General features: G+C 43.2%; 1 protein-coding gene across 1 annotated transcript; it reads right to left on the bottom strand.

The window, feature by feature from the left end:
- Nucleotides 1-37,101: 37,101 nt before the first annotated feature.
- LOC126092309 (uncharacterized) lies at nt 37,102-132,720 on the bottom strand. The gene is made up of 4 exons (XM_049907834.1): nt 132,585-132,720; nt 73,785-73,901; nt 52,004-52,110; nt 37,102-37,323 (listed from the first exon to the last, which is right to left on the bottom strand). Exons 1-3 carry the CDS (start codon nt 132,718-132,720, stop codon nt 52,013-52,015), a joined length of 351 nt encoding a protein of 116 aa, XP_049763791.1. The 3' UTR covers nt 37,102-37,323; nt 52,004-52,012.
- Nucleotides 132,721-144,179: the final 11,459 nt, after the last annotated feature.

Genomic DNA, 144,179 nt, shown 5'->3' with positions numbered 1-144,179 from the left:
TTAACATTTGATGCAAGTTGCCATTCTATATATAACTTTGAAACATTAGCAAGATCTGATTGGATATTTACCCAGTTTTTCAGGTAGTACTTAATTGCAGACAACTGTGTTATCTGCAACAACTCTAAGGTTATTATAGTCTACCTGGTTATTAATATACAGTGTGGAGAGCAAAGGTCCAAACACACTTCCCTGGGGCACATATGAAGTTACTTTTACTTCCATTGATGACTCTCCAGAACTGACGAAACTTCTGAAGATTAATCTACACAAAAGTTTGAAGAAAACATACAATTAGAGTTAGAATATAATAATACATTGAAGACAATGTAAGTTTGTTTTGTAATTTACTGCACTTTCATTTGCTCCATCTGTGAGTTGAGAGCTCACTGTGTTATGCACCAGCTAAACAGTTCCGTGGAGGCCTCTAGAAATAGCCTCCTGTTTCCACGTGGGTGTTGGCACAGCGACAGGCAGTCACTTGTTTCATAGCAGTGTGGCAGTGAGGCTTGCTTCAGCTGTGAGTTATATGTTATTACATGTGCTAGTCAGTTCTCATTTAACAGAACTTGTTTTATTAGTGTATTTTGTGAGTGCAAGTCATTAACTGATTATATTATGGCTGTGCAGAGGAAAAACTTGTCTTTATTTCTCAAATTACATGACAAGACATTTCCAAGCTGGACTTGGGAAATATTGCTACACGCGTATTTTATTTGATGGGTCTGGGATTGCAAAAGAATGGAAGTCAACTCCTTTTGAAGAACATGTGACAAAAAATTTTGACAGGGAAGCTGAGAAACACCAGAATTTGAGAAGGCACCTTCAGAATCAAGTGTGTTTTTTTAGTTGTTGTTTCATGGGCAACTGAACATGTAATTTCTGAAGGAGCCAAACATCTAGCCATAAAACATAATGTGACAGTGAAACAAAATAAATTTGTAGTGGATTGACTTATTGATGTTTGATGTTTGTTCCTTGGACAAGCAAAAGCTTGCATTCAGAGGGTGCTTCTAATATGAAAGTTCCAACAACAAAGGTAATTACCCTGAATTGAAGAACTTTTATCTAGACAGGAACAGTTTAGTCATGATCACTTGCAGAGCACTTCCGGTTTCAAAGAAACATCAAGCACAATTTAAAACAAATTGACTGAATTGGTTATCAATGTCATTAATGATCATGTTGAAGAAGAGTTAGTCATGTGAATTTATTGGAGTGCAAGCAGATGAGATGCTGGATGTTCCTTGTTAGTCACAAATGACTATTATTATCAAGTTTTATGCACAAGATATTCCCATTGAAAGATTTATTGGTTCTCACAATCTTTCTGTTGACAAAACTGCTCAGGTTGTAACAGATATTGTACTCAGTGCACTTCAGGTTTGGGGAGCAACTGACAAGACAGTGAGCCGAACGTGGAGGAGCCTCAGTAGTGGCAGATAAATGCAGATGTCTCCAAAGTTTTGTTACACAAAAAGTCTGCAAGCTATATTTTTGCATGTCGTGCTCAAACTTAGTCTAGTACTGTTACATTGTTCTAAAAACATCAAAGCAATTATGCTTAATCAAACATTGAGAGCTCCAGGTTGGAATATCAACAACATAAGGGAAAGGATAGATTGCTACTCACCATAAAGGTAACACATTGAGTTGCACGCAGGAACAACAGAAAAAATGTTACACATCTAGCTTACGGCCAAAGCCTTCCTCAGAAAAGAGAACATTCACACAAACAAGCACAACTCACGCACACATGATGGTCATGTGCATGTGAGATGTGCTTGCTTTTATGTTTGTGTTTGTTTTCTTTTCTGAAGAAGACTTTGACCAAAAGCTAGATGTGTGACAGTATTTCCATTGTGCATGTCATCAACTCAATATGTTGTCTTTATTGTGAGTAGCAATCCATTCTTTCCTAATATTTTTGTTAAACCAAATAGGCTTTTTGTGGTGTCACCGCCAGACACCACACTTGCTAGGTGGTAGCCTTTAAATCGGCCGCGGTCCGTTGTTATATGTCGGACCCGCGTGTCGCCACTATCACTGATTGCAGACCGATCGCTGCCACGCGGCTGGTCTAGTCTAGAGAGACTCCCTAGCACTCGCCCCAGTTGGACAGCCAACTTTGCTAGTGATGGTTCACTGTCAACATACGCTCTCATTTGCCGAGACGACAGTTTAGCATAGCCTTCAGTTACGTCATTTGCTACGACGTAGCAAGGCGCCATATTCAGTTACTATTCTGAACAGATAGTATTGTGAATCATGTACTGTCAAGAGCGACGTTCATCATTAATGGATTAAAGTTAAGTATCAAACTAATTACGTCTGCTTTCTGAATTCTAATTCCTTGTCATGTTCCAGACCTCACGTCAGTATAGTTCTTCCCTCCTCATGCCAGACTGCGTGAGCTAAAACACATGCATTTCGGCCTCCAATAGTAACACGGTGTTGGCTCTTCTGCCAACAAAACACTTTTCACTCAGTCTTCTACCATTCCATTAATCTTTCAGCAAGACCTTGAGGTGGATGCTCGGGTCAGTTACACCAAACAACACCTTATTATCAGGCGTTCATTTATTCACCTCTTTACACAAGCAAGGCTTACAAAGAACTGGATGGCGGAACTGCACAAAGATAATGTTTAGTTTAGTTCAAAGACGATACTCAGATCGATACTGATGTCGACCTCATCGGCGCCACATAGCCCCCCCCCCCTTCCCCCTCACACAGTACGGAGTACTCTTGATAGGCCGGGGGGTGGTGGGGGGTGACTATGGTGTTGGCAGGGGTGGTCTGCGGGAGCCGGACCACGGTCAGCTCGACAGCGTCGTCGGGTAGCTGTGTGGGTAGATGTCAGGAGGGAAGGTCCGGCCACCACACCTGGAAGTAGTTGAAGCGCGCTGGGCATCGTGCGGTGACAAGTAGGCCAGCGGTTTGCGGGAGGAATGGAGCGACAATGACGATGTCGCCGATGGGCGTGGCGAACACACGAAGCATGTCCAGGTCGATGTCGGGCGAGAGGGGAACACATTTCACCAGGTGGCAGGGAATGGCGGAGGCTGTGTCATGAGCACCGAATGAAGGGAAACACACGACGAACAGTGTATCATCGTGTAATGTTATAGAGATGTCATGAATTATGTCTGGGGGGAACAGGCACAAACACCTAGAGCGAGGGCACGTTCAAGATGGGAAGGCGTGAGAAACCTCGACAGGGCATGGCAGGTGAAGGGGGAGAGGTCGAAGGGCCCAGCAGCGAGGGCGTGATCATAGGTAAGCTCGACGTGGGGAGCATGGGGTCACTCGATGGAGTGTGTGAGACCGGAGTAGGGAGCGAGGTTGGAGGAGAGCTCAATGAATGGAGCTGGAGGTCACTCGATTGAGTGTGTAAGTCCGACCTGGAGGGAGTGGTCGGAGCGTCGTGAGCCACGACAGTGAGTGGCGTGGTCGTGGCCTGAAGGAGGGTAGAAGTAGGCTCGACATGAGCAGGCTTAAGTCTGTTGGTAGAGACTGTGACAGCTGAATCTTTTATCTGGATGTCATAAGGTGTTGCCTGAGTGCCGGAGAACTCAGTACGGGCCGGTATATGGAGGTGTATACGAACTCGGCTACTGTGCACTTGAGGTCTTCCATATAGATCGCACGAATGCCGAGTAGCACAAGGGGAAGGGCCTCTGTTGATAGAGAGTCATGGCATCGAAGAGCCACCTTGAAAGTGCGGTGCTAGCGCTCAACTAGCCCGTTACTTTGCAGGTGATATGCTGTGGTATGGATGAGCCGGATGTCGCAGATGTTACAAATCTTGTTGAACAGGGCTGACTCAAATTGTCTGCCCTGGTCAGTCGTGATGATAGCTGGACATCCGAAACGTGATACCCATGACTCGATGAAAGTTAGAGCAACAGTTTCTGCCGTAATATTGGTGAGGGGGACAGCCTCAACCCAGCGAGTTGTTCGGTCGATAGACGAGAGGACATAATGAAAGCTGTTAGAGGGGGGGAAAGGGCCGACAATGTCGATATGGATATGCTGGAAACACCCAGGAGGGATCGAAAAGGCTCAGAGGGGTGGGTGAAGTGTGCTTGTGTACTTTGCAGCATTGGCACGCGATGCAGGAACGTGCCCATTGCTGGCAGTCCTTGTTGACATTTCTCCACACAAAGCGCTCCGCAATGAGGTGGGCAGACGCACGAAATCGGGGTGGGCTAAATTATGCAGTGCGTTGAAGACAGCTTGACGGAGCATGATTGGGATGAGAGGGCATAACATGCCCGTACTGTTGTCTCACCAGATCTCACCAGAAATGCCGGGCAAGGTCGTGCAAAAAAAGTGTAGTGAATAGATAGAGTCTGAAATCAGGTCTTGTATGTCCTCATCAGTGAGTTGGAGGTTAGGCAGTTCTGAGAGGTCTAACAGTGAATGAACGGCGTCGACTCGTGAAAGGAAATCAGCAACTATATTGTCAGCACCCTTTATGTGTCTGACATTGGTGGTGAACTGAGATATGAAGTCCATGTATCTGAAGCGGCGGGGAGGCGGGTCTGCTGGCGGGTTTGTAATGGCAGCAGCCAGGGGTTTGTGGTCCGTTAAAACATATAAAGGGCGTCCCTCAACGTCAGTCTTAAAATGCTTGATTGCTTCGTAGACCGCGAGCAACTCCCTGTCAAACACGGAATATTTCCGTTGTGTGTTGGTGAGCTTGCGCGAGAAGAACTGCAGAGGTGAAGTCTGGCCGTCGACAGTCTGGCAAAGGACAGCGCCAGTGGCAGTATCACTTGTGCCTGTGGTGATGAAAAGCTGAGCATTGGGATGAGGATGCGCGATGGTGCAGGCCTTGGCAAGAAGACTTTTGAGGGTGGTGAAGGAGTCAGTCCATGGAACGGTCCGAGATCCAGAAGTGTGGGTGCCTGCCAAGGCGCCCGTCAGTGGAGCCTGAATGTCCGCAGCCCGAGGTAGATGTCGGCGATAATAATTAACTGTCCCCAGAAAGTGCCGGAGCTCTTTGAATGATGCAGGTCTGGGTAGGTTTAGTATTGTTTGTACCTTCTCAGGGGGCGGTGAAATGCCATCGCCAGAGACCCGAAAACCAAGAAAAGTGACAGCGGGTTGATGTAGCTGCAATTTGTCCTGGTTAGTCTTGATGCTTGCTGCCGCGAGAGTGTTAATAACGGTGTGCACATGTCGAATGTTGTCCTCGACAGAGGAGCTGAACACAAGAATGTCATCAAGCTATGCAAAGCAGAATTTTAGGTCGAATAGAACTTCGTTGATGAAGCATTGCCAGGTCTGGGTTGCGTTTTTCAGACCGAAGGGCATGACCAAAACTGAAATAAGCCGATTGGGGTGGTGATTGCTGTCTTCTCGATGCCTTCAGGTGCCATGGGGATCTGGTGGTAGGCCCGTTTGCAATCAATGACCGAGAACATGGTCGCACCTGCAAGGGAACTGATAAAGTTGGCAATGTTGGGTATGGGGTAGGTGTCCATAATTGTTCGTGCATTTAGTCGACGGTAGTCTCCGCACATGCGCCAGGACCCGTCTTGCTAGGGTGTCATATGAATGGGCGTAGACCAGCTACTGGCAGAGGGTTCAGTGACGCTGGAGCTTAGAAGTTCAGAAATCTGCTTTTTAAGGTCGGAGAGGCACTCGGGACAAAGTCGACATGGTTTACAGGAGATTGGGGGGCCTGGCATGAGGCGAAGCTTGTGAACCGTGCCGTTGGTGATGACGAAAATGTTGCCGGCGGCACGGGAGGCCGTTTGTTTACAATGTGTGATGGGTGGGGCAGGCAAGGTGTGGTCGTGGTGTTCAGAGCCACTCGGCGGATCCGACGGGAGCTGAGGCAGCGAAGTGTCCCAGGAGTCAACGTGACAAGATGTCCGCCGGCCTGAAGCAGTGGCACTGAGGTCGGGTGAGCTCGGTAGAGCTCATGAAGCGTTAGTCAGTCCATTGTCCGAGGGTGTGGCCTGTGGCAGCACAGTCGCAGACGAAGCGCTAGGCGCGAGTGCACTGTTTATGTTGTCAGTGGCGGTCGCATGGCAGCACGCAGGAGCTGAAGTTGCATAGTTTGAGTTGCTGTCCATGAGGGGAGGCGCAGGAGCTGTCAGTCCGGGAACACGTGACGCTCATCACGCATGTGCACTCATGTCCGGCTGAGTGTCAAATGCTCCGTGTTAGGGGGGTGTGGTCCTGTGGAACTGTCAGTACACATTATGGTAGACTTATAGCACAGTTGCGAGGGGTAGCAGGAGGTAAGCACATGGAGGCTCGATTGCTGGGACTACAAGCAGATTCGGTGCACTTACTGACCTCTCTTTGTCCTTGCTGCAGTGTCTGTAATTCCTTTGCTGCGTCGGAGAGCTGGAGCTGAGTTTCGTTGAGCTGGAGGGAGAGATTGAATTTTTCCTTGCATAGGCAAGCGACGTTTTCAAGCTCGACAAGGCACTTGTGCGTTGTTCCTTGTAACGTCGTCAACAGAGACGAGCATGTACGGATGAGATGAGCCCGGACCGACTTGTCACAGGGGGGTTTGCTCGACAGAGCACCAGGGAAATGAGTTTTGGACGGGTGATGAAACACGGTGTTTCGCACTAGGTCCAGTGAAAGTTTGTGGTGTCGCAAGAGGTCAATGCCTAATTTTTTAGTGTGCAATATTGCACACTAAAAAAGTCCACTCGAGTTTGCAGTTTGCTGAGAGAGAGACGATGTGGGAGGTTGAACCCGAGCATTGTAGTTTTGTTGAATTCACGGCTTGCAGTGAACTATGATGAGGGCGGATGTTCCACAACACTAAGGACGTAGGCAGCAGCGAAACATTGGCGCCTATGTCCAGTAGAAAAAAGTATCCCGATGAAATGTCTTTAATATAAAGTCGTCCGTAATTATCTGATTGTTCCCGGACAGAATGGAGTACTGGGAGGTGCCTGTCATGTTGTGTGCAGGAGGCGGCACCAGGACCTACCTGCGATTGGCGTTTGGGAAGCAGCAGGGTGGTCTGCAGTTCTGTGCCGCCTCACCAAACCGTGTGTGGAAGTAACAGTATGGGTAGTGTTGTTGCATTTCCTGCGGAAAGTTCATTGCCAGAGGCAGTGGCCAAGGTTCGGTGGCCACAGCAGGTTCAGTTGCAGGAGGGGGCGTGATTGTGGGCAGAGCCGGTGACACCCCAGCTGCTTGTGTATTGCTTCCCAGAGCGAGCGGAACAGTCGGTACAGTATGGCCCCAGCCACGGGTCGGAGAGCCTGAACCTGAGACTTGCCAGGTAGGCAGTGGCTGGCAAAATAGAGTAGTGATGCATCATGTAGTTTTTCAGCAGTTGTCATTTGTTGCTTGACAGGTTCGGGAGACCTCTGAGCCAGAGCAAAGCGAATGTGAGGAGGTAGTTTATCTGCCCAGATGGCGAAGAGAGCTGTATCAGAGAGTAGATCGTCACTGACCAGGGCCCATAGCCATCTCCAGAGTTGGGGAGGTTTGTCTTTGCCTAGTTGCTCAACGTGGAGCACTTGCCGTATTGCTGTCTCAGTTGAGGGCGCAAGCCGACATAGAACTGTCTTTTTGGCCAGAGTGTACCGGGTAGCTGAGTCCAGGGCATCAACCAGGTCAGCAATCAAGTCCTAATGGTCACGCAGGTGGGTAACAAGGCACAGAAATCTGGTTGATTCATCGAGTTTGAAATGGTCGAACACTTCATCCACAATTTTGAACCAGGTTGTTGCCTTGTTGGGATTGAATGGCAGCAGCATCGGTAAGCGTTGTAGAATGTTCAGAAGAACAGGTTGAGCGAATTTGTCGGGGCACTGCCTGAAACGAGCTGTTGATGCTGCAGTATTCCAGGAGAGTGTGTCTCCAGGGTATGAGGCGACGACGGCTGGTTGGTGGCAGCGTGAGGGTGACGCGTTGTGGTTGAGCGCAATCCATCATGACACGGAATGCCAATGCGGGTGAGACACCGTAATGTGCCGATTGCGATTGCGGAAGTTCAACATGTTGCGAATGTGTTCGGATTGACATGTCATGGAAGACTGACACGGATGAGGCACCAGGATTTGCTGAGAATGGTAGCCGAAGCTCAACTGGAGCCAGCACAGGGGCGACAGGTGAGAAAAAGTTCAAAGTTTGAAAACGCGTGCTAGTTCGCAGAAAGCTCGACGTACAATCAGAGCCAGAGCCACCTGTATTGCAGAGAGGCTGCAGAGGCGCGGGCTGTCCAGAAACACAGTGTGGAAAATGATGTCGAACGTCGGACAGAAAGTGTGAATGTTCACTGCTCATAGTCACTCCACTCAAAACAGTGTGCGGATAAGGTGAATGTCGTGGCACAAAACACTGAGGCATAGCAGTAGGATGGAGATGGAGGTTAAGCACAAATAACGAGCTATTGTTCCTGTTGCAGGCCGAGGTATCGAAGCAGGAAGGCATGTGCTGATGCCAAACCGAGGCAGGCGCGGGCGTGGTCGGATGCTGAGGTGGTTGACCTGTGAACAAAGCAGTTCCGGCCATGCGGCAGGAATCTATGTGGTACTGCACAGATTGCGGCGTGGCAAATCGTTGTCCCGGTGGTGATAGGTTGTCCAACGAAGCATTTGCAGAAATCGGCATTGGTCCCGCACTGCACGGAGGGCACATGTGGTGGGAACAAAGGCGTCTGATAGCCGGATTCATGCACACTCCTAACCTCACTTGTTGTTGCAGGCTCGAAAACATCCGGCGAAATCAGCGTAATCATCAAGTGAGAGGCATTGTGTTGCAGTCCTGGCAACACGATGCATGTCGATCACAAAATCCGGCATTAGGCGTTGGGCCAAAGCTATTGTTTGAATGTTGTGATGATGTAATATGCGTGAAAATAACTGACGCAGAGGTCGCAGACACAGTAAAATGGCGAAAACGGAAGACGGGGTCACGAGTGAGGTGGATGCTCGGGTAAGTTACACCAAACACCACCTTATCAGGAGTTCATTCTTCACCTCTTTACACAAGCAAGGCTTACAAAGAACTGGATGGTGGAACTGCACAAAGATAATGTTTAGCTTAGTTCAAAGATGATACACAGATCGATATTGGTGTCGACCTCATCGGCGCCACAACCTCAAAGAAAACACAAATCTTGGAAAATTAAGGATGCAGACTGCCTAAGACATGTACTACCCGCTAGAATTTCAGTTCATGAGCTGCTCGAGCAATATATCTTAAATACCATGAGTTGAAGGACATTTTCCAAAATATCACCACAGATGATTAAGATTGAGGATGCAGGATCATTCAGCAGTGCTTCTGGCTTGCCCAACATTCTTAATAAAACTCCATTTGTATTCCTGCTTTGCCTTTACAAAGAAATATTTGTATATTTTGACCATCTCTATGCAGTTCTGCAACACAAAATTGCATGTGCTGAAATCAAGAAGACCATCAGTTTGTTAAAGGCTATGAGTTCAGAAAAAACTGACTTCATGTATTGAAAGCCATAACAGGACATTTTAGAGTGGAATAAGTGGTAGTATGTTTTCCAGTCCCTTAAGGTGTTATCTTATGAGATCAAGTAACATGATAGTGCAAATCAAAATGCATTTTGAGATTTTCAGAATATTCAGTTTATAGTGTTGTTTGATACGAATCAAACAATGAAACTGGATGACCTTATCATAGTTTACCAATACTTCAATAAAAAATTACTGGAAAATGAGTTAGGAAGCATTTACATTGACAATAATAAATATTTACCACCTGCAGACCTTCTTAAATTCATAAAGGTCAATGACATTCAAAATATTTGTAATGAAATGACAGAGTTCATCAAATTAATTTTTACATTCTGTCACTACAACTTGTTCTTAAGCACCATTAAAAGAATTACAAATTGCTTTCACAATTCAGTGATGAATGATAGGTTTAGTTCTCTCTGCACATTGCCATAGAAAAGAAACCTGGAATGAAATCTTCACTCTACAGTGGAGTTTGTGCTGATATGAAACTTCCTGGCAGATTAAAACTGTGTGCTGGACCGAGACTCAAACTTGGGATCTTTGCCTTTCGCGAGCAAGTGCTCTACCAACTGAGCTACCCGGGCAAAGATCCCGAGTTCGAGTCTCGGTCTGGCACACAGTTTTAATCTGCCAGGAAGTTTCAAAAGCAACCTGGTTAAACAACTTACAAATTATGAGAAATTTCAAGGTAACAGGACTTTGCTACCAGGAAGAATCAACACATGGATCTCCTGCATAAAAAAGTAAGCCTACATAATTAATCCATTAGCTTCAGCACTTCTCTCTAGCTGAGATCTCAAATGCTTTGTCCTCCCTACCAAGAAATTCTCAGGCCAGCCATAAATTTTGTTTATACTCCATATTATCATACTGTTTTTAATAAACATTAGTATCATACTAAATCAAATGCTTTTTCGTAAGTCGTGATAAAAGTGTTAGTTGTGTTTTACATGAACAAAGTCTGTTAGACACACCTCATCATATTTGTGTTCAGAATATGTTCTCAGATACTACAAGTGGGTGACAATGTTGTTGGACAGTAGTTTTGTGCATTGCTTCTGCTATCCATCTTATAGAGAGGTATTACTTGTGCTTTGTTCCAATTGCTGGGCATAGTTTCATTGCTCAAGTGACCTATGGTATATTTTGGTCAAGAGAGGGCAACTCAACTAAATCTGTTTAACACATAACTGTCTCCACACTGATAGATACTGTGCTAACACAAAATCATGAAATAGTAATGTAAAACAATTGTATGGATAGCTGCTACTATGAAAAAAAGTGCTGCATCTTCTGTTGAGTAAGTAATGTGTTTATCATTTTATTTATTTATTTATCCCAGCATTTATAATTGTCAAAAATAACATTACTTGTATTCTGCAAGAATAAATGCCTCATTGCATTAAATATAATTTGTCATGCTTTGAGCAGATTTCATCTTGACTCTAGATAGCAAGATAATTTTTTGAGTGGTCGATAATATGTTTGTAATTTTCCTTTGAGTTTCTTTGCACACTGGTACCTTGTTAGATTTTGCCATGAAAGCACAAAACCCCACTCTGACCTAAATATAGTGAGATTTTTGTTGTTGTTGTAGTTGGTTGGGTGGTAGTTGTTGTTGTTGTTGTTGTTGTGGTGGTGGTGGTGGTGGTTTTAGTTCTCAGTCTGAAGACAGGTCTTATACAGTTCTCCACAGAAGTATCTCCAATGTGTAACTGCTGCAACCTATATCCATTTAAACCTGCTTATTGCAGCCAAGCCTCAGTGTACCTCTCCACTGTATACCCCCAAGCTTCTCACCACCCCACCACGAAATTAGCTATTCCTTGATGCCCTTACTTTAGTCAAGTCACGGCATAAATTTTTTCTCCATAACTCTATTCAGCACCTTTTCACTAACTATCAGAACTGCTCATCTGATCTTCAGCATTCTTCTGGTGCACCACATTTTAAAAGCTTCTATCCTTTTTATGTCTGTAAAGTTCACTGACCATGTTTCACATCCATACAGACATTGGGGATATGCGGCAACCCTGCAACATTCCTTCCTCAACCACTGCTTTCCTGGTATGTCCTGCAAGACATACAGCTGCAATCTGGTTTCTCTTAAAGCTTTACATAACTATTCACTCCCTGTGTTTTATACTTGCTGCCCTCAGGATTTGAAAGCATATATTCTAATCAACATTGTCAAAATTTTTCTCTAAATCCACAAAAGCTGTTAACATAGGTTTGACATTCCTTAATACATCCCTTAAATAAGCCATAAAGTCTGTATGGCCTCATCTGTTCTTCCATTTCTCTGGAAACTGAACTTATTTTCCCTGATTTCAGTTTATACGAGTCTTTGCATTATTATTATATAATGGGAAACAAGAAAAATATGGAGAAGGAATTAAAATTCAGGGAGAAGAAATAAAAGCTTTGAGGCTTGCCAATGCTTCGTAATTCTGTCAGAGACAGCAAAGGGGTTGGAAGAATAGTTGAATTGAATGGACAGTGTTTTGAAAGGTGGATGTAAGATGAACATTAACAAAATCAAAACAAGGGGAATTAAATCAGGTGATGCAGAGGGAATTGTTGTGTCTAGACAAGACAGTCTAGACACAGGGTGAGGTTACTGAAAGGGCACGCATCAACTCACGCCGACTGGCGTGATTTCTGGAACAGGGAACATATAAATGCACTACAGAAAAGTACGTATCTAAATTAATACTCATCTTTTAATTCCATCATTGTGGTACATCGCTCTTGACTATACAAATGAGAGTCTGTAAATACAAGCACTGTAAGGCTAATGGCGCCTTGCTAGGTCGTAGCCATGGACTTAGCTGAAGGCTATTCTAACTGTCTCTCGGCAAATGAGAGAAAGGCTTCGTCAGTGTAGTCGCTAGCAAAGTCGTCGTACAACTGGGGCGAGTGCTAGTACGTCTTTCTAGACCTGCCATGTGGTGGCGCTAGGTCTGCAAGTACTGACAGTGGCGACACGCAGGTCCGACATGTACTAATGGACTGCGGCCGATTTAAAGCTACCACCTAGCAAGTGTGGTGTCTGGCGGTGACACCACAGGAATTATATTAGGAAATGAGCCACTAAAAATTGTTGATGAGTTTTCCTAATGGAGCAGAAAAATAACAGCTGCTTATTGGGTGCTCTACCAACTGAGCTACCCAAGCTTGACTGACGACCCATACTCACAATAGGAGACGAGGTACTGGCGGAAGTAAAATTGTGAGGACAGGTCGTCAGTCATGCTTGGGTAGCTCAGTTGGTAGAGCACTTGCCTCTGAAAGGCAAAGGTCCCAAGTTTGAGTCTCGATCTGGCACACAGTTTTAATCTGCCAGGAAGTTTCAAAACCAGTGCACACTCTGATGCAGAGTGAAAATTTCAATCTGGAAACATCCCCAAGGCTGTGGCTAAGCCATGTCTCCGCAATATCCTATCTTCCAGTAGTGCTAGTGCTGTAAGTTTCGCAGGAGAACTTCTGTCAAGTTTGGAAGGCAGGAGATGAGGTAATGACAGAAGTAAAATTGTGAGGATGGGTCATCAGTCGTGCTTGGGTATCTCAGTTGCCCGCGAAAGGCAAAGGTGTCGAGTTCGAGTCTCAGTCCAACACACAGTTTTAATCTGCCAGGAAGTTTCAGTTTGGTCTCTTTCCCCCCTTCTAAACCAACCAACCAACCACCAAACAACCTTATTTAGACTTAGGTTTCTCAGTGCTCTTTCGAATTTTTCCCTTTGTCATGTCATCTTGATCTAGTTCCTCTCCCCTTTCCATAATATTCTTTTCAAGTTTGTTTCTTTTGTATATCCCTTGAGTATATTATTTACCCTTCTCACCCTTCCCTTCTCTGCTGAATACTGACATACCACTTGAGCTCTTGATATTCACACAGCTGCTTCTCTTTCTCCTAAGATCTGTTTAAATTTCCTACAGATGACCTCTATATTTCTCATAGTCATTCATTCTTCTGCAGTTCTGCATTTGATTTGATCCTTTGCTACATTCAGTGTTTCATGTCTCATAACTACCCATGTAGGCATGGCATTTCTGCGCTATCCCATAAAGAGGTGGGAAGTACGCCTTCCAGTTGTTGTTGTTGTGGTCTTCAGTCCTGAGACTGGTTTGATGCAGATTCTGTAAGTAAGGAAAGGTTTTATCCTGTGAGTTCATCATTCAGAAATCACATTTTAATTTTAGTTATTTGTGGGAAGATCATGTCCTGCCTCCTTTAAGAAAGAGAAACATCCACCAGCATGTGTGACAGTGTTAAAATTGTGACCTATAGAGGCTGCAGTTCCCAATATAGTTGGTTACATTGGTTACAATATTGTAACTGTCGTGTGAATATGGAATCAATGGCTTAAATGGCTGCAAGTTTTGTCTTATTTACAAGCCATAGTCAAAATACAAAACAGCTAATTTATTACCCTTAATCTTACAAAAGCCTTGCAAAATTCCATTTCAAATGAACCAAATGACTGCCGGTGTCATCAAAGGCTAGCATTAAATTATATCATAGAAATAAATGTATGTATGTTCCATATCTCCTCCTAAACCACTGGACCAATTTCAACCAAATTTGGTACACATGTCATATACTGACTGGAATGAACTCTGTGGGGCTAATACAAAGGCATGAGGGGTGGAGCTGTGGTTGGGGGTGGGGGCGAAAAAGCAATGTAGTCCATATTTACTCATCCAGTATTTGAGAATGAGAGCACTTAGTGACTTGCAACAAAATTTGTACACTTATTTCTCAGTATATTTATTTCTTAATGGCATTTTTAGCAATAATAAAAAACAATAGAAGACACACACATTCCTTGCATACAAACTGAGAAACCTGATGTATTGTGACCATACTTTCTTGGCTATGAACTACAGATTAAAACTGAAGAAACTGCAAAAAAAAAAAAAAAAAAAATAGGAGATTAAAGAAGTAAACCAGAACAGTTTGAAACAAACAGAGGTGTTTGAGGTTTTCAAATGGAGCATCAGGCAGCAACTGACTGAAACGGGGTAATAAAATACAACACACTGACATCTATACATTCTTGCAGAAGCCCTCTTTTGGAAACTGACATCACACTGTAAAACATTTGCTAATTCAAGGATAGTATTTCTTGCGTTTTTCATCATAGAGAAGGTGACATAACAGTGAGCTTTGGCACGATATCTCTGTTCACCGTAGTGCCATTTGATGAGACCATGAAACACACCTATAATAGCGTGTCTGGAGCCATATTCATATATGACAGAGTGTTTGCTCACCTCAGCCTATTTTTTGTTCAATGGTAGCTGCTATGTAATAGACATGTAAGCTGTAATTAATGTCAACTTTAAGTTCAGCTGCTGTAACACCTAGCTGCATATACTACTTTTTCAAGAACAAGGCCTGTCTGGAAAACAACTCTCATTTTCATATAGCTTAAGGAATACTGAGAGGAACGGATTAAATGCCATGTTGTCAGTGGATCACAATGATACTGAAAAAATACGATGTTAAACCAATGTTTCAACTACCACAGAAGATTAAAAGTCATGATAGTTCAGTTCAAGATCCAATGGGAGTGCTCATTCTGGCATTTACAGCATTCATTGTGATTGTGATTGTAATTTCTTAGTCCTATCAATTATTTTTTGTATAGCTATGTGCATGAAACATAGGACAAATCATTATGCTTAACATTCCACACAATACATGTTGACTCCATGATGATTACAAACTTACTGGGATGATGGAAAATGGTACATATTTCAATCTGAGATCAGGGACCTGGTCTGGAAATGTCGAAAGTTATAAGTGAAAATTGTTCTGATACCTCCGAGAGTGAAATACATGTAGCAGTAATTATGTTGCCAAGATTTTAGGGGAGGCAACTTTCAGAGGTGGTAACATGGATGAAAGCAAGAAAAAATCTAGTAAACATGGGCTCTAAAATGCATATCTTAAAACATGTGATCACAGGGGCACTGACTTATAAAATATATTGGGAGAGGGGGGGGGGAGGCATACTGGGTGTCTTGCCCCAGGAAATTTTCTAAATTTTAGATGAAAAATAGTGAGTTTTAAAGTTTATTTAAGCATTTTAGTGTCATATGATTAATATTAGAACCCCGAAAACTGGACTCTCGATAACTCGACACTCCGGAAAACTCGACAACCTGACACATTTTTTGGCTTTGAAAAATGAAATAAAACATAAACACGCATGATATTTTCATAAAACCTTAATTTAATTTACAGTAATAATCATGCTTATAGACTATTACAGAGCAGTGAATATACAGCTCTCAAAAGACTGAAATTATATTTAAATAACTCTTAACTATCATTAAAAGAATAATAATAAAATATTGCTGTCACACAGTAATATCACTTTGAATAATAAGTGAAATAGCTGATTTAAGCTTACTTTGAATAAGAATCATGGTTCATTAAATAAAAACAATAACTCAAAGTTAATGCTTTAATACAGTTAATAAAGTTTGTCTAATATTTTCAGTCAAATAGTATTTAAATAGAAGGTTTTAATTGCATCTTACACCTTAAAAATATTTCAGTACTTGAAAATAACTAATACAGTACTATAGTAATACAGTACTAAAACTAGTACTATTATCTCGAAACTGAAAGTTTAACATTATATATGTATTTAATTTTCTATCTTATAAAGATTTTTAATATTGCTCTAAATGCCATTATCTTCTTTAGAAAAGTGCAATTGTTGACTGTCTGACTGGATTACTGAATATGAAGTCATTGATGAGTGGTCGGATATCCAATTCATCCAAAACATCTTGTTGGGCATGAAGAACAGACAAGTTGTTCAATTGCTTCTGTCCCATTGTTGATCAGAGATACGACTTCAGACATCTAAGGGCACTAAATGACCGTTCTACTGTTGCTGTGATGATTGGAACTACTTGGTGAAGATTAATGCACTTCACTACTTCACATAACATTTCCCCAACTGCAGGCTCTTGCGTAATGTACTTTCTTACATCACACAAGTTTGTCAAGACCAGTTGTTTTTTTATTAGCGATACTGGCTAACATATTCATGTGTAAGTGCAGTCTCTCAATGTCTAGGTCATTTTTGAAAAACTCAGTTGCTTTTCCTAAATTTGTTTCACCTCTGTTTACTAAAAGGAAGCACTCTTGTTCAACTGCAATGACGTGTGAGTCCAGTTGAAGCAAACTGCTCAGTAATGCAAGATTGCACCATTTCACAAACTTCAATGTAAATAGCTTTGTAGTATTCCTTTGGGGTTTTGAAAGCATGTGGTGAGCTGGCTTCATTGCTTTCATACTTCTTTGGCATACTTTGATTCCGAGGAAGCAAAGGATCATCAACTTGTGAAGGTTTTTCTTTTAAACACAATACCCGAAAGTGTTATCACGCCTTCCATTCAGTATACAAATCAGGCCCTCATATATTTTTTCCAGATCAGCAACACTTAGATGACGACATTGAATTTTTTCATTGGCATCCTCTAATGGGTTCATTGCATGGCAATAAAGATGTAAAAAGAAATAAGTCTTCAATTGTAACATTGACTCAAGGTAGCCTGCACATTTGTAACCTGCCTCTGTTTTGTCCTCTGCAGAAAATGTTTCAAGAAACTCTAGAAGTTCTTCAAAGTTTTTCAATATTCTCAAGATACTAGAAGCTTGCATAGTCCATTGAGTCAGGCAAAGGGGTCATAGACCAGCTTGGTCATTGGCACTCTCACAGCGTATGCTTCTGAGAAGTCCCATCCTTTTGTTGGATTCCCTTACGATGATTATTAAGTCCTTGGCTAAAGCCATAATATCCCTCATAGACATAAGATGGCGGAGACTGTCCACAACTGCTAAGTCTAAACTGTGAGCAGTACAGTGCTTTTGGCTGTATATCCAAAACTAACTTTTTTTGTCCTTTGAACTTACCTCTCATATTCGAGGCACCATCACAGAACTGTCCTCTTAAGTTATCCATTGACAAATCAAGATGAGCAAAAACATCTTTTAAAATACTAAGCAGAATTTGTGATTCAGTGTTGGGGGTCTCATATAAGCCAATAAAGTGATTAAGGAATCATCAGCAGTAGTAATACAAAATTACACTTTTTTGTGAATTGAAGAATCACTTCTTTCATGAACCATAATAGAAAATGTTCAATCTTCTTGATTGAAGCCAGTACCTTTCTCAACACAGACTTTTATAGTAGATCAATGATCTCATTTTGAATATCATGGGACCTCCACTTATATCCCAAATGCCCTAACAAATCATTAAACTCAGATATGTCATTCTTTCGGAGTTCCAGCAATTGAAAAAAATTTGAATTTACATGTTCGTGCCCTCTAATTGCTAGTCCTTCTCAGCATAGAAATTGCACAGTAGTAAAAATTGTCTCAAGAGTTAAAAGGCCTTTCTTCATATCACTATCTAACTGTTCATTCAATTGGGAGGCCACACTTCGGTTAGTAATAGAATTTAGTTTCAGAACACCTTCTTTATGTGTAAACATATTTTCATGAAGACAGAATTTTTCCAAAGCCCTTTTCCAGTTATAAAACTGTATTGTAATAGATTTTTAGCATCTGCCTCTTTGCAAGTTTCACAAAAAACTTTTTCGGTAGATACTTCATATTCTAGCCATGTATATTTCATCAACCAAGACTTCTGAAATGACCTTCCCTTACCAAATTGTCCAGGTTTCGGCTGTGTATGGTTCTCGCCTGAAGATGATGAAGCAATTGATGACACAATAATTGTTGGAGGTTGACTTGCAGTATCAACAACTTCCAGGCGCACCTTTTTGGTAACAAATTTAGCCATTGCAACCTTAATTCACAATACACTAAAAGACTAAAGTAAACAAATAAAATATAGTCATATAAAATAGTCCACTAGACACTAAAGTCAAAACACTAAACACCTCTGCAGCATGCACTGAACGAAACTATCCACACTGAATGACTGCAACAGCAGGGTGGGCTTTATATAGCCGCAGCATTGTAATGTCTTAAAGCGTCAAGGCGGCGTGAGGTGGAGGGTTCCAGGTGCTTCTGCTCCGGTCCTTTTGATCTCACCATGGCCGCAGTGCTGGTCTGCCGGCACCAGACTTTACCTGAAGGTTCGCACACCAGGACAAATTCTAAGTGTGCCTGCAGCACCGTAACACTATCATGATTCACACCACTCATTTTCAGTTAACCTGCTTACTACTGTAATAATTATTTGTTTTAACTCATTACTGAATGTATTTTGAAAGGTAATATTGTCAAACAAGGAAAATAAAAAATCCAACGTAATTTTGTGATTTTACAAAGCATAATATAACTAATAATTTTCTTAAATAATTGGGGGTGAGGAGCTCCCCCCCCCCCCCCCCCCCCAAATGAATTATTGAGGGAGTTCGGGCCCCCTCAGGCCCCATGGAGTCGGCGCATGTGTGAACACTTGTTTGTATTCACTACTGTGAAACACATCTCTTTATGTGTGTTTTTTGGACAACGTGGTTGTGGAGAGAAGCAGCGATTAGTATGATTAATCAGTAATTCAAGAACAGTCTTAATCCCATTTATTATTGTTATAATACTGCCAACCAGTTTCAAACCGATGTAGGGGTCATCACCTGGGCATTTACACCATTGGTCGACTGCTGGTGGTGTCACACCTGTCTACATAATGGCAGGAAACTATATGTAGACAGCAGTAACATCACCAGCAGTCGACCAATGGTGTAAACGCCTAGAAGATGACCCCTACGTTGGGTTGAAACCAGTTGGCAGTATTATAACAATAATAAATGCGATTAAGACTGTTCTTGAATTATTGATATTCTTTATGTGTGGTAGCTTTCCCTATTAGGTGGGGATCATATCATTGGTGTGATGATACTGTTTTATTCACATAGTACCACAAACAACATATCCGCACAGTACCTGGTTCTAAAGCAAATTAACTTCCTTGGAGTCCTCCCAGATATTCCACTCAGCTGCATGAGTTCTCTGATTAGACATGTTACTTGAGCTGGTGCCCCCACATAGTGCCCAACCCAATATGTAATTCAGAGCACTGGGGAGAGCAATGGTCAGTGGGCCTCGTTGAGAGCAAATGGATCATGTACAGATGAGCTTCATAACTGGTTGTTGCCGGCAGCCAACCAGGCACCATGGCGGTGGACTGTTTCTCAGTGTTGATTTGAAGTGATTCAAATGAGCAACCATGCTGTGGCAAGAGCAAATCAGGGCACAGTTGGACCATTTCTCAAAATGGACTGGCCAACAGCACTTGTGCTGAATAGATGACATGGTGCCAAATACTGAGGAGGTCAGCAGTCATTGTGGTTCCCTCAGTGCTGTATTAGTGAGTATGCTGTCTTCTGACAAATGCAAAGATGTAGCAGCATAGTTCATGTTGTTGGGTAACTGACAAGTGTGTGTGAGGTGTTGAGCTATGGGTCCATTATCAGTCAAACAACTGTGGTGGCAGGCATCCTCTATCAGGTCACTGACTACAAGTTTTACATGGATCTTCTCTGGAATAAAGTCTCTCCCTCACTGACTACAAGTTTTATGTGGATCTTCTCTGGATTAATGTCTCTCACATCAAATCTAAAGATGATTGGCTTCTCAGAATCCACATTAGCCAACTGCATGTCCAGGGGTAAATGACCACTTGGTCGTTGTCCATTTCTTCCAGGTCCATGTCACATTCAGCTGTTCATTCACACAGAATCCACACTAATTTTAGGCAGTTTAATGAGACCATCTTTGCTTTTATGTTGAGCAAAATCTCAAATGTGTGGGTGTAACATTTTAAAACTTTATACAGGCCAGAGTAGTGTGGCTGTAAAACTGGCCAGGTCATATCATCTCATAGCATTACAAATTCACAGTTACTAAGCGCCTTGTGCATGAAAACTTTTGGGCTAGAATGCAAGGTAAGTGGTAGTATTTGTGTATGGTTGACGTGGCTTTCACCCACTGGATCCACAGTGGTACCTCTGATGGTTGAAGGGGTTGAGTCAATAGTATGAATTCTGTTGGGAGCATAAATGATTCTCCACACAAGATTTCAGCTAGTGATTGGCATAAGTCTTCCTTGAATGCTACATGAATACCTAGTAGTACCCATGGCAGACTTCCATCCATAGTCCTCCAGAGCTCATGATTGGAGCTTGTAGGATTCTCTTCCATCACTCCCCAAGTCCATTACTCTGAGGATGGTACACAGTTGTATGATTATGCATAATGCTACAGAGGTTGTAGAGAGCCTCAAACAGAGCAGACTTAAACTGTCTTTCCTGGTCTGTTGTTATCATTTCAGGGCAGCCAAATTGAGCTGTCCTAGTGTCAATAAACATGTGAACTGTTTCCAGAATGAGATTTTCAATCTGCAGCAGAGTGTGCACTGATATGAAACTTCCTGGTAGATTAAAACTGTGTGCCAGACCGAGACTCGAACTCGGGACCTTTGCCTTTCACTGTCAAGTGCTCTACCATGTGAGCTACCCAAGCATGACTCACAGCTTCACTTCTGCCAGTACCTCATCTCCTACCTTCCAAACTTTACAGAAGCTGTGAACTGTTGACTCTTCTGCAATGTTTTTAATTGGGACTGCTTCCACCCAATTAGAAACTATGTCAATAACTGATAGTAAGTATCTGTAACCTTGCAATATTGGAAGAAGGCCATTGAGGTCAGCACCATGAAGATGACGAATATATGTCTTATAGTGCACAATAAGGTTGAGATGAGATGATGGAAGCAACAAGGACTAATATCTTTTGAGTTGTGCTATATGGCATCTGCAGGTCCCTTGTGATCCATGTGGATAATGACATGCCTTCCTTCAATGTCTTATCTAAAATATTTGAGTGCTTTGCAGATGATTGGTAGTTCACACTTGAATGTGGACCATTTCAAATAGAGTGTCAGGGGTTCTGTATTGCTGCCATTTGTGGCAGTAGACACTGGTAAAAATTTAGAGTGCTTACAAAGCAACATAGGTCATGGTAATTTTGAAGAGGTTGGGGGTTAACCATTTAATGAGTTCTGTACACATCCATCAGAGAATGAAGTATGTGTATGTGCCAACATGTCTATCAAAAACCACCATTGTGGAATGACATGCGAAGTTCCATGCTGTTTGTGATACGACACAAGATGTTCTTTGAGTGCATAGTTGCAGATTATGGAAGCTGGTGGGAGATTCTTGAGCACCTACTCACTAGTCATGTGATTATCATACCTTCAGTCCTATGAAACATAATTCATGTCGAATGAAAATGTGTAGTAGCCAGTTACAGACTTCCTCATGCAGCAGGACACGGAGTCAAATGAGGACGTGTAGCAGGCAGTTACAAACTTCTTCACACAGCAAGACGTGGAGTTCACCAAACACATATCTTCAGTCTGGTGCATAGATGAGATGATTGCCTCAATGCTCACACTGATTCTGCCTGATTTTCACACCAATTCTGGACCGTACAGCCTTCAAACGGGAGCTTTTTTATTGCTGTTTATAGTTCGCTTTCTGATACTATTCTCTGTTAATGTGGTGCATAAAGTTTATTATCCGCAGCGTGAACTTTAGCTGTCTGCTCATATACTCAGCCACAGTACACAATTCTTCCTCTGTTAGAATTTTGTAGGGTTGCAGGGAACCTTCTCACTTTTGAGGCTTTGTAATTCTCTTATAAGAGTACTGAGCCCCTGTTTCAAACATCTGTAGTCTATGTGAAAAGTACAAGCAGTTGTGGCAGTCCCTCCTGCTTTTATTTCTTTGTTTATTTGATGTTTGTTGATTGTCCTCAGTGTCTTCGAAGTGCGTTGCTACACTGGCTGAAAAATGGGGTTTGTGGATTCTGACACTGACTACTTTAAATGATAGAACCAACAGATGCACAGTTACATTTTACAGTACTTTAATTTCACTGTTCACAACCGCCTAATAATACACAGTGAACTATTGTTTAATGTTTGATAAGCCTCATTAATAGTTAGCAGGCAAAACTCCACATACTGCTACAATAGTTTCTCGTTGAACATCTACATGCAGTAAAGCCGAACCACAAAGTTCACAGTCCTTGAAGAACAATCAGATATGTATGGAGCAGATACTGTCACTGTTTTAGTACATGACCTAATTGTTTAACACTTATTACACTGTTAAATTTAAGCATTGTTGTTGTTCTAACCAGCACAGGTTACTCATCTGAAACTTGGCTATGGACTGACTGCCTCGTGATCAAAAATCGGGCCCTTATGTATCATCACAATATTAAGTGCTAAAACTACACATTGATGAAAGTTAAATTTACAGAAATTACAATTAAAACTTAACTCATTAAATTAACTGAATACATCGAAACATTGGTTCCTTTTAGCAGTGTCTTCTACCACAAGAGATAGGCTAGATTATTTGCTTAAATCATGACATTAACAAATATAATTATGCAAACAATACTTTTGGTGCAATTGTTAATTACTTTGGAATTAATTCAGGACTGGTTTTACTAACATGTTTTCGAATATAGCCAAATAGATACTTTAATATTTCTAGCATTTCATATTCCAAATGTTTATAATCAGTGCAGCATTTATATTTGTTTATATGTCAACAATAAAATTTAAGTTATGAAACAATTACTACAGATTTCTTATGTAATATTTGTTGTATGTAGATTTTCAATGCAATTTCTGGCATCACTTGTGGTCATTGAATTACCCAGTTAGCTGTTTGTAATATCTATCTCATCAATCCAATGAGACAGTGATGTGATGAAGCAAGCTGAGATGTTTTTCCTTCCCCTCTCATTTCGCCATCTGTCTCCTTAAAATTCTTTTTGTATTTTAACTGATTACAATTAACATACGTGAGTATAATCTGTATTTTCATTATAGAGAAAGGTTGGCCCTCAGTTTAAAAAAATATAACACCAGATCTAATTTTGTGTTTAGTTTTATGTATGTAATTGATTTTCTAATTTAGTTTGACTATTAATAGTTAGTATCTTTTGTTATAGGGTGACATCAGTAACTGTTTTGTAACTTAAATTCTATTGTTGACTTATAAACAAATATAAATTCTCTAATAATTGTAAACATTTGGAAAACAAAATGCTAGTAGTCTTAAAGTATCTATTTGGCTTTATTCTAAAACACATTAGCAAAGGCAGCCCTTAATTAATTTCAAAGTAATTAACAGTTTTGTCAAAATTATTGTTTGTGTAAATACATTTGAAAACAAGTAATTAGACCTAACTCTTGTAGTAGAAGAAACTTTTAAAAAGAACCAATTTTTTGATGTATTCAGTTAATTTAATGAATTAAATTTTAATTGTAATTTCTGTAAATTTAACTTTGAACAATGTGTAGTTTCAGTACCTGTTATTGTGAGGATATATAAGGGCCTGATTTTTGGTCACGAGACAGTCAGTCCACGGCCGAGTTTCAGATGAGGAACCTGTGTTGGTTAGAATAACAACAATGCATCAACTTAACAGTGAAATAAGTGTTACACCAAGAGGCCATGTGTTAAAACAATGACAGTGTCTGCTCCATTCGTACCTTTCTATTCTTCAAGAACTGTGAAATCTGTGGTTAAGTTTTTTACTGTTTGTAGAAGTTCAACAGGAAACTATTGTAGCAGTATGTGGATGTTTGCCTGCAAGCTTTTAATGAGGCTAATGGAAAGTTTAAACAATAGTGCACTGGCCATACATAAACCTGTGTATTATTGGAGGGGGGGGGGGGGGGGGGGGGGGGGGGGAGGGGAGGTGTCAAAAGTGAAAGTAAACATCTGTGAAATACAAATGTGAACCTGTCGGCTACATTATTTACATTAGTCAGTGTTGTGCTTCTACACTCCAGTTTTCAGCCAGTATCACAACTCAGTACATCAACACTGAGGACTACAAATGAAGAAATGAAATAAAGAAAGCAGGCCAACATTGTCACAATTCCATATTGTATATGTGGCTTAAGAATTCCATAATAGAGAATGCACAGGAGGTCTTGACTTGCATACTGAGCCAGTTGTTTCATTACATACAGCAGTGAGCTTAGCTTATTAGAAACAGTGTTTATCTGTTGTTTCCAATTTACCTTAGTGTCTATTGTTATCCTTAAAAACTTAATTTGAGTTACTTCTGCTGGTCCTTTTTTCATTTGAATAACAATCATGTGACCCTCTTTTTGGTTATTGTTGAAAACCAAGGACTTAGATTTTTCCAGATTAATAATTAGCTCATTTTTCATGAGCCACTGTGCTGTATTATTGGCTGATATGAAAGTGTTTTTCTCAAGTGCCTCAGAATTGTTTGCAACATTTAGCACAGTCATACCATCTGCATACAGTATCTTATTTTCACATGTTTGTACATTATTTACAAATAAATTAAACAGAATAGATTCCATTAAAGATCTTTAAAGCTTATGACTTCTGACATGTATGCATTTTCAATGGTTTCATACTGCCTCGTGCGAGAGAGATATCATATTATCCAGTCTGCTGCATGTTCATAATGATTTTCCCAAATGTCTCCAAATGGTTTAACTGTGTGTTCAAAGAGTTTATTTGTCCGAATCTCCAAAGTAATGAATGACCTGATATATGAATCAGGACGGTTCCTTTGAAAGGGCATGACTGATTTACTTCCCCACTCTTCCCCTAAGATGAACTTGTGCTCCATCCCTAATGAGCTCATTGTCAACAGGGCTTTAAACACTAATCTGCCTTTCTTCGTTCCCTCAATGCCCATGAATACCAGTATTCTTTTGTTTCTTTACCAGGACTGCATGATTGTGTTAGATGCCACAGATCATCATTTTCTTGTGCCTTTGTCTTTCCTTAGTGCAGTGTCAGCATGGTTATTAATAAATTTGGCATGGTTAGTTTTCTGTTATCTCCCCCCCTCCCCTTTCCCCTGTGGACAGCAATACATTACCCCAACTGTCTGTAGTGTTATTCATGTGAAAGTGACCAAATGTTTTCATGTTTTCAGATCTTGTAAATGAGGCAGGATGTAGCTACTAGCACAGCGTTCACCCAGTGGGATGTGAGAAATCACCTGAAAACTGCATCCACACCAAGCCTCATAGGCAGATTCAATCCAAGGCTGGTACATCTCTCCACCCCAGAAGTGGTGCTTTAACATGCACAGCATTCTGGGCAGTTTGTTGAATTCCTTAGATAAATTGAGGAAAAACTTCACGCTATCATCCTTTTGCCCTAGGCCTTACACAGAAGCATCTGCAAGACGGGGACAAAAGGCAGCACATACCCCCTCCTGGACTCTGTGGTAGACTTATTACTAATTTGAAATTTCTCATGTATTTATAGAAAAGATTGTCTCTGATTCTACTAAACTGCATTCAACAGTTAAGACAATGGCCTTAGTAAATGCTGCATTGTTTGGTTGTTGGGTTGTTCACAGGAAATTTTAACTTTCTCCAGTAAAGAGAAGGGTTCATACAATGGCATCAGTAAATGCTGCATTGTTTGGTTGTTGGGTTGTTCACAGTAAATTTTACCTTTTTCTTGTAAAGTCAGCAGTTTTGGCATTGTTTTTCAGTCTAGGGGATGTGAAATTTTTAAGAGCGTCACCAAAATAAAGTATGAGATCTTTTCTCCATTGCTTTCTTGTACAGTCCACAATGAACTACAGAAAGGGACAGCTCCAAAATCCAGTGCAGTATGAACATGGCCTCATTATATCTGAACAGCAGCCACCTCCTTTTCTCACAAGAACAGCTCCTTCAGTTGAGCACATCTTAATCTCAATAGTAAGATTGCATTTGACCCATAAAGGTTTGCTGTGACTTCATTCAGTTTTAGTTGGTTGAATGATTGTAATAGTGCGTGAAGAACATAGTCTTGTTATACTGTAGAAGTATTCACTTGTACTTCATCTGTGGGCTGAAATATGAAAAAAAAATAAAAAAAATAAAATTGCTGTACTCAATGAGAGGAAAAAATTGTAAAATATCAAGGTCAAAAGGATGTATGGGCCTTCTTAAGCTACTTATATTGTTCTTAAACTACATGGGGTGCAATCCTGAATGACATCCAGCAACAAGCTTATGAGTCCTGTAATTGAGTTGCCATGTCTACACAATAACATGCCAAACCAAGAAGACAAAGGCCATTTTACTTGAGTCCTGGCTGTTAAGAGCTGGTTCTACTGACCAATTTGATGGTTGCTTTGAAGCTTTCCTACATCCATGTTAATATTAATAATATAAAAAGATATGCTTTGATATACTAATGAAATATGATTACCTTTAAGGCAAAACAGTAATTTTTCTGTGAAAAGTTTCAAAGTTTCAGATACAATGAGCTTTATTGTGTACTTCCTATCAAATTTGTTTCTAGGGGTATGAGACATTCTCAAACTCAACCAATCAGTTGTATAAAAATGGAACTTTTGGAATTTTTCCCCCTGCTGGATGAATTTCTGTGGACACCCATGCCTGTACAATGAATTCTGTTAAAGATTCAATTGCTGTTTCCATTGATTTCCATTCCTGGTATACATGCTGTGCTGGAGTTACTTCATTGTGCTTTCCAAGGAAAGCAGTTAGTCTATTGAGCGTGAGCACTGCTAATATTTTTGAAAAACTTGATGGCTAAAGACACTGGTCTGTAGTTGTTAGGATCATCATCCTCTTCCTTTTTGTACACAGGTATTGCTTTAGATACTTTAAGGTGACCAGGAAATACTCTTTCTTGGAATGAGCATTTGATAATACCAACAGTGGTGTAATTATTTGTGCTTCCACTTGCTTGAGTAGATAGATTGACACTTCACATGGAGCAGACTTCTTTATCTTTAGTTTTTATATAACTATTGTCACTTCTTTTTCAGACAGTGGTTTCAAGAACATAGAGTGGCTTGTTATCTGTGCCTGTGGTCTGTTGATTTCCTTGGAAAATAAGAAGAAAAAGTATGACTCTGAATAAATATGTTTTTCTCTTGTTGAGGCTAGAATGTTGATCAAATTGATGTTATTGTTGGAACTTAAGATGGTAATCTGATTGAAAAGTGAAGGAAGAAAAAAAGTAAATGCTTGTATTCATTTACAACCAAGAATAAGTTCCTATGGCATAAATAGTTTTGGTTTAACTGTGTGTTCAAAGAGTTTATTTGTCTGAATCTCCAAAGTAATGAATGACTTGATATATGAATATTCAACATTTACTCCCCTGTATCAATACTTTACACTTTCATACTTTCAATTTCTTTTGTTTCCTGTGTGTATTTTCCCCCCTCTCAGTGCTGATTATATTCCAGGCTGTTTTAATTATATTTGTTGAATTTCAGATAATGCTATTTACAGATTTGGCTTTTGCTCATATAGGAAGTGTAGCAAAGGTAGTGCGCATATGGAATAATATACACAGGCACTGAATAGACAGTTCCATACTTTATTAGCAGAGTAGACAATACAATGCTACACTCAAGTCAGAGGTACAGAGCGAACTGAAATCAGAGTCAAAGACGTTGCTGTTGCCTGCTGCTCAGGGCAGTGATATTGATATTTATAGTGAGAGATGTTAAATAGTCATTAAATAGTCACCACAGAGAGGCCCTCCGCCACCCCTGTGGCACAGAGAATGGCAGGAGTCAAAGCAGCATGAGGTGGTGAAGTAGTGGCATTAGGCAGTAGCAGTGCTGTGACTGCAGTTATGTCAGAGACATCATAGTTTTGGAGATTCACAAGGACCCACAGAGCATGCCCAAAACGTGGTGTGACAACATTGGTGATGGTGCATAGCATTGACATCAATTGCCAAAACAGCTGTGATGAGAGAGCCCTCAGTAGTTATGCAGGACATCAACTCTGCTGTGTCAATGTTGGAGTGTATAGGAGAGGTGTGGAAGTAGTGATGTGAAATTGTGCTAGCTCCAGATTTCCTGCCATCATAATGTGCAGAGATGATGAGATTGTTATCAACAAGTATCAATGATATATACTCAGGGAGGATGTCTGAAAGGTTTATTTGGATGCAAATGGAGTAGTAGAGGGCAGAGCAAGTGCAGGGTCAGACAGTAGCTGATGAGATGGGTCTATGATGGTCCATGCGGGCTTCGGTCTATTGACAAACTCTGTTGATCTTTTGCCCCTGATCATAACATCAAATGTGATTGTGCTGCAGTCTATATTTTTATGAAGGCAGTGTACAGTGAATGCAGAGTGGGTTTCACTGTGTCAATGCATAGTATTACATGCGAGCAAGTGGAAAGGTCTTTATGTATGAAGATCCATGGCACTGAATGGTGGGATGGAAGGGATGCATCCAAGTTTTGTGTGTGTTATCTAATGTGGGCGATGAGATCTGGCCAGTCACGATCAGTGAGACATGTGGCCTGCATGATGAAATCGACAGGAAGTGACGGTGTCTCGCTTCAGAGGATTTCTGCTAAGGAAGCATCAAGATCTTCATTATGGGTGGTATGTACACCAAGTATGACCCAGGGAAGGGCCTCTTCCATGATTTTGAATGGCTCATTAGTGCCAATTTTAATGTCTGGTGCCATCTTTCCACTAGTCCATTCGACTGCACATGATACTCAGTGGTATGGAAGCAGTGGCAGGTGCAAAGATGGTGCAGCTCATTGAATAATGAGGATTCAAAGTGTCTTTCCTGGTCTGAGATGGACAAAAAAGGATAGCTGAATCATAAAACCCAGATATTAAGAAAGACTTTGGTGAAAGTCTTGGTGAAGATGTCAGCAGTAGGAGTTGCATCAACCCAGCATGTGACGTGATCAAACATTGAGATGATGTAATGACATCCTCCTGAATCATGAAATCAGGAAAAGGTCCAGTTATGCCAATTGCCCATGTTGGAACCTCCCCTTGGGAACTGGGAATTTGCCGAGTGGGGCTGTGCATGTTGGCCTGTTTTATTCTGCTGGCAGAGGAGACACACTCTGGTCCATGTGGTGCAGTATTTTTGCACGTGGAGCCACATGAAGCACTCCACGACTAAATGGGGAGATGGTTATACACAAGAATGTGTAAGATTGTGGATTGAATCAAAAATCAGTTTGAGGAAAGATTCTGGTATGGCAGGTCAGACCTAATATGCAGAACACATCACATCCCTGATGAAGCCAGGGAAGATACACTATTCTAGTATAAGCCCTGCATCTGGGTCATGAAGTAGGTTCTGTAAGTCCTTGTCCAAATCTTTGCCTCAGTCATTTGCTCATAACTGAACAAGGCAGCAATAGAGGCGATGCATGACAGGTAGTCTATGACCTCATTATCTGCATCCTTGTTGAAACCACCTGGAGCCAGAGTCCATGGATGGGTTATGCATCACACCTGCCAAAGGGCAGTCATCCGTGTAAATTGTAAGAGGTCTGACTTCTATATCATCTTGGAAGTAACATACAGATTCATAGACAGTGAGTTCTTGGCTGAAGGTTGACGGCTTATGCTGCATGTTTGAGAGTTAATGTGAGAAAAACCACAGAGGCTGAGTGATGTCGGCTATCTCTTGCTGTAAAATGGTGCCAATAGTGTGATCATTGGTGTCCAATGTCATGTTAAGGTGTGCATTGGGAGACAGTTGAGCCAGTGCTGTCACATTCAGTAAATCATACTCAATTTTGTCAAAGGCAGTTTCCATGGATTGTATCCTCCTGAGGTGATATTTACCTGATGTATTTTTCCTGCACAGAACTTGAGTCAAAGGAAGGAGAGATGTGTCTTCTGTAGAAGTTAATGACACCTAAAAACCTGCATAATTCTTGATATTTAGTGGGTGGAGGCAAAACTCATTCATGTTTGGTCTTTTCAGGGGTCATGCAGATGCCTGAAGCATCTACATACTGGCCGAAAAATGCCGCGCAAGTTTTTAATTTACATTTGTCCTCATTAATAAGAACTTGTTGATGTCAATTATGCTATTCCTGTGAAGGAGAGAATATAATTATCTCATCTCAGTTGGCATAACAGAATGATAAACTAAACAAGGCACTGTTGATAAAATGTTGCCACATTGGTGTGGCATTTTTTAATCTGTAAAGTGTGTACAAAAACTGAAAGATGTATTGCTTACTGTCTTTGGTATGTCCTCTACTCCCATGTGAATTTGGAGATATATGTTTTTCCAGTCTACTACCCTGAAAATTGTGGCATCCACTAGTATGTGTGAGAAGTACTGTTGGTTCGGAATGGGATAACTACCTATGATAGTTCAAGCATTGAGCACTCAGTAGTTGTTGCAGAAGCACCATGATCTGTCTTTTCCTTAAAACTAGTCTTATAGGTGATGCCCAAGCACAGTTTGACAGGTGAATGATTCCCACTTATAATAGTTTGTGAACGAAAGCCTTCGTCACGCTCAACTTGTTGGAGGGGTAGGTGTCGAGTTCTACATTGGATGTGTAGTAGTGATGTGATGGACAGTACCATCACGAATGGCACAAAGAGTGTGTAGTCTATCAGTGGGGAGCATATCAGGTGATGAGAGCGTAGTGTATTGTAGAGAGGAATCACTGTGTGGGGCAACTGGTTCACCGTCAAAATTGCACACTACAGTCATATACAACATTTCACTAACCTGTTCAGAGCCCCTGAAGACTGGATCTGGAAATGTGTTGGTATCCATGAGGTAGTGGACGAATGGTGCAGCTATTGTGGATGTTGTAAGGCAGTGAGATGTTGCTTGGTTACGTGTAGTGTGGTGGAAACATCTGCTATGCACTGCTGGAGGTCTATGTTTTCACATCGTGTGATATCATTTGCAGTGAATAGCAAGGAGTAGTCCAAAATGAGAGAGCAAAGCTCATTGAAGAGTACACAAAACTTAAGTAGAAGATCTAGTGGTGTATCTCCCAGTGATAATGAGGCATGTGGTGGTAGATGCTCAGGGAGAGCATCGTCAACAATTCCACCATGGATGAGGTCAGGAAGTAGCTGATAATGATGTAGATAGTCTGCTCCCAGGACTGGCTCAACAGTCTCACCAATGAGGAAGGTCCAAGGCATGTGATTTTGTGCCCCCTAGTCTAAGATAATCAATGTGGTGCCAGCAACAGTGACAGCTATGATGATGTCATTTGTGGCATGTAACCGAAGGGATGATGGTGAGAGAATGGGTAAAAGAACGAGCGTAAGCTATTGGACAGCTGACATGAGGTGGCAGAACTGTGCCAGTGTAGTTGGTTATGGTGTCTTGTGGTTGCAGAGTGACCTGATGCACCCTTAGCAGTTGCTGTATGTGTTTGGGTAAGCACAAGGTGTCCTGCATTACGTGCTTCCTGTCCAATTCTGCTATGGAACCAACAGCATTGGTCAGTTGCTGAGAGTGGAGGGGGGCAGGGGGGCACTGTTTTCTCTCATGGTATTGATCTGTAAATAGTACTGAAGGGAGGGCAGACTGGGAGGGAGTGTATTTTCAATGCATTTGACATTTGTTGGCTGTCTACACTGTGAAGGTTACATGGGGAAGTGTCGAGTGGGAGCTGGGGCCAGTTTGGAAGAGTCAGCTGCCATCGGTCATTTTGCCTCTGTGCAGAGTGAAGGCAGTGATGATGTCCAGAAGCATGGGTGGGAGCTCAGGCCAGCTTGGCAGAAGTCAGCTGTCTTTGGTCACACTGCAGCTGAGCAAGGCGATGGCCTTGATGACATCAGACTGGCTGTTAATGAGATGACGATGCTGAGCCAGAGTGCAGATCCAGTCTGCAAGGCAGAGTTTGGTGTTAAGGGACTGTTCCTCATGTGACAGCATTGGAGTCTGGATGTGTGCGCAAAGTTTAAGAAGCCACAGTGTTCAGAGCGTACGGTCAAGTTTCAGCATAGGATCAATCTGTGTCCGGAGGTGTTATCAGAGCAAAGAAGGCAATCTGTCTCTGAGAGCTTCTTCATTTATAACTAGGTGTAGCTGTTACTCTTTGAAGTGTGAAAGGCACTGGAGCAACAGGACTCTGGCCACCTTGTACTTACTGTGAATGGGTGCTGCCAAAAAGAGGTCACTGGTTATGTCCGAGTCATCACTGAGATGGCTGAGTAAAATCACAAATTTCACCTCCTTGTTTATATTCTGTGGGCTGACACCTTGCACTTACATAAAGTGAACCATACTGCCAGTAATCAGTATGGGATGGGGGTAGTTTAAAATATCTGGGTAGTATTATGACTGTTGATGGGCTGTGCACACGTTGTTGGCCAGAGTGTGGCATTAACTGGTGCAGCTGACATGGTAGCAGTGGAGCATGTAGTATGCAGTTACTGTGTCTCATGGAAGTGCATGTCTGGTGAGAAAATAAAGATGCACAATACGGGTAGGATAGATGTTGCATCATATTGAGTACAGATCTTGGGCAACAGATTGTATTGTAGTATCAGTCACAGAAGCGCAGTGGGATGTGGTTCAAGAAGTGACACAGCAGGAGTGGAAGGGACAGTGTACAGTTGATCCAACAGATGCACCCCAGTTCTGTGGGTGGGGTAAAAGAGCCCAAAAGTGCATGGTGTGGCTGGCATGTTGACGGGGTCACCAGTGTAGGAAATGCACTACTGGTAGGTGCATATACAGAATAATATATGCTAGTAATGAGTAGATAATTTGATACTTTATTAGCAGAGTAGACAATACACCATGACAGTCAGGTCACAGGTACCAGAGCAAACTGATATTCAGAGCCAAGGATGTTACTGTTGCCTGCTGCTCTGGGCAGTGATAATGATATTTACAACAAGAGACAATAAATAGTCACTATGTCAATGTATATGTATTATCAACTGTCACTATTTTTTGTGGTATTTGTAGGTTTCAATGCTTCATTTCATTATTCTTAATGTAGCCTTCAGTTATATCATTTCTTTAGTGATCTGCTGCTTGTTTTGGAGGATTTTTCTTTTCCTATTGGTTTTTGGAAATGCTATATTGAAATAATGTGTTGAGGTTTCTTGAAAATCATTACATTTTTCATATATTCCCTGGGCTTGAGGAGTGTCTGCCCACTGTTCTTTTCTGAACATTACTTTAAAAGCATTGGTGTCTTGTTGACTGAACAGTCAATATCGGTTTCTTCATTTTTATCTTCTTTTTGTGAGTTCAAACTTCCGTTTTTTTGCTATTTTGCTATTTTATTCTTTTATTTTAATTTTTAATTTTTTCTTTTTTAATTTTGGGCAAATTTTTGTATGTATCATTCATGCCCCTACCACAATTCTCAGTTCCTTTAACAAATATTGATACTACTCCACCCTTAAATTCTGATGAGCTTAAATGGTTGGCAATAACATAATCATTTATGGTAAAATATTAGCATAGACTGCAGTACATCATCAGGCAGATACAACCATGAACTGAGCAGCTCTGCTCAGAGCCCATCAGGTACATTCACCTGAGACAGAAAGACAAACTGATAGTTGCTAAGCACAGTTTGGGAGGCAGTCATATGCTTGATTTTCAATGGACAAAAGTCCAGCATAGAGCCAGTGGATTTTGGGGTGGTGTAATAAAGGAAGCCATCAAAATTAGGACTATTAAGGCCTCATGAACAGAGTCAAACTCTACTTGGGTTCATTACTAGTCATAACAATATGCTGCAAGTGCTCCTAGCTGAGAGACGTCCAGATGGCATACAAGTGGAGGGGAGGGGGGGCTGACAGACCACACAGTGACTCATCCCCTCACTGGAACTATGAGGGTCAGAAAGCCACATTACTCATTGTTTGACTACAAAAGCTGAACAGAAAGAGTATTGCTATTAAAAATTCTGCCAAATGTGAAATCCATTCAACAATACAGGATTTTACTGGGAAAAAAATATCAGAGTTGTGGATATTTACTATGAAATTTGTGCTGTATATTGACAAAATGTGATGAGTGAAAGTGTTGTGAGTTAATAGTATCATTTGTTTAAGAGTGGAAAGTCATCTGTTCATTACAGTGACAAAATTAGCCACCCATATGTTCAGTGCTGTAGACAATTGATGAAAAATTTGTGAAAACCAGTATTTCACAATGGCCAATGGCCTTGCCACAGTGGTAACACTGGTTCCCACCAGGTCACTGAAGTTACGTGCTGTCGGGCTGGGCTAGCACTTGGATGGGTGACCATTCAGTCTGCCGAGCACTGTTGCCAAGTGGGATACACTCAGCAATTGTGAGGCACACGGATGAGCTACTTTACTGAGAAGTAATGACTCTGGTCTCGTAAACTGACATATGATCGGGAGAGCGGTGTGCTGACTTCATGCCCCTCCATATCCACATTCAGTAATGCCTGTAGGCTGAGGATGACATGGCAGCTGGTCAGTACCATTGGGCCTTCATAACCTGTTTGGACAGAGTTTAGTTTTGGTCTTAGTATTTAACAGTATCTCATCTTTCTGAGACCTGCGTCTTTTTGCATTTAGAAAAGTGGTCTGGTTAACAGTGCTTAATCTCTGACAAAGAGGTTCTAGACATTGTCACTGGCTAAGTATAGTCTCAGATAGTACACTTTTATGTAGAGAAAAATTGTCAAATCAGTAAAAGTCATTGTAAATTGAGGTTTGTAGATTGTGCATCATCACTCCTAAGGGCATCGTAGCCATACAGTAGGGCCATCATGATGGTTTTATAAAAATAATAATTTGGTTTATTTGCTTACTGAGTAAAGGAATACCACATGCACTAGTAGTGATATCTAACATGATGTCAACTAAGTGTTAAACTATCGCAGCATGATGGGTGGTAGTCAAATCATCCTATGAGATTCATTTGTTTTTATTCTGTAACAGTCAGTTTGAAGCTTACATTTTTTCAATGCAGATCATTTTTAAACATTGTTTGTCTTCTGTGATCTGTGGTTCTCTGTCAGTGTGGGCAAAAATGCTTTAAATATAAGTATAAAATGTGATATTTCAAATGTATTGTGTAGTTCAAAAATAAAAGAAATATGTTGACACTTGCTTGAATTTCAATTTTATGTTTACTACTGTTGGAAAAGAAGAATGACCAATCACTTGTTTGAAAGCAGGCTTGCTAATAAAGTAAAACAACATTTGGAGTTGAATCATAGTAGTTTAATAAACAAACCATGAGACTGATTTTCCCAAAAGTTCAAAAACCAAAAGAAACTAACTATGATCCCTTCAAAGGCTCTTATTTCATCTTACAATGTTGCCTAGTGTGAAGCAACAGGCAAGAAACCTCACACCATAATGGAAGACCTTATTTTATCAGCCATTCTGGACATGGTATCTACTACGATAGATGAATCAGCTGCCAAGCAACTGGCAAGTTTGCTTGTGTCAGACAATGCAGTGAATGCTAAATTTGGCCGACAACCATAATTATCAGTTAGTAGGAAAACTGAAAGGTAACAATGATTTTACTATTCCATTGGATTATGCTGCAGCCAATTGTAATGAGGCACATCTAATTTGTTATGTGTGGTTTTTACATTAAAAGAAATTTCATTAAGCTCTTGTTTTCTGCAGAAAAATATCTCTTTTAGCAGAAGCAACATACCTCTTTGAAATACTACACTTTATTGTAGAAGAAAACAACATTAGTTGGAAAAACTGTGTAGGTTCATGTATGGATGGAGCTAGTAATATGGCTAGCTCTCACACTGGATTGGAAGCCCTTATTCATAAAGAGGGTCATTGTGCTCTTGGGCACACTGATTTATTAACCAAGAAGCACTTTCATAAAACAGCCTGAGCCTTGTGCTTCATGAAGTTCTTGAGTCAGTGACAGATGTGGTAGACTTCATTAAAACTTAGCCACTTAAATCCAGATTTTTCAACAAATGTGCACTGATATGAGGACTGAGAACATATCCCTGACTTATTACATTAACTCTCATTGATTTTCATGAGAAAATGTCTTGAAGAAAGTGTATGAACTCAGCATTGAAATTAACTCTTATCTTGTTCAAGAGAAACATTTGAATTTTGAGAAGTTCCTAGGTAGTGAATTTGATTTGAAGCTGGCTACATTTATTTATCCCACACTTTGAATTGGATGTGATGTACCAAAGGAGCTACAGGTGTTTATGTTCAGGTCAAGAGATCCATGGTTCCAAAGTGCTTGAAAAACATTGTGACCAATGCTTAAATCTAAATAAAGTATTAATAATTTCATGTGGCTCAGTGGCCTGGTGCAGTTCTTTCTATTGAACACCACTTTGATGGCTTGCATGCCCCTAACCTTCCCCAGTTATCTAACTGGGAAAAGTGGACCTACAGTTCAATGTGAAATCCAAATCATGTACCACCCCTGGTGACTCCTCACATTGTTGAGAGATGAAGGATATGAAGACTGAAAAATCCATTGTCCAACTGAGAATCGATCCCATGACATCTTAGTTTCCAGGCCGACACTTTATGGCTAGATCACCAGGACCAACATAATACTGACTGCATAAAAAAATTACTAGAAAGGTATGGTTCTATGATTTTTCTTACAAATTTGCTTTAACCTTTCCAGTATTTTATTTACAGTCTCCCATAGGTTATAGATTTGAATGTGTACATCTCTCTTATAAAATGATCCATTTCATATCATTATATACTGTGTGCTTTATTAATAGAATAAGACAATAATTCATCTTTTATTCAATAAAGAGGGTAAAAATATCAGAAAAAAGAATAAAATTATGTTTGTAATGTTTTATAAATAGTTTTATATTTATAATGAGAGTACGATTAATGATTTCCTCAAAAATATGAAGAGATTTACAATTTGTACATTTCTCCAAAATATGATAGCTGTTTACAGTTCATTACCGAAAGAATCATTCATCAGCTGTACCATTTACATCGGTGGACTCTTGGTATTAAAAAGTGATGTCAGCTCTTCTGTAGACAACCTGAAATTTTAAATCAGGATAAAAATCTGGATTATTATCAAGTACAGGTTGCATTAGAAAAACATTTATATACCTTGCAAACCTCTTACCCTCCAAAAACTAGAACAGCATGCACAACACTACCTCAAAAAATTCTTCGCACTGTTTACCTTGTGGCGACTATCGACCAAGTCGCGGGTAATATCTTTGTTTTTGGCAAGCTCTTTGAACCAGTCTGTGGTCGCGCGTGAAAGTGTACGGACGTGTACCGAGAATTCAGAATGTAAACAACTGTATATGTGTGCTTACGAGAAATAAAAATAGTGTTTATTACACATGGTGTAGCGTGCATCATTGGATTCGGCAACCCTACAACGCTATATCCATACTCGTGACCCCGAATTTCGTTCGCGAGTGCTACAATGAAATCTTATACCGTCGAGCAGTACACAATGGATCGCTTGCCGCCTGCTACACCGAACACGTGCCAACTAAGTGTTCCAACGGACGCTTCGGCATGGTTTTACAATTATCCACCGGGTGTCCGCAATAGTTCTACGCAGTTTCCGAACACATCGACTAGCTGTACTCAACAGGACAGTGTTTATACAATTCCACAGCCACGTGTTCCGAGTGCTCAACAGCCGACACAATGTGCTCAAACCCCAGTGACTATGTTTACAGGTTTCCCAAGTGCAAGTGTGAATTTTCCACCCGAATCAGTGACTGTACAAATCGAGCCGGACCCTCAAGAGAGGAGAGTTCATATTTCTGCCGGAACTCCGGATTTTGCACCAACCCCCCCTACACCACCAGCGTCCGCTTTACGAGTGTTTCCGACGGCACACGCCGTTCCTGCCGCGTGTGTTCCACAAACATTAGGTGATTTTAACTATTTTAATGCACCTGTAGGGGAGGGGCCCGGAAACTGTATTCCGTCGTTCGCCGCACATCGGTCGACTACGGTCGATTCTACCGCGCCGGTCCACTCTACGCCCGTTGGCGTTACTCCGTCGACCGCTCGATTCGTTGATTTCTCGACCGAGGTCGAGCCAGCCGCGCCTACCGTGCCGCGTGCCACTGACAGTGGCGGAAGCTGGTGCACCGCTACTGCACCCGAGACAATTACGTTGCAGAACTATGGACAGGGAGAGACAGTTTCTGATAAACATTTATGTCAAGACTTTCCCACCCGTTGGCCGAAGCTACCACCCCTTCGCAAGGATCACCCACGCACATGGTTTGCCTTGGTCGACCACGTCCTGCAGCTACACGGCGTCGCCGACGACAATTCGAAGTTCCTATGCTTACTGTGTCACCTCCATGACGAACTGGATCTGATCTGCGACATTGTGGCTTCGCCCCCCGCTACGGACAAATATGCGTTCGCCCGACGCACCATCCTCGAGCGACTATCCACATCGACAGAGGAAGCTATCCGCCTCATCAGTCAGGAATCGCTGGGATCCAGGTCCCCGTCGCAACTCTGGCGTCATCTCCGCGCTATGATTGACACGCATCACATGCCGGACATTACACTTTGGACCATCTGGTTGCTGAAACTTCCCCCGCAAATTCAACTTCACCTTCTACATGTCACTTCGGCCCCACTAGATGCCAAACTGAAGATCGCAGACCAGGTTTACAACATTCTGCCCCCCCCCGCATACCCCCCCAGGGTGCCCTCAGGCCTCAGGGGTTGGCACACCTGCGCGGCAGTTCCCATCCTGCAGTACAGAGTGCGCACGACTCGCTCCACGCATGCGCGCGGAGCCAACGCCGCCTGGCAACCGCCGCAGTAACTCCTCCCCTACCAGCACTACTGCAGCGTCGCCATCGGAGGGAACCACAAACAAGTCCCCCTCCACTGCCGCTTCGACCTCAACCAGCGCGACGGGGGACGCCACGCGCCGCCCCGCTTGGTGTTATTTCCACTCCCACTTTGGCGACGCGGCTAAGAAATGTCGTTCTCCAAGCGTGTTCCCAAACTAATAACGCGACCCAATTCAGGCGCTACGGGCCGCGTTGCACCGCACAGACGCCTATCACTAAATACTTCTTCTCCTCACGCGCCAGGACGCTTGTACGTGAAAGATGCAGTGTCTTGCCTTTCATTTCTAGGCGCTTAACGCCAGAACAATTTTAGATAATTATCCCGTCCCAAATATTCAAGACTTTGCTTCCCAGCTGCATGGGGCACAAATTTTCAGTGTAGTCAATTGTCATAAGGCGTACCACCAACTGCCAATGGCACCTGAGGACGTTGAAAAGACCGCTATCATCACCCCGTTCGGGTTGTTCGAGTATTTGTTTATGCCATTCGGCCTTAAAAATGCTGCACAGACGTGGCAACGGTTCATCGACTCGCTGGTTGGAAAACTGGACTTTGCATATGCGTACCTGGACGACTTGTTAATTTTTTCTTCCTCCCTCGAGGAACATGAACAACATTTAAATACAGTGTTCCAACTATTAAAAGCAAACGGTATCGCAGTGAACAATACTAAGTCACAACTCCGCCGCACCAGTGTCACTTTTCTGGGCCACAGAGTTTCTGGCGACGGCATCCGCCCCCTAACTGAACGGGTGGAGGCAATTAGTACGGTGCCTTTGCCCAAAGATTTTCAGGGCCTCCGCCGCTTCCTTGGAACGGTAAATTACTACCGTAAACATATTCCCCGCGCCGCCGACATACAAGCCCCACTGACGGATGCCCTCGCAGGAAAAAACACATCAGGGTCTCGGGCGGTCACGTAGACTCCAGATATGTGTCGCACATTTGATAATCTAAAGTCAGCCTTACAGACAGCTGTTACGCTTGCTCACCCCATTCCTGATGCTCCCATCTCGCTTACTACAGACGCAAGTGATACAGCAGTGGGGGCAGTACTTCAGCAATCCATGGGTTCTGTTGTACAGCCGCTCAGATTTTTCTCCCACAAACTGACCGCTTCCCAATGTAAATGGTCGACCTTCGACCGGGAACTGTTTGCTATTTACGCTGCTATAAAATATTTCCAAGACGATATCGAAGGTCGCCATCTCGTGGTATTTACCGACCACGAGCCATTGGTTTACGCTTTCCGTAACCCAGGTAAGGACTCATCCCCGAGACGTTTTAGGCATATGGACCTTATATGTCAGTTTATGAATGACATACGTTACGTCAGAGGCGCAGACAATGTCGTCGCTGATTTTCTATCTCGGGTGTCGGTTTTATCTTCACAACTGGACCTCAGTGAGCTCCCTAAATTGCAGACAGAGGATACTGAACTCGCAGCATTGCATTCTGATATCAAAACAGGACTCAAACTAGAGTTACGGACACTTCCTGGGTTTTCATCACCCATCTGGTGCGACATTTCAACAGGACGCATACGCCCGGTGATCCCTGCACCTCTCCGCCGGGACATATTTAATAGTATCCACGACTTGGCACACCCTGGCATTCGCGCCTCCGCACGTCTGGTATCTGAACGTTTTGTTTGGCCCGGGGTGATAAAACAGTGTCGCAGTTGGGCACAAGCATGTGTGGCTTGTCAGCGCGCAAAAGTAAGACGTCATGCACAGCCCCCCATGAGTACGTTCGATGTGGCAAAAAGAAGATTCCAGCACATACACATCGATATCGTCGGGCCCTTACCCCCCTCAGGCCCCTTCCGTTACATACTGTCCGCAATTGACAGGTTTACCCGCTGGGTAGAGGTAATTCCTCTCACTACTATCACAGCCGATGCAGTGGCCCGAGCCCTGCTGTTAATGTGGATCTCGCGCTTCGGCTGCCCAGTCTCTGTCACCACCGACCAGGGCCGCCAGTTCGAGTCTGCCCTCTTCCGACAGCTTTGTGAACTGTGTGGGGTGAAACGATTTAGGACTACAGCATACCACCCCCAGAGCAATGGGCTTGTGGAACGCTGGCACCGAACGCTTAAAGCTTCCCTGATGTGCCACGGAGGTGAGTGGGCCGATGCCTTACCATGGGTAATGTTAGGCGTTCGGGCCGCGTACAAAGAGGACCTTGGCGCATCCCTGGCAGAGGTGCTGTATGGAGAACCCCTCACACTCCCAGCAGAGTTAGTCGAGCCTTCACTTCCTCCAGATCAAATCTGCGACTCGACATTCGTCGGGCAGGTCAAGGAGCTAATTGCTAACATCCGCGTGCCGCCTCCTCGACCACACACCCCCCCCCTCCTGTATTTCTGCATAAGGACTTGGCGTCGTGCACTCATGTCATGGTGCGTGATGACTACATCCGACGGGCACTCAGACCTCCATATACGGGCCCGCACAGAGTCATATCACGGCGTACCAACACGTTCGAAGTGCTCATTAACAGCACGCCTCAAACGGTATCCGTCTGCCGCCTCAAACCTGCATGGACTCTGGGAGAACTGCCCGATACCCCACCCAGTCAGACCCCATCCCCTGCTGCACCCACCTCGCATGAGGCATCTACCGACGGTCCATGGATGAGCGACGCCCATTCCCACACGTGTGACGTTCCCCACTCCCAGTCGTGTGACAGTGCTACAGGTGCGTGTGACATCCCTATGCAGAGTGATGCGTGTGATGACTTACCCTCCTACAGGCAGCCCCTCGCCTCTCCCCTGTTAGGATTCAGTGATGTATCAGGGACCAGCCTCAGAGCGTGTGATGTCACCGATGACGACTTGTGTGGAGATTCTGTCAACCCGTATAAGGAAGTGGTAGTGAATGTCAACACAGATCTTATTTGCAGTTCTAATGTGTTTTTTGTTATGCAGCCGGGTAATGTGTACATCTTCTACGAACAAGCCAGCTTCCCCAGTGACAACTTAACTCACATTCATCTCCTCCAGTCTGTCCCCTTGCCTGTTGGTACTGACCCATCAACGGTCAAAGTCCTACGTACCGCCACAGGCATTCAGATCCGCTATCCTGGCCCCTCACAACCCACCATCCCCTCCCCAGATCCCTCAACTGCTGTACGAGGATTCACCCGGTCAGGCAGGACCATCCGCCCCCCTCGCTGGCTCGAAGACTTCAATTACTAATGTAATGTAATATAAGGTATGGTTTCTGATTAAACACCCTCTCCCTCCCCCCTGGGTGTTCCCTTTACATGTATGCCCCAATATTTATGTTTGTGCTCCACACTCTAGGGGGGGGGCTAATGTGGCGACTATCGACCAAGTCGCGGGTAATATCTTTGTTTTTGGCAAGCTCTTTGAACCAGTCTGTGGTCGCGCGTGAAAGTGTACGGACGTGTACCGAGAATTCAGAATGTAAACAACTGTATATGTGTGCTTACGAGAAATAAAAATAGTGTTTATTACACATGGTGTAGCGTGCATCATTGGATTCGGCAACCCTAAAATGCTATATCCATAACCTCCTACTCTCTCCTTGGACTACCACTATTCACCGCCTCTATGGGAGCCTCCAAACTAACACCATATTCCCTCATAGCCAACAAACCCTACCTTGCAGACCTACTACTCAAAAATTTCCTCTCACCACCATACAGAATCCAGAACCTAAACAGACCCAAAACACAGTCATGAACCTTTCCCCCAGAAGCTTTAATCTTGCAGAAGTATCAGTCCTTACCAAAGGTCTCAGCTTTCCTCTCACCCTAAAATTCAATCATGATGGACTTGTTGAAGACCTCGTTTCCTTCTTCCAGTCTCTACAGTGGAACATTTTTTGTGAGCAACCCTATCAACCAGACCAAACCTAAAACCATTACTGAATCCTGCCTGACATACCTCACTCCTCCATCCAATCATGATATTATCCACACTGCCCCCAAATAGACCACATTAATATTCCAGAATTTCTTATCCTCTAACCATGCCTTATCATTATTCCTCAAATCCCTCAACGTTGAAACTAAACTTACATCTGCATAAAGAAGTGCCATCTGTCACCTACAAACTGATCCTGACCTTATAATCCTACTTGCTGACAAAGGCTCCACCAATCTGTTTTTGAACTGCAGGAATTACCTGGCAGAGGGACTCTGCTAGCTGTCATATTTGTCCATCTACAAACCATGCCATAGTGATCCCATTCCAGAAACCCAACAGGATATCCAGTCACTCCTCAAATCCTTAGGCACTTCCCAGAATCTTTCCCCTTTCTCTCTCTCTCTCTCTCTCTCTCTCTCTCTCTCTTCCTCTCTCCCTCTCTCCCTGTCTCCTTATCCCTACCACTCCTCACACTCCTAACTTCTACATGCTTTCTAAGTCCATGAACCCAACTGATCATGATCCCCCATTGTGGCTGGTCGTTGTGCCACCATAGAGACAATCTGTGCTCTTATGGACAAACAGTTTGCGCCTATTATCCATAATCTACCCTCCTGTGTAAAAAAAACTCCAACCATTTCCTTTGCCAACTCTCCAGATGTTCTGTTCCTTTAAAACATGGCACCCTGCTCACCACTGTCAATGCCACCTCTCTCTACACTAACATCCCCAATGCCCACGGCCTTGCTGCTATTGAACACTACCTTTCCAGACATGTGACTCACTCTAAACCTATAACCTTCCTTCCAAGTCATCATGACCAACTATATCCTCACCCAAATTACTTCTCCTTTGAAGGCATCACATAGAAACAAATCCATGGCACAGAAACAGGCACCTACATGGCACCACCCTACACTTTCCTATTCATGGGCCGGGAAGATGAATCATTCCTAACCAATCTCTCACCTGGTTCAGATTCACTGATGAAATTTTTGTATCTTGATCAAGGGTGAGGACACCCTATCCATATTCCCCAATAACCTCAACACCTCCCCCATTAATTTCACCCAGTCCTTCTGAACCCAGCAAATCACTTTCATTCATGTTGACCTCCACCTCAAGGATGGCTATATCAGTACCTCCTTTCACTTCAAAGCTACCAACCACCATTAATACCTCCATTTCAAAAGCTGCCACATTCCATACCAAGAAATCCCTTTCATACAGCCCCGCCACCTGTGATTGTCACATCTGTAGTGACAAATGTTGCAACAAACTTCTAAGGAAAGCAAGACACATCAAAAGGATTGAGTATTGCATAGTAACCGATGGCCGCAAATTTCTGGGGTAACTGGCAGCAGAGGTTGAAGATCAGCAAGGAAACAAGTGAGTGATTCGTACTAAACATTTATTGGACATAATGGGTGCATGTGGTGCATAGCATAGATGCAGGTCTAATGTTACAATAGATGCTTGAAGTTTGCACCATCAGACACCATGCAGGGCTGACACCGATAGGGCATTGACTGCCAACATGCTCGAACACACCAGGTGTTTCTTTTATTGTAGCAGTGGCACAAATGACTCTCATGACAAGATCCATTTCAGACTCCAAAGGATTGTGATATGTGAGAAATTTTGTAGCTCCCCACAGAAAGGAATCGAGGCTTGATAAGTCTGGTGAGCATGGGTGCCAGAGAATCAGTCCACCATGCCCAATCCACTGATGCAAGAATTACCTGTTCACATGCCTACAAACAGCCAGTCCAAAATGAGCGAGCCCCCCATCATGTTGTAATATTAGAGTATTATTCATGTCGTACACCATGTGTACTCATTACGTCCAATAAATCTTTCAAATGAATCACTCTTGTGTTAATTTCCAATCCTTGACCTCTGCTATCATTTACCCCTAATGTTTGAGGCCATGGGTTGCTATATAATTCTCAATCCTTGTTATGTGTCTCACCTCCCCTAGAAGTTTGTCACAACATTTCTGAGACACCCTGTATACTGAAGTTCTTACTGAGGCTTTCACAGACAGCAATTACCCTCCCAACCTTTTAAAGGAACTGATTTCCCTTGCCTTGTCTCTCCAGTCACCTACCATCTCCTACACACACACCACCTGGCCACAATGGAGCACTCCTCTCATGCCTCAGTACCACACAGGACTGAAGCAACTGAATCACATTCTCTGCCATGGTTTTGACTATCTCCCATCATGACCTGAAATAAGGAATATCCTAATCATTATCCTCCTCACTTCTCCCACAGTGGTATTCCATGACCCACTGGACCTATGCAATATCCTTGCCCACCTGTACTCCACCCCTGCTCCTAACTCCTTGCCTAATGACTCATATCCTTGCAATAGGCCTAGATGCAAGACCAGTCCCATACATCCTCCCTCCACCACCTACTCCAGTCCAGTGCAGTATTTCACTTTTAATCAAACAAAATCACATACTCTTGTATGTTTTTTAAATAGTACTCATAAACAAACTCTTTAAAGAACTGAATTTTACATTCAGAAAAATAGTATCTCTGTTGCAAGTAAGCTATCACACAAAATTAAATTCTAGGGCTTCAACTTGCATATAAGAACTGCAGTCTATAGGTCCAAAAAGGAAGTCAGCAAAAGTGACAATCAATGCTGGTGCTGGGATTTACATTTCTCTTTACCACTACTCAGAACACATTTGATTTTAGCTAACACTAGTATTTTTTTTTGGAGACACAGAAAGGTGCCCTTCACCATTGTCCTCAAGTTTTTCTGATGATTGGCCCTCTTATTTACTAGTAGAATTGTGATCACTGGCTGTTGCAGAGTCATCACATTTTTCATCTGTTTCTTGATCTATATTAATGATATCACCAAGTAACAACTTTTTTTTAAGTTGACACAATCCTGTGAACATAACTGGTACTATACCATAAAATGGGATGAACAGGAACAATGGGGTGAATAGTTCTATGATATTGTGTCAGAAGAGAAATGGGTATATCATTCAAAGATTTGTTTTCCCATGTTTGTAGTGAACCAGTCTAGCAGGGAAATTCTGAATTTCAATGTTAGTGAGACATATGATGTTTTGTTCACTCTGCAACAAACATGGGGTGTGGTTCTGAATTTGCTTACTTTGAATGTTATTTGTAAGTCCTAATCTGAATTGAGTTGTTTTAATTTAAGTGCATGGTAAGCAAATTTGCAGTCCACTTTCATTAAGAAAAAGTTTAGTTTTGTAATATACTTTAGTCTGACTTTTGTTTTGGTTAACTGAAAATGTTGGATTGTGTTTTCATAATTTGCAGGTTGAATAAAAATAATAATTATGAGCGTTTATTCAGAAGAATAACAAGAATTCAGTGGAAATGAAGAGTCAGTTGGCACCATTCTTAACCTAGGAGTTAATGCAGTTATTAAAATAAATATAAAAAGTAAGGAGTCATTTAGATTGAATGCTTCAAAAATTTTTTATTTAGAAGGCAAAGGTTGTGTTGAGGTTTTTTGGGGAAAAAAAGGCAAGGACATTTGAACACACTGATTTTAACAGATGAGGAGTCACTTTTTAGTCAAGGAGGTGATCAAATTTAATGTTACAATAAAGTAATTAGTGGTATTACAATTTTTTACTTGGAAAAGAGAACAAAACCACAATCCATCCAATATTTATAGTTTTTGTATCGAATAAAACTGTTTTTGACCAGATACATTTTGTTTCTTATTATGCTAGGTCCATAGCAAATTTTGAAATGTCCACATTCACTCCAAAAACTAATAAAAAGAAATAATAATAATAAAATCAATATTTCTGTTTGAATTCATCCCCCTCTGAAAAGTGAATAGGAACAACAAGATCCTTTTATGTTATAAAAGCATGAGCTAGGTCCCAAATCTAAAAATTAGGCACAAGACTATAATCATATACAATTTTGATTTTCATATTCCTTTTAAATTATCAGTCTTTTCCTGTAAAGCTGTAAACTGTTCCTATTCACTCCATTTTATTGTACAGAAAGAAACAAGTACATAGTTCAGGAGGTGTGGTCTAGGAAACCCCAAAATCTGTGAACAGCACCTCTCAACAAAGATCAAATAAGGTGACAGTGTAATCAATAATAAAATATTGTAAGGCTGGCTGTTTGAGGAGGCAATGAGAGGAGGTGGGGGAGGGGGGGAGGGGTGAGAATAGAAGTATGCTACCAGAACTGATCTTAGGAAGTGAGTTCAAAAATTTTTCATGTGGTCTGAGAGATCACATCTCATGGGTTAAGGATTAAAGATTGCTTCGTTTATATGACCCCTCTAAGTATTTCTTCCATCTTTCAGCATTCCTTTGTTTGTGAATGGTGGCTTGCCATCTGAGCTCTTGATATTCATACAGCTACTTCTCTTTTGTCTGAAGGTTTCCTTAATTCTCCTAAAAGCAGCAAATATCTTTCCCACAGTCATGTATGCTTCTATGGCTTTGCATGTGTCCTCTAGCCATTCTTGCTTTGCAAATCTGCACTTTCTGCCAGTCTTGTTCTTTAGGCAGCTATAATCCCTTTTGCGTGCTTTATCTGAAACATTTTTCTATTTTCAGCTTTCATCAGTGAGATGCAATATTTCATCTTACATAAGTATTGGGCTTTGTCTTTTTTCCTGTATGATCCTCTGCTGCCTTCACTACCTCATCTCTCACAGCTATGCATCTGTCTTCTATTGTATCACTTTCCCCACATTTCAGTCAATGCAGATCAGTTGCACCCATACTCTATTGGGGCATCACCATTGTGCCTTCCAGACATCTGAGCAGCAGGATTGGTCCTGATGCTGTTCCAGGGGCAGGCTCTAACTTACAGCAGATCACCTCCCATTGCAACCCCCTCTGTGGCCTCTGCCTTCCTCCCTTAACTGGCAGTCTCAGACTCCAGTGAGGCTTGCACCTGCACCTGCTAATATGGAGCATATGGGTTTCGACCTGCCCTCATCCCATCCAAATCCTCCTCTCCTTCACCAATGGAAGTGATCTCATCCCTGGTGCTGCCAGTGGACCTGCCATTGCCTCAGCCTCTATGTTCTTCTATCCTTTCGATGGAACCAGTGGCATTGTTGTTGCCTCATTTGATAGTCAGTCCATTGCCAAGTATTCGGTGCCACCTTTGGTTCTACACTGGAGGTTACAGCCCGAGCCTGGCCAGTTTCAGCACAATGTGTGTGACTTTTTAAGGGGGAGGGATGTAGTATCCCCACCAGCGAACATCACAATGGCTGTAGATGAGCTGGCGTGGATAGTGCAGCAGCATAGTGTGGAAAAAGGACATGGAGGATGCTTCCAGTGTTTAGTATGGGCAGACCCACTGACGGAAGTGTTTACCTGCAGGTGGCAGTAAGCCAAGGGGATCACTACATATGCTTAGTTCAAGCCAATGCTTAGTTCGTGCCAAGTGTTGTTGCCCAGTGCTCAGTCATTAATTGTTGAGCACAGTCACATGCTGAGTTTATTTCTGTGTATATCTCTATCTGGCTTTAGACTCTCTGCTTCCCATATATTGACTGGCATGGTGAGTTTCATTTCCTCTCACAGGGTTCTTTTTCTGGTTATTACAGAGCCACTTGTGAAGTTGGGTTGGGTTGTTTGGGGAAGGAAACCAGACAGCGAGGTCATCGGTCTCTTCAGATTAGGGAAGGACAGGGAAGGAAGTCGGCCGTGCCCTTTCAAAGGAACCATCCCGGCATTTGCCTGGAGCAATTTAGGGAAATCACGGAAAACCTAAATCAGGATGGCCGGATGCGGGATTGAACCGTTGTCCTCTCGAATGCGAGTCCAGTGTCTAACCACTGCGCCACCTCGCTCGGTCATGCCCGTCAAGTATCCACACCAATAGTGTAGTGCAGTGGCATTGCCACACCTGTTCAGATACTAAAATAGGTACTGAGTCAAATATCTGTGTGAAACAAAGCAAACTGCAACTTGTGCCACTTACTAATATGCTACTCCTGCCAAGTAATTAATTTTTTCCATTTATATTTCAACTGTGTATCACTAAACATAGTGTGAGTACACTACATACATTTGAAATTACCAAGATTTGTAAAAATAGTGTTCCTACTTAATTCACTATTCAGAAGACAGTTTTCTATCTGTTGATGGTAATAATGTATTTAGTTTTGTCAGGAATCAGTTTAGTGAAGAATAAATGAAACTGAAATTGTTAGTGCAATATGTACTGGAGATATTTGAAGGAGTTAAGCTGTGGATTTCATAATATTGAAACCACTTATTAAAAAGCTAGCAAGTTTGAATCCACCCAAAATTCCTTTTTGCATTTGAGGCATTTGACCTGTTAGATTCTAGGACTTGATTTTCTAATATTTTTGCTCTAATTTTTCTGAACTTGTTAACACCTTTCCTTATCCAATTAAGCCCTTAATGAAACAACTGAATAAATTAACATAATTTCAAATACGGCAACCTTACTGGTAAACAGGTACTCCACCATGGATGCATATAGTGTGCTAATCAAATAATACTTGAGAACTTTTATAATTTTCAAGCTAACTCTCTTTTAGTTAAACCAAATCATTACAAGAACCAATAGTTCATTTTCATTACTAAATTTTCACCCTGCAATTGCAAGTTTATAAACACCTCTTCCAACCGAAAAATATTGAATTTGAGTCCAGCAATCATTCAGGTAAGGCTACGGATGACAAGTCCCAGTAGAGCTAATACCCAACTAACATCTCCACATCACTCTTTGTTAAAATAATTTAGTAACTCTTGTTATTTCTGATTAACTTTGAGTCATGATTAAAATTTTTCTGGTTGTTGTACCCTACCACAGTATAAGATACTTTGATTATAAACTTAAAAGCAGTGTTTCACCTGTATTACAACAGCCTTGCTCAAGCAAGACTGTCTCACACTACAGAAGACCATTGTAATATGATCAAAATGTTGGTTTTAAGTTTATATCAAAGTATTTTATACTACAACAAGGTAAAACACCCAGAAGAATTTTAATCATAGCACCAGCCAAGGAAGCCAAGTAGTTATGTTCTTGGAATCAGCCTGTGGGTTACATTCATTCAAGTCCCATCTTTGTGTCAACGTCATGGACATCTGGATATCTGTATATTATATCAGGAAATCAGGTGTGTTGAGTGACAGTGTGAATTAAAACCAATGTTGTGATGTTATTCTGTCAGAACTTGATTGTGAAAGTGCACTATGGATAATTTGCTGCTATCATACTGATTAGTAGAATGTTGACAGTGCCTGCCTGTGACAACCCTACATGTGAAATCTTAAACTGCTCATCATATTGTCATTAATGACAATAAATGTAAAAGTAAGTCAAATTAATTGACTGCTGTGTCATGTAAATTATCGGAGAATTTACCATAAAATCAGTTTACAGTAATTTGATGAACTTCTACTGATGAGACACCAAACACAAACAAGAAATCACAGATAGTATGGTTTCAACTGGTAAATTGAGGGTTCCTGATAAATAGAAAATATTCATGTATGTCTAATCAGTTTTTATTTTTTTATGCACCTGTATTGCCCAGTGACTGTTATATTGGTGAGAAGTGATCTACCCCTTATGCATATTCTGTACTGCCAAATAACACTACTAAGCAAAGTGGTGCAGAGGTTAGGATACTGGATTGCATTTAGGAGGTGCAAAGTCCAATCCCCATTCAGCCACCCTGATTTAAAAATCCTGTGGTCTTTCTAAACCATTTAAGAGAAACTATCTGTCTGAAGCAATTTGAGGTGGAATGATCATATAAATCTAGTGATGTGGAAGGCAGATAGCTAAAGTAACATTATTGGAACAATTGCTAAGAATAACATAAGAAGAATATGCAAGGTTTCATGGCTGGCATCTTCATTAATTAAAACTGCCATGCTAAGAGGCCATGGTGAAACAATAGACATTCTTTCTCCTGATGTTTCATTGCCAACTGCAGGCAACATCTTCAGAGGTGAGCCAATGACTAGGTGCTAGGCCATGGAGGTCCAGTTTATACAAAATGCATAGAGGGCACCAGCAATCGTCATATGCTGTTTACAGTGAAACTATCTCTGACTAATGTCACTACTCTTGATCAAAGGCAATCAATTACCTTTGATTGAGAGTAATGATATTAATCAGAGATAGTTTCACTGTTGGCAGTACGTGATGAGTGGTGGTGCTCTCTAAGCGCTCTATACCTCCTCAGACGATGTTGTCTCCAGTTGGCAATGAAACATCAGGAGGAAGAATTTCTACTGTTTGATCATGGCCTCTCAGCCTGGAATTTTTGATTAATGAACCCCTAAGGTATTGTAATTTATGCACAAAACAGATTGCTTGTGGAAACCCAATTTAGAAAAATTTTTGAGTACTGCTCATTGGTCTGATGGACCCTTACCTAGGTGGATTAAAGGAAGAAACAAAAGAAGTTGAAAGAAAGGTTGCATAATTCATCACGCATTTGTTGAGTCAGCATAACAGTGGCACAGAGATGTTCAACAAAGTGAGAGACACTTTAAAAATGATATGTCTTATGAACAGCCACACTCACAAATTGCTGACAGTCCATATTCCAGAATCAGGCAAGAGACATTATTTTCTCCTATATACATCCAATATGATATCCATGATGCCAAAGTAAAAGAAATCCAGTTCCATAGAGATAGGTACAACAGCCTTTTTTCCATGTGTCATCCATTAGTAAAATAGAAATTTTGGGAGGGGGAAGAGGGATGATGTAGGTATACTGTGTATTCTCCTCCACGCACCATCAGTGACACAGGGGTTGAAGATGGAGATCAATTGCATGGCAATTTCTTTGAAAAGAATATAGTTGATTGCTTTCTCCATCCTTGTCCAGTATGGGCTTGTGAAAGCTCTCTGATGACTTTATCCTCCACAAGCTGTTCAATCTTCCCTCCTTCCTTGAACAAAACTGATGATAAGTTACTTACCTGTATATATCAGCAGCAACAGTCCATCATGAAGTCGTAGTCTCGGCACAGTTGTGTTTTGTCAAGTGGACAAGTCAGGCTGCCAGGACATGAGAATGGAACTCGATCTGAAAGAAATTATGTTATTTACATACCCAGTGAAATTCATTATAAAATTTTGTTCTATATTTGTATCCGGTCAATATGTAACCAGAACAGTGTACAGACTTTACTCAAAGAAGAAAATATTTGCCAGTAGTGAGAGACTCACAGTGTCCACAGTTTATAAAGAACACATTTGTGGATAGAGGAAAAATCTGCTCAGCTAGTGGCAGCAAGAAAAAAACACTTAAAATACATGGATAAACACAAGCTTTTACAGCCAGTGGCTCCTTCACATAGCAGAAGGATAGAAGGGAATGGAAGAGATAGGAAGGAAAATGGCTGACAAGTTTAGGAAATCTGTAGAGTTATAGAAGAGTTACATAGAATTCCAGGTCAGGGGAGACTTACTGGATGGGTGCAAATGTAGGATTGATTCTTGGTACCTGCACTGCACTGAATTGGAAAACCTGAGAACTTAAATATGGAAGATAGCATAATAAGCAAGAAGTAAATTACTGAACAAAACATTGTGAAAGTATCAGCAAGAGTGGAAAGCTAAGTGTGTTATGCATGGTAGAGTCCACCTGCAGAGTTCTGAGAAATTGGTGCCAAGAGGGAAAATCCAGATGGTACGTGTGGTGAAACAGCAGCTGAGGTCACAACTGTCATATTGTAGAGCATTATCAGGGGTATGGCCATGGGAACCAAGATGCCTCCTTCCTTTGCCAATGTTTTTGTGTGTTACATGGATAGGGATTCCTGGGAAATATAAGCCTTCAGCCCATAGATACACTTTGCCATATGGACTCATAGTAAGGCTAACCTGCTGAAATTTTTGGAGCCTCTAAATACATTCTTTCAATTAAATTTCACATATTCCTATTCCAATCTCATGTCACTTTTCTTGATGTTGACCTCATCCTCACTGTGGGCCATCTATACACTTCTGTTCATATTAAAACTGCCTAAAAACAATCGTACTTACATTTCGACAGTTGCCATCCTTTCATGTCAAACATTCCCTACCATTCAGCCCTGGCATTCAAGGCAAATATACCCTGGTGTCCAAAATTAAGACGACAAATTGCTGTTTCCCCAACCTCTGTTTAATTCATAATATACTCATACAAACTGCCAATGGACGTCTGTATGATTATGTTCTGCACAGAAGATCACATTTTGATCAATGGAAAACCATGCCAACGGTGACGTCAGGGCATCTACCAAATGGAGTAGTGCTTGTCGGGTAGTCCCACATCCATAATATCTGTGTACACAGTCACAGATGGTGCAGCATGGCACAGGGGAGAGACCTACCACACTCTCTGCAATGGAAGGTCATAGGAAGAATGGATGCAGTTCAGTTGCAAACTCATAGGGCCTGATGGCTTAATGTGAATTGTTCTGTTGTTTCTCAGAAGTGGCAACAGTTTATAGAGACCAAAACTGTACCACAGAGACAAGAGAAGGGCCGGCCACATGTGATATCAGAAAGAGAGAACTGTTACTTGGCTGTAAAGGCATAACCATACCACCTTAGTACTGTGTAGCAACTGGCATTGGACCACGTAGCTTCCACTGGACATGTTTTATCGAGGCAAACAGTGTAGAGAAGGCTTTGACAGAGTTGCCTTTATTGTTGGAGACATGTTGTGTGTGTGCCTCTGACGCATCTTCACAGAGGGAATGTCTAGAGCAGATTCGTCGACATGTCACCTGGATGATCAAAGAGTGGGCCAATTTTCTTTTCACAGATGAGTCTCAATTTGGTCTAGAGAGTGATTCTTGATGGATTTGCATCTTAAGGGAATGTGGAACACAACTTCGAGACCCAAACATTGTGGAAAGAGACTGATATGGAGGAGGATCACTAATGGTGTGGGCAAGGATTATGTTGACCACTCTAACACCTCTTCATGAAATTTTAGGGTGAATCAGAAAGGTTCAACTGCTGTCAGGCATCATGACAGGGTCTTGGGACCTAATGTACATTTGTTGCAAGATGCTGTGTGCCCAAACTTCATACTGATAGACAATAATTTTCAACCTCATAGAGCATGAGTGGTTGATGTTTTCTTGGAAACAGAAGATACTACATGCATGGCATGGACTGCTCACTCTCCCAATATGAATCCCATACTGCATGGCTGGAATGCAATAGGGAGACAAGTTTCATCATGTCAGCATCCACCAACCACTCTCCGAGACTTGCGAGCAGCTCCATAGGAAGAATGGGCATTATTGCCTCGACATGACATTGATTACATTATTCACAGCATGCTCCATTGTTGTCAGGCCTATATTTCTGCCAGATGTGGTCCCAGCCCACAGTGAGCACGTTAACCAGTTGTCAGAATGTGTGTGCAAATCTGTTAAGTTGGAAAAAATGAAGAACATTTTTGTCTACTCTTATGCATGTTGCAGTTGTTTACGTTCTGTATTTTTTACATTGTTTCTACTTTGCTATCACCTGTTTATACTGTTTTGTGGCAAAATAAATGCAACCTTGCAAAATTTCCATTTGTTGCTTTAATTTTGGACATCAGTGTATTTGTTCAGCTGCAGATACTTTACACCATTACACCACCATTTTCACCTTAGCAGTCACTGTACGTAATTATTCCACCAGTCTAGTTCAAGAGCAGATTTCTTGGGCCATCACATGCAATCCTGGTACTGGTCATCCATCCACAAAATAACTTAGGAGTATGCCTTATTGTCACTTAGTACTATCCTGGTATTGAATGTATGTGTGTATTAATCAGCTACTTTGAAAGGGCTATGACTTCCTCAAACTGTGCTCTGAAATGAGGTCCATTCTGTCCAATATTTTACCCACCCTGTCTAGAATGACTTTTCGTCGTCCCCTCCCTTTCTGAGTCATTGCATTTTCACGGTCAGACCTTATGCTTCTTCTGCACTCATTTTCCTACACTATGGCTCCTACCACTGTGACTGGCCCACTGAAGACTTGCCCAATACACCATCCTAACACCACCTGCACAAGCCTTGTAACTAGTGAATCACATACTATAAAAATGGAAACACTGTTTGGCCTTCTGCTTTTGTGTGAGTTATCATTTCACATGAATGAGTGTAGACAGAGGGTGAATACTGACAACAAACACTCTACAACATGACAGGAATGTCGTTGGTGCCAGTTTTACCACATGTGCAATCTGGATTCTCCCCTGATGCCAATGTCTCGGAACTACACAGGTGAGAACTGACTTTATAACACATGCTTGGTACACACCAGCAGCCTGTCCTAAATTGACTTTAATTTATGTGGTTTTAGCATTTCTTTTCAGTAACTACTCTTTCTCTCAGCTCCCTTTTAATTTTCTATATTTTTTATTTTCTGACCTGTTTATACACCCTGCCCACTCACCCTCCACTGGTCTACCATGTATAATGCTCTTCTCTTAGTGACTCTTTCACTGTTTTTTCAGTAATGTCTGTCTTGCTTATTACTTTATCTTCCACCTTTAAGTTCTCAGGTTTCCCAATCTTGGTGCAGATACCAACAGTCTTTGCCCCTCATCCCATCCAATAAGTCTCTCCTGACCTGGGGTTCTTAGTAACTTTTCCCATTTCCTACAACTCAACAGCATTTTTCCTTCATCTCTCTCATTTGCCTCTCAACGCTTCTGCCAAATGAAGGAGCCACTGGCTCCAAAAGCTTGTATATATCCACAACTGCCACTTGATGAGTACATTTTTTATCTATCCATTTTTTATCTGTCCATATTATATTGACCAAACTGTACATGTCTCTGGCAGCTGAAATGCATCATTATTCTGATTTCAGGAGTGTCCTGTGAGCTTTCTCAGTTTAAATTACACCTACAAGTGCATCAAGTGTTCACCAGACTTACACAGAGGTGACAGAAGTCATGGGATAGTGATATGCATGTATAAAGATGGCATTAATGTTATGTACATGAGGTATAAAAGGGCAGTGCTATGGTAGAACTGTCATTTGTACTCAGTTAAATGAAATGATTGTATGGCATTTATTGGCCAGGATATCCCCTTCGGAATTTGGCTGCCATATTGCAAGTATTTTCAGTAGTGTGTCAGTGACGATGAAAATGATGATGAAGGTCATACAACACCCAGTCCCCTGCCGGGAATCAAACCTGATCCCCGTCGCGTGGTAGGTGGTAATGCTACTGTTGCGCTACAGAGGTGGACTGTACTCAGGCGATTCATGAGAAATGACTTTTTAATGGGATTATGGCCACACAATGTGAATTAACAGTTTTTGAATGCAGAATGTTAGTTGGAGCTAAATGCATGGAACATACCATTTGAGAAATTGTTAGAGAATTTAATATTCTGTGAGTGTGCCAAGAATACCAAATTTCAGGCATTACCTCTCATCACAGACAACACTATGGCATATAGCCTTCACTTAACAACTGAAGCGTGGTGTTTGCGCAGAGATGTTGTGATGAAGCAAGCTGTGATATTTTTATTTCCCCTCTTGTTTTGCCATCTGCCTTCTTAAAATTAATTTTTTCATGTCTGACTAATTATCATTAACATACATGAGTATAATCTGCATTTTCATAAAAGAGAAAGGTTGGCCCTCAGTTTTAAAGAATATAGCATCAGATCTAATTTTCTACTTAGTTTTATGTATGTAATTTTTCTAATTTATTTCAACTATTCCTAGTTAGTATCTTTTGTTATATGGTGAAATCAGTAATTGTTTTGTAACTTAAATTATATTGTTTAATTATAAACAAATATAAATTCTGCACTAATTATAAACGTTTGGAGGAACAACTAATAGCATTCTTTAAGTATTTATTTGGTTTTATTCAAAAACATGTTAGCGAAGCCAGCCATTAATTAATTTGAAAGTAATTACCAGTTTTGTCAAAAGTATTTTTGTGCAATTACCTTTGTTAATATCATGATTTAAACAAATAATTTGGCCTAACTCTTGTAGTAAAAGGAACTGTTAAAAAGAAAGAATTTTTCCATGTTTTCAGTTAATTGAATGAGGTATGTTTTATTTGCAATTTCTGGAAATCAAACATCAAACAATGTGTAGTTTCAGTGCCTTTTATTGTGATGATATGTAAGGGCCCAATTTTTGGTGACGAGACAGTCAGATTTTCAGATGATGAACTCGTATTGGTTAGATCAACAACTTAACTGTGAAATAAGTATGATACAAATAGGCCATATGTTAAAACAAGGACAATGCCTGTTCCATACATACTGTATTACATGGCAAGAACTGTGAACTGTTTGGTTCAGTTTTTACTGCTCACAGATATTCAACAGTAAACTATTATAGCAGTATGCTGATGTATGCCTGAAAACTATTAATGAGGCTTTTCAAAAGTTAAACAATAGTGCACTGGCCATATTAACTGTTTATATTGGGGGGGGGGGGGGGGTTGTGAACAGTGAAAGTAAAGAACTGTGAAATGCAACTGTGCACCTGTCAGCTACATTATTTGCAGTAGTCAGTGTTGAAGTTCCACCTCCAATTTTTCAGTCAGTATCACAACACAGTATGTCGACACTGAGGACCATCTACAAAGAAATAAAGCAGGGAAATGTCACAATGTCAGTGCTAATACTAGCAGCTCTGTGCAAAATAACCACAGAAATCAATGTGGGATCTACAATCAACATAGCCATTAGGACAGTGTGGCAAAATTTGGTGTTATGGCCTATGACAACAGACAACTGATGCCAGTGCCTTTGCTAAAAGCATGAAATTGTCTGCAGTATCTCTACTGGGCTCTTGACCATATTGGTTGGACCCTGGACAACTGGAAAACCATGCTCTGGTCAGATGAGTCCCAATTTCAGTTGGTAGGGGCTGGTGGTAGGGTATGAGTGTGGTGCAGACCACACAAAACCATGCACCCCAGTTATCAAGAAGGCAAGCTGGAAGTGGCTCCATAATAGTGTGGGCTGTGTTTACATGGAATGGACTGGGTCCTATGGTTCAACTGAACTGACCATTGACTTTATATGGTTATGTTCAATTACATGGAGATCATTTGCAGCTATTCATGGACTTCATGTACCCAAACAATGATGGGATTGTAACCAGACCACAATTGTTCATGATTTGTTGAAGAACATTCTGGAAAATTCAGGCAAATAGATTGCCTGACATGAATCCCACTGAACATTGATGGGGCATAATTAAAAGGTCAGTTCATGCACCAAATCCTGCACTGGAAACACTTTTGCACTTTTGGACAACTACAGAGGCAGCATGCCTCAATATTTCTGCAGGAGACTTCCAACAATTTGCTGAGTCTATGCTACATTGAGGAGCTGTATTACACTGGGTGAAATGAGATCCAATATGACATTAGGAGGTATCTCGTGACTTTTGTCATCTCAGTGTAACGTTATTTTCTTCATTTTTGGTTTCTTGATTAAATTGCATGTATTGCTTATATGTCTAACCATGTTTGTAGACAAATACTTTATACCATTAAGGCAACAGAAGACATGTGATGGAATAGCTGCTTAATTAGACAGTATTTGCATATATAAGTAAGAATTTTCTTTTGTGTTGTGAGTAAATTTTGAAGAACATTTCATCTTTGTAACTGTGATTCTGTAGTTAACTCTTTGTGTTTGATGTAATTTTGTCATATGTAACTTGCTGCACACTGCACAAGACCATCTATAAACTTAAGGTCTATGAGTAGAAAAGACTTTTTCTATAGATCAAGGGTGGCATTGAGTAAAGTGTCTTAAAGATTGATCACTTAAGTTAGCTCTTTCAATAGCAGGTAAGTAGAAAATGTGTACCAGATGTGGGAAGAAAATAACTCGTTGCTATAATAGTTAACAGTAAGGAATTATTAACATCTTTAGCTACTCCAGGCAGAAGATGTGTATTGTTGTTCTTCCAAAATTTTTGAAATTTGGACTGAGATAAAGTAGTGTTCATCTATGGCACACCAGTGAAGAAGTTGTTACAGAATCAGCCATATAAAAAACTCCATGAAATCCACACATTTATTTACATATAAAAGCTGACTTCTAAAATTGCCTTTGAATGAGACAGTTCATAACAGATTCATTTGCTGATTGAAAATTCTATATTCTAAAGTTTTATTGTTCATGTCACTTCTACATAAGCTTTAATTGATTGTGTTAGTACTTGGGTATATCATGAAGCATTGTGAAATTTCAAACATTCGCATGTGTTACAATACACTTTTTGTGTAGATGTAGGCAGAGATATTCCGTACGAAATGAAGGAGTAAATACCAAATATCTATGCTTTATTAACTGATGAAGATACATACAAAACACATGCATACACAACACAAGTCTAAAGCCAAATGAGTCATGGACTTGTGCTACACCTGTCCAAAGAATTTTCTCACTGGAACCCTTGATCACCGCTAGGTCATCACAGAGCCGCACCCCCCACCCTCCCATTCCCTCCCCAACCCACCCCGCAGTCCACCTCTTGTCCTCAGGAGTGTGGATCACAGGGAATGAGGGAGCGGGGGGTGGAGGGAGAGGATGCTCCTGCTAACCTCATCACACAGGTGTATGAAAACACCAATGCCCTGGCTGGTTGCATGTGCAGCGAGGCATAGGTGGACCATTTCTTGTTGCAATGGAAAGGTGGAGCTGGTATGACCAGTATCAGACAAAAGAAGTGGTATTCAAGGGGGGTGGGGGGGGGGGTGGGGGGAGGCAATGGGGCAAATGCAGTAGATGTGTCTTGTTCTGATGACAGAAGTTGGGGTTGGGGGCATCTTTTTTAGAAACTGTGACTGTGAGAAACCCATCTGCAGAAAATGTGGAAGTGATGGAATATGGATCAACTTCCAATAAGAGATGATGTCAGGAGAATGATTCTGGTGGTGTCTCATTGTGGATGCATTGCTCATCTTGTTGTTCTTCCACAACAAGAGTGTCACTGATAAGTTTTAATGAGATCTTCTCATTACTCTGTCATCTAGGTAAACATACAAAATATCATCTGTGATATTACTGATACTCTGAGGTGTATTGATAGCATCGTGCAGGGTCAATGCCATTTAAGTACAGTATGTTGACCATAACAGTGGTCAGTTTACTGTGCAGCAAAATGTCATAGGTACTGTTGCCCCTTCTAATTACTTTATGAGGTCTTGAATAGGGTGGGTGTTATGCACCGGTCAGATATTATCATCGTGAAGCATTATGTGGTTACCGTCCTGTAGAGTTTTATGGATGAAGATGTCCTGGGGTCTATCACTTGTGGTATCTTTAGATGTGCAGTATCTTGTTTGACTCTGCAGACCGTCTGCAACAATTCTTTGTCTGTAGCCAGTTGTGAAGGTTCTGCAAAACCTACCAGAAGAGAGAGGGTTTCTCCATAAAACAGTTCCATGAGAGATGCACATGTCCACCTAGAAGAAAGCATGGAGGGGTGGCTGTCCATTCCCCTAAATGGTACATTTACGGGAATTTAGAGCAGTTTTTACATTGAGGTGCCAGCATTCTGAGAGATCATTACTTTGTGAATGGTAAGCTATTATTCAAAAGTGTTTGACACCACACACATGACAGAATTCAGTAAAAACTGCTGACTTGAATTCTTGTCATGGTCTGTTGTTATTGTGGCAGGGCAACCAAAACAAAAAAAAATCCATTAGCTGAAAAATAGTTTTGCAGTTGTTTCATCAGTATCATCTGGAATTGGTGTAGCCTCAACCCAGTAAATTACTCTGTCAATCAGTGAAAGAATAGACTAAGCCCATTTGAATTGGAAAGGGGCCCAATGAGATCTAAATGTATGTGCTGAAAGTGGCCTTTAGAAGTAGCATAATGGCCAAGTCATAATTGTGTATGCCATCCTATTTTGGAATGCTGGCAGGCAGCACATGCTTGCATCAAAGATTTACAGTCTTTATTGACATCTAGCCAGAAAAAGTGGTCAGTAACAAGCTTTGTTGTTGGACAGATCCAGGGTATTAAAGTCTGTGCAGTTTCTTGAAAATGGCTCACTTCATGGTGTATTGTACAAGTGGATGAATGTAGTTTTGGGAGACATCACATAGAACTTGTTTTGAACAACAGGGGATGTAATGGCTTTTGATGCACAATCCCATTGTGTTGTCAAGCAGAAGTTCCCATAACTGTGCGTCCTCTAGTTACACTGTAGCAAGTTTATCAATATCATTATCTATTGAAAGAGCATTTATGCATGAAAGGAAATCAGCTACAATATTGTCCATGCCATGCTGATGTTAGACATCTGATATAAATTGTGCAATGAACTCCAAGTAGCAGAAGTGCTGAGGACAACCTTTTGCAGGATTTCAAATAGAATCCACAAGTGGGTGATGATCTGTATAAATTGCCAAAGGTCTGCTATCAGTGTCATTTTTAAAAGTGCCATATTGCTTTTTACATTGACAACAGTTCTCTGTCATAGACTGACCACTTACATGGTGAGTACATTAGCTTTTTGGCAAAGAAATGCAGTGGTTGCTTCATGCTTCCTATTGGCTATTGGAGGACAGTGCCAATCACAAAAACACTCATGTTCATGGTGACAGCAATTTGGGCAGCAGGTAGTGTGGGAGACAGGATTATAGTCTAGGAAAGGTAGTTTTTGATTTTCTGAAATGTTTGTTGCATCTGTGGAGTCCTGTCAACAGTCCCTTTGCTTGAGGTGTACTTGCCTTCTAGCACACCTGTAAGAGGTGTCTGTGTGGTGGCTGCATTAGGCAGATTTCTAAAATAAAAATTTATCATGCCAAGGAATCGTTGTAAGCCATGAAAGGCCTGTAACCATCACAAATAACAAATGAATTTGGCATGTTGAGATGTAGGCCATGTGTCACTGCAGGAAACAAAGGAAGGTAACTTGACACTGTCTCAATTGACATGCATCACTGTTGATGATAACACCAAGTTTGCGTAGAGTATCAAAAACTAGTCTGAAATGCTCTTCATTTTCCTCATGGAAAGTAGAGAAACCAACATGTCATCCAAATAAGCAGAAGGGAATGTGAAATGAGCACTTTTTATAAATCTTTGCCACGTTTATGCTGTGCTTTTAAGTTCATATGGCATATGAAGAAATTCATGTAGTCTGAAAGGGTTGATGATAACTATCTCTGGAATGTCCTCAGAGTTCATAGTAAACTATAAATATGCTTTCTTATAAACCAACACTCTGAAGACTGAGGCATCTGCCAAATACTGTGCAAAGTCCAGAATATTTGGGATTGGGTAACTGTCTGTTATTGTGGAGGAGCTGAGAGCATGATAGTCACCAAATAGTCTAAAAGTGCTGACTGTCACAAGTAGGAGCCAAATTTGTGAGCCCCAAAGACTACTGAACTGTCTAAGAATCTTGGCTTGCAATAACTCTTCTATAACCCACTTAACCACAGAGAGTCTATCAGGAGCCAGTCTACGTGCTCTGTGTTAAGACTAGTGGATTCAGTGTTGTTTTTATTTTATGAATTGTACAATTACTGATATCACACAGTTTGAAATGCACTTGCAGATTAGGTGAGGATGACACACATGACAGTGCCACTGGCACCAGAAGAGCAACACATTTTACTGACCTGTACAGTCACTAATGATGCTGTTGCAGGCTATCCAAGGTTGTGTGTGTGTCTGCTGCAGTCTGTCCCACATCAGCCAACTCATTCATGATGAGAGAAGTTGAAAGATAAACTGCTCCCAAATGAGCTGTTCCAGATATGTATGTACAGTAGTGAGCTTGTTTTCTGCCATGTAAATTATGTCACTTATAGAAAGGTTGCATTTCCTTTTTTCTCTTATAGTGTTGCTGTGTTCTACATTGTATTTCCAGTGCTGATGACAGGCAGGTCTGAAGTATCTGTTGATAGTGTTTGTATGTGTCAACTGAATTGACAGTTTGCAAGCTGCAATCCATAGTCACTGGTTGTGTGATGGATGATGGAGTGCAGATAATTCCAGTGACAAAAATGTCTGCTGCTGTGAAGAAAAAGAGTTCCAAACTGGTGGGGGCAGAAGTGAAAATGCCTTAGAAAAATAGCCTCCAATACCAGTTCATTGACATCAGCAATGAGAAATTCCAGAGAGAACTTGCCTTCTAAACCAAAGTCCAGAATTCTAGGTGTGGTTCCATACATTGTGATGTGTGAATCATTCGCCACATAAAGATGAAAGGCGTATAAAGTTTTTTTTTCTGTTTGTGGTAGATCACATGGAATAATACTCACTTCGGAATAATACTCACTTCAGACACTGGGTCAACAAGAAAGTATTAGTTGGAAGTGCAGTACAAATGCTGTGCAATGATTCTGTCTCATATGTCAAGGCAGTAAGCGACTTGAATTGGTGGCATAATCATTCTTCCCATTTGGGTAATCAAAATGTTCAAATGTGGGTGAAATCTTATGGGACTTAACTGCTAAGGTCATCAGACCCTAAGCTTACACTCTACTTATCCTATATTATCATAAGGACAAACACACACACCCATGCCCGAGGGAGGACTCGAACCTCTGCCGGGACCAGCCACACAGTCCAAGACTGTAGCACCTTAGACCACTCGGCTAATCCCGCGCAGCTTTGAGTAATCACAAGTTGCCTTGCAATTGCAACCTCTATCACCAAAATGTGCTTGAAAGCAGCAGAGACATCATTTTGTCAACAGCGGAGTGTTGTTGACAGCTGTCTGTCTGTTTGTTTTGGCTGAGTGAAGGTTGTCACCTGAGTGGCTGGGAGTGATATTGTCTTTGGAGTTATCTGTGAGCACTCAGACCGTTCAGCTGCATGCTGTCACAAGTCACAGTCCACACCCTGGCTAAGTCATGGCAGTCATAGTTGTCCAATGAATTAATCCAGTGGTGATGATGCAATGCTGCAAGAAGTCTGTCTGCTAAAATTAATCTTCTCTCCAATAGTTCAACCTCATGCAAGACCATTGCTAATTGTGAGGGAATAGGTAACTTCACAATCAATAGTGTCCACAAAGTGTGATCTGGCATGAGCACTGGGTCAGTTAAATGCTGGAGATGCCTCCAGAGGTGAGAAGGCACTTTTGTGCTTACATGTTTGTCATAGATTACATGACATAGCTGCTATTGTAGTGTTCAGGCAAGATGTTAAATGAGTGCAGTCTTCACCACATTGTATTTGTTGATTAATGGGGGTGACAATACAACTTCACTAATGAGGACTACAAACTGTCATTGGAAATGCCATGATTGTGAAAATGAACTTGATGACAGTGAACCACATATTTGGTTGTTCAGGGTGGAGGGATGGCAATTTGGGAAATGAATTAAGCCACATAGGTCTGCTGCGAAAATTCTGAGATCCATGTAGCACTGTAATTGGGTGGAGAGTGATAGTGGATGAGCTCTCATGAGGATGTTACAGCATGAAGGTAAAATCCAGGAGATTGACCATGATTGCCTCACCAGACAGACTGTGTATCACAATGCAAGCATGTTCAGAAACATTGCACATGACACGGAAGGCTCAACATGACCAAACATCAGTCCCTGTCTGTTCATAGCCATTTGTTGAAAAGTATCTAGTTTGGTTGCGGAAGGCTGGCATTCGTATCTGAAGTTAACAGAAGATCAATAATTGGTACAGTTCCTTAAGTTACAAGAATGTCATTGTTGGCACCCTAGCATTGTGTAAGAGAATGTCACTTTCAAGTTTAACCAAAGGCAAGATTTGTTGCTGTTGTTGCAAAGCACTGGATTCAATAAGTCAAAATCTTATAATTGCTGGCCTTCAGCCACAAAGTTATGTGATGGCTGCACTATTGGTGTGAGAAAGATGGGTTAAAGAACATAACATAGCTTGTAGATAGTAGCATAGTTTGATGGGGGTGTCACCAGTGTAGTATTCCAGGTGGAATGAACAAGGTAGTTAATACCAATGTATCTATGCTTTATAAGCTAATGGAGACAGATACAAAACATGCATACACAAAACAGGTCTAGAGCAAGCTGAATCAGAAATCATTGCTACCTTGTAGCACCAGCTCTGCACAAAGAATTTCCTCATGGAAAACTTGATTGTTGCTAGGTTGCCACAGACTCTTACTAGTATCATCAATTGTAGGCCTAAAGTTAAATATTGCTCTTTTAGGAAGTTTTGACAACAGATGCCTGTCCTTGCTCGAAAACAGTTGTTCCCTAACTTCATTGCATAATTATGTGAGAAATAGGTTTGTGGATCTTTACCTTGGGAAAGAATAAAGCCATTGATCAATAATGGCATAATTGCAGATAAACTGGATTTTATTATTTCTAGCGGTACAACTCAATACACATCTGTACAGGCATAAAACTCAGAGCATACTGCTCTCTTGTCAAGATATTCCACTCACAGCTGCTGCCACACTGGTCCCAAAGTCATCTCCTCCACTGCCAATATTTTGAGAATTTTTGGATGTTTATGAAAGTATATTTTTGAAAATTTTTGCAACTTGCGAGTGTTGTGGATAACTTTATTTATTATTTATTTATTTACGTCCTGAATCTTTGCGGTACATATACCATACCTTAGATGTTGGACAAAATATTACATTAATATACTGTTACATTGGTGTATACATTACATTTATAAATTGTTACATTTTTATATTGCTATATACATTACATTTTTATATTGTTACAACCAACTTATTTTTCAAGATACTGTGTAACTGAGTAAAAACAGTTTTCCAAGAGATATGATGTTACAGATTTTTTAAAGCTATGGATTTTGTTTATGGCCTTTAGGTTACTTGGCAGCTTATTAAACAAATGTGAACCTGAGTGATATACACCTTTCTTGCACAGTGTGGTATAACAATGATGTCTGTGTATGTCACTGTTTGCCCTTGTATGGTGTTCGTGTACAGATTTATTTTGAATAAATACATTTTCATTTTTTAGCATGCTCTTTTTTAGGAACATTACAACTTCTAGTATATAGGTACATGGTAGGGGTAGAATCCCCAGTTCTTTAAAGAATGGTTTGCATGATTTCCGGCTGTTGGCATTTTTCATTACCCTCACAATCTTTTTTTGTTTCCGGAATGTGGTTATGCAATGAGGAGAATTTCCCCAGAATATGATGCCATATCTTAATAGGGAGTGTATGCAAGCATAATACACTGCTCTAACTGTTTCAGGACTTGTGTTGTTCCATATAATCCTCATCGCATAAGTCATTTTGTATAGTTTAGAATTTAATGAAGTGATGTGGGAATTCCATTTAAGATTGTCTTGTAAGTAGATGCCAAGACATTTTGCTTCAGTGACACTGTTAATTCTTTGGTTTTCTATTGACATGTTTGGTTTTAAAGGGTTTTTATTTTGTTGTGTATGGAAGTGTAAGACGACTGTTTTTTGAGGGTTTATCAGTAATTTATTCCTCATAAACCACTCTGAGACATTATCACTTGTGACTTTAGCATTTAAACTTAGAGCCATTTCATTTTCACCTTCAATTAATATGCTTGTGTCATCTGCAAATAGCACTGGTTCGGAGTGTTGAACGTGTAGGGGGAAGTCGTTTATGAAAATTAGGAAGAGAAAGGGACCTAAAATTGAGCCTTGTGGTACACCGTGGGTTAATGTGGAAGGTTTCAACTGATAAGCTTGGAGTTCATTTTTTCCCATGTGTTTTACCTCTGTTATCTGAGAGTGATTTTCTAGGTAGGATTTCAGCCACTCGTGTGGCAGGCCTCTTACACCATACCACTCTAACTTTCTTAGGAGAATTTCATGGTCTATTAGATCAAATGCTTTTGTTAAATCCAGGAAAATCCCCGAAACATTTTTGTGATTATCCACTGAATTTAAAATACGATTTATGAGGCTAAAAGTGGCTGTTTCAGTACTGCACTGAGGCCTGAAGCCATGCTGACATCCTGAAATCATATTTTTTTTTTTAAAGAAATCAGTTAGTTGTAGCAGAACTAGTTTTTCAATGATTTTTGAAAAACCTGAAAGGAGTGACACAGGCCTATAGTTGACCATCTGCTGCCGATCGCCCTTTTTGTAAAGGGGTACAACTTTTGCAGTTTTTAACTGTTGTGGGAAAATACCACTTGATAGTGAAGAATTGCATATATCTAGCAGTGGTGCGAGTATCTGTTCAGCTGATACTTTTATAATATAGTCTGGCACATCGTCGACTCCGGCTGAATATTTATTTTTTAATGACTTTATACTGTTTAACAGTTCTTCCCTACTTATTGGACGGAGGAACATGGATGTATTTGTTACACTATTTCCAGAAATTTCCTGTAATATTTTGTTTGATGTTTTTCCCATTTGTTCCTTCGCTAACTCACGAGCAATATTGGTGTAGTAAGAATTGAAGTGGTTAGCAATTAATTTTGGATCAGTGATCTTGCTGCCCGCCTGTGACAATACAATATTTTTGTGTGTTTCCACCTTTCCAGTAAGTCTCTGTACCGTATTCCACATTGTCTTAGCTTTGTTTGATGATTCCATAATAAGTTTGTCATTTTCCCTTAATTTTGCTTCCCTTATTACACGATTCAGAGTTAACTTGTATTTTTTGAAGTGGTGAGCAAATTCAGGGCTGCTATCTGTTTTTGATAGTGCAAAATGTTCCCTTTTTCTTCTACATGATACTTTGATCCCTGATGTAATCCAAGTTTTGGGTTTGCTGGGGCCTTTACAAATTATTTTCTTTTTTGGAAATGCAATTTCGAAACAATGTCTGTAAATTTCCATGAAATTATCCAGCTTTTCATCTGTGTTGTAACTGTTGTAGATTTTATTCCACGAGTGGGTACTTAGCATATGTTTAAAGTGCTCAATATTTTGCATGCTGAATTTTCTCTTGTAGATAACACTTCCATTCCTAGACAAGTCAACACTTCCGCATACGGCAAGTAGCTGTGCATTGTGGTCACTGTAGCCGGTATTAAAGTTTTCTGAGATGTGCATGTCAGTGTTTACAAAGATTGGATCAATAAGTGTAGCACTAGTTTTTGTTACATGTGTAGGGGAGTTTATTTTAGTGCACAGGTTATATTCTTGAATAATATTAAGGAATTTTTCTCTTTGGTGGCTGTGTGTTAAGAGGTCAATATTAAAATCGCCACACAGAACTATAGTTTTGCAAGTATTTTTAAGTTTCCCTAGTGCAAGGTCAAGTTTTTTAAAGAAAATGTTTACATTGCTGTTGGGTGATCTGTAAACACACATTATTAAAGTTTTTCCTGATGTTATTTCAATAGCTGAGGCTTCAAAGTGTTTTTCGCTTCCTAAGTGATGTACACAGTCTATTATCTTATAGTCTATGTTTTCTTTTACATAAACGCAGCTTCCTCCAAGCTTTGCTATTGATCTGCCAAAGTAGTTTGCCAGAGTGAAACCGGTTATGTTTGAATACTGTAAATGGTCCTTATTTCATAGCAAATGGGCATTTGTGATTTACAGATACTGCCAAAGAATAGTTCACTCTGAATTTCAGAGTAGATCAATACAAATAAGTGCAAATTTTTGAGAATGTTCAGAAGTTACCATTGTCATGCAGTTAAGATATTTCATAGTAAATCAATGTTTCTGATTTAGTTACTGTAGCACAGATAGTATTACACCCAACATATCATATTACATCTAGTTTTCCCTTTGAAGGGAGTGTATATTATCTACATTTCTCATAAATTAGGGTTATTTTCAAATTTGTTAGCAACCATAAAATCAAAATGTTTTAGGAAACTATTAATTTTCACAACTGCTTCTTCTGTTGACTTAATAGAAATGTCATTCTGTGGACTAATTGCTTCAGTCCTTAAAGGAAACTATCTCATCAGATAAAAAGGTAGTCAGCAGGCTTAGTTTAAAGATATTTATTCACTGTCCTGCACAAAAATTGCACCAGCCACAATGCAGGCTCACTGCAATTGTTGTTCTTGAACACAGGATGAGTTATGTGACATTTGTAAGCAGCTGGAAATCACCCTGACAAATGTCAAGTGATTGACAACTGCTAGGAATGGGTGTGTTGAGAGAGCTCCCAAGAGTTGTGTACCAGAAATACCTCAATTACTAATCTCTACTGTGGATCCCGTCTCCTCTGCAGGTAATACAGGATCTGTCAGTGCTCACCCACTTGCCTGTAAATGGCATGTAAGCTGTAGGTCTAAGCATCCTCTAACAGGTTAGACAAGCAGCAATGAGGACTCAGGGTGTTACACTGATCAGCATAACCAGCAGGTTTGAGGTGCTCTTTTTCACTGAAACTAAAACTCAGCCAGTGGGATTTACTTCACCTTTTGGGAAACCTGCTTTGTTCTGTGTCAAGAGGAGGCAAACATAAAAGGATAGGGTCTATTAATTGTTAGCAGTTCAGACATATGGCAAATGGAAGTAAAATGGCAGCAAGGGACAGGAGGGAACACCAGGTAAGCTCAGTGTGAATGCCTGTGAGTCTCATTCAACGTGGTGAAAAGACAGCCATTGAGGAGTGCAAACAACTGCAGATTGCAGTACATGTTGGAACAAACTATTCCTGTTGTCTGGGCTCTGAGGCCATGTTTTGATCATTCCAGCAATTGGCAAAAAGATTGAGAAGATCAGACTAGTGCATGGCATTTCAATGAAGCTCACAATTTGCAGCAGTTTCCTCAGAAGTGATTGTGGCTCTGTGGTTCTCAGTTGAATTGAAGGAATGAACCAAAAACATCAAAGCTTCTGTGACAAGATAGGCTACAACTTCCTGTACTTGTACAACAGGGTTGAGTCAAGTGTGCACCACACATCAGAGGATGCTACCCATGTAGATTAATGTATATGAGGTGCGTACAAGTAATCCTTGGAATTAACTATTGAAGCATTCACAACAAAGTTCCAGACATCGAGGCACTCACAAAAAGTTGTGAAGCTTGGCTAATACTGGGTACAGGAAGCTGGTAAAAACCTAAAGTTGATGGCAGTGAGATTTTATGGGAAAATTTAAGCACATATTGAAAGGAAGAGCTAATGTGAATAGAGTTGGTGTATTTGTCACAGTAGACAAGACACTCTAATCCCCTGAAACAGAAATTGAAGCTGCGTGAGAGATTGTTTGAGCAAGACTCAGTATCAAGGGTAAGCATATCAAACACCACATTCATCTATGGATGTAAGTGAAAATTTTCGAGAAAACGTCAGTTCACTTTTACTTAAGTTCTCCAATAATACTTAAATCATCTGTGGTTAGTTTAATCATCCAGTAATCAATTGAGAAAATTACAGTACTGTTAATGATGAGCATGACAAGACATCCTGTGAAACATTACTAAAAGCCTTCTCTGAAAATTTCCTCGTACAGATGGTCTGGAATCCCACTCATGATGGAAATATTTTAGATACAATGACAACAAATAGACCCATCCTCTTTGAAGACATCCACAACAAAACCAGTATCAGTGACCATCATACGGTTGTAACAAAAATGATTAGCAAAGTACAAAGGGCTCCTAAAATGAGTAGAAGGATACATATGTTCAGTATACAAGATCCTAATGAAGTAATGCCATATCTCAATGAGAAAACTGAAATTTTTAGCACAGGACAGGAGCATGTAGAGGATCTATGACTCAAGTTTAAAAGAATAATTGACCTTGTGCTGGATAGATATGTACCCAGTAGAAGAGTTCATAATTATGGAGGGGTGGGGTGATGCTCCATGGTGTTAGTCACTGTAAAGAAACAAAGACAACTGCATAACAGATGTAAAACAAAACATAGGGCTATGGATAGAGAGGTACTGATTAAAATGCATTTGGCTGATAAGAGAGCAATGTGTGAAGACTTCAGTGACTGAATCTTCCTTTCAGATTAAAACTGTGTGCTGGACTGAGACTCGAACTCGGGACCTTTGCCTTTCACAGGCAAGTGCTCTACCAACTGAGCCACCCAAGCATGACTCGTGACCCATCCTCACAGCTTTGATTCTGACTCTGCTGCAGAGTGAAAGTTTCATTCTGGAAATTTCAGTGACTACTGTTGCCATGGCGCGCACAGCCACACAAATGCAACGGTCGGCTACCGCGGCAGAGTTAAGCGGCACCTGCAACTTAGTGCAGGCGTGTTCTGCCAGCTGGCACTAGAGGCATTCCCACCAAACATTCAATCAGCCAAGAACTACAGAAGCCTTTTTCTGGCACGGATGCTCACACTGTGATATCACCATCCACCAGTCGGGGATCGCCAAAAGCCGACAATCGTCACTCCAGAATCAGTGGAGGAAGACTGGAGCTGCCGTGTTAAATGGCCAGAAGAAAGGGAAACAGGTGTCTTTTGACCCACTGTGGACTGCCACCCGGAAGATACTTCGATGCAGCCGGAACATACAGGTGCCACGTCTTCGCTATGCCGGCCATTGACCCCGGACTCTGCGCCCTTCTACTTCCTCAGCATCCACCGGAAAGCATCGAGAGAAAACCCAACAAAGGAATGTAAATTCAGTTCAGTTGCTAATATTTCAATTCAATAAGGTGGCCTATTCTTTGGCTTGTTATAAAATTTTGGTAGGACAAGAAGCTTTTTGTTATCGAAGAAAGTTTATCTTTTTGTAAAATTAAGCGGTGGCGTTGCTCCACCTAATAAAAATTTTTGTTTGCACATGGGTGTTAATCTGTGTATATAACAACTGTTAGCAGAATTTTGTCAAATTCTCTTTCCCCAACCCACAGAAATTCTTGTGGTGTGTAAAGGCTGTTAGCAAAACCAAAATTAGTGTCCAGCCACTTGTAAGTGGCACTGCAGCTAGGAAAGTAAAAGCAGAAAGGTCTAATTCCATTTTAAATGTTCCTTTACAAAGTAAAACCCAGGAAAATTGCCCCTGTTTTATCCTCATACCACGGAAAACATGATTGAAGTAAATATTAGTGTCAGTGGTGTACAGAAAATAACTGAAATTACTAAAGCTGAACAAAACTCCAGGGCTGATGGAATCCCTACCAGATTCCATACTGAATTTGTGAATGAGTGAGCCCCTCTTTTAACTATAATATATTGTAGATCTCTCAAACAAAAAACTGCCCAGAAGTTGGAAGGAAGCACAGGTCACACACATTTACAAAAAGGGTGGTAGAGGCAATTCACAAAACTACTATACAATACCCTTGACATCGATTTGTTGGAGGAACTTAGAACATATTTTGAGCTCAAACCTTAGACCCTACATTCCATGTGAAAATGTCATGTGAAAATCAATTCACACTTTTCTCCCATGATATACTGAAAGCTCTGGATCAAGGCTCTAAGGTAGATGCAGAATTTTTTTTATTTTGGAAAAGCATTTGACTCAGTGCCATACCTATACTTACTATCACAAGTACAATTGCATGGTTATTAATCGAAATTTGTGACTGGATTGAAGACTCATGCTAGAGATGATACAGCAAATTATCTTGGATGGAGGGCTATCAACAAATGAAGAACTAACTTCTGATGTGGCTGAGGGAGGAATATTGAGACTGTTGCTGTTCATGTTGTATATTAATGGCCTTGCAGACAACATTAACAGCAATCTCAGACTTTTTGCAGATGATGCAGTTATCTTCAGTGAAACACTGTCTAAAAGAAGCTGCAAAGATATTCAGTCAGGCCTTGAGAAAATTTCAAAGTGGTGCAAAGATTGCTCTAAAACATTCATAAAAGTAAAACTGCGCACTTCAAAAAACAAAAAAAAGAGTAGCATCCAACGTCTATAATATCAATGAGCCACAGTTGGAGTCAGTCAGTTCATACAAGTACCTGCATGTAATGCACTGTAGGGATATGGAATGCATGATTACATAGCTCAGTGATGGGTAAAGCAGGTGGCAAGCTTTGACTTATTATTAGGATACTGGGGAAATGCAGTCAGTCGACAAAGGAGATTACTTAGAAATCACTTGTGTGACACATCCTAGAACATTGCTCAAGTGTGTTTGTCCTTAGGATAATTTAGGTTAAGTAGTGTGTAAGCTTAGGGACTGATGACCTTAGCAGATAAGTCCCGTAAGATTTCATACACATTTGAACATTTGAACATTGCTCAAGTGTGTGGGATCACATCAGATAGGACTAACAGGAGATATTGAATGTATACACAAAAGGGCAGCATGAATGGCCATAGGTGTGTTTGATCTGTGAGAGTGTCACTTAGAAACTGAACTGGCTGACTCTTGATGACAGACATAGACTATCTTGAGAAAGCCTTCTTACTAAGTTTCAAGAACCAGCTTTAAATCATGAGTCTAGAAATATACTACAATTCCCTAGTATCACTCTCAAAGGGATCAGGAGTACAAGATTAGATCAATTACAGCATGCACAAAGGTATTTTAACAAACATTCTTCCTCTGCTCCATACGTGAATGGAACAATATGTGATACAGTTGGACGTACCCTTTTGCCACTCTCATCACAGTGATTTACAGAATGTAGATATAGATGAAATTTATGTAAATAAAAATAAAATAAAATAAAATTTAACCTGTGCATGGAATACAGTGTATCAACTTCATTTTGATTTTCAGTACAATATCATAAAATCTATGGTGGAGTATAAAGAATGGAGTTAGTACGCACAAAACATGCATGCAGAGACAGGCACACACATTGTCACATGCGCGCACACACACACACACACACACACACACACACACACACACACACACACACACACAACCACACAAACGTTATTAGTGAACAGATGAGTTACTTACCAAACAACCTGGCACAGCCACAGCAGTAACCATGCACGACAGCAGGATCAATTTCACACACATGGATTGGGCATTTTCCTAGGCAAGGTGGTCTTCCAACAAACCAGTCCAACAAAACTGTAACATAGGAATTTACTGAATAAAATTTTTGTATGCAATTAAGATTTAGATTATCAATAAATGATTTACAAATAATAAGCCACTTTTATCCACAATTATGAAATTAAAAAAACTTGTGCAACATGTTTTATAACTTTTTATTACTACCAGTATTTATTTGGAGCTACTTAATCATGTATTCATAATAAAAATCACTTACAGGTTGTTATATAAGCTGAACTTACTTTCACATGATTGAACTACCTGAACCCAGGTACTGTCAAGCACTTGAATGACTGAAAACAATGGGCAAGCAGAACCCAAGTTGCACTTTTATCACATGACATCCTGAAGGCGATGCATAGAGGCCAGCATAAAACAATAAACCGGTAGCCAAGGTTGCAGGAAATCTTTTTATTCTATGATTACCAGTTTTGGTGAAACAAAAGCTGCCATCATCGGATCTGAGGACAGGTTACAACATCAAGGCAACCTGTATGTGTCCTAAGATATGATGATGCCGGCTTTAGTTTCACCAAAACTGGTAATCATGGAATAAAAAGACTTCCTGCGATCTTGGCTACCAGTTTATTGTTTTACAAGCATCTAGATCGCTTCCACGTGAGCACAATGTGCTCCATACAAAATAGAGGCCATCGGGTGGTGTCACTGACAGATTAGAAATAACATCAATTGTGTCCCAGTGAAGTGTTTTGGAACCCTTCCTGTAGATGCTTTTTATTAAGAATATATCAGACAATATTACAAATAACTTCAAACTTTTGCAGATGATATATTTATGAAGTAATTGTGATGATGCAAGCTGGGATATTTTTACTTCCCCTCTTGTTTTGCCATCTGCCTTCTTAAAATCCGTTTTTGTTTCAATTTTGACTAATTACTATTAACATATGTGAATATAATATGATTTTTCCATAAAAGAGAAAGGTTGGCCCCCATTTTTAAAGAATATTACACCAGACATAAATTTGTGCTTAGTTGTATGTACCCAATTGATTGTCCAATTTATTATGACTGTTACTAGTTGCAACACAGTACATCGACACTGATGGCAATCAACAAAGAAATAAAGCAGACGAACGTCACATAATGTCTGAAAAAGACTGCACAGATTTTCAGGTCAGATATTGATAAGATCACAAAATGAAACCATATCTCGCCCTCCACCCAGGCTTTGAACTGGGGCATGGGGCAGTGAGTGATGCCACCCCTCCTTCCCTGCTGATGGATAAATAATAGGTAAAGTCATGTTGACCATCTTTTGGGATGCCCAAGGTGATGTCTTTATTGATTGTTTGGAAGATCAACTTATTATAAACAGTGTTTACTGCTCCAACACGCCACTGAACAAAGTAAACTCAGCAAGCAGAGAAAAGCATCATGGATCTCAAATAAAACTGATACTGTTTCACAACAATGCTAGCCTTCACAGTGCCCAGATGACCTAGAAACCATTGAAAAACAGGCTCGGAGATTCTAGAGGAGGCAGCATGTGGACAGAAGTTCAGCAACAACGAGACAGTCAAAGAATTTGCAAACAACAATACAAAGACCTCCTTGCATCATTTGTTAAAAAGAGAAAAGAAAAGATCTAGTTCATCATTGGGACAAGTGGGAATTATGTTGAAGAGTAATAAAAGTCTTGGTTTGTAAAAATAATACACAGTTATTTTTCTACATCAATTTGTCTCTTTAATTACTGAATGGACCTCATAGTAGGTCTCTGGAACAATGATTTATGCTGCATGACTGGAAAATGGCACAGTTCCAACAAAGAAAATTGCCTAACTGTAGACCTATCACACTTCAATATGTTGTAGATCTGTGGAGTAGAATTGTTGACTATTTCACTGTATGGTAGAATTATGCAGTAAACTCAAAAAGAAAAGAAAAAAAAAACATGATGATGCCCTATGAAGGAATTGACCAAATGCAATGGAAATTGGTAGATGTGATTTGCATAAACAGACAAACAAGTGATTACAATTTCAGAAAAATTGGATGATAAGAGAGATAGCTTTGCAAATTGAGCATGTCAATAAAGTGTTGGTCCATCTCTGGCCATTATGCATGCAGTTATAAAGCTTGGTGTTGGTTGATAGAGTTGTTGGATATCCTCCTGAGGGATTTCGTTCCAGATTCTGTCCAACTGTCCAATTGCACATTAGCTATTAAAAATCGTGAGTTGGTTGGAGGGCTCTGCCCATAATGTTGCAGGCATTCGCAACTGAGAAGAGATCTGGCATCACTGCTGGCCAATTTACGGATTTTCAAGCATGAAGACAAGGAGTAGAAACTTTCACTGTGTTCAGGTGGGCATTATCTTGCTGAAATGTAAGCCTAGGAAGGCTTGCCATGAGGGCAACAAAATGAGACGTAGAATATCATTGGCATACCGCTTTCCTATAAGGGTGGCACAGATGACAACCAAGTGTTGTGCTATGAAAAGAAATAGCACTGCAGACCATCCCTGCTGGTCACCAGGCTGTATAGCAGGCAACAGTCAGGCTGGTATCTCACCACTGGCCAGGACTACTTATCACCAAAGACAATTCTGCTCCAATCAGCGAGATTCCAGGCTGAAGATATGTCTGGAGACTACCTGGACAGCAGTGGGACACCAACCGGATTATCACCTGCCACATGGACCGACAACCAGGAGTGATGGTCTGGGGTGCCATTACACATTGTAACAGAATCCCTTTGGTAGTTATCCATGACACCCTTATAACACAGCAGTATGTTGACAATATTCTACACCCCGTTTTGTTGTCTTTCATGGCAAGTCATCCTGGGCTTACATTTACATAGTGAGAGTTTCCACTATTTGTCTCCATGCTTGCCAAATCCTAACTTAGCCATCTAATTCAATGGATCTCTCCCACTCTGAGAACGTTTGGAGGTTTGTGGGCAGGACCCTCCAGCAAGCTTGGGATTTTGAGGATCTAACACACAGTTGGGCAGTATTTGGCACAATGTCCCTCAGGAGGACATTGAGCAATCCTACCTATCAATGCCAAGCCAAATAACTGCTTGAATCACATCCAGAGGTGCACCAGTGCGTTACAGACTTGCTCTATTTGTGAATCTGTTCCTCTTCAATAAATCAACTACACTACTGGCTATTAAAATTGCTTCACCACGAAGTTGACGTGCTACAGACGCGAAATTTAACCGACAGGAAGAAGATGCTGTGATATGCAAATGATTAGCTTTTCAGAGCATTCACTCAAGGTCGGCGCCGGTGGCGACACCTACAACGTGCTGACATGACGAAAGTTTCCATACACAAACAGCAGTTGACTGGCGTTACCTGGTGAAACGTTGTTGTGATGCCTCGTGTAAGGAGGAGAAATGCGTACCATCACGTTTCAGACTTTGATGAAGGTCGGATTGTAGCCTATCGCGATTGCGGCTTATCGTATCGGGACATTGCTGCTCGCGTTGGTCGAGATACAATGACTATTTGCAGAATATGGAATCGATGGGTTCAGGAGGGTAATACAGAACGCCGTGCTGGATCCCAATGGCCTCATATCACTAGCAGTCGAGATGACAGGCATCTTATCTGCATGGCTGTCACAGATCGTGCAGCCACGTCTCGATCCCTGAGTCGACAGATGGAGACGTTTGCAAGACAACAACCATCTGCACCAACAGTTTGATGACGTTTGCAGCAGCATGGACTATCAGCTCGGAGACCACGGTTGACACTGCATCACAGACAGGAGCACATGCGATGGTGTACTCAACGACGAAACTGGATGCACAAATGGCAAAACGTCATTTTTTCGGATGAATCCAGGTTCTGTTTACAGCATTATGATGGTTGCATCCATGTTTGGCGACATTGTGGTGAACGCACATTGGAAACGTGTATTCGTCATCGCCATACTGGCGTATCACTCGGCGTGATGGCATGGGGTGCCATTGGTTACACATCTCGATCACCTCTTGTTCGTATTGACGGCACTTTGAACAGTGGACGTTAATTTCAGATGTGTTACGACCCGTGGCTGCACCCTTCATTCGATCCATGCGAAACCCTACATTTCAGCAGGATAATGCACGACCGCATGTTGCAGGTCCTGTATGGGCCTTTATGGATTCAGAATATGTTCGACTGCTGCCCTGGCCAGCACATTCTCCAGATCTCTCACCAATTGAAAACGTCTGGTCAATGGTGGCTGAGCAACTGGCTCGTCACAATACGCCAGTCACTACTCTTGATGAACTGTGGTATCGTGTTGAAGCTGGAAGGGCATCTGTACCTGTACACGCCATCCAAGCTCTGTTTGACTCAATGCCCAGGCGTATCAAGGCTGTTGTTACGGCCAGAGGTGGTTGTTCTGGGTACTGATTTCTCAGGATCTATGCACCCAAATTGCGTGAAGATGTAATCACATGTCAGTTCTAGTATAATATATTTGTCCAATGAATACTAGTTTATCATATGGATTTCTTCTTGGTGTAGCAATTTTAATAGCCAGTAGTGTAATTTTTCTGAAGTTGTATTCGTTTATTAGTATATACATGTACATCACATCTAGTGATTTCCGTCCTTTTCCGATAATTTCTTTATAGTCCGTCGTTTTTATTTTTTGTCTTCATGTGTATTTCGGTCTCCATTCTGATGACTTTTCTGGAGACTGGACGGTTTTATTATCAGAACTGATAATGTTTCTACAATCACTCACGTGTGTGACACCCAACTTGATGTGCTTATTCACAAGTTCGAAAAAGCAATCAATAGCAGTATTCATGCTGATGTCGTGTTTCTTGATTCTCAGAATGCCCAAAAACACAGTACCCTCCGTCGTCCAGTATATACGAGTACATATGGAATACCTGAACAGATATTCAGCTGAACTGAAGGCTTACTAGCAGAAAGAACTCAGTATACCATTCCTAGCAGAGAGGCATTGTCAGAAGTAAAAGAAGTGCCCAGAGAAGTGTTCAGTGTAGCATTTGGCATTCTGGTGTGGTTCTTGACATACAGTGACGAGCTAAAACATTGTGAGCAACTGGCTGTTGGCGTTTTGGTCAACCTTTTGGAATGCAATACAGCAGCGATTCCGCATGGCGTTGATTCGACAAGTCCTGGATAGTTTTCGTGAGGTATGTGGCACCAGCTATCTGTGCATGGGCCAGTTGTGGTTAATTATGCGCCACCGCTTTATAGACACAGAGCTGACGTCCGACAGCACGCTAGAAACGTTCTGTCAAGGTCAGATCATACGGATTTGGTGGCCAGGACATCAACCTGAGCTGAGCATCATGCTCCTGAAGCAACTGAAGTTCGATTCTGGCCATGAGACACAGACCGTTATTCTGTTTGAATGTAGTAACTGCCTTTGGAGATGACATCAAGGATGTAGGAACACAGTTGGTCCACAGCAATGTTCACGCCTGCCTAATATCGTGTAGGGCCCCCTCGAGCATGCAGAAGCACTGCAACATGGCATGGACTCAACTGATGTCTGAAGTAGTGCTGGATGGAATTGACACCATGACTCCTGCAGGTCTGTCCATAAATCCGTAAGAGTAGGAGGGGGTGGAGATTCTTCTGAACATCATGTTGCAAGATATGCTCAATAATGTTCATGTCCAAGGAGTTAGGTGGCCAGCGGAAGTGTTGAAACTCAGAAGAGTATTCCTGGAGCCACTCTGGAGCAGTTCTGGACGTGTGGGGTGTCACACTGTCCTGCTGGAATTGCCCAAGTCCATCGGAATGCACCATGGACATGAATAGATGGAGGTGATCAGACACGATGCTTACATACGTGTCACCCATCAGAGTCGTATCTTGACGTATCAGGGGTCCCATATCACTGCAACTTCACATGCCCCACACCATTTCAGAGCCTCCACCACATGAATAGTCCCATGCTGGCATGCAGGGTCCATGGATTCATGAGGTTGTCTCCATACCCGTATATGTCCTTCCGCTCGATACAATTTGAAACGAGACTCGTCCGACCAGGCAACATGTTTTCAATCATTAACAGTCATATGTCGGTGTTGATGGGTCCAGCCGAGAGTAAAGCTTTGTGTCGTGCAGTCACTAAGGGTACACGACTGGACCTTTGGGTCCAAAAACCCATATCGATAACGTTTCGTTGAGTGGTCCATATGCTGATACTTGCTGATGGCCCAGCGTTGAAAGTTGCAGCACTTTGCGGAAGGGTTGCACTTCTGTCACGTTGAACGATCCTCTTCAGTCGTCGTTGGTCCCGTTCTTGCAGGATCTTTTTCTGGCCGCAGCAATGTCGGAGATTTGATGTTTTACCAGATTGCTGATATTCACGGTACACTTGTGAAATCGTCGTACAGGAAAATCCCTACTTCATCATTAGCTCGTTGATGGTGTGTCCCATTGCTGGTGTGCCGACTATAACACCACATTGAAACTAACTTAAAATCTTCATAACCTATCATTGTAGCAGCAGTAATCGATCTAACGACTGCGCCAAACTCGTACTGCCGACTGCAGCGTCGTATTGTGCCTGTTTACATATCTCTGTATTTGAATACGCATGCTTGTATCAAGTTCTTTGGCGCTTCAGTGTATGTTACCATAGTTTCCAGGCAACGGTTGGAGAGTCGTTATTAATATTTTCGTAAAAGGCAAAGTTTTGGACTGACCACTCAAAAACCGTTCGATGAGCTCGCCGAAAATATATGAATGTCGTCATTACTTCATCAAAATGTGTAAAACTTACACCAGCCTTATATATATATAAAACGAAAAAACTGATGTGATTAAGCCCTACGTGCAAGGGAACAGATTTATTCTGTTAATCGACTTGTGGGAAAGACAAACAAATCAACAGTTATACAACAGATGCAGTCCAGTGATTCTCGCCAAATGCAATCCAGTCGTGCGATGTCTATTTTTACCATCAGGTAAAAAATTTGATCAAAAAGTTTCAAAACTGATCATGCTTCGTAGAGAGAGAAAAAGAAATCACATCCCGAGAAGACTGTATCATAATACTCTCCGCTGTATATCACCAGCTACCCTCGCCAATTTTTGGACAAATGATGCGTTATGTGTGGTTTACTACCAAACTGCACAATGAGAGAGAACCTTTTGTGAATGTAAAGCAAATCTGTTTTTCTACAGAAACTTTAAAACGACGATGTAATTCTAAAAATGTGGTGTTTTAATGTGTGCAAGATGTCGATCAAATTACTGCTTCCTCTTGTTTTACAATGAATATCGTCCCAGCATAAGTAAACCATCAACAGTAAAACAATAAAAGGATGTAGTTTTTAAATATTTAATTCTTGTATACGTCTTATAATCCCTTCCTCGAAAATTATTTGCATTTCTAAATTTGTCTTTATTTTTCTTTTCATGCCTTTTATGAAAATATATTTAAATCCAATATATGGGGCTTTATTTTCAGTGTAATACAAAAACTGAAAATAAAAAAAAATCTGCATTTGGACTTGACTCACCAGTCATCGGATTACCACTATGTATCCTTTCCGCTGCGCCAAAGGCTGCGAGGCAATTATGGTAATGTGAAGTGACTGATGTTTCGGCCGATCCTCGCCAAAAATGCTGTTTTTTGCAAACATTTGGCCATCTGGAGCTCCCCCTTTTGTTAGTTTCATTTCTGGAAAAGCCCTGCGTACACCATAAATTTGGACTAAATCGGTGATTGCTGGTAGTCGCCACCTCCTTGTAAGTAACGTCAAGTCTTGATGATTTTATGCCCATTGTAATTGTTCTGGGCATTCCGGCACCTCCCAGGGACTTTTTTTATCTCACTGTAACACGTGTATTAAATCGCAACGTAACTATTGGTATTCTTGCGATTGGATGCTTACCAATATGTTCCAAAACTTCGCACATAAAACGGGTCTTTTACGGTGCTCATATCTCAGCTTCTGTTGGTGATAAAAAGGTAAGATGAAGCCCTTTGTATAGCCATTGGGCTATGGCCCATTCTTATACCCAACAGAAGCATCACGTTAGTGTCTCTATCCTCCAGTATAGGGTCAAAGTATGAATATTATGTATTTCCGCCTGCTTACAAAATTGGAGGAAAGCGGTTGGTTCTTTTTGCATCTGATGTGTTGTACGATGGGCTTGATGGGGCTTATGGAGGCACCATTAGTTCATGAGCGGTCTCTCGGAAAACCCTGGTTTCTTTACTATATTTTTGTCATCACCAGCTGAACCAAAATCCAGCTGAGGATTCCTAGATGCACAGCAAATGGCTGTAATTTTTACGATGTATTCCTGACATCCGAGCTCGAACTAACTTCAAAATTTTCTTCGTGTCTTTATCCGTTTCCCAGACACAGAAGTCCAAAGTTACCCTACTTGTACACGTCAAATCCGGTCTGAGACGAAAAATTTGTTTCTAAAGTGACGTAGCACAGAGAAATATGCTGTAAAGTGTCTCCATTATCATCTGGGAACCCCATATTGTAGTACTGAAGCACATGGAATTTTTTTATACAAAAAATCCTGTCTGGAGTGTAAAATTAGCTTTACTTTAGTCCAGTTTTATGTAACTACAGTCTAAATTCTACTGACTAATACATTCCTTTTCATAGAGTTACATATGGAGGAAACAGAGGAAAAATGCTCTCATTGGAGCACAAAAAATGGGGCATGTTCCTGTCTATTTCAAAGGCTGACTGAAAACTGGGGTACTGCTGCCTCATTCTACCTTCCTCAGAACCTCTAAAAATTTTCACAATAATATTGACATGAGAATATATTCGTGCTTTTTCATGCTGAGAGAGAAGAAGACAGTAGCAGTGGTGAAGAGAAGGAAAAATAATAAACACTGGAAGATAGTAGAGAGTAGTTGTGTTATAGAAAGAGTGAAGGGGACTATGGCAGTGTGGAAGAAAGAGAGGAGATAATTAGAGACAGAATATATGACTCTGACAACGAGGAAAAGAGAGATAGTGACAGCGAGAAGAGACACCAGCAGTAGGAAGGATGGAATGAGTGAGATATTAGCATTAACAGAGAGCAGGATGGAGACTGTGACAGTGAGAGGGAACTGTAATAGTTGAACAGAACGAATGAGGCTGTGGCTTTGACACAGGTGTCAATGACAGAGAGACACAAAGAGATAATGACAGTGTGTCCAGCTGAATGAGCGAGTGATAATAGGCAAGTGGGAAAGGATGGGTATGAGGGACTTACAGCGATGGACTAGTTGATGTGAGTGAGTTAGAGTTAGGAGAGCTAATGGGAGTTTGAGGTGAGTTGCATGGTAAAAAAGGCGCAAATGCTTTAACATGTCGCCGCTCCACCGCTAACGCAGCCACAAAACGCAGTTGCACCCCCTTTTAGTCCTTTTGATGCGGCACTGGAAAGCTGGACGGAGTGGTCACGCCAATTTGGATTCGATCTCGCCGCCTACAGAATTCAAGGTAATGAGCGGCAGCCTTTTCTCCTTTCCTCTGTCGGGGTACAAACGTACCGTGTGATAGTCAAATTATTTCCCCGATGCGACGTCGCAACTCTGTCCTATGACGAAATTTTGTCTGCATTAGATGCATATTTCAAAGAATCAGTCAATGTAGTTGCGAAAAGGTATACCTTCTTTCGTACAAGACGTACGGCCGGTCAGACTAATCAGGAGTGGGTTGCAACGTTGCAAGGCCTTACTAGGGATTGTGCTTTTGAGTGTCATTGTGGACTCCCTTATTCAGATACTATGGTACGTGATGCAATTGCACAGAACGTTTCTGATGTTCGTATACGGGAACAGATTTTGAAACTAGTCAATCCCTCCCTTCAACAAGTGATGGACATATTGGATCGGCAGGACACACTTGACTTTACTCAGGAATCATTTGAAGCTTTGCCACCCGTGTGTCAGGTTAACCGGCCCGCCGGGCGAGCAGCACGGAACAGTAAACAGTCCTCATGCCCAGCCGCGCCAAAGCCGCCTGGCTCTCAGCCGCGTGTACCGCGCCGGCAAGCAAATGCAGTGCTAAAATCATGCCCACGGTGTGCTACTAGACATTCGCATGAGAATTGCCCGTCACACCAAGCTATTTGCTTTTTCTGTAATAAAAAATGACATGTTCAAAGTGTTTGCCAGAAAAAGCTCCGATCGGAAGCTCAAAACCATTCCAGGCCCTTTGCTTCGCGCCGGAATCGGAATCGAACCAAGGATACTCAGGTTCGCGACACTTCACCCATGGAAATTCATGTAGTTCATGCCACTCCTCCTAGTGCTACTCTCTCTAACAGTGGCAGTGTTCGTCCCAAAAATAGAGTGCGTCGACATCGCCGGAACTCCCATCAAGTCGCAAGTGATTTTGTACCAGTGTCAGTTCACGTTGCATGAGACAGTTGCTCTTGTCGTCAGCAGGACAATAAACTTTTTGTGGACTTGGACATTAACGGCAAAGTGATACCATTCCAGCTCGTTACCGGGGCTGCAGTTTCACTGATCAATCAAGACACTTACAAACTGCTGGGCACACCTCCGTTGCATGCCGCAAATGTTAAGTTAAGTACCTACACTCCTGGAAATGGAATAAAGAACACATTGACACCGGTGTATCAGACCCACCATACTTGCTCCGGACACTGCGAGAGGGCTGTACAAGCAATGATCACACGCACGGCACAGCGGACACACCAGGAACCGCGGCCGTCGAATGGCGCTAGCTGCGCAGCATTTGTGCACCGCCGCCGTCAGTGTCAGCCAGTTTGCCGTGGCATACGGAGCTCCATCGCAGTCTTCAACACTGGTAGCATGCCGCGACAGCGTGGACGTGAACCGTATGTGCAGTTGACGGACTTTGAGCGAGGGCGTATAGTGGGCATGCGGGAGGCCGGGTGGACGTACCGCCGAATTGCTCAACACGTGGGGCGTGAGGTCTCCACAGTACATCGATGTTGTCGCCAGTGGTCGGCGGAAGGTGCACGTGCCCGTCGACCTGGGACCGGACCGCAGCGACGCACGGATGCACGCCAAGACCGTAGGATCCTACGCAGTGCCGTAGGGGACCGCACCGCCACTTCCCAGCAAATTAGGGACACTGTTGCTCCTGGGGTATCGGCGAGGACCATTCGCAACCGTCTCCATGAAGCTGGGCTACGGTCCCGCACACCGTTAGGCCGTCTTCCGCTCACGCCCCAACATCGTGCAGCCCGCCTCCAGTGGTGTCGCGACTGGCGTGAATGGAGGGACGAATGGAGACGTGTCGTCTTCAGCGATGAGAGTCGCTTCTGCCTTGGTGCCAAGGATGGTCGTATGCGTGTTTGGCGCCGTGCAGGTGAGCGCCACAATCAGGACTGCATACGACCGAGGCACACAGGGCCAACACCCGGCATCATGGTGTGGGGAGCGATCTCCTACACTGGCCGTACACCACTGGTGATCGTCGAGGGGACACTGAATAGTGCACGGTACATCCAAACCGTCATCGAACCCATCGTTCTACCATTCCTAGACCGGCAAGGGAACTTGCTGTTCCAACAGGACAATGCACGTCCGCATGTATCCCGTGCCACCCAACGTGCTCTAGAAGGTGTAAGTCAACTACCCTGGCCAGCAAGATCTTCGGATCTGTCCCCCATTGAGCATGTTTGGGACTGGATGAAGCGTCGTCTCACGCGGTCTGCACGTCCAGCACGAACGCTGGTCCAACTGAGGCGCCAGGTGGAAATGGCATGGCAAGCCGCTCCACAGGACTACATCCAGCATCTCTACGATCGTCTCCATGGGAGAATAGCAGCCTGCATTGCTGCGAAAGGTGGATATACTACTGTACTAGTGCCGACATTGTGCATGCTCTGTTGCCTGTGTCTATGTGCCTGTGGTTCTGTCAGTGTGATCATGTGATGTATCTGACCCCAAGAATGTGTCAATAAAGTTTCCCCTTCCTGGGACAATGAATTCACGGTGTTCTTATTTCAATTTCCAGGAGTGTATTTAGGTCAGCATATCCCTGTGTTAGGACAGTGCAGCCTTCTTGTAACATACAAGGGACAAAGAAAAGTTGTGTCATTTTACGTCCTTCGTTCTTCTGCTGCAGTGAACTCGTTTGGTTTCGATTTATTTCAGTTGTTTAACTTGTCTATAGTAAATCAGGTCCTATCAGTGAACCAGACTGTGCCTTCAGACAGTGTTTCTCGTCTATGTGCCGAATTTGCAGACATTTTTGCACCGGGCCTTGGTTGCGCTAAGTACTATAAAGCACATTTGGAACTGAAAGTAAACGCGCAACCGAAATTTTTCAGAGCGCGCAATGTTCCCCACGCATTGCGTGATGAGGTCGCAAAAACATTACACGATTTGGAATCACAAGGTGTAATTGAACGTGTGCAGGCTTCTCTCTGGGCATCACCCTTAGTAATTTTGAAAAAACCTTCCGGCAAATTGAGACTTTGTGTGGACTTCAAGGCAACAGTGAATCCACAACTAGTGATTGCAACTTTTCCTTTACCCCGCCCGGAAGATCTTTTTGACAAACTGTGCCCGGGTAAATATTTTTCGAAGTTGGACCTAGCAGATGCGTACTTGCAAATACCGGTGGACGAAGAATCCCAGCGCGTTTTGGTGGTTAACACGCATCTTGGTTTGTATCGATTCAAACGACTGCCATTCGAGTGTGCATCCGCCCCTGCATTGTTTCAGCAATATCTACAAACTGTTTGTGCGTCGGTCCCTACTGCAGCAAACTATCTGGACGATATTGTGATCTCCGGAAAGACGGAAGAAGAACATATAGCCAATCTCAGAATATTATTTCAGGTTTTGCGACAAAATGGTCTTCGCTTGCGGAAGGACAAATGTGTGTTTTTTGCTCGTGACTTACCCTATCTGGGACATGTACCCAATGCCCAAAGCATACATCCCAGTCCAGAGCACCTCCGTGCCATACAAGACTTGCCTTCGCCGCAGAATTTGAAGCACCTACAGAGTGTGCTGGGAAAAATAAATTATTATAACAAATATGTTCCCCACGCCTCTTCCATTTCAGCTCCGCTTCATCGCTTTCGCCGTAAAGGTGTTCCGTTCGTCTGGACGACGGAATGCGAACGCGCCTTTCGCTAGTTGAAATCGGCGTTGATTTCCAATCCTTGCCTTACGCCATTCGATCCGCGGAAGCCCCTTTTGTTGATGGTGGATGCATCGAATTTCGGGATCGGTGCTGTGCTTGCGCACAAAGATGGTTCGCACGATCGCCCTATTGCCTTTGCGTCCAAATTGCTCTCGTCTGCGCAAAGAAATTATTCACAGATCGGGAAAGAAGCATTGGCTCTCGTCTTTGGTGTTACAAAGTTTCATGATTTCTTGTATGGTCGTCACTTTACCATCATCACAGACCACAAACCATTGACATCGCTTTTTCATCCGACCAAGCCTGTACCTCCACGTACAGCGCAGAAATTCATTCGCTGGTCTATTTTCCTTTCGCAGTACCGCTACGATATCTTGTATCGGTCCACTGCTACGCACGGAAACGCCGATGCGTTGTCCCGTTTGCCTGTTGCTGAGGATAGAGCATTCGATTCCTCCGAACTTGCTTGCATGTTCATTGATTCGGAAACCGATGACGTGGTCGAATCGTTTCCGATTGATTTTCGTCTTGCAGCTACAGCCACGGCTGCCGACCCTGTCCTTGCTACCTTCTGCGTTTTGTTGCTACGCAATGGCCCTTGTCAAAGTCACGGATCGGGGATCCGTTGGTTCGCCGATTTTTTGCTCACAAGGAGAGACTTTTTGTACGACGTGGTATTTTGCTGTTGCGTTCTGATAATGATCAGTCGAGGGTCGTGGTCCCACGTTCGTTACAGTCCTCTGTCTTACAGCTTCTCCACCAAGGACATTGGGGTATAGTGAGAACGAAACAACTTGCTCGTCAGCACTGTACTTGGTTCGGAATCGATGCCGCGATTACGAATATGTGCTCTTCTTGCTCAGCACCACCGCGGAAATTCTTTGCATGGCCAAAAGCCACTTCCCCTTGGAAACGCTTACACATCGATTTTGCCGGTCCATTCTGGAATGCTCGATGGTTAGTTGTGGTAGATTCATTCAGTAATTTTCCATTTGTCGTCCAGATGTCTTCCACGACGTCATCTGCCACCATCCAAGCGTTATCTGCTATCTTTTGCATTGAAGGTCTTCCACAAACTATTGTTTCCGACAATGGCCCACAATTCATGTCCGCAGAATTTCAGTCATTCCGCAAGGCCAATGGTATTCAACATCTGACGTCCGTGCCGTTTTCGCCACAGTCAAACGGTGCCACTGAACGATTGGTCAGGACTTTCAAGTCACAGATGTTGAAGCTGAAAGAGTCGCATTCTCGGGAGGACGTGTTATTACTCTTTTTGTCCTCGTATCGCTCTCAGCCCCGAGATGGTCGCTCGCCGGCTGAGTTGCTCCACGGTCGCCCTCCTCGAACCTTGATGTCTTTGCTACATCTGCCGCATCAGGTTCCTGTGCAGCGGCAGACACCTGCTTTTGCTCCAGGCGACGTTGTCTACTACCGCAACTATCGAGGTTCACGGCGTTGGCTCGAAGGGCGCATTCTTCGCTGCCTCAGCCGCGCTATGTATCTGGTTTTGGGGGCCTCTGGTGAGGTGCGTCGGCATCTCAATCAGCTGCGCCTCTGTCGTCGCACGGGATCTGCCGCTCCCCGTCTGCTTTCAGCGACGGTGCCGTCCGGTCAGCGCCCTGGGGACCCATCTACTGGCTCGCCTCAGCCGCAGGTGTTACCGACGCTGCCTTCCATGTTGCCCCATGGCGACGCGCCGCCGCAGCCGCCGCCGCCTGTTCCCCGCCGGCGACGCCAGCAGTGGACGCGTCGCTGCAACCGCCGGGCGCCTCCCTGAGTCGCGCGTCGCCGATCGCTTCCCATGACCAGTTGTCCTCCGCCACGGAACTCTTGCCCGCTCCGGACCATATGTCGTCTTCGCCTGTCGGGTGCCCCGGCCCGGTGGAGGTCGACCCTTCGGCCCCTCCTGTCTCTCTACGGGCGCATACACAGCATGTTGGCGTGCACCCTGGAGCAGGTTTTCAGGCGTTTCCTCGCTCCCCTCGGTCCGAATGGCAGGGTGCGGGTGGCACAGCCTCGCCTATTGTTAGGCTCCCCACCTCGTCGCATACGTCAACATGGTGTCCTCCCCACGGCGGGCGGAAGCCTTATGCCACAACCGTCCGCCGATTTGCGGGGAAGGAATGTGGTGTCACCGCCAGACACCACACTTGCTAGGTGGTAGCCTTTAAATCGGCCGCGGTCCGTTAGTATACGTCGGACCCGCGTGTCGTCACTATCAGTGATTGCAGACCGAGCGCCGCCACACGGCAGGTCTAGAGAGACTTCCTAGCACTCGCCCCAGTTGTACAGCCGACTTTGCTAGCGATGGTTCACTGACAAAGTACGCTCTCATTTGCCGAGGCGATAGTTAGCATAGCCTTCAGATACGTCACTTGCTACGACCTAGCAAGGCGCCATTACCAGTTACTATTGATGCTGTAAAACATGTACCGTCAAGAGCGATGTTCACCATTTATGGATTAAAGTTAAGTATTCCACAGCTACGTCCTTTTTTGCTAGTCTAATTTCCTTGTCCTGTTCCAGACCTCACGCCAGCCTGCGTGAGCTTAAACGCGTGCCTTTCGGCTTCCTCTCAAAACCGGGTTGGCTCTCTTGCCAATCCACAACAATAACAACGATTTTTACATAAAAACAAATGACAAAAACGAGGATTTTATAAAATACATATAGGTCGAAAATACTGATGGTTTTTAAAACTTGTTTGACAGTTTTATGTTACAGTTAAAATATAGTCACTGATGAGTGTTAAAGATGCCATGGTGTAATGGTGATGCTACGTGATACATGAAAATTCAATGATGAATACGACTGCGGGGCCTTGTAGAAGTGTAGGTAGCGACTGTAAGTCAGCAAGGCGAATGAAGGGGGAAGAAGAAAATGGTGTAATGTGGAGCGTTGTGATTAGGTTTGGAAAGAAGGGTATATATCGGGACGGATTTCATTGTTGGGGAATGGGAGTTGGTTAAAATGTCGGCGGGAGAGGATGGGAAGGCATGAAGGTGCATGGAAGGCGAAAGGTGCTCTAGGATGAGAAGAAGCTGTGAGAAGAGGGTGAGGTGGTGCGAGATGCAAGTTGGAGAAGTTAGACGGACACGGAGGATGAGGCAGAGTACATGTCTCTCTTAGGAACTTATAGAATTTAGATCAGGCAGAGATCCAGGCAACTTTGGCGTTGGTTAGGATGGGCTTGAATGAAGGGGACGTAGATGAGGATAATGGTAGAAGGACGTAGACCCCAGGTGGGGCCAGTTAGTAGTTTTAATAATTTTAGACAGTTTCGAACTTCGTGTTGGATGGTAAGGTGATATGCGTTCCATGTTAGTTTCCTGTCGAGACTTAGTCCTCAATACTTCACTGTGTTAGTTAGAGGGATGAATTCCTTGTAGATGGAGAGATGGAAATCTGGACGACAGAAACACTGAGTGGTGCGACTAAATATGGTGGCTTGGCTTTGCTGTACTTGAAGTTTACACATATTATACCACTCGAACTGGAGATTCAGGTGGCGTTGGAAGGAGGCATGAGAGAGTTGAAGGGCGCTGTGAGTGGCTAGGTACGCGGAGTCGTTAGTATATTGCAGGAGGTACTTCGGGGATAGCGGTTTGGGAATGCCTGCACCATACAGAATGTAAAGCACAGATGAAAAGACAGAGCCTTGAGGCACATCTGCAGACGGGTGAAAGAAGGGGAGTGGGTGTGACTGATTGTGGCATTTGTAGGAAGGTAGTGAAGAAAGGATACTATAAGACGGCTATAGTAAACTGGGAGAGCATAGGTTTGTAGCTTCAAGAGCAGTCCGGAATGTCATGCCAAGTCGAAGGCTTTTCGAATGTGAAGGGAGACAGACTTCCATTTATTAAAAAAAATGGCTCTGAGCACTATGGGACTTAACTTCAGAGGTCATCAGTCCCCTAGAACGTAGAACTACTTAAACCTAACTAAACTAAGGACATCACACACGTCCATGCCCGAGGCAGGATTCGAACCTGAGACCGCAGCGGTCGCGCGGTTCCAGACTGCAGCGCCTAGAACCGCTCGGCCACTCCGGCTGGCTCCATTTATTCAGTTGATGGGAGATTAGTTGGGTAAGGTAAAGGAATATTTCGGACGGAAGCCACATTTGGTGTTGGTAATGGGTAGCTGGGCTGCAAGGTGCTGATGTATTCATTGGGTAATAACGGTTTCAAAAATTTTGCTGAAAACTGACGTGTTTCTATACTTTCCTTACTGCGTCAAGTGACTGCAGCGCCACGAGGATGGCGGTGGGCAGTGGTCATAATGTCTTGCCTCGCGGACGTATTTCGACCTCTTGGCTATATGATGGCAAGTCATTTGTATATAAGAAGAACAAGAGTGGACTCGATATCGTCCGCTGTGCAAAGACAGATGATTAGTGTTTAACATGTCGCAAAGGACGCGGTCGTTACGAAAGGCATCAGTCAATCCATCTCTCATATAATTTTGTAGTTTTATAATTTCGTGATTTGATCAGGTTGGCGGAGTATCTTTTCTCTGTCTGCACTTTCTCAAGTTTTATACGCCACAATGTTTTATTCTCATTTTTACGGCATTTGATGTTCAGCACAATAAGTACCTTTAATCATCTGTCCTAATCATGGACGTATAACTGGACTCAATGAATTTCAGTGTAATTATAAACGCGTGCGACTAGGTGAATTCAGGTGGATATTCTTGGTTTAAAATTGCAGTAGCAGCCGAGGAAAGGTGATTGGATGTAATCTTCGAAGTCGGCCCGTGGCGCCAGACACTTGCGACACCTGTCTGATCACCCGTTTTAACTTTGCGGCGACGGGATTGGTTCTTCCGGTCCCACATGCTGGCGTCACGTTGTTTGAATTTTTGGCATTAAACCGAGTGGAAAATTTTGAGGCGAAGGAGCCAGGTGCTGTCCCTGCGTCCTGCTGACTGGTCAGTCCGCAACCTTCACGACCAACTCACGAGGAAAACACGCCAAGCACCTCCACGTGATTTCCCAGGAACTTGGCTCAGTGGAGGAGGAGTCAAAATAAGCTAACACATGTCTCGGCTTATCCGTTGATACTCGATCATTTCTGAAAAAACGAAGTCAAATTTTCGGGGTATTTTCGAGGAACTTTATGTGTCTTTTACCGCGCGATTTTGTCAGACGACATGACATGTGGCACAGTGGTTAGCGCTGTGTTCTGTTGAATTTGCGCCCCGTGTTAGAAACCTGGTTATTGTTTTTATTATATTTTCATTGCTTAATGTATCCAGCCATGTTCGTAGAAGGTTACTACACGAATATTTCTTATCAACTTAGTGGATACAAGGGCGCTGTAGTAATTGTAAAATTATAACTGGATATCGCTACAAGTGCCATACGTCTATTACACTAAAGCCACAACGAACTGATACAGGCATGCGTATTCAAATACAATCAAGATTTAAGTGAGTTTTAACGTAGTGTTATAGTTGGCGCACGAGCGATGGGACACAGCATCTCCAAAGCAGCGACGAACTGGGGATTTTCCAGTACGAACATTTCACGAGTGTACTGTGAGTATCAGGAACCTGCTAAAACATCAAAACTCCGACATCGCTGTGGCCGGAAAAAGATCCCGCAAGAAAGGGTCTAACGACGACTTAAGAGAATCGTTCAGCGTGACAGAAATGCAACCCTTCCGCAAACTGCTGCAGATTTCAATGCTGGGCTATCAACAACAGTCAGCGAGCGAATCATCCAACGAAACATTATCGATATGGGCTTTCGGAGCCGGCCGGGGTGGCCGAGCGGTTCTAGGCACTACAGTCTGGAACCGCGCGACCGCTACGGTCGCAGGTTCGAATCCTGCCTCGGGCATGGATGTGTGTGATGTCCTTAGGTTAGTTAGATTTAAGTAGTTCTAAGTTCTAGGGAACTAATGACCTCAGAAGTTAAGTCCCATAGTGCTCAGGGCCATTTGAACCATTTTTATGGGCTTTGGGAGCCAAAGGTCCAATCGTGTACCCTTGATGACTCCACAACCTCATCTGCGCCCGTCAACACCGACAGTGGACCGTTGACAACTGGAAACATGTTGCCTGGTCGAACGAGTCTTGTTTCAAATTGTATTAAGCGGATTTACTTTTACGGGTATGGAGACAACCTCATGAATGCATGGAGCCTGCATGTCAGCAGGAGACTGTTGAAGCTGGTGGAGCCTCTGTGGTGTTGGTCGTGTGCAGTTGGAGTAATGTGGAATCCCTGATACGTCTAGATCCGACTCTGATAGGTGACACGTACATAAGCACCCAATCTTATCACCTGCATCCATTCATGTCCATTGTGCATTGTGACAGATTTGGTATTCCAGTGAGTCAATGCGACACACCACACGTCGAGAATTGCTACACAGTGGTTCCAGGAGCACTCTTCTGAGTTTAAACACTTCTGCTGGCCATCAAACTCCCCAGACATGAACATTATTGAGCATATCTGGGAAACCTTGCAATGTGCTGTTCAGAAGAGATCTCTACTCTCTCGTACGATTATGGATTTAAGGGCAGCTCTGAATGATTCATGGTGTCAGTTGCCTCCAGCAGTACTTCAGACATTAATCGAGTGCATGTCACGTCGTGTTGCCGCAGTTCTGTGCGCTCGCGCGGACCTACCCTTAGGCTGGTGTATCAGTTTCTTTGCCTCTTCAGCGTATATGTGTGTATAGTATGTTTGGGGGGGGGGGCTACAATCACTTTAAAACCTCATATTTTGATACTTCGTTCTCATGTCAATTCTTATTTTAATTCTTGCATTTTATTCGTATGTTTATTCTTCAGGAAGATTTGGTGCATCCCCTTGTATGATACCGATCGTGGAAACATTCTAAACACAGATATAACGAATACTACGAGTATCCCGCGAAGACAGTTTTGACACCGTCACATTTGATTCAAATGGCTCTAATCACTATGGGACTTAACATTTGAGGTCATCAGTCCCCTAGACTTAGAACTACTGAAATCTAACTAACCTGCTCAAGGCAGGATTCGAACCTGCCACCGTAGCAGCAGCGCGGTTCCGGACTGAAGTGCCTAGAACCGCTAGGCCGCAGAGGCCGGCTCACCGTCACATATCTTCGTACGAATGTCATTCGGGAAAGAAACGTTAACATATGTCTCGCGGCAAATAATGCATAACAGAACACTTTTCCGAAAACTGGCGCTTGCAACTGATCATCACCATTTGACTGTGTATTACTGTACTTAACTTTTGCTTTCGGCTTTTATGCCACTACCAATTTCTTAGACCATTTTCACGTCATATCTGTAGCGGCAGTTCACAGCGAAACTGCCTCAATACACACATAAAAAAAAAAATGCCTCACCCCAGTTCCCAGACGTTGACTGTGGATATTGTATCACAGACACAGTCCCTTTGACTCTTCAGAGATGTCACTAAAGCCGCTCAAAGATGTAAACAATCATGCATGAGCAGCGCCTATTGGACGGAGGGGGTCCGATAGCTGGACAGTTCCAGATATTCCACCAGGAAGGAGGTACACGGCTCGTGTTGTCTGTAGTTCAACCATGCCTAGGCGGTCAATACCGCGGTTCGATCGCGTCTGCATTGTTATTTTGTGTCAGAAAGGGCTCTCAACAATGGAAGTGTCAAGGCGTCTCGGAGTGAACCACAGCGATGTTGTTCGGACACGGAGGAGATACAGAGAGATAGGAACTGTCGATGACATGGCTCGCTCAGGCCGCCCAAGGGCTACTACTGCAGTGGATGACCGCTACCTACGAATTATGGCTTGGAGGAACTCTGACAGCAACGCCACCATGTTGAATAAAGCTTTTTGTGCAGCCACAGAACGTCGTGTTACGACTCAAACTGTGCGCAATAGGCTGCATGATGCGCAACTTCACTCCCGACGTCCATGGCGAGGGCCATCTTTGCAACCACGACACCATCTAGCGCGGTACAGATGGGCCCAACAACATGCCGAATGGACCGCTCAGGATTGACATCACTTTCTCTTCACCGATGAGTGTCGCATATGCTATCAACCAGACAATCGTCGGAGACGTGTTTGGAGGCAACTCGGTCAGGCTGAACGCCTTAGACACACTGTCCGGCGAGTGCAGGAAGGTGGAGGTTCCCTGCTGTTTTGGGGTGCATTAAGTGGGGCAGACGTACGCCCCTGGTGGTCACGGAAGGCGCCGTAACGGCTGAACGATAGTGAATGCCACCCTCCGATCGATAGTAGAACCATATCGGCAGCTTATTGGCGAGGTATTCGTCTTCATGGACTACATTTCGCGTTCCCATGGCGCACATCTTGTGAATGACTTTCTTGGGGATAACGACATCGTTCGACTAGAGTGGCCAGCATGTTCTTCAAACACGAACCACATCGAACATGGCTGGGATAGATTGAAAAGGGTCGTTTATGGACGACGTGACCCACCAACCACTCTGAGGGATCTACACCAAATCGCCGTTGAGGAGTGGGCCAATCTGGATCACCAGTGCCTTGATGAACTTGTGGACAGTATGCCACGACGAATACAGGGATGCATCAATGCAAGAGGACGTGCTACTGGGTATTAAGGGTACCGGTGGGTACAGCAATCTGGAATACTACCTCTGAAGGTGTCGCTGAATAGCGGTACAGCATGCAATGTGTTGTTTTCATGAGCAATAAATAGTGCGGAAATGATTATGTTGATTTCTATTCCAATTTTCTGTACAGTTTCCGGAACTCTCGGAACCGAGGTGATGCAAAACTTTTTTTGATGTGTGTAGATATGACGTGTTTATGGTCTAAGAACTTTCAGCGTTGTACTTAATAAAGGCATGTAGATAGTGCGGAAGATAAATGCAGTAATACAAAGTCAAATATCAGTTAATACTTCCTCTCTACACAAAAAAAAAATAAAAATAAAAATAAAAAAATAAAAAAATAAAAAAAATAAAAAATTGAAGGAATGGGAAATATTAATTTAAAAAAAATTGTGGTAAGGATTTATGGGACCAAACTGCTGAGGTCATCGGTCCGTAAGCTTACACACAACTTAACCTAACTTAAACTAGCTTATGCTAAGGACGACACACACACCCAAGCCCGAGGGAGGACTCGAACCTCCGACGGGTGAAGCCGCGCGGACCGTGCCAAGATGACTGAGACCGCGCGGCTACTCCGCTTGGCAAAAAGAAAAAGTTATGTGAATATATACAAGAAAACATTCGTGTTGTAATCTTCTATTTTTTTTCTTTATTGTAATTTTTATCACCTTACACAAGGCGGGCTGTCAGCAGCTGAGTACCCCGCTCTTCAGCCTTGAGATTGACAATAAGTAATAAATAGAGGGGACACAGAGAATACAATCAAAAATGGTGGGCATAACAATGTAGACACCAAAAAACAAAAAAACAAAAAAAAAAAAAACACGGAGTCGTTCACGCCTGACGAAAAAACATCACTGACACTAGTTGACACGGCGCACAAAACACGGACGACTGCGACGGAACACGTGAACAGTGGAGGCGTGACGACGAAAGAACACTAAACACAGACGAAGGCACACACACGAGACACTGATGGCGATGATCTCCGGCGCGCGAATGTTCACAGAGCGTGTGCGAGTCTGGGGACCTGCCAAGAGAGGAGGAGGAGGAAGGGGAGAGGGAGAGGGAGAGGGGAGAGCAGAGATGCCATGGGCAGGGGGGAGGGGGGAGGGGGAGGGGGGAGGGGGGAGGGGAATCCCGGGGGAAGAGGGGCGGAGGACGGGGGACGGGGGAAAAAGGAAAGAGAAGGGAGGGAGGGTGCCTAAAGGAAAGGAAACAGGGAATGGGGGGGAGGATCAAAGTTGATAGGAGGGGTAAATGGAAGGGAGGAGGACATCATCAGGGAGGGGGAGCTGGCGGAAGCCACCTCGGGAGAGGGCAAGGAGGGTGGAGAGAGGGAGACCGGGTGGGACGTGGGAATACAGTAATCTTCTACACATACTGGTATATAAATGAAAATAAAAGGAATAATCGGGTTTCGAACAAGGGGCGCAAAATTAAAAAAAAAAAAAAGTAGCCGTGGCGCTAAACACCGTGTCACCATTTCGTCTGTGGACAGCATGCGGTAAAAGGCATATAAACGAGTTGGAAAACACAGCAAAACTTTGACTGTCGTGTTTTTCAGAAACGGAAGTCGAACACGCGCCACAACAAATGGACGTCGTCAGCCCATAGAGGGCTCCGCGCCCGCGGCGGCTATTCCGCGCCACCGCTACACCACGTGCAGACCGCAGCCAATAGCCGCTCCCTCCGGTTTCGTATATAGGGACCCGCTCTGCCCTAGTCCAATCTAGAGGGTTGGATCCCCTCCTTCGGAAGCGTCAGATTGCAAAGCCTGGGCTACTCTCAGGGTGGAATCTCCGCCTTCGAAGATTGTGTCTGTCTGTCTGTCTGTCTGTCCGCCCGCCCGCCCGCCCGCCGCTTGCTGCTGCAGCTGTTCGTCCGTCCGCCTGCTTGCTCGCTGTCCATCGCCGTCGCCGTAACCGCTGCCGCCGCCGCCGCTGCTGTCTGCTGTCCGTCCGTCTGTTCGTCGCCGACCATCGCCGCCGCCGCCGCCGCCGACGCCGCTGGCCGTCCGTCTGTCCGTCGCCGTTCGTCTGCAATGAGTCCTCCCACCTCCACTGTCATCTACAACTCCCCATCCCCCTCTCCCACAGTCACTTCCTGGAGTGCCATCCCTGGCCTCCCTCCTTCCACCTCCCCTCCCCTTCCCCCACTAACCCATCCGCTTATCTCCTCCCCCGCTGTACACCCACACCTCTACACCCTTCCTCCAGCCTCCACACCCTCAACAGCTCCCACTACTACCCCCGCCCTCACGTACGCTTCTGTTGCCGCCTCTGCTGCCGCCCCTCAGGTGGTCGGCTTCCCCTCTCTCACCTACCCCGTCACTTTGTCATCTGCATCTCCCGCACGCATCACGTCGCGCCGAGCCACCATCGCCACCACTGAACCGGCTGCTTCTCCCAGTGCCTCCACTACGCCACAGGGATCTGCCACCTGCCACCTCCATCTCCTCCCCGTTCCTCTCCCCTCCTCCCAGCCTCCAGTCTCCAAAAAAACCCAAAAAAGCGTCATTACCGACTCTGCTCCCGCCACTTCCCACAAAAAGTCAACACCACCTCCCCCTCCCCCTGCTGTCTCCATGGACACCACCCCTCCTCCTGCCACCCATACCTCGGCCCTCACCCTCCACACCTTTGTCCTGTCAACTCCTGATCCTAAGTTCCTCGACGCTTGTACCCTCACCATGGAGATATGAAAGCACTTACCTGGTGCTCCCATTTCCCTACTCATTCCCTCAGGGACTCAGTCCTTATCAAGTCCCCATCCCCATCCTTTCACACAGACCTCCTGCGAAAACTCCCACGAGTTATGTTTGGCCCCCACGCCTCTCTGACACCTTTCCTTTCCACTTCCACTCCTCGTCAGCCCCAACCTCCCCGTCGCCCCCCCCCCCACCTACACCGCTGTGATCACCAAGCTCAGCCCGGTGATCACAGAGGATGAAGTGTTGACAGAACTGCACTCCCACCCTGACTTGGAAATCCACTCTGCCCGCCGTATCCACAATGCCTCTGGTCCCACCTACCTCATGCAGGTGTTCTCTGAGTCCGCACCATCCATTGACTATCTCCTCACCCAGGGTGCCCTGATATACCACCGTCACCACCCTGTCGAATCCTCCAAATCCCCTCCCCAATCCTACCGTTGCCAGCGGTGCCTGATGTACAATGACCACCTGACTCCCAACTGCAAAAACCCCACCACCTGTCCCCATTGCAAGGCCTCCCACTTTCTTAAGAACTGCCCCAACCTCGCTGCTCCTCCTTCCTGTAATACCTGCAATGGCCCCCATCCCACCTTTACAAGTGTAAAGCTAAACCCCCTCCAGCCACCCCTGAGCTTACAGTCCCAGTTCGTCCCGTCGATCCCCCTGTCCATCCCAACAATTCCCTCCGTCCACCCCCCATGGCCGAGGACATCATCTGGTTCCTTACCGTTGTACTCCAAAACATTCACCCTTTTTAGCGCCCCCACACCTTCCAACAAATCTCCCTTGCCACTCGCTCCATTTTCCACCTGAACACTTTCGCCACCTACTTCCACAACCAAGCCTACTTCACCTTCGCCCACATCAACACCCTAGTTTAAGTCTCTTCCCTTCCTTCTCTCTTCCCCCCCTCCTTCCACACCATGGCGCGGCACAAGTATCGCATCCTTTTCCAGAACATTCGCTCCTTCCACTCCAACAAATACCTCCTCATGCACACCCTCTCCCACCACCAGGTCGACACCTTTCTCTTGAACGAAACCTTTCTCCAGCCCCACCATTCTATCCGCACCTCTCCCTATATCCTCCACCGCACTGACGCTCCTGGTCCTTGTGCCCAGGGTGGAGTCACGATTGGCCACCTTAAGCATAGCCCCGTCCGGCCACAACCTCTCCTCAATGACCCCAATGAACACCTTATCCTTAGCGTCTTCCTCCACTCCCTCACCATTACCTGTGCCACCATCTATGTCCACTCCACTGCTCCTCTTCCTTATGACTTCATCTCGCACATTGACCGCACCTTCTCCACCTATGTGATTGCCGCCAACCTCAACATCCATAGCCGCACTCCTGCTGCCCTTCGGCGGTGGCATCAGTTCCTCTCCACAATCCAAGGTGACCTTGTTCCCCTTCCCCAGCACACCCGACCCAAAAGTGACACCACCCCCGATGTTGTCATTGCCTCTGCCAACCTCCTTGGGCGTATTGCTGTCGCCGTCCTTGACCCCACAGGTAGCAATCACCTCCCTGTCCTTCTCACCATAACGTCTGCTCACCGCCCCCCTCTGGCTCCGCAAACTGCACCCCCTCCCAAGGTCGTCCATGACTATCACCGTGCCAACTGGGATGCCTACCGGGACTCCATCTCCACCCAGGTCGAAAGCCACCCTCTTACCTATCGGCATCCTGACGACATCATCCATGCCTCGTCCTTCCTTCAGAAGGTAATTGCTGACGCCGTGGAGGCCCATGTTCCTACTAAAACAATCCACCCACACCGTCCCACTCTCACTCCGCGGGCTGTCCTCCTCCTCAGTGAATCCTGCCACCTCTATCGCTCCTTCCTGCGCACTCGTGACAGGGATACACTCCAACGCCACCGGCAAATACAGCAACACGTACGGAACCTTATTACAGCAACGAAACGCCGAGACTGGCGCCAGACCTACACACAACACAACGCCAACCTCCCTATCAACTCCTCCAAGTACTGGTCCGCCTTCCATCGCCTTACTGGTTCGCTTTCCACTCCCCACTACCCCCTTCTCCATAACGATCGCCCATTTCCTGACAACCTCAGTAAGGCCAACAACTTCGCTTCCCACCTTTCCGAGGTCTTCTCCATCCCCGATGATCCCCACTTTGATTATTCTCTTTTCCCCACCATCATGGAACGTGCCGATACCTCGGTCGCTCCACTTGCTCCTAGTCTCCAATACTTGGGGCAGTTGCCCCCCTCCAATATAAACACTCCCATCACAGCACAAGACATTAAACTTATCCTCCAGTCCAAATGCAACATGGCCCCTGGTCACAACTGTGTCACGTACCGTCACCTTCGAGAAAGCCCCTATTCCTTCCTGACTGTCCTCGCCCATCTCTATAATGTCATCCTCTCTACTGGCTTCTACCCTGACCTGTGGAAGACCTCCCGTGTCCTCTTATTCCTCAAACCCAACAAACCCCCTTCTGCCACCTCTTCCTATCGTCCCATCTGCCTCACCTCTGTCTTCAGTAAAATCCTTGAATCCATCCTCTCCCACTGTATCCATTAGCACCTTGCTCAACACCACCTCCTCCCCCTTACCCAGTGTGGCTTCCGACCCTCCTTCTCTGCTGAAGACCAACTCCTCAACCTTGTTCACCTTCTGTCCCTCCAGCTCAACTCCTGTCGCTCCACCATTTTTGTTTCCCTTGACCTCCAAAATGCCTATGACCGTGTATGGCATATCGGTCTCCTCTTTAAACTCCAAACCTACGCCCTGCCTATCAATTCTGTCCGTCTGGTCGCTTCCTTCCTCTCGCACCGTCCTTCCTATGTCACCCTCCACAACACCAACTCTCATATATTTTATCCCACGGCTGGCGTCCCCCAGGGTTCTGTCCTCTCCCCTCTCCTTTATCTCTTGTATACAGCTGATATGCCCAAGCCACCCCCACCAGTCCACCTTCTCCACTATTGTGTTGTGGTTTCTACAAGCCTCCGTTGTTATTCTGTTCCTTGTTGTGTCGGTCATAGTCGGTCGTTGTCGGTTGTCGTTGGACTGTCGTTCCACTCGTCCTTGTGTTTACCGGTGGTGCGTGCTCCACCGCCGGCGGCTTCCCCGCCTGGCGGCTCCGGTCCGCAGCCCAAGGCGTTCCCGCGGTTGATTTTGGTTACTACAGGTCGAGCATCTACAAATAAGCCAAAACGCGTGTTCACTTATTTGAACCCTTCTAGGCAAATCGGGTTATGGCACTTGCCGTGTTCTACTCCTCAGATGGAACCGAACATTCCAAAACTCCTCAGAAACAAACTGTAAAAAGTTAATATACTTTCACAGAAAAAACAGCCACATCAAGAAGTAGCTGTGCAACATAAAAGAAAGTTGGTAGGCGTGTTTCTACACCTGAAAGATGATGTCTATTAGAATTTCGCACCAGTCGCATAAGAGTGGCGCTTGTAGCGCCACTATGAGGATGAAAATCAGGTATACTTTAAATATGCGCTGTAATGATCGTGAGCGTTAGTTACCTTTGAGACTGGACCTGGTGAACTGTTGTTAGTCAAAAATGATCTTCAGGCGTCATTGTCAGTACCTTACTGAATTTGAACGAGGTCGTGGAATAGGACTGCGAGAAGCTGGGTGTTCCTTCTACGATACTGCAGAAAGACTTGGCGGGAATGTAGCCGCTGTACGTGATAGCTATCAGCAGTGGCCATGAGAATGTACCATCACAAGAAGACCGGGCTCCGGCGGCCACGTCGCACTGCCGAGAGGGAAGACCTACGCGGTCGGCGTACGGCTCTGGCGCATCGTATTGTATCAGCAGCAGTAGCAGCTGTAATTTCAGCAGTAACAAATGGAACAAAATCAGAGACAAATGGGACAAAATCTTCTAAAGTTAGACACAATGGAACAAAATCTTCAAAAGTTAGACACAATGGAACAACACCAGAGACAAACACAGCAACAGTTACACATAATGGAACAAAATCAGAGACAAACACAGCAAAAGCTTCAAAAGTTAGACTCATTGGAACAAACTCTCGAACAAACACGTGAAGATTTAACTGCTGAGTTACATAACATTGAATCGAAATGTCAGAAAGTGTGTAATGACGTAAAAACACAAATTTGTGAGCATTTCCAACCTATTTTTTCACGTCATGAAAATGCATTACAGAATCACGAAGCAGCCATAAAAGAACTCCAAACTATTGTTCATGAAAATCATGAGACCTTGCAAGCTAAAATGGACTCAGTTGCATCTACCGATTCGGTTACGCAACTTGCAAAAACTCAGGAAAACTTAAAGGACACAGTAGATACTCTGAAAATTGGTTCAGAAAGACACATGGAGGAAATTAGTTCATTATCAGAGAAAGTAGCCGAACTTTCGGATCAGGTCACTAACTTATCTACGAAGGTAGATGATAATCTGAATGACACAAAACCGGTAGTCTTTAATGACACAGAAGAGTGCGAACAAATTAGGAAACTGAAACAAAATCTGAATCAAATTAATATGCAACACCAAAGAGAAATCCGGGAAGTACAAGAACAGCTGACACAGGTAATACAAGAATTACGTATTTCAGAGGACACTCGCGCCCCAGTACTGGAAGAGGGACATAGAAATACGGAAAAGCCACAATATAATAACACAGGGCATTTCGGCAATTATGAAAGGAATTGGCAAGGTGCACCGAATTTTGAGATGGAACCTCCGACACGACGTAACAATGACCGATATGTGACTCGCCAACATGATGAATTTGACTATAAGCTGTTCATTACTACACGTAAATTCAAAACATTTAAGAATCCTGGCAGGGTCGCCATATGAAACGTCCCCTTAGAACAATTTATACAAGACTGTGCTTAACCTGACACACAATATTATTTTAGCGCAACGCAATCTGACTATCAAAAATCCCTACAAAGGAATGGCCCTGAGTAACATTAAACTATACCTTTCAAAAATCACTTACCTCACAAAAATCTTCATTACTCGAACTACTGCAATACAGCGAGCACCACTACTGCCAGCTAAATAAAAGATTCAAACTACGGAAAGCACTAAATACTGATAGTCTTAGCAAATGAAAGATTCTAATAGAGAACAAACAATGTATTTACCTCAATATTCATAATATATACAGCAGTTCATGACATTTTTCAAAACTCCGCCATCTCTCTCCCCACATCCACCACTGCTGGCGGCTCACCTCCAACTGCGCAACGCTACGCGCTGTTAACATCCAGCTGCCCCTCTACAATGGCAGACAACAATGCAAACTAGCCACAGACTGCACACAGCACAGCCAGTGATTTTCATATAGAGCGCTACGTAACTTTGCCAATAAGAAAATATAAACAGCCTACTTACACACTCCAGGGGTTTTTTCCAACAGGATGACGCTCGCCTATATACCGCTGTTGCAACGCAACATATTCTACAGAGTATTGATATGTTGCCTTGGCCTACTCAGTCATCATGTCTGTTCTCTAATCGACCACATACGGGACATCATCGGACGACAACTCCAGCGTCATCCACAAACAGCAATAATCGTCCCTGTACTGACTGACCAAGTGCAGCTTCATGTATAAACTGACATCTGGCACCTGTGTAACACAATGCCTGCCCGTCTGCATGATTGCATTCAACATTTTGGTGACTACACCTGTTATTAATGTACCAGCACTTCACATATGCAATGGCTTGTCTCGCACTTACATTAATCTGTGATCTTGCAATGTTAATCACTTAAATATGTTATCTAGACAAATGTATTCCCGAAATTTCATTACTTTACATGAATTATTTTTTGGTGTTGCGATTTTTTCATATATATATATATATATATATATGAATTTGGCCAGCTATGGACCGCATACAACTTAAGACTTATGGCGTTTCTTTTTCTTCCGTTCTTCCCAGTACTTCTTAATTTCTCGCCAACTGCTCGTCTCTGCTCATCTGTCCACGCCAACTGCTCGTCTCTGCTCATCTGTCCACACTCTCTTGGGTCGAGGTTTTGGCTCATCTTCTTCACAGTTTACGTTTTCTATCAGTAGCCTGAAGCGATTCCTGCCACATATTATTTCTTCTGTAACACCTATTTTGTTGGCATCTTTCTTTACTGCTTCTATCCATCCTACAGTTTTCTCCAGCTTACTAACGTAATTAAAAATTTTATTTGTAATCCGTGTTTCTTCCATTCTTTTTAAATGTTCGTAAAATTTTAGCTATCTCTTCCTCATTGTATCTGTGATCTTTCCTGTTTTTTTTGTGTAAGTCTTCATTTCTTCTTTTAACCCACCTATTTTCCTTGTTTTTCTCAGGACCTAGAATTTTTCTTAGTATTCTTCTCTCTCTTTTTTCCAGTTCTCTTAATTCGCCTTTCTTATTCAGTGTTAGGCACTCTGATCCTAATAACTGAATTATAATGTTTAATCTTCGCTTGTATGGGTATTGATTTCTTATTGTAGTAGTTTTGTGTTAATTTATATGCAAATTCCAACTTTTTAAATTCTTTCATTATTTGTTGTGTTATCCAGACCATTGGCTAATATCCACTCCCCCAGGTATTTGAATCTATCAACTCTTTTAATTTTTCCATACTTTGTTTTCATAAACTTTTCTGTATTATGTTTGTGTTCTATATACTCGGTTTTTTCATAGGTTATTTTTAGCCCAGTCTTTTCAGCAATCTCGTGTAACAGATCAAGCATAACTGTTGCGTCTGTTCGGTTTTCAGTTATCAATGCCATATCATCCGCAAAGGCTAAACATTTCACTTCAAATTTGTTCTTTCCTCGGTCCATGCTTATACCCTTTGTGCCTCTGTTTTTAATGTGCTTTCCCATGTTTTTACTATTTTATCTAAAACCAAGTTAAAGAGCATTGGGGACATTCCGTCTCCTTGCCGAATTCCTGTTTTAATTCTGAATGGTTCAGAAATTTCGCCTTGAAACTTAATTCTTGATGTTGTGTCTGTGAGCGTTTGTTCAACAAGTCTTCTGGTGTTTTCATCTATCCCTGATTCATAAAGTATCTGGAAGAGTGTCTGTCTGTCAACTGAGTCGTAGGCCTTCTTGAAGTCTACGAAAGTAACTACTGTATTTTTATTTTATATACATTACCAAGCCCGATCTCTTGTAAAAGCCGAAATGGCGAGTAAGAGGTTCACGGGTAGGTGACGCAACGTTGGTAATGTGTAACAAGCTGTGAATTTCTGATGGCCGAGACGGTTAAGGCAAGTGGGAGTCCCGGCGCGGCACAAGTTTTTATCTTTTTCACCTGGTGCGTTGATGTCCGAAAGAACAGAGACCACATGTATACAGGATGCCCCAAAAGAAAGCACCGACCTTACACCAAAACAAGAAAAAATGTGTAGCAAACAAGGATTCTAAATCGTATACGTTAAGAGATATCACCACTTGTTCATCTTCGCTACTATGGAACACATCTCTTCTACTGTAAGCTCTTTGCTTTTAATGTTTTGGGAGGTAGTAGTATGGACCAAAACAAGAAAAGAAGTCCCATAAACATGGGCTCTAAGATGCATACCTTAAGAGCTATGAACACTTGTTCAGTAGAAGAACAAGTGTTCATTGCTCTTGAGGTACGCATTTTGGAACTCGTGTCTACTAGGCTCTTTTTCTTATTTTGGTCAATCCTCTTCCCAAAATATGGAAGCAAAGACCTTCCAGCAGAAGAGATCTGTTTCATAGTACCGAACGTGAACAAGTCCTCATGCCACTTAAGCCCAAGTTTACTAGACAAATTTTATTTCTTTCTGTATAAGAAACCTGTCCCTGATATCTGTCGGTCTTCTTCTGGGACATCCTGATTGTATAGGAACCGAACTTGTTGCTTAATCGTTCGCGACTCACTTCCTGCATCGTGTTCCCAGTTAACTTCCATAATTCTTTCGGTTCGAGTCACAAGTCGGCTTTGACGATTCAGTCATTACTCGAATATGGTGAACTTTGCACTGAATCACTACGTGAGTTTGAATCTTTGTGTGTGAGCAATTGCGCGGCAACGCTGCGTTGCATAGCCAACCCAGTCCTTGATGAACAATGATGATCGTTAACTTTTTACAGTTTGTAAGGAACCACAGTGTCAGGGCCGGCCGGAGTGGCCGAGCGGTTCTAGATGCTACAGTCTGGAAACGCTCGACCGCTACGGTCGCAGGTTCGACTCCAGCCTCGGGCATTGATGTGTGTGATGTCCTTAGGTTAGTTAGGTTTAAGTAGTTCTAAGTTCTTGGGGACTGATGACCCCAGAAGTTAAGTCCCATAGTGCTCAGAGCCATTTGAACCATTTGAACCACAGTGTCAGGTTTTTATTTGTGTTTCATGTTAAGTGCAGTTTATTGGTACACTGGATCTCTGAGAATAAATGTTTTTCCTGCAGCTATTTAGTTCGTTAAACTTCGCCACCATGTGCATATCAGCATCGCTCGATCAGAAGTTCAGTAGCTAGATTTCCGTTGCACGTGCTTTCCCTTGAAACAGAACTAGGGCTATAATACACCCAATATTTATGGAAATTCACACGATTTGGCACTCAGGAGAAGGAAGACAATATAACTGCTCAATAAGAAGTTCGCGGCTACGCAAAGTTTCCTGCATAGGGCGGAAGTTCGACCCAGCAATGACAGTTTTCACATAGGCAATAAACAGTGGGCAGCTTTCAATTATACACGGCGCACAAGACAGGGCTGGGCAAGAATGTGGTACATAATTAATGTCTTTTTCACGAGAACCATCCCAGTATTCACGTGAATCGATTTAGGGAAACCACCTGAAGTCTCTGTCTGGTTGGCCGCGCGGGGATTGGAACTCCGCACCTGCCGACGGCGAGTCCCGTTGCGAACCGCAGCACCAGCACAGTAAAGCCTTGGCCAAGTCACACCTGATAGTTCCGCTGCCATAAACGTCCGTAGCTGAGCAGCCTTGGCGGAAACCAGGCCGCACAACGAGGGCGCAATTGGCGATAGCGCAAACACAACTGCGTCCTCCAGGTGTCCCTGTCGTACTCTGCTCCGAGAACGTCTTTACACAGGCCTCACCAACAGACGCCTCATTTTCGAAGCTGTATTGTTTTCACGTGGTCGAGGAGGAAAATTCTTACATTAGCAGTGAAGGACTGCTTTTCTTTCGTCCTCCTTTCTCCTCAGTGTACTCCAAAATTCTCCCAGTGTGCACATTTGATTCTGCAAGAGCTTGAAAAATACCCTTCTACTGCTGGCATGACATCTTGGTTGGACTCCAGACGTTTACCAGTCGGAAAGTTGTTTATATGTACGAATAGGTGGAAGTGTGATTGTGCCAAATCTGGTGCACATGGCGGATGTTGTAGTTGATATCTGCCGTTTTCCAAGGAAGTGTTATACAGCCCCTGCTGTTTCTAATCTGTATAAATGATTTAGGTGTCAATCTGAGCAACCATCTTCCATCGTTTACAGATTAAGCTCTCATTTGCCACCTCGTAAAGTCATCAAAACCAACAGAAAATGATTTAGACAAGATGTCTATATGGTGCGAAAAGTTAAAATTGACTCTAAGTAATGAAAAGAGTCATTTACAAGAGTAGTAAAAGAAAGCTGTTGAATTTCGGTTACATGATAAATCACACAAATTTAAAAGCTGTCGATTCAACTAAATACCTGTAACTTACGGTTACGAACAACTTAAAATGGAACATTCACGTTGAAAATGTAAGGGAAGGCGAACAAAAGATTGCGTTTTATTGGCAGAACACATATATGATCCAACAAATCCACTAGACTGTTTACACGACGCTTGTCCGTCTTCTGCTATAGTATCGCTGTGCGGTACGGAATCCTTACCAGACAGGACTGACGGAGGACATCGAAAATTTTAAAGAAATGCAGCTCGTTATTATTATCGGGAAATAGGGGAGAAAGTGCCATTGTGAGCTGGCGTATCAGTCATTAAAACAAAGGCGTTTTTCGTTGCAGCGAGATATTTTCACAAAATTTCCGTCACAAACTTTGTCCTCCGAATGGGAAAATCTGTTGTTGACGCCCAACTGTACAGGGAGAAATGATCATTATAACAAAATAAGACACATCAGAGCTCACACGAAAATTTCTAAGTATTCGTTTTCCCATGCAATGTTCGGGATTGGACGGAAGAGAAACAGTCTGAAACTGTGAATTTTAAAATTTTCCCGGCCAATTGATTGTTCAAAAAAATTTCGGGCTTGCAGCCGGTCATCGTTCAACGCACGGTATTTCAACTGGGCACCTGCCAGTCATTTTCAGGTCAGTCGTCGCAGAAAACAGTCTGAAAGTGGTTCAGTGAACACTCTGTCAGACACTTAAATGTGAATTGCAGAGTAGTCATGTCGGTGTAGATTTGTACTTCATCCCAGTTAGTTTTCCACTTACGAAGGAAGTACCGAGCGCTTTTCGCAGTTGATCCGTAAGACAAACACAGTATTTGACAGTTACTCGGCTCGTCCCAGCGGAGGTTCGAGTCCTCCCTCGGGCATGGGTGTGTGTGCTTGTCCTTAGGATAATTTAGGTTAAGTAGTGTGTAAGCTTACGGACTAATGACCTTAGCAGTTAAGCCCCATAAAATTTCACACACATTTGAACATTTTTTTGACAGTTACTGGCCCCTGAGTCGAGCCGCTGCTCTGATTATTAATGAGTCTCCGGTTTCTCAACCTCAGTAACAAATCCGGAAACACAGTTAAGATGCAATGCTACCTCAACGATTCAGAAGTTACTCAAACAGTATTCTGCCGCGCTTGCTCCTGGTGAGGATGCAACGCTCCGCTGATATTGCAGAAAGCCGCCAAATAGTAATACACACATCCAAAAAACGTTTTGCATTACCTCGGTTCCGACAGTTCCGGAACTTGTACAGAAAACTGGAATAGAGATCAACATAATCATTTCCGCCCTTTTTTATTGCTCATGGAAACCACACATTGCATGTTGTATGTTCAGAGGTGGTGGTCCATATTGCTGTACACACCGGTACCTCCAATACCCAGTAGCACGTCCTCTTGCACTGATGCGTGCTTGTATTCGACGTGGCATACTATCCACAAGTTCATCAAGACACTGTTGGTGGAGATTGTGCTACCCCTCAACGGCGATTCGGCGTAGATCCCTCAGAGTGGTTGGTGGGTCACGTTGTCCATAGACAGCCCTTTTCAATCCAACCCAGGGATGTTCGATAGAATTCATGTGTGTAGAACATGCTGGCCACTCTAGTCGAACGATGTCGTTATCCTGAAGCAAGTCATTCACAAGATGTGTACGATGGGGGCGCGAATTGTCGTTCATGAAGACGAATGCCTCCCCAATATGCTGCCGATGTGGTTGCACTATCGGTCGGAGGATGGCATTCACGTATCGTACAGCCGTTACGGCGCCTTCCATGACCACCAGCGGCGTACGTCGGCCCCACTTAATGCCACCCCAAAACAGCAGCGAACCTCCACCTTGCTGCACTCGGTGGACAGTGTGTCTAAGGCGTTCAGCCTGACTGGGTTGCCTCCAAAAACGTCTCCGACGATTGTCTGGATGAAGGCATATGCGACACACATTGGTGAAGAGAACGTGAAGCCAATCCTAAGCGGTCCATTCCGCATGTTGTTGGGCCCATCTGTACCGCGCTGCATCGTGTTGTGGTTGCAAAGATGGACGTCAGGAGTGGAGTTGCGCATCGTGGAGCCTATTGCGTACAGTTTGAGCGTAACACGACGTCCTGTGGCTGCACAAAAAGCATTATTCAACATGGTGGCATTGCTGTCAGGTTCCTCCGAGCCATAATTCGTAGGTAGCGGTTATCCACTGCAGTAGTAGTCCTTGAGCGGCCCGAGCGAGGCATGTCATCGACAGTTCCTGTCTCTCTGTATCTCTTCCATGTCCGAACAACATCGCTTTGGTTCACTCCGAGACGTCTGGACACTTCCCTCGTTGAGAGCCCTTTCTGGCACAAAGTAACAATGCGGACGTGATCGAACCGCCATATTGACCGTCTAGGCATGGTTGAACTACAGACAACATTAGCCGTGTACCTCCTTCCTAGTGGAATGACTGGAACTGATCGGCTATCGGATCCCCTACGTCCAATAGGCGTTGTTCATACATGGATGCCGAGCGGTTCTAGGCGCTACAGTTTGGAACCGCGCGACCGCTAAGGTCGCAGGTTCGAATCCTGCCTCGGGCATGGATGTGTGTGATGTCCTTAGGTTAGTTAGGTTTAAGTAGTTCTAAGTTTTAGGGGACCGATGACCTCAGCAGTTAAGTCCCATAGTGTTCAGAGCCATTTGAACCATTTGAACTACCGCAGTCAACTTCATCCCTCCGCCGCGCCACACTGAACCACTCTTTCAGGCTTATTGTGCGTTTCATATCTTATATTTCAAGCTAAAAATTTACGAAAAGGAATTACTTCATTTTTCGATGTTACAATCGATAACTACTAGCTCCTTCCGCCCCGATAACGCCGGCACGGTAACTCAGCGTGTTCGGTCAGAGGGTTAGCTGCTTTCTGTAATTAAAAAAAAAAAAAAAAAAAAAAACTGAGTTACTGGATCAACGACGAACTGAAACGGGTGTCTTGCGACATCCGCCCCGAGCAGACGCAACGAACGAAAACGAACGAAATGAGATAAAAAAAAAAAGTGGTCAGCCTGACGGATTGCCATGCTACGGGCCCAGGTTCGATTCCCGGCTGGGTCGGGGATTTTCTGCGCTCAGGGACTGGGTATTGTGCTGTCTTCATCATCATTTCGTCCCCATCCGGCGCGCAGGTCGCCCAATGTGGTGTCGAATGTAGTAAGACCTGCACCGAGGCGGCCGGACCTGCCCCTCAAGGGGCCTCCAGGCCGAAGACGCCAAACGCTTATTTTCATTTCAGTACTAGATCCGAATGTACAGTTAAAATTATCTTTTTTAGAAACATTTGAAATTATAAATTATTTGACACACTTAAAAACTGTATTATTACTATGCAATCTAGTACTGTTAACTACGCTTATTTCTGGATTCATTTATGAAATAATAATCGAAATTAATAGAAAATCATTTATCAAGGAAAATTGGAAACCCTTTGGAATATGGTTATTACCGCAGAGTGAAGTAGTAGTAAGCATCCCTCTGATGTGATTGGACATATTTCTGTATTTTGGGTGAACAATATAATTTCGGCTTTGTTAATATGAAAATTCAAAAGACTACGATAGAAGAAAATGTGACAAAACATATTAACGTAAGAACAAAAATTCTGCAACAACAATCTTCAGATTTATTTAGATCAATTCAACCACAGGACCTAAAAGCGTGAGAATTTCAGCTTCAAGAATCAGACCCCTAGACCAGAAGAACTGGATCCAACTCTGCACGAAAAGCTAAGTAGAAACTAGAAAGTTTATTGTAATCTTCGCTCCTATCATATTTTTCATAAAAGACTTTACTTATTGTGGACAATAACTGGAATTAGGAAGGAGGGGGGACATAACAAGCGGTGAAGGCAGCAGTGTGAATACTGAAACAATCCAACAATGGCTCACTACTATGTGGTCTACAATTCGTGAGGATATGCAAACTATGACATCTGTAATGCAGGCGAGACCTGACAAAACTCTGAAATTCAAGGGCGAAAAATGTTTTGGTGCGATTTACCTAGAGAACGAATAACAGTTCTGGCCTGAGCTAAGCGGCAGATGGAACTGGGAAGAAAAAATGCTCGTGATACATAAACCAAAATATCCTTGGTGTTTTAAGTATGTAAAAAATCTGCCTGTGCATTACAATGCTCATAAAAAGTCCTGGATGACCTCCAAATTCTTTGAAACTGAAATAAGGCTTTAGAATTGGAGCTTAGAAGTCAGAAAAGGGAGATACTGGTTCTTGTTGACAACTGTCCAGCACATCCCGCACTCTCTGGTCTGGAGAATATTAAGCTTGTTTATCTCCCTGCGAATACGGCAGGCTTATTGTAGACCATGTACGAAGGAGTAATTAGGAATCTGAAATGCCACTATCGCAAGCTCGCATTACTGAAAATAATACAAAGTATTGGAAAAAAGCAGGATTATTCTATTACTCTATTACTCTGATGGATGCAACCAGGTGTATTACCAAAGCTTGGACCCAAGTCACGGCCCAAACCATCAAGAACTGCTTCAGTCATGTTGGGATCACAACTGAAGGAATAAATGCCGTTGAAACTGAAGACACGTTCAGTGACACTGATGATTTGCCGCTGCCAGCAATCGACTGTGATATTCTCAATCAGTGCGACTATGAAATGTATGCAACAATAGATGATGACCTTGTTACAACAGAAGCACAAACTGAAGATGAAATTTGCAAATGAAGTGAAGAAGCAGGGCCACAAAGACGTTGAAGTGGAAGAGGGAGACGAAGAACAAGAGGAAGAAGAAATAAGTAAAGTGCCTATCCCAACTGTGACACTTTAGAAGCCGTTAAAACTGTGAACATGTTCTATGAAACTAGGAGAGAGAGCAGTGAAATTGCAAATGAAATAATGAACATGGAGCGTAATTTAAAAAGTGTGTATTGGGCAAACGGACAACAGAGTAAAATGACTGATTACTACATTCCTAAGTAAAAAAATCTGGTCAGTACTCGACATACTACTGTATATACTATATTCGTGTAAGCTTAAGAGTGAATACTGAATCTAAAGTAAAACAAGGCTAACTAAATTTGTTCTTTTCTGTGCGCCACCACAACAGACTGAAAATACGAATCTCGGTTGCACCGACACTCGTTTATAACAACATCATTTTCAAGGTCCTTGCTACATCTACACTACATCTACATGGATACTCTGCAAATCACATTTAAGTGCCTGGTAGAGGGTTCATCGAACCACCTTCACAATTATCTATTATTCCAATCTCGTATAGCGCGCGGAAAGAATGAACACCTATATCTTTCCGTACGAGTTCTGATTTCCCTTATTTTATCGTGGTGATCGTTCCTTCCTATGTAGGTCGGTGTCAACAAAATATTTTCGCATTCGCAGGAGAAATTTGGTGATTGGAATTTCGTGAGAAGATTCCGTCTCAACGAAAAACGCCTTTCTTTTAATGATGTCCATCCCAAATCCTGTATCATTTCTGTGACACTCTCTCCCATATTTCGCGATAATATAAAACATGCTGCCCCTCTTTGACCATTTTCGATGTAATCCGTCAATCGTATGTGCTAAGGATCCCACACCCCGCAGCAGTATTCTAAAAGGGGATGGACAAGCGTAGTGTAGGCAGTCTCCTTAGTAGGTCTGTTACATTTTCTAAGTGTCCTTCCAATAAAACGCAGTCTTTGGTTAGCCTTCCTCACAACATCTTCCATGTGTTCCTTCAAATTTAAGTTGTTCGAAATTGTAATACCTAGGTATTTAGTTGAATTTACGGTTTTTAGATTAGACTGATTTATCGTGTAACCGAAGTTTAACGAGTTCCTTTTAGCACACATATGGTTGCCCCACTCTTTTCGTTATTTAGGGTCAACTTCCACTTTTCGCACCATTCAGATATCTTTTCTAAATCGTTTTGCAGCTTGTTTTGATCTTCTGATGACTTTATTAGTCGATAAACAACGGCGTCATCTGCAAACAACCGAAGACGGCTGCTCAGATTGCCCCCAAATCGTTTATATAGATAAGGAACAGCAAAGGGCCTATAACACTACCTTGGGGAACGCCAGAAATCACTTCTGGTTTACTCGATGACTTTCCGTCAGTTACTGCGAACTGTGTCACCTCTCTGACAGGAAATCACAAATCCAGTCACATAACTAAGACGATATTCCATAAGCACGCAATTTCACTACGAGCCGCTTGTGTGGTACAGTGTCAAAAGACTTCCGGAAATCCAGGAATACGGAATCGATCTGAAATACCCTGTCAATAGCACTGAACACTTCGTGTGAATAAAGAGCTAGTCGTGTTTCACAGGAACGATGGTTTCTAAACCCATGTTGATTGTGTGTCAATAGACCGTTTTTTATATCAAATGGCTGTGAGCACTATGGGACTTAACTCCTGAGGTCATCAGTCCCCTAGAACTTAGAACTACTTAAACCTAACTGACCTAAGGACATCTCAAACATCCATGCCAGAGGCAGGATTCGAACCTGTGACCGTAGCAGCTGCGCGGTTCCGGAATGAAGCGCCTAGAACCGCTCGGTCGCAGCGGCCGGCCTGCAAGGCATGCAATATCACGCTCCACCGTGGCACAGTGACTACACGGGAGTGGTCTCTTTGCAGTACGTTATGCTTAGTTGACACGCACACATCGGCGGCAACTTCTGCAATGCTGCCAAAAGGGCAGGGCTTGGACCAAAGAAGAGTGGGGCCCCGTACTCTTGTCGGAGTTCGAGTCTCGGTCGGGCACACAGTTTTAATCTTCCAGGAAGTTTTAACATGAGAACGCTTTGGAGGGTCATTTTGCTGCGCCCGTCATGCTAAGAAGCTATGGAGGAAGCTAAAATTGGTAGGTAAATGTTTCATATTGTTGTTGTTGTTCTCTTTGGTCTGAAGACTGCAGCTCTCCACGGTAAAGTCCCTTCATATGAGCATAACTACACTACACTACGCAATTACAGAGTCACTTTTTCGACCGTCCTGAGTGGCCGCGCGGTTAGAGGCGCCATGTCACGGACAGCGCGGCCCCTCCCACCTGAGGTTCGAGTCCTCCCTCGGGCGAGTGTGTGTGTGTTGTTCTTAGCATAAGTTAGTTTCAGTAGTGAGTAAGTCTAAAGACCAATGACCTCAGCAGTTTGGTCCCTTAGGAATTCACACACATTTGAGTATTTTTTTACTTTTTCGGAACTCCGTAATTGTCTCCAGTTGTGACGTAGAAGTTTGATGTTTTGGCTCAAAAGTGCGTACATCCTCTGTACTGATGCAAATGTGTGGCTTCCTGTGACGTCACCCTCGAATTTGGTAACAGTTCAAGGCGTCGACAGGTGCGAAAAAAAGCCCATAGTTAAGAAGGTCATGTGAGGTGTAAGGTGCATTAATAGTGTCACATTGGCACTAAATTTTACCACAATTATGCCCGTGTGATGTATCACGCAATGGGAAGGTCGTCTCGCACCCTCTTACCAGCATTTCAGCCCTTTATATATATGAAGATGGTATCTGTTCTTTCGGATCTGTCGGAAAGAACAGATACCATCTTCATATATAAGGCTCACCGGCCATTTGGCCATCTTCTTCTGTGCGGATACACAGACAGTGCCCGAACTCTTACGGGAATCGCAGTAAAGCCGCGAGTAATGAGTATGATGGGCAGGGGCACTATGAATATAGTGCGAGACAATAAGTTCGGAATGTGATTCTCGCGGGAGGCGTGCCAGAGATAAGTCCCTGCATTCGCACTCTCCTCTGTGTCTTCGGTGGCTCAGATGGATTGAGTGTTTTCCATGTAAGCAGGAGATCCCGGGCTCCAGTCCCTGTCGGGGCACAGATTTTCAAATGTCCCCGTTGACTTATATCAACGCCTGTATGCAGCTAAGGGCATTTATTTCAGTGTAATTTCATATCAGCCCTTCTTCTGAAGTCTCTACAAAGGTCGGAATCGCAACGCCCAGCTTTGAAATCGTGCGGTTTTCTTATGGGTGGCTGAAGAAAACATTTCAGACACTCCTCCGCTGAGAATCAACACGAGAAGGCCTTCGGGGGTGGCGTAGAGAGCGTCAGTTGAGCGTCCCCTTTCCTTGGTACATTGATTCAACACATGTAGCAGTCAGGGACGACAGTTGGCTGCCTGATGACTGATAGGACGATATCGTTGACAGCCTTTGACACTGCTGACCATCCTCCTCCTCCAGACAGTTCAACTCTTCCCAAAGAACGTCGTGTGCGAGCAACCCCACTGAACGTGATAGCACCCCTTTGGAGTGCAGTACGTCCACAATTTTTGCTCTCGTGTATTGTCTGCAGCCACTAGGATCCGTTCGCAACCATTTGACGAAATATGAAAAATGATCCGTAGCAGCAACGGGTGTTTATACTTTTTCAGCCCTCCTGTTCCGCGCCCTCCTGTGGTGTGACCATGGAGAGGTGCAGCGTAGACACATGCGTGAATAAAATGGCAAAAGGTCCCTCTGAGACCATCTTGTTCGGCAACACCCCTGGTGCCACTTGTCTACTTTACTTGGGTCCATTAAAATGTACCTGCACCTTTAGGTCAGATTCCTAGGCACACGTAGGCTTCCTACGCAGCTACATATGGAATGGGGGGGGGGGGGGGAGTGTCAAGGGGTTGCCTGCCTGCTAGCTCCTAAGACTGTGAACTTTACTATTACTGATACTTGCAATCTAACAGACTGCCAAGAGACAAAATCATTTACTTATAACTGTATTAAGATAGGGACATCAAGTGCCACGCATCACAGTGTGTCAATTAAAGCACAATTTTGTAATATAATCTTAATAAATGTTATTTCTTACGTTTTACTGTGTTGTCACATCCTTGTTATAATGCCATCGTATCAAACAAGTGTTTATTTGAAATCATGCAAATCAGCCAACGCTAAGGAATCACAGCAGGGAAACAGTTTTCTGCTACTGTGGATGTTTTGGCTGAATTGGTAGCAGCATTTAGTTACCACATTCACAACATGTGGCCACTTAGGAATTTTGCTGACTATTTCCTAACTGTTAAAAATTAAAGAGCAAGCAATGTATAAACTTTCAAAAACATAACATCGAACCCTACTGGCAATAAATACAAGGCGAATTCACAACAGTAAGTTACACATGTCGTCCAATGCTAAGACTATTGTGCAACATGAGTTGCATCTTGTCAGAAGAGGGTACTTGTTCTGGGTTTCTTGCAGACGCAGTTGTGTTGCGGTACGGATGACAGGTCGATCATATGTAGTGTGGAAGTTAAATAGTGCAGCAAATAGGAATTTGCTCCGAAGTTGGAGTACGCTGGAGAGTAAAATTTTTACAGCACTAGAGTCACTGTGAAGTGCTGGCGGTGTATGGGCCAAAAGCAATGCCGCCTCCAGCCGCAGTGAAATGCTGCCAACAATATGACCAGGGCCACACAGATGTGGGTGGCGCTGATCGGGAAGGAAGTCTATCGACATCGACCACTGACGAACCGATTCACAGTAATAGCAGATTTTCCGACGACATGGACATTCACACAACAGGTCTCGGAGGGCTCCGTGACCAACGAGTGGACTTCTATCGTCGAGAAGATAAGCAATTTGCTAGACGTTCCAACCGCTGTTTGCCGAGACTTGATGACTATGTTGAAAAATAGTGTCTTGTATCTGGGTCACTTTAATGTGAAGTGCAGCATTCGAAAAAAGTTACTTAGGCTGCCATAATAATGTTAATTTAGTTTCTGAAGTGCCCTCGTAGTCTAAAACAAACAATTTTAATGAGAATATGATATTTTAGTGTACCCATTTAATCGAAAAACCCACATCAGGACTACTCTAAAAGCTGTACAAACAAAACCATTCTGCAGATAGCGTTATCAGTTGATTTACAATGCTGTGTAAAACAGTAGCTTGGCCCGTTGGTTCAGATGGTCACGAAACGAAGAGCGAAAGCAAAAGATATAAGTGGAGGCTGGAACCCTTAAAAAAGGTAACTCCCAGTATGTGATCCCCAGCCAGTCCTAAGATTTTTTTCTGTCACTTACCACATTTTTATCTCTGGCATTTACATCTATATCGCCATGACTAATCTCCAATTCACACTTAACAGTTTGGCACAGGGTTCACAGAACCATTTTCAGGCTATTTCTCGACCGCTGCAGGCTCGAACAACACGTTGGAAAACTGAACACCTGAATCTTTCGTCACGAGCTCTAATATCTCATATTCTTTTACGATGGTCGTCTGTCCCTATATTTTCGCCTTTGGAGGAGAAAGTTGCTGATTGAAATTTCGGGAAAAGCTCTCGCAGCAACGAAAAACGTCTTTTCTTACCATATCCGTGACACACTCTCCTCTAATTCTCGATAATAGACCGAAGAGCCAATGAAACAGGTACACCTGCCTATTATCGTGTAGGACCCCCACCAGCACGCAGAAGTGCCGCAACATGACGTGACATGGGATCGACCAATGTCTGAAGTAGTGCTGGAGGGAAATGACACCACGAATCCTGAATGGTTGTCCATAAATCCGTAAGAGTACGTGGGAATAGAGTCCTCTTCAGAACAGCACGTTGCAAGGCATCCCAGATATGGTCAGTAATGTTCTTGTCTGGAAAGTCTGGTGGCCAGCGGAAGTTTTTAAATTCATAAGAGTACTCCTGTAGCCAGTCTGTAGCAGTTCTGGACGTGTGAGGTGTCGCATTGTCCCGCTGGAATTGCCCAAGTCCGTCGGAATGGATATTAAAGGATGCAGGTGATCAGACAGGATGCTTACGTAGGTGTCACTTGTCATAGTCGGTTCTAGACGTATAAGAGTCCCATATCATTCCAACTGCACATGCCTCACACCATTTCAGAGCCTCCACCACCGTGAATAGTCCCATGTTGGCATGTAAGGTCCATGGATTCATGAGGTTGTCTCCATACCCGTACAAGTCCATCCGCTCGATACAATTTGAAACGAGACTCGTCGGATCAGGCAACATGTCTCCAGACATCAACAGTCCAATGTCGGTGTTGACGGGCGCAGGCGAGGAGTAAAGCTTTGTGTCGTTCAGTCATCAAGCGTACACAAGAGGGCCTTCGGCTCCGAAAGCCCATACCGACGATGTTTCGTTGAATGGTTGACACGTTGACACTTGTTGATGGGCCAGCATTGAAATCTGTAGCAGTTTGCGGAAGGGTTGCATTTCTTTCACGCTGAACCATTCTCTTCAGTCGTCGTTGCTCCCGTTCTTGCAGGATCTTTTTCCGGCAGCAGCGATGTCGGAGTTTTGATGTTTTACCGGATTCCTAATATTCACGGTACACTCGTGAAATGGTCGTAGGGTAAAACCCCCAGTTCGTCGCTGTTTTTGAGATGCTGTGTCCCATCGCTCGTTTGTGGACTATAGCACGACGTTCAAACCCACTTAAATCTTGATAACCCGCCGTTCTAGTAGCAGTAACCGATCTTACAACTGCGCCAAGACACTTGTCATACATACGCGTTGCTGGACGCAACGCTGTATTCTGCCTGCTTACATATTTCTGTATTCGAATACGCATGCCTATACCAGTCTCTCTGGCACTTCAGTGTAATAGCTCTGCATACAGTATAGCTTAGCTGCCCCTACAGATGTCGTTTTACACCACCCGCAGTGTTATATCTGAAATTCAAAAACCACGGGCGAGATTTTCATACTCTCACTCTCTACGCGTAGACTCTTTACCCTAGAGAAAAAAATGATAAGAAGTGAACACGATCTTTTTGTAGGAAATTTAATGTAGTTAAATTTTGTACTGGGAAACCTTTAGTTATGTCACCCCCTCGTACCACTGCAGAAAAATTTACGACTGCACAGATTATTTCCCACATTCGACCTTTTTTCGTCTTCACCGACTGGCCTTATTACGCCACCGGTTTCTTAGAGCACTTACAAATTGTAAGTCTGACGTTTGCGCAAATTTTACCTAACAATTTAGTAAATTTTAAGAGCATAAAATAAACAGTTACATTGCTGTATTCGTCAGGCGTTCTAAATACGAAACTACTGCGCTTGTAAGGGCTAAGTCTGCGTCGAAGTGTCGAAGTGTCAACGTAATTAGTTTTCGCGTAACGTTCACAAACGTCATTTTTCTTTCGTTACCCTCTCCGGCACGTTTAAATTAATAATGTTAATGAAATAGCCGACTATGCTGATGGCACATAGACATAAATGTGTATAGGAAGGGGTTCAAGGCTAGGACAAATGCACTTCGAAGGGATGCCGGGGGAATACTGACAGACCCCAGTGCTATATTAAGTAAATGGAGGGCGTATTTTGAGCATCTATTACATGTACACCAAGAAGCAGGAAATGAGCAGGCGTACAAAATACATAAAGAAGAACCCCAGATACTTGAGCCAACGTTAAAGGAAGTAAGAGATGCAATCAACAAATTGAAAAACCATAAAGCACCAGGACATGATTGCATAACTGCAGAATTAGTTAAAAATGGGGGACATAAATTGGTAGAAGTAGTTCACAAAGTGATAAATAAAGTGTGGAGCTCAGAGATGATACCTGAAGAGTGGCAGGACTCGATTCTGATCCCAATTTTTAAGAAGGGCGACAAACTGGATTATGGTTATTATAGAGGGATATCGCTATTACCAGTATGTTCAAAAATTTTCTCGAATATTCTGCTAAGCAGGCTTACACCATATACAGATGAAATTGTGGGGGATTACCGAGCTGGCTTTCGGAGGAACAGATCAACTATAGACTAAATATTCACCCTGCGTCAAATTTTGGAAAAGAAATGGGAATACAATAAACCAGTTCACAGTCTTTTCATAGATTTTATCAAAGCATATGATTCAGTAATTCAATCAAAATTGTACAGAATTCTTTTGGAACTTGGAATACCAAAGAAGTATATTAGACTTATAGAGGCGAGTTTGAAAAATACAAAAGGTAGAGTACGCGTGGGGAAATTGGAGTCAAAAGAATTTATAATAAAGAACGGACTTAAGCAGTGAGTAGCCCTGTCTCCGCTACTTTTTAATTTAGTCCTAGAATATATTGTACGAATGTCAGCAGATAATTCAGAGGGTGTGGAGTTAAATGGAAATATTAAGATATTAGGGTATGCAGATGATCTAAACATCATTAGCGATAGGAAAGAATCTGTAACAGCAAATGCGAACGCGTTAATCAAGGCTAGTGAAGATGTAGGTCTAAGGATAAGTGAAGACAAAACTAAATACCTGGTCACTACTAGAATGCCAACAGCAGTAGATCAGGAAATGTTAAGAGTTGGAGACATGCAGTTTGAAAAAGTGAACACATTTAAGTATCTAGGCGTGGACCTCACTTCGAGAAATGAGATTGAACCCGAACTGAAGAAGAGATTACGGGCGGGAAATGCGTGCTACTTCTCACTGAATAGATTACTTTCATCAAGGATATTGTCTAATAATTTAAAGATTAGAATATACAAAACTATTATTCTACCAGTTATGCTGTATGGGTGTGAGACTTGATCTCTCACAGTGTAAAATGAAAAGCCGTTTCGAGTATTTGAAAACAAAATTTTGAGGAAAATATTCGGAGCAAAAAGGAATGACATTAGCGGAGAGTGGCGAAAACTGCATAACGAAGAGGTTCACGAACTCTATTCAAGCCCTGACATAATCAATATTATTAAATCACGTAGGCTGCGATGGGCGGGTCACGTAGCTCGAATGGATGAGGGCAGGGCAGCGCTCAAAGTATTGGTAGGGCACTAGAGGGAAAACGTCCTGTGGGGAGACCGAGGCGTAGATGGCAGGACGATGTGAAGGCTGATTTGAGGAGCCTAAGTATTGAAGGTGAATGGAAGGAAATAGCCCAAGACAGGGACAGATGGCGAAAATACGTTGCTGCGATAATGGACTCCCCCCCCCCATGAACCATGGACCTTGCCGTTGGTGGGGAGGCTTGCGTGCCTCAGCGATACAGATAGCCGTACCGTAGGTACAACCACAACGGAGGGGTATCTGTTGAGAGGCCAGACAAACGTGTGGTTCCTGAAGAGGGGCAGCAGCCTTTTCAGTAGTTGCAAGGGCAACAGTCTGGATGATTGACTGATCTGGCCTTGTAACGATAACCAAAACGGCCTTGCTGTGCTGGTACTGCGAACGGCTGAAAGCAAGGGGAAACTACGGCCGTAATTTTTCCCGAGGGCATGCAGCTTTACTGTATGATTAAATGATGATGGCGTCCTCTTGGGTAAAATATTCCGGAGCTAAAATAGTCCCCCATTCGGATCTCCGGGCGGGGACTACTCAAGAGGATGTCGTTATCAGGAGAAAGAAAACTGGCGTTCTACGGATCGGAGCGTGGAATGTCAGATCCCTTAATCGGGCAGGTAGGTTAGAAAATTTAAAAAGGAAAATGGATAGGTTAAAGTTAGATATAGTGGGAATTAGTGAAGTTCGGTGGCAGGAGGAACAAGACTTCTGGTCAGGTGACTACAGGGTTATAAACACAAAGTCAAATAGGGGTAATGCAGGAGTAGGTTTAATAATGAATAGGAAAATAGGAATGCGGGTAAGCTACTACAAACAGCATAGTGAACGCATTATTGTGGCCAAGATAGGTACGAAGCCCACACCTACTACAGTAGTACAAGTTTATATGCCAACTAGCTCTGCAGATGACGAAGAAATTGAAGAAATGTATGATGAAATAAAAGAAATTATTCAGATAGTGAAGGGAGACGAAAATTTAATAGTCATGGGTGACTGGAATTCGAGTGTAGGAAAAGGGAGAGACGGAAACGTAGTAGGTGAATATGGATTGGGGCTGAGAAATGAAAGAGGAAGCCGCCTGGTAGAATTTTGCACAGAGCACAACTTAATCATAGCTAACACTTGGTTTAAGAATCATGATAGAAGGTTGTATACATGGAAGAACCCTGGAGATACTAAAAGGTATCAGATAGATTATATAATGGTAAGACAGAGATTTAGGAACCAGGTTTTAAATTGTAAGACATTTCCTGGGGCAGATGTGGACTCTGACCACAATCTATTGGTTATGACCTGTAGATTAAAACTGAAGAAACTGCAAAAAGGTGGGAAGTTAAGGAGATGGGACCTGGATAAACTGAAAGAACCAGAGGTTGTACAGAGTTTCAGGGAGGGCATAAGGGAACAATTGACAGGAATGGGGGAAAGAAATACAGTAGAAGAGGAATGGGTAGCTTTGAGGGATGAAATAGTGAAGGCAGCAGAGGATCAAGTAGGTAAAAAGACGAGGGCTAGTAGAAATCCTTGGGTAACAGAAAAAATATTGAATTTAATTTATGAAAGGAGAAAATATAAAAATGCAGTAAATGAAGCAGGCAAAAAGGAATACAAACGTCTCAAAAATGAGATCGACAGGAAGTGCAAAATGGCAAGGCAGGGATGGCTATAGGACAAATGTAAGGAAGCAGAGGCTTGTCTCACTAGGGGTAAGATAGATACTGCCTACAGCGAAATTAAAGAGACCTTTGGAGAGAAGAGAACCACTTGTATGAATATCAAGAGCTCAGATGGAAACCCAGTTCTAAGCAAAGAAGGGAAAGCAGAAAGGTGGAAGGAGTATATAGAGGGTCTATACAAGGGCGATGTACTTGAGGACAGTATTATGGAAATGGAAGAGGATGTAGATGAAGATGAAATGGGAGATACGATACTGCGTGAAGAGTTTGACAGAGCACTGAAAGACCTGAGTCGAAACAAGGCCCCCGGAGTAGACAACATTCCATTGGAACTACTGACGGCCTTGGGAGAGCCAGTCCTGACAAAACTCTACCATCTGGTGAGCAAGATGTATGAAACAGGTGAAATACCCTCAGACTTCAAGAAGAATATAATAATTCCAATCCCAAAGAAAGCAAGTGCTGACAGATGTGAAACTTACCGAACAATCAGTTTAATAAGCCACAGCTGCAAAATATTAACACGAATTCTTTACAGACGAATGGAAAAACTAGTAGAAGCCGACCTCGGGGAAGATCAGTTTGGATTCCGTAGAAAAATGGGAACACGTGAGGCAATACTGACCTTACGACTTATCTTAGAAGAAAGATTAAGGAAAGGCAAACCTACGTTTCTAGCATTTGTAGACTTAGAGAAAGCTTTTGACAATGTTGACTGGAATACTCTCTTTCAAATTCTAAAGGTGGCAGGGGTAAAATACAGGGAGCGAAAGGCTATTTACAATTTGTACAGAAAGCAGATGGCAGTTATAAGAGTCGAGGGACATGAAAGGGAAGCAGCGGTTGGGAAGGGAGTAAGACAGGGTTGTAGCCTCTCCCCGATGTTATTCAATCTGTATATTGAGCAAGCAGTAAAGGAAACAAAAGAAAAATTTGGAGTAGGTATTAAAATCCATGGAGAAGAAATAACAACTTTGAGGTTCGCCAATGACATTGTAATTCTGTCAGAGACAGCAAAGGACTTGGAAGAGCAGTTGAACGGAATGGATGGTATCTTGAAGGGAGGATATAAGATGAACATCAACAAAAGCAAAACGAGGATAATGGAATGTAGTCGAATTAAGTCGGGTGATGCTGAGGGAATTAGATTAGGAAATGAGACACTTAAAGTAGTAAAGGAGTTTTGCTATTTGGGGAGCAAAATAACTGATGATGGTCGAAGTAGAGAGGATATAAAATGTAGACTGGCAATGGCAAGGAAAGCGTTTCTGAAGAAGAGAAATTTGTTAACATCGAGTATAGATTTAAGTGTCAGGAAGACATTTCTGAAAGTATTTGTATGGAGTGTAGCCATGTATGGAAGTGAAACATGGACGGTAAATAGTTTGGACAAGAAGAGAATAGAAGCTTTTGAAATGTGGTGCTACAGAAGAATGCTGAAGATTAGATGGGTCGATCACATAACTAATGAGGAAGTATTGAATAGGATTGGGGAGAAGAGAAGTTTGTGGCACAACTTGACCAGAAGAAGGGATCGGTTCGTAGGACATGTTCTGAGGCATCAAGGGATCACCAATTTAGTATTGGAGGGCAGCGTGGAGGGTAAAAATCGTAGGGGGAGACCAAGAGATGAATACACTAAGCAGATTCTGAAGGATGTAGGTTGCAGTAGGTACTGGGAGATGAAGAAGCTTGCACAGGATAGAGTAGCATGGAGAGCTGCATCAAACCAGTCTCAGGACTGAAGACCACAACAACAACAATAATGGACTCTCGAGTCCGGTATGGCCAGTGTGTGTGTGTGTGTGTGTGTGTGTGTGTGTGTGTGAGAGAGAGAGAGAGAGAGAGAGAGAGAGAGTGTATGCTGGTGGCACAATAACCCAATCAAAAAAGATAAAAAAGGTAGAATATAGGGAACACTTGGTGTAGCCGGAAATTTTTGTACTGTGGTAGGAGGGAGTGCCATGAACTACTAGGAATCCTGACCGTTGAGGGCCGACCGTGGGAGTGGGTGTGCCATCGAAAGTCACTTCTGTAGGTTTTTCTTGAATAACTCGAAAACTACGGCCTGTAGCGAAAACGTTTACCAGAACAAAATTTAACTACATTAAATTACCTACAAAAAGATCATGATCATTTTTCGTGTAGGAGGAACAGTGTGCACGTAGCGAGCGAGAGAATGCGAAAATCTCATGCGAGGTGATTGCAGGCTAGGTATAACATGGCGGGTTGCTTAAAACGGTAGGGGCAGCTGAATGACCCTGTATAAATGACCTAATGGAGAACTTCGGAAGCCGCATAAGGCACAGAGACTTCACGGTACTAGAAAATTGTTGTGTAATGCCGAAAGACCTGCAGAGGCGCAGGGATAAGCAGCTGAGCCTTAACATAAACAAATGTAACGTATTGCGCATTATCAACTGGAAAGACTTGTTATTTTATTTTCACGTGACGGCAAAACAAGTACTGGAAACGCCTACTTCCATTAAACGTCTGGGAGTACGCGTAAGAAAAATGTGTGTGAAATCTTGTGGCACTTAACTGCTAAGGTCGTCAGTCCCGAAGCTTACACACTACCTAACCTAAATTATCCTAAGGACAAACCCACACACCCATGCCCGAGGGAGGACTCGAACCTCCGCTCCGACAAGCCGCACAGTCCATGACTGCAGCGCCTTGGACCGCTCGGCTAATCCCGCGCGGCTACGCGTAAGAAGCGATTTAAAGTGTAAAGAGCGGATAAACTAATCGCAGGTAAGGCAGAGCAGATGTCAGACTAAGACTGGAAGGATCCTCAGTAGGTGTAGTCCACCTGCGCATGACGTAGCCTCATTCTGAGATCTGTACCAGATAGGACTGGTAGACTAAATAGAGAAGATTCAAAGAAATTTCATCACTGGTTGGTGTAGCAAGCAGAAAAGCATAACTGATACGCTCAGTCAACTCCAGTGGCAGACGCTGCAAGAGAGGCATTGTGCATCAAAGTGGTTCAAATGGCTCTAAGGACTATGGGACTTAACATCTGAGGTCATCAGTCCCCTAGAATTTAGAACTACTTAAACCCAACTAACCTAAAGACATCACATACATCCATGCCCGAGGCAGGATTCGAACCTGCAACCGTAGCAGCCGTGTGGTTCCGGACTGAAGAACGTAGAACCGCTCGGCCACAGCGGCCGGCTCATTGTGCATCACTGTTGAAATTAGGAGGGCATGCAATTCCAGAAGAGTCAACCAAAACTCCTACGTATGTCTCGCGAAAAGACCATGAAGAGAGAATCAGAGAGATTCGAGCCCACACGGAGTCTTACCAGCAATTGTTCCTTCCACGCACGATTCGTCACTGGAACAGAAATGGGAATAGTGGCAATGGTACACAATTTCCTTTCGCAAAGTGGGTTGCGGGGTATAGTTGTAGATGTATCGGAAGGCATGGGACAGCATGCGCCGCCAATATGTTCCAAAACGCCGCGCATAAAAACAGAATTTTTCCAGGACCGTTCCCACGATTCTGTTGCTGGTAGCTAGCTAGGGTCAACTGTTTTGGATAGCCCCTGGCGTAGGGACCCTTGGTTTACCCAACAGAAGGATCGTCTTATGGTCACTATCCTACACTACAGGGACAAAGTTTGAGTACTACAGATTTCCTCTAGCTGATGTAAACGGAGCAAGTCGGTTAGTTCTTTTTGCGTTACATGTGATTTACGGTGCTCCTAAAGGGGCTTGTGGAGACACAATTTATTTCTTGGGCGCTTCCTGAGAAAAGCCGAAAAAAGCGTTTTTCACCATTTTTTCGGCGTCATCAGCGGATAGTATCTACATAACTAACTGCAGGACATTGCTCAAATTTTCACGGTACACTGTCTAGGCATTTATCTAGAACTGCAGTCTTCCCGTTTGCAAAAATATTTATTTGTTATCGACAAACATGATTTTATCGTTCCAAAACCGAGTCGTGGATTCCAGGCGGATAGCACAGCAAGTGACAGTAATTTTTACGATATGTTCCTTAGACCCGGATCTTCAACAACCTATCCGTTTCCGAGATACAGAGACCAAAGTTCCCTGTTTGTACACTTAAAATACGCACGTAAATCCAGTCTGTAGAGAAGATGTAGTTTATAAAGTGAAATAGCACAAATAAATATGCTGTAAAGCGTCTCCGTTATCATCTGGAGGTTTCTGAAAAACCCATTTTGTAGTAGTAAAAAGCACATGCAAAAGTTTTGTGTACGTAAAATCCGGTCTGAGATATAAAATTACATCGTTTTGCCTTATTTCAATTCCACGTAAGTAAACTGCCAAAATTTTACTGTGCCATAAAGTTATTTTCGTATGATTGACATGTCCTGCTGTAGCAGGAAAACGAAGGGAAACAGCGGAAAATGCTCCCGTCAAAGCACAGAAAAGGCTACCTCATTCTACCTTCCTCAGCACCTTTAAGAATTTTCCAAACAACTTTTGGCTTGTAAACGTAATCGCGGTTTTTTGTGTCGAGAGAGAAGAAGACACTGACGGTGGGAAAAAGACGATACATAGTAAATCCTGCAAATGAGACAAAGAGGGGGACGTAGTGGCAGTGGAACACAGTTGAGAGTGACAAAACGTTGCTAGTTAAGGAGTGAGGGAGACAATGCCAGGGGAGGGAGGGTAGAGAGAAGAAGAAAACGGAAGCAAGTGGTAATAAGGGGGGCCTATCACAATGACAATGAGGAAGAGAGAGATGTGAATTGAGAAGGAAAAGCAGCAGTGGGAATGAATGAATGAGATAGTAGCAGTAAGAGAGAGCAAGAGGAAGACAGTGACAGCGAGAAGAGACAGTAATAGAAAGACAGAACGAAGGAGACTGTGGCTGGGGGACAGGAGGCAGTGACAGAGAGACACAAAGAGATAATGAGCTGCACTGAATGAATGAGTGAGAATGGACAAGTGGAAGTTGATGAGTATGAGTGACTTATGGCGGGTGTGAGTGAGTTACAGTTAGAGGAGGCTGGGATAGTGAGAGGTGAGTAGCATGTTCAAAAGGACGCGAATACACCGAGGTGATGAAAGTCATGGGACAACGATATGCATATGTACAGATGGAGGTAATATGGCATGCACCAGGTATAAAAGGGTAGTGCATTGGCGGAGCTGCCTTTTGCACTAAGATCATTCGTAAGAAAAGGAGTCCGACGTGATTATGGTCTCATTGACGGCAGAATGGTAGTTGCAGCTAGACGCATGGGGCATTCCATTTCGGATATCGTTAGGGCATTTAATATTCTGAGAAACACAGTGTCAAGACTGTGCCGAGAATACCAAATTTCAGGCACAGTGGCCGTCGACCTTTACTTAACGACCGAGAGCAGCAGTGTTTGCGTAGAATTGTCAGTGCTAACCAACAAGCAACACTCCGTGAGATAACTGTAGAAACCAACGTAGAACGTACGACGAACGTATCCATTACGACAGTGCTGCAAAATTTGGCGTTAATGGGCTATGGCAGAAGACGACCGACGTGAATGTCTTTGTTAACAGCACGACACAGCCTGCAGCGCCTCTCCTAGGCTCGTGACGATCCCGCTGGACCATAGACGCCTGGAAAACCTTCGCCTAATCAAGTAAGTTCTGATTTCAGTCGGTAAGAGCTGATGGTAATGTTCGAGTGTGGCACAGACCCCAAGAAGTCATGGACTCAAGTTGGCAACAAGGCATTGTGCAGTCTGGTGGTGGGTCCATAGTGGCGTGAGTTGTGTTTTCATGGAATAGACTGGGTCCTCTGGTCCAACTGAACCGATCATTGACCGGAAATGGTTATGTTCGCCTACTTGGAGACCATCTGCAGCCATTCATGGACTTCGTGTTCCAACACACAGATGGAATTTTCATGATGACAATGCGTCCTGTCACAAAGCCACAGTTGTTCGCGATTGGTTTCGAGAACATTCTGGACAAATCGCTGATTTATGGGACATAATAGAGAGATCAGTTCATGCACGAAATCCTGTACCGGCAACGCTTTGGCAATTGTGGATGGCTATAGAGGCAGAATGGTTCAGTATTTCTTCAGGGGACCTCCAGCTACTTGTTGAGTCCATGCCACGTCGAGATACTGCACTACACCGGGCTGAAAGAGGTCTGACACGACATTAGGAGGTGTCCCATTAATCTGGTCATCTCAGTGCATGTTCGCATGCCAGAATTTTTAAAGATGCTGAGGAAGATAACATGAGGTAGTTGCAGTCCCACTTTTAAGTCAGAGTCTTTTAAGCAGGAGCTTATTCGCCTTTTTCCTGCTCCAATATGAGAAATTTTTCGCTGGTATGAGTAGGAAAGAATAAGGACAGAAGATAATGAAAATAGAGAGAGAAGAACAACATACGAGGTGTGATAAAAAAGGAACGGCAATTTTTTTAAATTTGCGGGCTTTAAACATCCGATTGTCTAATTTTTTCTTGTTGGTACACATGTTCCTGATGTATCTTTGCATTTTTAGCTCTTTTCAATATTTTGTTTATTGTCGACAGTCGAAAAGCTTGTACGTGTTTTAGATTGCTCGGCGAAATTTTACTTTCGAAAAAAAAATGGGTCACAGTAGATTCGTCAAATGCCAAAGTCAACATTTCGAATGCAGTGCTGGACTTTATTGCAATTTTCAAGCAAAATTTAATGCGAATTCTTTGACCCATCTTTTTCGAAAGTAAAAATTCGCCGAGCACTCGAAAACACGTACAAGTTTTTCGACTGTCAACAATGAACAAAACATTGAAAAGAGCTAAAAATGTAAACATACATCAGGAACATGTGTACCAACAAGATAAAAATGAGACATTCGTATGTTTGAAGCCAGCAAAACAAAAAAAAGTTGCCGTTAATTTCTGGTCACACCACTTATATTGTTCTCTCTTTGTTTTCATTATCTTCTGTCCTCACTCTTTCCTATTCATACCGAGCCAAGACAAGAGTTTGTGAGTGGTATAAACTTTTCAAACTGGTTCGAGAAGACATGACCACCCCGGACGCCATAGTACATCAATTACTGACGATAATGTGAAGAATTAAACAAAATGGTTTTGGAAAATCGCCGAATCACCTTCATACAGGTTGCTGATGATGTCAGCATATCCTCTGGCTCATGCTAAGCATATTTTTCGGATGAATTGGGTATGAAACGTGTGGGAGCAGTGTTTGTTCCAAGACTGTTGAATTGCTAACAAAAATGGTGTAGCGCAGATATCGCTCAGGAACTGCTGAATAAAGTCGACAACGATCCAGAACTTCTAAAGAAGGCTATAACAGGTGATGAAACCAAGGCCGAATCGTCCCAATCGAAGCTGCACGAAGAGACAAGACAGAAAAAAAATTGACAAGTTCCATCACATGTGAAGGTTCTTCTCACTGTTTCCTTCGATTATAATGGAGTAGTGCACCCCGAATTCCTGCCTTGTGGTCGTACAGTGCATAAGGAACACTGCCTGGAAGCTATGCGCCGCTTACCAATAGCAATCAGAAGAAAACCACCAGAATTTTGGCAAAGCCAATTGTGGAAATTGCAACAAGGTAACGCACCCACTTACACCTCAATGCTTGTTCGTGATATTTTGGCAAAAAACGAAATCGTTATGGTGCCTCATTCGTCGGACATGGACCGCTTCGACTTCTTTCTGTCCCCGAGGATGAAGAGAACCACGAAACGACGTCGTTTTGCGACCAGTGATTAGATAAAAACAGAATAAAATGGTTCAAATGGCTCTAAGCACTATGGGACTTAACATCTGAGGTTATCAGTCCCCTAGACTTAGAAACTACTTAAACCTAACTAACCTAAGGACATCACACACATCCACACCCGAAGCAGGATTCGAACTTGCGACCGTAGCAGCAGCGCGGTTCCGGACTGAAGCGCCTAGAACCGCTCGTCCACAGCGGCCGGCAAACAGAATCGCTGAAGGATCTGAAAGCCATAACGAAAAGTGAGCTCTAGAAGTGCTTCCAAGATTGGAAAAAGCGCTGGCAGAAGTGACTGAAGGGGACAAGTTGATACTGATGAGGAACTTGAAACGTCCCCTTCGAAAAATTAATGAATTACTGTGCTGATAAATTTCTTACATTATTTGATTTTTTTAAACAGCTGAGCAGAACTGAACGTACTCAAACATTTCGCTCTTTACCTATTCTGATCAGCCGGCCGAAGTGGCCGCGCGGTTCTGGCGCTGCAGTCTGGAACCCCGAGATCGCTACGGTCGCAGGTTCGAATCCTGCCTCGGGCATGGATGTGTGTGATGTCCTTAGGTTAGTTAGGTTTAACTAGTTCTAAGTTCTAGGGGGACTAATGACCTCAGCAGTTGAGTCCCATAGTGCTCAGAGCCATTTGAACCATTTTTGAACCTATTCTGATCAACAGTAAACTGACACACAATATTTTTAGCGCAACGCAGTCTGACTTTCAATAATCCCTACCAGAGAATGGGCCTGACTAAATTAACCTATACGTTTCACAAATCACTTACCTCCCAAAAATCTTCGTTACTCGAACTACTGCAATACAGCGAGCGCCACTACTGCCAGCTAAACAAAAGATTCAAACTACTGAAGACACTAACTACTGATAGGCATAGTTAGCAAAAGAAAGATTTTGATAGAGAACAAACAATGTATTTACCCTAATAGTGTTCAAAAGTCATTATATATATATATATCGTCCGCTCTCAAAATTCCGCCATCTCTCTCCCCACATCCACCACTGCTGGCGGCTCACCTCCAACTGCGCAACGCTACGCCCTGTTAACAGCCAACTGCCCAACACTACAATAGCGACTATTACAACAATGCCACCCAGCCACAGACTGCACACAGCACAGCCAGTGAGTTTCATACAGTGCGCTACGTGGCGTTACCAATAAAAAAACCTAAACAGCCTACTTACAAACGAAAGAATCTTTAAGAAAAGCAAAAATTTCCGTTACTTTTTCATCACATCTCGTAGAGCGAAGTGTGCCTGGTGTATGACGGAGCCGGCCGGGGTGGCCGAGCGGTTCTAGCCGCTATGGTCGCAGGTTCGAATGCTGCCTCCGGCATGGATATGTGTGATGTCCTTAGGTTGGTTAGGTTTAAGTAGTTCTAAGTTCTAGGGAACTGATGACCTCAGAAGTTAAGACGCATAGTGCTCAGAGCCATTTGAACCATTTTTTGTGTGATGGAGAGGGATAAAAGAGGAGCTAGAATGAAGCCGTGTGGTACTGACACCTGCCGTGGCGGGCTGCCTCGCCCGCGTCCTGCGACGGCGGCGGCGACGGCTGGGGAGACGGCGGCTGCGCTTCCGCTGGCCAGAGCAGCAGCAGAGGCAGCAGGCAAGCGCAGAGGCGGGCTGGGCGAAGCATCGTGAGCTACTGTGCGCCCGCGCGCTGCGACGCCGGTATATAAGGCCCGGCAGCGATAAGGCGGCCCGCTGTCAGCGACACCTTGCGACATCCGCGGTGCCTGGAGCCCGCCAGCTGCCGCCGCCGCCGCCGCCGCCGGGGGACAGGTCGCGCCTCCCTGGTGGCTCATTTCCACTGTACGGAAGATGAAGCGACTGGTGCCTCGGGATTTCGGAAGGAAGCGATCGACTAGGAGTGGGAAAGAGCCCGTATGAGCGTATTCTGAAGGTACTTCCCTTAGAGTATACACTGATCGGCCAGAACATTATGACCATCGATCTACTATCGATATGGTACCATCCAGGAGATAGCAGCGTCACCTGACGAGGAATGACTGCTGGACACACGCAATGTGCGTGTAGTAGCCGGCCGGTGTGACCGAGCGGTTCTAGGCGCTTCAGTCTGGAACCGCGAGACCACTACAGCCGCAGGTTCGAATCCTGCCTCGGGCATGGATGTGTGTATTATCCTTACTTAGGTTGAAGTAGTTCTAAGTTCTAGTGGACTGATGACCTCAGCTGTTAAGTCCCTTAGTGCTCAGAGCCATTTGAACCATTTGCGTGTAGTATCAGTGCGCGGGCTCTCCCACTGCAGAATGAGGAAGACGCGCGATCTATCTGAGATTGGCCGAGGGCAGATTTTGAGGCTCGGGGGCTCGGCACGAGCATTTCGGAAACTGTGCGGGTTGTTGAGTGTTCGAGGAGTGCTGTGGTGAACGTCTTCAACACGTGGCGAAACCAATGTGAAACCACGTTTGCCGGTCGCGGTGGTCGAGCAGTTCTAGGCGCTCCAGTTTGGAACCGCGTGGCTGCTACGGTTGCAGGTTCGAATCCTGCCTCGGGCATGGATGTGTGTGATGTCCTCAGGTTAGTTAGGTTTAAGTAGATCTAAGTTCTAGGGGACTGATGACCTCAGATGTTAAGTCGCATAGTGCTCAGAACCATTTGACCCATTCAAACCACGTTCAGATATCGTGAGATCGGGCGGCAACCCCTCAATACAGATGTCGGACGTCATAGGGAGGGCAGACTGGTAAAATAGGACAAGCGAAGAACTGTGGCAAAATGAACATCAGACTTAAATGTTGGGATAAGTACAACTGTGTGCACCGAACACTTCTGACGATGGGCCTCCGCAGCCAACGGCCCATACATGTTCCAATGTCAACACCACGGCATCGGCAACTACGACTGAAATCGGCACGTGACCATCGGGGTTGGGTTGATTTGGGGGGGAAGAGACCAAACAGAGAGATCATCGGTCTCATCGGAGTAGGGAAGAATGGGAAAGGAAGTCGGCAGTGCCCTATCAAAGGAACCATCCCGGCATTTGGCTGAAGCGATTTATGGAAACCACGGAAAACCTAAATCAGGGTGACCGGACGCGGGAATGAACCGTCTTCCTCCCGGACGCCAGTCCAGTATGCTAACCACTGCGCCACCTCGCTCGGTAAATAATTCGTCCGATTACAGTTTTTGGAAATTTGTGGTAAGGACTTATGGGACCAAACTGCTGAGTTATTCGGTCCCTAGGCTTACATACTACTTAATCTAACTTAAACTAGCTGAGGCTAAGGACGACACACACACCTATGCCCGAGGGAGGAGTCGAACCTCCGATGTGGAGAGCCGCGCGAACCGTGACATGGCGCCCTATCCTTCGCGGCTGACCATCGGCACTGGACGTTGGCACAGTGACAGAGCATTGCGTGATCTGATGAATCTTGATACCTTCTCCTTCATGTCGATAGAAGGGCACGAATCCGTCGTCTTCCAGGGGAACACCTCCTCAACACCTGTACTGCAGGACGGAGACAAACTGGCGGAGGCTCCATTGCGCTCTGGGGAACATTCACGTGGGCATCCATGGGTCTAGTGGAGCTCGTGTATGGCACCATGACGGCCAACGACTATCGCACACTTGTTGCACACCAAGTAAACCCCTACATGAAGATCATGTTTACCAATAGCAGTGGCATTTTCAACAAGATAATGCGCCATGTGACAAGGCCAGGGGTGCGATGGAGTGGTTTGACGAACGCAGTGGTGAGTTCCAACTGAAGTGCTGGCTCCCAGCTCGCCAGATCTGAGCCCGATCTAACACACCTGGGACATGATTGAACGTGGCGTCAGAGCTCATCGCCCCCCTCCCCGGAATTTACGGCAATTAGGGACTTATGTGAGCAGATGTGGTGCCGGTTACCTCCAGCGACCTACCAAAGCCTCGTCGCTTCCATATCATGACGCGTCGCCGCTGTTACCTGTGCCAAATACCGGCTATTAGGTAGGTGGTTATAACGGTCTGGTTGATCAGTGTAAATGTCTATGGAGTAAGCAGACGTACGCACAGTACGGGAATTCTCTTCGCAACATTCTCCGAAGCTAAACTCACGTGATTTTGGGATGGTGATAATGGCGATCTAACCCCATAGGAGGCCTGGGCCATCACGACCATTGCTGGGTGTTCTGCCGTTCCAGGCGAGAACTGAAAAATGACATCACCTTTTTTTTTACTACCTTCAGTCTCCCCGATATCCACCACCCCTTTCCTCCACTATCACCAGCAACGTACAATGGCACAACAAAGCAAATCTCCTATTATACTTTTAATCACTAAACTGAGGTGACCTGACGTCCTCAGAGAGAGTCTTCAGTTTTCGTGCTTTGTCCTCAGTTCCTATAAAACCGATTGAGGACAACAAATGTCCTCAGTTTCTTATTTTTTGTCCTCATATTTTGAAATTTTCCCAAAATAACTGGAATAGGAAGAACGTGCTGAACATTTTCAAAGAGAACTAAACAGAACATACCAGTGCCGTCATATTTAGCATAAATTGCTTATTTTATTTAATTGCAAGAACGTTTCTTTCTGTTTCGTGCTCAGTAGCGGCTTCTTTAGTTTTGAGGTAGGTAGAAGCAATGTTTACTTTCGTCGAACTAAGTGAAGATTTGTTATGTAACTGTTCTGTATGCTATTGAAAACAACGTGGTGTTTTACTTTTTCCCCTGTTTCATTTAGTTTCCCTCATTTGCTCAATTTTTTCGTTGTTTGATGTGAAAGAAATTTTTCTGCCCTTTACCATCCCTTAAAATTTGGTCCTAGGCTGCCACCTAGTCATGCCTAATGGTAGAAACGGTTCTGGGGCCCTATTCGGTATCGTTCATTCCGATCGGAACGGTAGGTTAGCCTCGGTAGTGACGTCATTTTCGGTTCTTTATTCGAAGTTGCTATTCTGTAAGCTTCTCAGACCAATTATCAATCGATCCTGCTGCCGATTTTCCTACAGGTGTACCGAGAGTTGGCTATGTTTCGGATGGCCACTCATTCAAATCGGTGTGATTTCTTTACATCTAGAATTTGTTATTTTAGAATTATTGAGTGGTTTTAGTTTCAGATTTAGTGATTATTTTTACTGAAGAATCACCAGAACGTATCTGAGTGGAAAGTGAGTTCACAATAGACTGTATTCCTTTGTCAGAAATGTGGTTTGTATTGTTGTTACTGTGAATGATTATAACATCAAAAAACAGTTTTGGCCAATATTCTGACAAAATACCTGTTATTCTTATGTAATTAACAGTTTAAAAATCATTAAATTTCAAAATATCGGCTCTGCTTACGTATATCACGTGAGTGTTAGCCGAAATTTAAGAAAAAAAATACTGTACCAAAAGTGGTAGGTTCGCATACTGCTGGGTAAGAAAATATTATTTTCCTCTTCGTGTCTGTTACACGTTCTGAGACTTCGCTAGTCGTAAAAGTTAAGTATTTTTCTGAAACATTCGTTGTTATTTATACGCAAGAGCGCACTTTCTCAAAAATGGGTGTCTTCGATTTCGTGACTTCCATATGTTTAAGAAATGAAAGATGAAATTGCATGTGTGAATGAACTAACAGTGACTTTTATATTTTTTCTGGTCACAAATAATTCACTATTTTTTCTGGATATGTCGCGATTGTTGGGTGCGTGGTCAGAGAGGAATCTAAGAGCACAACGTAAATTAATGCAAATGAAACTAGCAGCAATCATCTTTATACTCCTGCTTGTCACAAGTAATTATCTGCGATCGAATCCTTAACAATAGTAGACAGAGATGAAAGATCCATGCCATAATATTTTTAGATTATACCACCATATACGAAACATTTTGATTCGTCAGATGCATGTTGTAAACTACGACGAACTACAATAGCTGCACTCGCCACACGCTCTCGAATAGATGTTTTTTAATTTTGTTTTTAAGAACCAAATCGCTGATGTATCATGTAGGGAAGTAGCTTACTCTATCAACTGGACCTCTAGGAGCGACATACAACCACATTCTATGCATCCTCTTAATCTCTGACACTCTCTTAAACAATTTTTCGGGTTCATGAAGGTATGTTCCCTCAATGCAACTAGCTGAAGGCTATTTGTTTATTGCCATGTACATTTGGCTTCTTTTATTTGTGAAGCATTTTCACAAACAAAAGAAGCGAAACGCGTAGCCAGCCGGAGTGGCCGAGCGGTTAAAGGCGCTACAGTCTGGAACCGCACGACCGCCACGGTCGCAGGTTCGAATCCTGCCTCGGGCATGGATGTGTGTGATGTCCTTAGGTTAGTTAGGTTTAAGTAGTTCTAAGTTCTAGGGAACTTATGACCACAGCAGTTGAGTCCCATAGTGCTCAGAGCCATTTGAACCATTTGAATCGAAACGCGTATGGCAGTAAACAAACTGCCTTCAATTAGTTGCATGGACGGAATGTGCCTTCATGAAGCCGTGCGGGATTAGCCGAGCGCTCTAAGGCGCTGCAGTCATGGACTGTGCGGCTGGTCCCGGCGGAGGTTCGAGTCCTCTCTCGGGCATGGGTGTGTGTGTTTGTCCTTAGGATAATTTAGGTTAGGTAGTGTGTAAGCTTAGGGACTGATGACCTTAGCAGTTAAGTCCCATAAGATTTCACACACACCTTCATGAATTTTGAAGCAACTAAGAAACGACGTAACACAGAAAAAATGACGAATATTTTGGGTGTTTTTATAGATGCGTTTGTACAATGTGGTACTACAGCCCATTCCTAATTCGTATTCCGAAACGTAAAATCCAAAACAAGGCGCCGATGTGAATGAGAGTAAAATGGCATAATCTGACATTTATGACAGTTTCCATAACATTGTCAAATATCCTGTCGTTATTATGCATGCACAGAGGCACATGGTCAGCGAAATTTGAACAGTATTATGTACTCTAAACACGCTTTTCGGTTCTGTGAGGAATAGCGTGCCTGTGTCAGCTGCTAACTGCTTCTGGTTCGTGCTGCTTCATGCACTGCAGTGCGCGTGTGTGGATCTGCTGCAGATTGTTTTTGATTGGTTGTCGCGAGGAGAACTGACAACAGTGTCTCGGTTCGCTTGAACTGTTCGGCATCGCTTCCGAAATGCTTACAGTATGACGTCGGGACTCTCCGAAAACAACGCCGATCGGTGGGCTTACCTACCGATCGGATGGGCAGAGCGGCCGAAAGATACAGAATAGGGCCCCTAAGGGCGGCGGAACTAAATGAGGCTCCCTTCTGCTAAGTATTTGTAGCGTACATTTTGTAAATAAAATGAATAATGTAGAAGTATCACGTGATAAAAATTCATATGTTTATAATTCGTGGACTCAGTGCTCTAGAGTTGAAATATGCATACTTGAAGATACAGGTGAGAAACATAGAATACGAATCAGCATAGCATGGCGACAGTCAGGTAGAGTGCAAAGAAATAATAATGAATAGAATTAGAGAATTACTTTCTATTTTATATGTCTGGAATCAAAGCTTGTACAATGTAAAGTTAGTTTCGTAACCAAGGTGGCAGCAACTATTGCTATTATTGTAGCACATGTTTTCGTGCCTTTATTTTACTGAAATTCGCGATAACATCGCTGAAATCCATTTCATTTGAAACTTTTCTTTTAGTCGATAAAACGGGCAGATCGGCTAGTCGTTCTTGATTCATCATATAGCGAACATAATTTTTATTAGTTTCAGTTTAGAAAAACTTCTCTCGCCTGATGTGACTGAAACACAAATGGTCCTAACGTGCGGCTGCCCGGAGATGGACAGTTTCTGCCAACGTGCAGAGACTGGAGCTCTTGCAATGACCAGCCCGACTGCAAGTTATGTGTTACCAAACACAATAATTTCATATACCCGAAGATTTGATTTCAAAATCCCGAAATCGGTCGTGGTTTCAGTGAATATTAGTACAGCTGAAGCGTATCTCTCTAAATTAATTCTCATACCTCTCAGTTGTGCATGTCCTACGTACCAAATGTTGTGTAATATATATTGGATGAAAGTAGACAGTGGCTGTGGTATAGAAAGAGCGAAGGAGGCAATGGCACTGTGACAGAAAGAGACAAACGTAGTGGCAGTGGAGCACAGTTGACAGAGACAGAAGAGTGAAGGGGGCACAGTGCCAATGGGAGAGGAATAAAGAGAAGGAGGAAGAAGAAGTGGGTGAGAGCCAGTGATAATGAGAGACAGAATGTATGACAATGACATCGACAAAGAGACAGATAGTGACAGTGAGAGTGGCAGTGGAAAGGAATGAATGAGATAGTAGCAGAAAGAGGGAGCAATAGGGAGACACAGTGAGAGGAGACAGTATTAGCAGGACAGAACGAAGGAGACTGTGGCTGTGGGACAGGGACAGTGACTCTTAGACAGACACAAAGAGATAATAATTTGGAAATTAGAAATTTGTGGTAAGGTCTTATGGGACCAAACTGCAGAGGTCATCGGTCCCTAAGCCTACACACTACTTAATCTAACTTAAACTAATTGACACTATGGACAACACACACACACCTATGCCCGAGGGAGGACTCGAACCTCCGATGGGGGCAGAGAGATAATAATGGTTTTGGCTGATTGAGTGAGTGAGAATGGACAAGTGGGAATGGATGAGTATGAGCAACTTTCAGCGATGGACTAGAAGGTATGGCCGAGTTATGGTTAAGGAAGCTTCCGGGAGTGAGAGTGAGTTTCATGTTAAAGAGAGCACAAGTATGTTCGCATGCCAAAATATTTGGGAAAGTTCTGAAAGGTGCTGAGGAAGGTATAATGAGGCAGCTGGAACCCCACTTTTCAGTCAGAGTCTTTTAAATAGAAGGCTATTCGTCTTTCTGTGAAACTATTGGAGCAATTTTTCCACTGCTTGCGTTATAGCGAACTGTCTGTGTGATCTCTCCGAGGCCCACGAGAAAGACACGCGTACTTCACGAAGGTAGTCCTGAACTCGCTCGCTCTCTCAGCTCAGCAGACAAAATGCGTTTCTAAGTCCGTTAACTCGCAGCTGGGCGCGTAAGTACAAACGAGAGTTGCATCTTCCACTGGAATCTGCTGTTACGAAGCCTTACTGATTAACAATACTACAGAAAAATTTAATTTAAGATCAATACTCGATACAACGCTCCCATGAACCATAGACTTTGCCGTTGGTGGGGAGGCTTGCGTGCCTCAGCGATACAGATAGCCGTACCGTAGGTGCAACCACAACGGAGGGGTATCTGTTGCCAGACAAACGTGAGGTTCCTGAAGAGGGGCAGCAGCCTTTTCAGTAGTTGCAGGGGCAACAGTCTGGATGATTGACTGATCTGGCCTTGTAACATTAACCAAAACGGCCTTGCTGTGCTGGTACTGCGAACGGCTGAAAGCAAGGGGAAACTACGGCCGTAATTTTTCCCGAGGACATGCAGCTCTACTGTAGAGAGCTGCATCAAACCAGTCTCAGGACTGAAGACCACCACCACAACAACAACAACAACAACTCGACATAAATGGTATAACGGTTTGTTTATAGCATTTATTCTCTTCCACTTATCAGTACTCATTACATGCTGGAAGTGGTGCCTTATGTAACTGATAATTTTATCATGATTTAATTTCACTGGACGCCAGTTCAGTCGTAACAAATTATAAGTAGGCCCATGGACTTCCCATCATTAACACTAATAACAGTAAGATTCCATAAGAGCGGATTACAGTAGAAGATTCAGCTTTCGTTTGTACGGACACGGCTAATTACGAGTTAACAGGTGTAGAAACGTAGTTTGTCTGCTGATTTGAGCGAGCGAGCGAGCGCTGGACTACCTTCGGGGGGTACGCGTCGCGTACTGTCTTTCTCGTGGGCCTCGAATCTCTCGGTGTGACGCTTCCACGTCCGTCGTGCCGACCATTCGACTTCTCTCGAAGCCCGAAAGATGGCGATAAGCTGGACGTAAACGTCTGGGCATACCGCACTGCAATGTTCACGTGAAAAGTATCACTAACGTTAGACACCCGCAATATCTATCATGCAGTCACAGCATTCATTATTTTTCCTAACTGAAAATAAACTTGCATAAGGATGAAATTTTATTCAGCGTGTGCCACAAGCCTGCAAATACTGGAGTATCAGTTCTGTAACTTTGGGTGCAGCATTAGAGACAGAATTTAAATGAGCTCTGGAAGCCTTGAGATTAAATAAAGCAGAACGGATAGATAACGTTCCATCGGAATCTCCAAATCAATGGGGCTAGTGGCAACCATAGAATTATCCAAGTTGTTGTGCAGAATCCATGAGACTGTTGACGTACCTTCAGACTTTCCGAAAAATATCGTCCACGCAATTCCGGACGAAGCAAAGGCAAATAAGTGCGAGAACTAGCGCGCATTCATCTCAAAAACTCATGCAGACAAGCTGCTGACATGAAGGATACACGGAAGAATGGAAAAGAAAACTGAGGATCAGTTATATGACGATAAATTTTGCTTTAGGAAAGGTAAAGGCACAGAGAGGCAGTTCTGACGCGCTTGATAATGGAGGCAAGGCTGAAGAAAACTCAGGACATGCTAATAAGATTTTTCGATCTACGAAAAATATTCGACGATGTAAAATGATGCAAAATGTTCGAAACATGGAAAAAATAGGGCTAATATACAATATGTACGAGGGAATAAGAAGACTGGAAGACTAAAAACGAAGCGTTCTGATTACAAAGGGGGTAAGATATTTGTCTCGCTCGAACTAGTCAATCTATACATCTACATCTACATCTACATCCATACTCCGCAAGCCACCTGACGGTGTGTGGCGGAGGGTACCTTCAGTACCTCTATCGGTTCTCCCTTCTATTCCAGTCTCGTATTGTTCGTGGAAAGAAGGATTGTCGGTATGCCTCTGTGTGGGCTCTAATCTCTCTGATTTTATCCTCATGGTCTCTTCGCGAGATATACGTAGGAGGGAGCAATATACTGCTTGACTCTTCGGTGAAGGTATGTTCTCGAAACTTTGACAAAAGCCCGTACCGAGCTACTGAGCGTCTCTCCTGCAGAGTCTTCCACTGGAGTTTATCTATCATCTCCGTAACGCTTTCGCGATTACTAAATGATCCTGTAACGAAGCGCGCTGCTCTCCGTTGGATCTTCTCTATGTCTTGTATCAACCCTATCTGGTACGGATCCCACACTGCTGAGCAGTATTCAAGCAGTGGGCGAACAAGCGTACTGTAACCTACTTCCTTTGTTTTCGGATTGCATTTCCTTAGGATTCTTCCAATGAATCTCAGTCTGGCATCTGCTTTACCGACAATCAACATTATATGATCATTCCATTTTAAATCACTCCTAATGCGTACTCCCAGATAATTTATGGTATTAACTGCTTCCAGTTGCTGACCTGCTATTTTGTAGCTAAATGATAAAGGATCTATCTTTCTGTGTATTCGCAGCACATCGAAGAAGGAATGACGGATATAAAAGGAATGTTCAAGAGTGGGATGAAAATTTAAGGTGAAAGGATAGCAATGATAAGATCGCTAATGACATTGCTGTCCTCACAAAAAATGAAGAAGAATTACAGGATCTGTTGACTGGAATGAAAAGTCTAAATACAGGCTAAGGTCTGAAGGTAAACTGGAAAAATACTGAAGTAATGAGAAGTAGCAGAAATGCGAACAGCGATAAACTTAACATCGGAACTGTTAGTCACGAAGTAGCCAAAATTAACGAATTCTGCCTTTGAAGCAAATTAACTAATGACGGACGGAGCAAGGTGGACATAAAAAGCAGACTAGCACAGGCAAGAAGGACAGTCCCGGTCAAGAGAAGTCTACTAGTATCAAACATAGGCTTCAGTTTGAGGAAGAAATTTCTGAGAATATACGTTTGGAGCACAGCATTGTATGGAGCAAAACATGGACTGTGGGAAGATCGGAATATAAGGGAATCGAGGCATTTAAGATGTGATGCTACGGAAGAATATCAAATGTTAATTGGACCGATAAGATAGGGAATGAGATTGGTCTCCACGGAATCGACCAAGAAGGGAACACATGGAAAACACTGTCAAGAGGAAGGGACAGGGTGATATGACATCTGTTAAGGCATCAGGCAATAACCTCCATTGTACTAGACGGAACTGTAGAGGGTAAAAAGTGTAACGGAAGATAGAGATTCGAATACATCCAACACATAATTGAGGAAGTAAGTTGCAAGCGCTACTCTGAGGTGGAGAGCTAGGCGCAGGAGAGGAATTCGTGGCGGGTCTCTTCAAACCAGTCAAAAGACTGGTAAAAAAAAAAGAACTTTGGTCCATGTTTTCATGGTGTAACAATTCCCTCTTCGTCAGTGTATGCTCAGAACAAGAATTCTTATCGCAACTTCCACAAGTGATTCAATTCATAGCTTCTACCTTGAATTAGTGAATCGAAGTGAGAGACTGTATTTATGTAACCACTAGGCATAGTAAAACTATCAAAAGAACCTGCTGTAGCGATCCTGTATATGCCCATGTGGAGAATTAAGCAAGTGGTCTGTGTTTCAGAGTGTGTTTTCTTGGAGATAAGCTGCAGGAACACCTGTTGAGGCCCCTCGCTTGTTAGTGGATACACCTACACGACATCCATTCGTTGTTATCTGAGCAGTTAGCCAGCGTACTGAGATGAAGGAAGCCATACCGCCTACATGAGTTATTACCGCCTACATGAGTTATTACCGCTCCGTTCCTTGAAAACGTACGGAATATTACAAAGGAAATAATCATAAAGTATAGTGTTATATCCCACAGACCTGACTTTACAACGATTCTGCTGCCGCCAAGTTACATTTCGAGTAAGGACCATGAAGATGAGATATGAGACGTTAGGGCTCTTAGGAAGGCGTAGAGACAGTCGTTTCTCTCTCTCTCTGTTTGCTAGTGGAACAATAAAGGAAATGACTTGTAGCGACGCAACGTACCCGCCGCCACGCACCAAAAGTGGCCCGCAGAGTATGTAGAGATAGACCTCAGATAGAGTAGGAATCTTCCGAAAGTGAAAACTAAATTAAAATATGTCCCATTAGCTACTCCTTTCTAAAATACTTGTTGTACATCTACATGTTAAGTCCTCAAACAATCTTACGGTGTGTGGCGA

This window comes from Schistocerca cancellata, chromosome 7 (genome assembly GCF_023864275.1).
Source record: "Schistocerca cancellata isolate TAMUIC-IGC-003103 chromosome 7, iqSchCanc2.1, whole genome shotgun sequence".
NCBI classification, from domain to species: Eukaryota; Metazoa; Arthropoda; class Insecta; order Orthoptera; family Acrididae; genus Schistocerca; species Schistocerca cancellata.
This window is presented reverse-complemented; position numbering and strand designations above follow the sequence as displayed.

Bases quoted from the DNA above. Each gene is read 5' to 3' on its own strand.
- LOC126092309 (XM_049907834.1), bottom strand. From the start codon at position 132,720: ATGCTTCGCCCAGCCCGCCTCTGCGCTTGCCTGCTGCCTCTGCTGCTG. The intron at 73,902-132,584 runs GTCAGTACCACA...CCTATGTTACAG, and splicing joins GGCAGCCCGCCACGGCAGGT to TTTTGTTGGACTGGTTTGTT. The intron at 52,111-73,784 runs GTAAGTAACTCA...AATTTCTTTCAG, and splicing joins TGGCTGTGCCAGGTTGTTTG to ATCGAGTTCCATTCTCATGT.